This window comes from Macrosteles quadrilineatus, unplaced genomic scaffold, assembly GCF_028750875.1.
Source record: "Macrosteles quadrilineatus isolate MER2022 unplaced genomic scaffold, UCM_ALF_1.0 Scaffold_1__1_contigs__length_201487025, whole genome shotgun sequence".
In the NCBI taxonomy this organism is placed as follows: domain Eukaryota; kingdom Metazoa; phylum Arthropoda; class Insecta; order Hemiptera; family Cicadellidae; genus Macrosteles; species Macrosteles quadrilineatus.
Window position 1 is genome coordinate 58,279,686 of NW_026542594.1, and position 144,179 is coordinate 58,423,864.

General features: G+C 34.8%; 3 protein-coding genes and 1 long non-coding RNA gene across 5 annotated transcripts; 2 read left to right on the forward strand and 2 right to left on the reverse strand.

Moving 5' to 3' along the window:
* Positions 1-1,453: 1,453 nt before the first annotated feature.
* LOC128983210 (caspase-1-like) lies at positions 1,454-73,407 on the reverse strand. Of its 2 annotated transcripts, XM_054402419.1 has the most exons (7): positions 73,231-73,407; positions 55,099-55,208; positions 53,820-53,861; positions 39,238-39,497; positions 33,291-33,466; positions 28,948-29,068; positions 1,454-3,226 (listed from the first exon to the last, which is right to left on the reverse strand). In XM_054402419.1, exons 2-7 carry the CDS (start codon positions 55,200-55,202, stop codon positions 2,973-2,975), a joined length of 957 nt encoding a protein of 318 aa, XP_054258394.1. In that variant the 5' UTR covers positions 55,203-55,208; positions 73,231-73,407; the 3' UTR covers positions 1,454-2,972. The 2 variants fall into 2 exon arrangements, with proteins under 2 accessions (XP_054258394.1, XP_054258396.1); XM_054402421.1 differs by lacking the exon at positions 53,820-53,861 and having other exon boundaries at positions 1,455-3,226.
* A 13,761-nt stretch (positions 73,408-87,168) lies between these two features.
* LOC128997317 (uncharacterized) lies at positions 87,169-88,236 on the reverse strand. The gene has a single exon (XM_054422954.1). It carries the CDS (start codon positions 88,234-88,236, stop codon positions 87,169-87,171), a length of 1,068 nt encoding a protein of 355 aa, XP_054278929.1.
* Positions 88,237-94,112: 5,876 nt separating this feature from the next.
* On the forward strand, positions 94,113-95,180 carry LOC128997328 (uncharacterized). The gene has a single exon (XM_054422964.1). It carries the CDS (start codon positions 94,113-94,115, stop codon positions 95,178-95,180), a length of 1,068 nt encoding a protein of 355 aa, XP_054278939.1.
* A 25,754-nt stretch (positions 95,181-120,934) lies between these two features.
* LOC128983051 (uncharacterized) lies at positions 120,935-128,404 on the forward strand. Its single transcript, XR_008489785.1, has 4 exons — positions 120,935-121,005; positions 121,472-121,605; positions 122,514-122,643; positions 126,301-128,404. It is a non-coding gene; the product is annotated as an uncharacterized LOC128983051 (long non-coding RNA).
* The last annotated feature ends 15,775 nt before the right edge of the window (positions 128,405-144,179 follow it).

Genomic DNA, 144,179 nt, shown 5'->3' on the forward strand with positions numbered 1-144,179 from the left:
GTCCATGGGTTGCATATTATGCTAGGTGTACAATGCAGTTGTCTGCTTGCAATATTGAGCGGAGCTAGCATAAAAATATTTTTCTAAAGTCTCATACACTATTATTGTTTCTACACATTATACATTTGTTTCTCGTAAATGAGATTTATACTTGTAGTATCTAATGTCAATGGTATTTTTGTGTTCACATAAATGGAATGTCTATTTGCAGTATCCAAAGTCAATTATAAGTCTGGTTTACGTACATAAATTGTCTACTTGAAGGAACCAAAGTCTATGTTTCATCTGGTTCTCATAAATTAAATGTCTACTTGCAGTATCCAATGGCAATGATATATTTGGTTCGCATATAAATAGAATGCCTATTTGCAGTATCCAAAATCAATTTTACGCCTGGTTCACTTAAATGGAATCTCTATTTACAGGTTCTAAAGTGAATGGTATGTCTGGTTCAGGTAAATAAAAATTGTTTACTTGCAGTATCCAAACTTAATGGTACATTTGGTTCACGTAAATGAATTGTCTACTTGCAGTATCCTAAATCAATGGTACACCTGCTTCACATAAATGAGGTACCTATCTACTTGCAGTATCCAAAGTCAATGGTAGGTTTACATCTGGTTCACTTTATTTGCACTGAATTTATATTTGCAGTATTCAAAGTCAATGATACATCGGGTTCACGTAAACAAATTTTTTACTTGCAGTATTCACACTCAATGATACATATTGTTCACGTAAATGAACTGTCTACTTGCAGTATCCTAAGTCAATAGTTCATTTGATCCACGTAAATGGAGTCCCTATTTGCAGTATCCAAAGTCGTCAATGGAATGTATACTTGCAGTATCCAAACTTTTTGGTTCACATTAATGGAATTCCTATTTCATACCAATCTATTAATATTTTACCAAAAAACACACTTTATTAGTTTCCTTGTAGCAACAACCCTAGGTACTCACTAAAACTTATGTTATTTAAATAGATTTAATTGAAAATCAATTCAGACAAATGGAAATTCGCTTAGTCAGCAGGTTTGCTGCGGCGGGGGTATTTTTTGTACATTTTTGAACACCCTATAAATAGGGATGAAAATAATTTAAAACTTTTTCTACTAAAATACTCAGGACTCAAGGACCTTTAAAATGAGGTATAACTCTTGTTTTCCTTATAACTCTGGTCTTCCCCCCTTTACTTTTGAAAATTTCCCAAAAACCACCTCCACCCCCCAAAATCTGCCCTTTGGGTCTAAAAAAAGGTCTAACGTCAGATTTCTACCATTTCAGATTCAAACCTTCCCATGGTTGGTTACTATGACTGTGCTAAATTTCGTGCAGATCGCTTTAGCCGTTCAGGTGGAGTATTTGTAAAACAAAAGCAGGAGTGTAGAATAAGAGCTTTGCTCAATGATGTATATGAAATAAAAGACATAACTTCAAGTACAAAATATCTTTATTATTTTTTTAAATATACAAATTTCAAACCTCAAACTACTTTAAGATAATACCTCATTTTTAGATAAACAAATATTTTCTAAAACAGACAAGAGGAATTTTAATTAACTATAATAATGTCTATAAAATAAATTAAATCAACCAATCTGGATCATTTAATATGCAAAATAAATATTCATATCACCAAATAGTAGTTGTCTCACTAATAGGGTTGTTTTATTTTTTTTTATTATCAATTCAATTTAGAAAAAATGTTTCTGTTGCTGATAAATGAAGAATGGCTTACCTTATTTGATTTTTCTCATTTACTGTCATGTTAATCATTATAAAAGCCACTCAATTTATGTTAAGTAAAAATGGTACATATTCTTCAGCATATAGAAAATGCGCATTTGAAAAAAAATCCTAACAGGAAACTAGCCCCCAGCCTACTCAATAGTCTGGCAACAGTACAAAGGTAGAAAAAAATAGGTCTACCATTGACTTCAATGATAAGATAATAGTTGTTTCACCTGGCAAGAGATCATTAGGAATTGCTTGGTCAATACAACTTAGAGAAAAAAAATACTAACAAAAGAAAGTAACTGTAAAACAATATTGTGCAAAAATCATATATGCATGGGAAGATTTAAAAGCTACAATTACACTAAAGTTTATAGTTTACTTAAAGAAAAGGAACAGTTAAATACATCGTTAAATAAGTAGTCTTGACTATCTGTACCTTGCTGCGGATGATCAAGTATCAATTAATCGCATGCTGTTTATATACATCAGTTCTGTACACTAAAGCAGCTAGATGGGAAATTCCACTTGGTTACCATTAACTGTTCTCAGAAGATGCCTTATTACTTTAACATCTTCTGACCCTTCCACTTGTCCTATCTTGCTGTTTGGTTAGATAACAGAGACTAGTGGAGAATGTTTTCAGGAGGAACTGATACATTTTGTAAATATAAACAAAGGATATACTTTCTTTGAAAGCGCCCTTTCTTTGAAGGTGTTGATTGTGATAATGAGGTTTGTTTGCTTGTTTTGGAACTATGAATGGTATTTATTACAGTACCTGAATTGTATTAATTAATGAACAAGTAAATCCTGTTCTTAATACCTAATTGTTTCTTATTTACCAATAATTAATAAATTAAAGATAGTTGAATATGATTAATTACTTAGTAACATTGGTGCAGAAATTATTATAAATATTTTTTTAGTTCATTGGCAATAGTATCAATATAATATTGCCATAATATGAGAAAAAATTGAACTTCTACATTGAAAATTTGTACAAGAGAATGGCCAAAAATTTGGCGTCTTTTAACAATGGAAAATAAAAAATATCCAGGCCCCTTTGCAGACAGGGGGATATTTCACAGGCTTCCCGCTTGCCCCACCAATAAGGTTTATAAGTCGGTGCCCATGATTGTTTTAACAAATTAAATTGTATATTTTAAACATTTCTAAATATAAATAAACATATTTAAACTGAAAAATGCATTTGGAATCCAAGCATTAACTGAATCACACATTAATTATTTCATTTTTCATCTGAAACTTGAGTATGCGAGTGAGCATGAACGTAATGCACGGGATCTGCTTCTGAGCGTGCATAACAGAGTTGTCTGGAACGTTGCTCTCGTAGTCGATGGCTACCTTGCGGTTGACTGTAGTCAGCAGAGTTAGCAGATCTTCCTTATATCCGTTAGCGTTCAACTCTTCACACAAAGCCTGCATAAACCAGGAACCTCTCATTGTGTTGCGCCAAGAGTAGAACCCTTCAACATGAAATCAAATTATATAAAAATATCCTTTATTCATATAAGTACAATTGTAAAGGAATAGAGTCAAATCTTACAAAATAAAATGTTTTAAATGAAACTAAAAATAAAACAGAGTATTTATTTTATTTGTTCTCCTTAACTCTTAACTCTTTAAGAGAATAAGGGGCAAGTTTAATCAAATACTGTTTCAGACAATTTTTAAACTTATTATTTTCAGTTAGAAGTGTTTTTGGTTGATGGGACATAAATTTATTTCCTGTGAATTTTGATTTTCTTTTTATAAAATTCTAGATTGTGTCTATCAGTTGTGTCTAGATCATGGGAACGGGGGTTGTTTAAAGTTATTTTCCTAATTTACTGTTTCTAACAGCTGTCTCATATTAACTATTTAAATCTTGTTTACTTTTGTTCAGTTAAAAGAAATACAGTCCACTAAGAAACATCATCTAGTTTTTTTCTCTCTATTTATCTATCTTCATCTACATTTTAATCTAAGTTTATCGATCGATCTAAATTCTTTAATCATTTGGTCCTTCTGACCCGGAACAAATAAGCAGTTAATAGTTATTTTTTCAATTCAGTTATAAAAGTAATCAAGAAAATTTCCTATACTCTGTTGAAGTGATGTCCCTAGAATCCAAACTAGGTCTTCAAGCAACACGCTTAAAAATCTTAGAAAAAGCCATAGACTATTTCAAGGAAAAGGATATATCAACTATATTGAAGCCTCAAGTGCAAACCCGGATCGATGTTATCGAAGCAGAATGGAGGAAATTTGAGAGGGATCACGAGAAAATATGTGATTCAAAAGCTGACATACTAAAAGACCTAGACTACATAAATGAAGATCACTACAGTCAAGCCCTTGAAGCCTATATGGTAAGCAAATCTGCAATGCTTGTTCTCTTAGATGAGTTATCGGTAAATTTTCAACAAAATCAAAGCACATCTGATATCAATACATCTAGTTCTATGAGTAAATCAAATCAACTTATTCTACCTAAAATATCTCTACCTCAATTCTCAGGAAGTTACCAGTCTTGGAAACCATTCCATGATCTTTTTTCTTCACTAGTAATCCAAAATCCTAACTTAACTGATGTAGCTAAGTTACACTATCTCAAAACCAGTTTGTCAGGTGATGCTGCTCAATTGCTAACCAATTTCCAAATAACAGGAGACAATTTCATGCCAGCTTGGGAAAAACTTGTGACTAGATATGAAAACAAACGTATTTTAATCAAAAGGCATTTGGATGATATATTTAATTTAAAACCTCTAGAAAATAAATCTGCTAGTGGTCTCAATCACCTCATGTCTACTATCAATGAGTCTTTACTCTCAAAGCGCTAGGATCTCCTACAGATAAATGGGATCACATCTTGGTGTACATGATTGTACAACGACTGGACCCAGAGACACACGAAGCATGGGAGATTCGTTACGGAGTCTCAACAGAACCCTCCACCCTGGAAGATCTTCAGACCTTCATCAAAGGTCGTATTCGAGCCCTGGAAAGTATTGAGTCACGAGCAACACTGCCAAGCGATGTAACGGTAACTACACTACAATATTATAAAGGTAAACCTCATCAAAATCTTAAAGTACATTCAGCACAAATAGTAGCAAAATCTCAAAACAATATAGGAAATCATTGTCAACTGTGCAGTAAAGATCACTATTTAGCATTTTGCAAGGAGTTTCGTGACAAAGTACCTAGTCAACGAAAAGAGGTTCTTGTGAACAAAAGATTATGTTTCAACTATCTTGGTTCAATTTGTTAAAGGACTGTCGCTCAAATAAATCTTGTTTACAATGTAAGAAAAGACATCACACTCTAATTCATGATGCTGTTAGCCAGACAACAAATATACCTCATATAAAAAAGTCAAGTTCTCTCATCCCTAACAAATTCATCTCATCCACAGATAACACATCATCAAGCTCACACGTCTCCTCTAATTACATGCTTCCATTTAAAGAAATTAATCGACAATCTGTGCTCCTAGCAACCGCTCAAGTTAAGGTAATTGGTCCTGAGGGAAATAGTGTTAATTGCCAGAGCTTTAATCGACCAAGGATCTGAAATCTCTTTCATCAGTGAATACTTAGTACAAACTCTCAATCTGAAGCGTTCATACTCCTCAGTATCTCTTGTTGGTATCGGTGGACATCAAGCCCCAACCACTCGTGGGATAGTTTCAATCAATCTTAGTTCTCTGTATGATACCAAAGTTAGCTGCTCTTTATCTTGTCACATCCTTTCAAATCTCACATCAAATTTGCCATCGATAACACCAAATCATTCATCGTGGAATCATATAAAGGGACTTCAACTAGCTGTAAAGGTCCACCCCTCTCCCCAGTAGCACAAGCAACAATTTTCGGTTGGATCTTGTCTGGACCTACTGGAATTATGGAAAATAAATCTACCTCATCAATGTTTCATTGCTTGATAGAAAACAAACTTGATGATTTTCTTCAAAAATTTTAGGTACAGGAAGAAATTCCTCAAATTAAAGAATCAGTCAAGTCTCCTGATGATCAAGTATGTGAGGAACACTATCAATCAACCTTTTCTAGAGAACCTTCCGGTCGCTATCAAGTCCGACTTCCCCTAAAGGAAACAATCAATCAGCTTGGAGAATCTCAATCGTCAGCTTTTCAAATTTTAACAAAGCTAAATACTCGTCTCTCAAACGATCTTGAACACAAAAACTTGTATACTAATTTCATAGAAGAATACAAAGACCTTGGTCACATGACTGAAACTATTAAAGAAACAGATTCTACCATTCCTATATATTACCTACCTCATCATGGTGTTTTGCGTCCTTCTAGCACGACGACTAAATTAAGAGTAGTTTTCAATGCCTCATTCCCAACTAGTTCAGGATTATCTTTGAATGACGTACTCTACAGTGGTCCAAAACTCCAAACAGAACTACCTGATATTCTCACTTGGTTTAGGCGCTATAAATACGTATTTGCCACTGATATCGAGAAAATGTATCGCCAGATTCTAGTACATCCTAGTGATCGAGATCTTCAAAGAATTCTCTGGATGGAAAATGGTCATCTTAGAAAATATCAACTACATACTGTTACATATGGGTTATCATGCGCTCCTTTTCTCGCCCTAAGAACAATGAATCAGCTTATCGTCGATCATGGTGATGCATATCCCCAAGCTAGTGAAATGTTGTCAAGAGGGAGATATATGGATGACATTTTTGGTGGTGCAGACTCGATTGAAGAGTGCAGAGAAGTAGTAAAACAGACTGATGAGCTTTGCAAATTAGGTTGTTTTCCTTTACAGAAGTGGATCAGCAATGATCAAAATGTACTATCATACATATGTGAAAGTAATTGTGAAAAAGGCAATTCCTTATTGATAAACAAATCCTCCAGTATACGTACTCTTGGACTTACATGGAATCGATTCAGCAATGATTTTCAGTTTCTTCCTACTCTAAGTCCAAAAGACAAATGCACGAAAAGAAACGTTCTTTATCAAATAGGTCAGTTATTCGATCCCTTGGGTTTTGTCTCTCCTATCATCATAAGGTTCAAACACTTCATGCAACAACTTTGGCTAATAAAAATTCATTGGGACCATCTTTTACCTAATCACTTGCAAGACCAATGGAAACTCCTTGAAGCTGACCTACAATATTTGCCATTAGTTAAAGTACCTCGTCATCTTGGTCTTACTCAACTATCTTCGGTAGAAATTCATGGATTTTCAGATGCTTCTAAGCTTGCAATGAGTGCTGTAGTCTACCTAAGAATCGTTAATCGTGAAAATATCACTGTTAGTTTAGTTATTTCTAAAACTAAAGTAGCTCCTCTCAAGACAATGTCGATTCCTCGACTGGAACTCACTGCTGCTACACTACAAGTAAAACTTGTAAAGTATGTTCGGAAAATGCTCAACTTAGAATCTGCCCAACCATGGTTATGGACTGACTCTATGGTTTCCCTAACCTGGATTACAAATCAACCTTCAAAATGGAAAGACTTTGTGCGTAACAGAGTAAGTGTTATACAAGAGACAGAACCGCTCGCTAAGTGGAGGTATGTAGCAGGAAATGAAAATCCAGCCGACTGTGCTTCAAGAGGTGTTACTGCTAAAATCCTTAGCAACCAGCTTTGGTGGACGGGTCCTCCGTGGCTGAATAAAGATGTTTATGAGTGGCCATCCACGACGTTTGATCCAGCTCAAGCAGCTAAATCTGAACTGCGAATCCCTCAATCAACTTGCCACATTTTAAACCTTGAACTAGAACCAGAAATGCTAGAGCGCTTCTCAACACTGTCAAAACTATTACGTGTTACTGCCTGGTGTCTAAAGTTCATTGCCAAAACAAAAAAATCCATCCCTACTAAAACTAATTGTCAATCTTTTTTAACTCCTCAAGATCTCAACTCATCTTTTTTGTTGTGGGTAAAACTCATTCAAAAACATTTTTCCTACAGTCACCCGACAAAGTTGGCTTCCTTGTACTGTTTATAGTACAGAAAGCTGCTAATTGCTGCATATTTATACTTTGCAGTACGGTTTATACTTTGCCGTACGGTTTATACTTTGCCGCACATCAGGATTCCAACGAAACAACACAAAACAGCGTGGTTCTATTATGCATGTAATCCCTGTACGCTTGGAAATAGGTTGGCAACACTTAAAGATAATAATACTATGATCAGCTGATTGACTATTATTGATTGATACGATTTAACCTGTCATTTCGTGTTTATAGTTTCGGTATTTCTGAACTTTCTGGACTTTTCTTTTAAACGTTTTAAAAACATTCCTACGATCTTAATAAACAAGAAAATACCTTTAAAGCATTTTTTTAGGCGCGGAAACCACTTCAAATTACAAAAACATACGGAACTATATTCTCAAAACGCGGAGCAAATTTCTTGCCGAAATCTATGAATTACTCCGTCTGCATCTATGAATTAAATTTTTGGATGTAATTATATTTACTTGAAACATCTGTTTTATAATGTTCTATCTCAACATATTGTTGCCTAAGAAAGAGGTAGGATCTAAACCAATTTAATTCCTTGTCATGTCATGAATACCTAATTTTGATATAAAGTGTTTATAAGCTTTTCATGTGATACACTATCAAATGCCCTTGTTAAATCAAGAAAAATTCCAATTACTTCTCTCCTTTATCCACTAAATTGATTATACTTTCAATAAATTCAATAATTGCAGTGACTGTCAATTTACCTGCTTAAAAATGCCCACAATGTTATTCTTATGGGAAAAAAGCTCAAAGTGACGTCATATTCTCATATTTCCCCTACTAGCTTGTATTTCTTAGCACCCCTCTTGGCCATTTTCTTATGATCAAATCACTACATGGTTTTGTATTCCCCTGTTTATGTCGGTATTTTCCAACCGATTGTCTTTAAACTTGGAAATCTTTTAGTTGGATAGGTACATCAGGGTCGACATACCTCAAAATTTTAAAATCGTTTGCAGAAAATTCTCACCGACGTTGCAAAGTAAGTGAAATTTTCCATGATTTTAAGATTTTTTTTATAATACTAAAATTACGTTTAACCAAAATATAAGGTACCAGGGCTGTAGAACTATCCTTTAACTTATATAAAATGATTTTTGTTTTGTTAAATCTTTGAAAATAACTTCCGAAACAGGGGAATACCAAGACATGTTTTTGGCGTTTTTTCTGGGGTGATGAAGACTCTTAACCCATTGGAGACCGAGTATTTTATTCACTGACAATAGCTAAAAACCCTATTAAAATGGGCCAATTTGCAAAGGTTTACTAAAAAATCTGTAAAAAATTTATTTTTTTACCTAAATACATAAAACTTATGTTTTTCTTTATCTAAAATAAATTTTCTTTTATGTACCGGTAATGTGGTTTTTACTTTATTTTTTTTTGTTTTTTTATTTTTTTTTTAGAAATAAATAAAAAAAAATATTTTTATTTTTATTTTTTCAAAAGCAAACATAAATAAAATGAATTTTTTTGAGCCCATGAGTCATACAATTGATATACATGTGTGCAGAATTTAATTCCTTACGTGGAAATGTCAAGATTATCTCTGTAGGACTTATACTTTTTTTTATATATTTATTTTTGTAAATCATTACAAATTTCAAAATATTGCGATTTCTCAATAAAACAATATAATAATAACAGGACTCTAAGTTTTCTTGTTGTAATCCATTTTAATAATTATATTTGGTAAAAATTATACATATTATTAGCAAAACATTAAAAAAATAAAAAAAACTCACCATAAGTGGATTTTCTTTGCGACCGAGACTCGTTTGAAGAAGCACACAAAATCTACAGGCTACAATTGTTCACCGACACACTTATGAAAATGTCCATGATACAATGTTCTTAAGCTTCATAATAAAAACTAAAATATGACCTAAATAATATTTACACAATATTTACAAGTTTGTTGATAGCTGTCTTTCTAATAATTAATCTTCGTGTGATATTCCTCAAAACATTTTTCGAGGTGGAGAGGCACCAAGCACTTGTTGCAAAGCCATCTTACTTCAGATCGAATTTTGTTTTTGTAACAAACTCTACAATTCCTAGTAGGTTTTTGTTTTTTTTCGGTGGGGGGGATTTGCATTGGGAAATGCCCCCATGCTTTACTCTGAAGTCTCATCGGGTTGTCTTTGGCTGGTCGACCTGGACTCAGACGATTTGGTAAGCTGATGTTATTGAGGATTTGTTCCACCAGGGCAATCCTGTAGTCTCTATAATGAATCTTTTTCCCATGGATCATCTTCCATATACAAAATGAGTTAAAAATGGTCATGTCCATTAGGTAAAAAAACAATTTCTTATATGACTTGACAGTTCTTCGCATAATTGGGTGGCTGGCTAACATCTGGTCTTGAACGTCTACGCCCAGCATACCTTTATTGTAATCAATAACACTTTTGGGTTTCAATACTTGCCTGACTTCTCCCCTCCTCTCTATCTCCTTGTCCACAGTCATTTCTATGCTAGCATGAGTGGTTGACAGAACATGAACATCCTTACGGTCTTTCCATTTTACCGCAAGGATACCATCCTTACTCCGCCTCATGGCCTCTCCAACTTCCAGGCAGGCATTGTCAAAATCTTCAGGCATATTGATTCGTTCAAGATTTACTGTTCCTACAACATGTGTGCTGCGTTGAAGTAAACGTTGACATAGACCAGGGGAGTTATACCAGTTGTCTATAAACAACACATGGCCTAAATCTAAGACGGATTCGGCCAATTGCATGACGACGGCTTCGCTAGCAGGGACGTTGGGGGTCTTGTCATCGCCGGTATAAATCTTGAAGTCTCCACAATACCCACTGGAGCTTTCACACAGCTTATAGATTTTTATTCCGAATCTCGCCCTTTTTTTAGGATTAAATTGCACGTAAGATAGCCTAGCTCGAAGTTTGACTAGGCTTTCATCAATGGCTAAATCCCTTTTCATTGTATATACGTGCATGTACTTTGTTTGTAGGTAAGAAATCACGGGCCTTAGTTTTTTAAGCTTATCATTTCGATCAGTGAATTCCTCATCAGCAAAATGCATAAATCTAGAAATTAGCTTGAACCGACAGTAAGACATAACCTGTGCATATATTGGAGTTTCTAAGATTTTTCTAGCCGTCCAATACATTTTAATTGTGGGTTTCCTCACTTGGCCCATCAGTATGTAAAGAGCAAAGTATGCCTTCAGCTCAGGTACCGTCACGTCCTGCCACTTGTCATCATCTTTTAGTCTGCGCCTATTTGGATTTACTAATTGCCTTGCAGCATAATCATTCGTTTCACGACAAACCATCTGAAAAAACTCATCTCCCAAAAACTCTTCAAAGCACTGAAAAGCCGAGGGGTTATCTCCTAGCTTTCTAGCTGAGAAAGGGTTCAAACCGGACTCATCAACATATGGAAATTCTTTTACAACGTTGTCTTCATCCGCCCATATCCAAGCGTCAGCCCTTTTCTTTCTTTTCCTTTTTTTCTTTCCTCCAGCTTGCCCATTGGTTTCTTGTCTTCCTGCTCTACCCCTTCCTTGCCCTCTACCCCTACCTTGCCCTCTACCCCTACCTTGCCCTCTACCCCTACTTTGTAGAGTTCTACGGCCCCGTACTGTTCCTTGCCCCATCCTAGTCCCTACAGCCCTTGGCCTATGCCCCTGACCCTGTTCCTCTTCATACTCCATTGGTTGTGGGGAATCGTTTGATCGATTTTGTTCTATGCATATTAGGCCTACGTCTAAGTTTGGTTCATCTATGTCTAGGTTAAAGTTTTGGTCATTTAGGCCTAGGCCTAGATCTAAATTAGAGCCTATATCTTGGTCCACATTGGATGTATCATACCTGGAATCATCAGGTTCAATTTCAAATTCATCATTTTCACCATGAATGTCTTCGAGAGCAACTGTCTCCAACGCATCGTAGTCACTATTGTTGTCTAAATCCGAGTCATCACTTTCCTGCAGAATCCTATCGATCTCACTTGAAAATATTTGGTCGAATTTATTTGGCGGACTTGCCATTATTTATAAACTCATTACATAAACCACTTTCACAAATTCACACTGAACAGTGAACTGAACACAGATAAAATACAGCTACTTCAAACTCGACAAAACAATAACAAACAACAGAACAGATGTCATCTGTTTGTACAGGACTACCAACACTACGAAAATAAACAACATTGTAAAACAGCTTAGAATTTATCAAAGAGTTTCAAAGGTAAAACAATTTCGTTTTCGGAGAGATAACTGAGTACTATAAGAAAACCATTCCAACTAAAAACGTGGAGCTGTTTTAAACTCCCTATAAAAACATTTATCAGGATATTTTTTGGTTAGGATATTTTTTTTTTTTGAAACTATAACTCTTTATTTATATTTAGAAACATTCATTGAAATGATTAAACTTAAAATAATTTTCCTGTAATTAAAAAAAAACATCATGTCGTCATCACGAGAATGTCCCGTGATGAGACTTTTGGTCCACCATAACCTATCACGAGACGTAATCGTGATAAGTCTCCAATGGGTTAAGTGAAAACAGAATAATAATAAGAAGGGAAGACATGCCTTATTTTGTCACAACAAAGGCCTAATCTAAACAACCCAAATTAATCAGCCTAATTCATAAATTTCCTTACAATCTTTAGCGTATTTTGCGTTGTTTATTAGACGTTTAAAGTATATTTTTATTTATCCACGCTGCAATAATAATTATGCGTCATAAACATATTATTTCTTCTATTGATTATTACGTCAATCACATATAATCATTTGAAGCTTGGCAACATTCGGGTGGGGGGTGCATCTAGTGGCTAATGCTACTTAACCAATAGTAGCCTCAGCGACCGCCATCTTCTAATAATGTCTGGAAAAATTTTAATAATTATAAATTTTTTTACATAAATTTTTAGTTTATTTTAATTTAATTTTAGTACAGCTACTCCCGCGATTGGCGAATGGAAAATACTGTAGTAAGCGACTATGCGTTTGCCGGTCCATCTCCCGGCTGTTTGCCATTAGAACCGAATGAATTGCGGTACAGTGAATAAAATAATTAAATATTATGTAAGTTATATTCCTAATAATGAATGATAGCAAGAATAAATAAAATCTATTATATTATTAAAGTGATACAATCAAATTTTATGTAAACGGTTAAGGCCATTTACCAAATAAAAATAAAGGCATATGTCACATCAAAATGAAGCTTAGAGTGTGTAGATTTGCCGAAAAGTATTGATATTTTTTGATATGGATGAATTTCCTAAGGGCTCTGCCCCACAGGCTGATTTCCAAAGGGCTACGCCTGGCATGCTTCCAAAGTTGAATTTAATTTAGTTAATGAAACAGCTGGTCAGTACAATGACTGATGTTTGTTTATTTACTCGAAAAAGTGTAATGCTTTATGTAGATTTAGGAGGATTATGTTTGGTTTTAAAGAAAGGTTGTATACGTTTTGTAAAGTGTTGCTCAAAGTTTCATTTTGTAATTTATATAGTAAGCTACATGTAAAGAGGCTTGACTAAAGTTGAAGAATTATGGTAAAACATGTCATTCGTGAAGCATCAATATTTATTAAGAAATTGATGCTGTTGCTACACTAAGGTATGTTGTCATATACTTTTCAATCTATTAACATAAAAAGTAGGAGTTTGAAAGTAAGTAGGTTTACACTTTTAAATCAGTTTATATTTTCAAACTAAATCATAGACTTGCCGTATTAAAGCACACATCAGAATTACTTTAATAGCTCTCTAGGTCACATTTTCTTCCCGTTGCAAAGCACGGGTATAGCAGCTTGTACATTCCTAATAAACTACAAACAATTATTCAATAGGCTATATAATTAGAAATTAGTAGAACCTACTTCTTGACAGGCCTAGACAATTATCCATACCGTGGTTAAAAGTGGACTTCTATAAGCCAAGGTAATTAATTATTTACTTATTATTATGGTTGTAACTGGATGTATGTATAGTCCGTTGCTTGGCAATCAAATGACAGTATTTATATAGGGTAGGCTACTGTTATCAACATTTGAAACTACTGAATTGTTACCAAATTACTGTTTCACAAAATGCAGATTCCATTTTCAGCCGAGCCATTAAATGAGGATTTGCCAAACAATCTTACTAATAGTATAAACTAGCTGGCCCGACAGAAGTCTTCCTGTCCTAATGTGGTTTTAGCGAATTTCCCTATAGGGAAGTAGCTATTACCGTAGGTCTCATGGTAAGACTTAGGCCCGGGACCGATTTACTTTTTCATTTTAATGTCCCCAGAGGCCAAAAACACCATTCGTTCAAATTTTGATATATGTATATATATATATATATATGTGTCCGTGAACACGATAACTTGAGTAATTTTTATCCGATTTTGATAAAATTTGGTTTGAAGGTGTAAGGCGGGATAAACTTGAATGAGTTCGCGATCCAGCATGATCGGACCATGGGAACAGGGTTTTATGGGGTGTTTTATGGGGTAAAAATTGGTTTTTCTCACTTTTTACCCTGAAAACACAAAATTTCCCAATTTTTCTCTAAACCTTCTTAAAGAGCTTAAAAAAACAAACAATTCAGTATATCAAACTGTTTTTGTACGGTTATTGGTTACGGAGAAAACTAAAAATATTGTAAATTTAAAATTCCCATGTTATTCTTATGGAGAATATTGTAAAATGTTGTAGTTTGCTTGTTTATGGATATATTTTGATCAAACTTGGCAAATTTATTTATTTTATAGTAAGCTATCAATATTTTACTAAAAACACACTACTTTATTAGTTTCCTTGTAGCAGCAAACCTAGGTACTCGTTAAACCTAATGTTATTTAAATAGATCAATTGAAAATCAATTCGGCCAAATGGAAATTCGCTTAGACGGCAGGTTTGCTGCGGCGGGGATATTATGTCAAATGCTGGTTCATTTCAAGATGAACTCGTTCGCATGGCTCAATAACGTTCTGGTTGCAAATTAGCTGTTGTCATAAATTTGAAAAAATAGTAGTGCCGCACCCTGTTGGTAAACCTACTAACTTTTTAATGCTATTGGACATCACAGAATCAAATTGTTTAGTTGAACCAGCTGTTAAGATTCTTTAATTCCATTTAAACATGAGTGCTCATAAGGTTAACATGGAAAACTCCAGAACCACTGGGGCGGAGCCCTTTTGACGGATCTGCACCAAACTTCACACAAACCATCCTTGAATAATGCTTAATAATGCCTGAAAGTTTCATAACAATCTGTCGAGCGGTTTCGGAGTCCATAAAGGACAAACAAACAAACATACATTGGATTTTATATTATACTAGCTGTTACCCACGGGCTCCACCCCGTTTTACTGCTTTAGTGCATTTTTGGTATTGATTGGTTAAGTTAAGATGAAATAAACAAACAGAATACAAACAAATAATAACAGCTGAGGTATTTTTAACATTAGGTAAATGGAAAGTTCCCTTTGGAAAGCAATTACGACCTTATAGGGCAATTTATGAAATAATGGATAATTTTGCGCAAGGTTTCTCGTCATGACGAACATTTTAAGTATATGGTTTATGGGGGTGTGACTTGTAGTTTTCTCAAAAGTTCATGGGTACTTTTGGCTTTATCTTATCTTACTAATATTATAAATGTGAAAGTTTGTGTGTTTGTTTGTGTGTTTGAACACTGGACGGATTGGGCTGAAATTTGGCATGATGATAGCTTACATTCCCGATTAACATATAGACATATTCTTATCTCAAAAATCATTTCGGGCTCCGCCCCAGTGGCTCTGTAATTCCCCATGTTAACCTTATGAGTATTCATATTTAAAGGGAATTAAAGAATTTAGTCAGCTGTTTCAACTAAAAAAGTTGGTTCTATGATATGGAAAAGCATTAAAAAGTTATAAGATTTATCAACAGGGTGCAGCACTATATTGTTTTTGCATTTATGAAAACAGCTAATTTGAACTAAGCAGCAACAAAAAACTGATTCGCAATGAGAACTGTCAAAGCAGGATTGTTTACAGTTATTTATGATTTTCATTTCATGAATAATTTGTGATATTTTGCGAATTGTTGATAATTTATTTTTCTCTATTGTTTAGCTGAAGTGGTGGAACATTATGGCTACGGTAGATGTGTAATACTATAGAATACTGTAAATTTAAAAAAGCAAATTTTATCAAACTGTGTCCTCCCTTATTGCAAACGCAAAGCTTGAGTATAACTGCAATAAGCATTTTATACTTATATTCCAACCCCGTACGAAGGACGGGTACTCTGCTAGTATATAGATATATATAGATGTGAAAGTTTGTGTGTTTGTTTGAAGTTCAATCACGCATTAATTACTGGACGGATTGGGCTGAAATTTGGCATGAAGATAGCTCACATTCCCGATTAACATAAAGGCATATTCTTATCCCAAAAATTCTTTCGGGCTCCGCCCCAGTGGCTCTGGAGTTTCCCGTGTTAACCTTATGAGTACTCATATTTAAATGGAATTTAAAGAATTTAGTCAGCTGTTTCAAACTAAAAAGGTTGGTTCTATGATATGCAAAAGCATTAAAAGTTATAAGATTTACCAACAGGGTGCAGCACTATTATTTTTTTCATTTATGAAAACAGCTAATTTGAACTAAGCAGCAACAAAAATCTGTGATACGCAATGTGAACTGTCACAGTAGGATTGTTTACAGTTATGTTTATGTTTATAATCTCACGAATGATTTGTGATATTTTGCCAATTTTTAATAATTTATTTTTCTCTATTATATAGGTGAAGTGGTAGAACATTATGGCTATGGTAGATGTGTTTGTATACCTATAGTATACCGTAAATTTAAAGAAGCAAATTTTATCATACTGTGTCCTCCCCCATTGCAAACACAAAGCTTAAGTATAATGCCAATCTCGTACGAAGTTTGAGTATAACTGTAAACTACCAATGTATACTTATATGCCAATCCCGTACGAAGGACGGGTACTCTGTTAGTTATTAATATTACAGAATAGGATTTAATGATAGACAACTTTTCACATTTCATAAATTATATGTTAGTTTTGCTATGGTCAAAGGTAAAAATCCAAATGTTCTTTTCTTTTGGTCTGTATATAGTAATTTGCTAGAATCATTGACTTTATATAAAGTCAATGCTAGAATACTGTAGATGGTTTGTTAAGACCATATGCAAGCATTTTTGAAATCGTTTTTCCGTTTAACCAACTATTCCAAAAGATAAAAAATAATATGGTGCAACACAAATAAACAACCGATCACCTACCTATAACCTACACTTTACCTTCCTAATCTAACCTTACTTCAAAACACTTAATGTAGTCACGAATACTCATAAACCCCGACCTACCTTCCCCACATTCCTAAATTAGATCAGTGTTCAAGTTCAATCTGCGTTTTATTAATAAGTGTAATAATTTACTGTACCGTCGATGTAGTTCAACATATAACCTGTGAGGTATTATTGGATTAAATATCGATTTCTTCAATTCTTTCTTAAATACATCACTAAACTCTGAAATAACTTGGTTAATTTCCTCTTCGGTTACTGTAGAAGCATTTTCATCCTTATTGGTGTAATCCAACTTATGAATCGTAACACTAGGTGGTAATTTCATGTTGAAGGCAAGCATCCATGGTAATCCAAACAAAGGTGATTCATCTCCATTTACCACAGCAGCCTTAAGTTTCCTAATCTGTCCATCAACTTTAACATTAACTTCACACTCTCCTAAAACATCCAGGGTATTGTTTCCATAAGCGACAAATTTTGTTTTACATGCCCTCAAATTTGGTGATCCAATTTGTTTCCACAGGGGTGCATCAATCATCGATGCTCTAGCTCCTGAATCAAACTCCATGGTTGTTGGTACTTCATTTAGGGTAACATTAATTTGTGCTCTTGGGATCTTCCTATTAGGTTTAAGTTCAGAAATTCCTAACTGTACCTCTTCTTCCTCAGATTTTATGTCTGTGTCGTTGATTTGGTTCAAATAGGCCTTTTTTGAACGACAATGTCGCGGAAAATGACCCATCTTTCCACAGAAGTGACATTGTTTTGTCTTTTTGGTTCCACATTGCCGTGAGAAATGACCTTGCTTTCCACATGAAAAACACTTAGACTTTTGAGCTGGACAAAATTCTCCACTGTGTACTAGTCCACACTGATTACAATCTTCTGTAGGATGGCTGTATGTTTCTTTTGCCAAAGATCTATTTTTCTTATCATAGTTATGTACCTTGTTAATTACAGGCCTAGCTTCTTCTAAAATATTCATTTCCCGCTTAGCTCTATCCATCGCTTCAGCTAAATCTACCAACTCATTTAAAGTTAAACGTGAACCATCTTTATTTATGCCTTCTGGCCACCTTTGCCTGATTTCAACTTCAAACTGTGGAAAGTTAACGCCACCAGCAAATCTATCCCTTACTCTTTCCTCAAAATACTTGTCATATGTACAGTAGGAGGCTAACTCTTTTAAACGTAAGACAAAATTTGAAAAACTCTCATCATTTCCTCTCACACATTTTTCAAAGTCTAGTCTCGCTGCAAAGATTGTTTTACTAGGTTTATAAACACACCGAAATGTATCAAGCAGTTCAGTCATTGGTATGTCATAAATTTTCCTAGGTAAAACAAAGCTAGATACCTTTTTGAGGGGTACAGGTCCAACATATGCTAGAAGAAGATCCCTTCTGGCCTCCTCAGTTTCATCACTGTCATCCCCCAATCCCTTTACCTTGCACATCAATTGGAAGTGAGCTTCATAATCCTCCCAGTTCAATTTTTCATCATAGGGTTCTATTGAAAACTTTTCCATTCTCTTTCGCACCTCTTCTTTATTGTTCCAACCAATATCTTCACATCTTTGGGTTCGTTTTTTACTCATCGTCGCCAGTGAAATAAAATCAAGAACTAACTTCAGGGCTGTGCGAATAGTTCGAAAAACGAATCGAATCCGAATCTTTTTAGAGATTCGATTCGGATTCGAGAACGAATCTACTGTTTCTAACTGGATTCGGATTCGGAATCGATATTCGAATTTACTGGTAAGAGATCCGGGTTCGGATTCGATATTCGAATTTCTTGGAAATAGATCCGAGTTGGGATTCGATATTCAAATTTACTAGATTCTAATTGAATATAATTTTCAATATAATTTTTTAGACACTAAAAACCTACTTGTGCAACATGAATAAATATTTTTTTTATAAGTTTTTGGGGCGAAATATAATAACAAACGGAGAACGGAAAAAATTGAAAATCTTACAATGTTAGTTTGTGTTGTAAAAAGTTATATAATATATTTGTATACTAATAATGATGTATACATGTTTGTAAAGCTAATGAAGCAAGGAATCAAATAAAGTTTTTGGTAAAAATATTTTTTTATTTATAAATGAAATAATGTTTTTGTATTTTAGCGATTTTGTGGAAAAAAAATCGTAGTATTTAGTATAAAACTTTTGTACCAAATGTTTTTAGCGAATTTCCCATATATAGGCTAGTCAAAATACGGTCCAACATCAAACTTAAAGCAATAGAAATGAAATATATGGCATTTTGTCAACAAAGGGGTCCACAACATCATACTAAAAATCGAGAAAAATCAAAGTGGCGGAAAGCCGCCATATTGGATTTATGTAAGCTTTTAGTAAAATGGATATAGTTTGACAACTAAGCGTCTTAAAAGTCTCCGGTTTGTTTTAATAGTTTCCTCATTAAATCTACTTCAAGATAACAACAACTTTTATATCATTTCAATATTTTTTTTGTTTAAATGAGACAGCTTTAAATTTAAAAAATACCAAATTTCAAAGATTTTTTTAGTAAAACCTTTAAATTTTTGCTAATATAAACTCAGGTGATATGAAAATACATATTTTGTGGCTGTAAAAATAATCTGAATTAAATTTTGAACAATAATAACCATCACATCAGTTTGCATCTTGCTTTGAAGATGGGATATATTATGGGATATATTTGTTATCAGTCTTCAACTTGTAACGCTAGCCGAGACGCGCGCTGCACCGCTACATCTAATCCGGGTGAAATACAATTTGAGGGGGGAAAGATTGCTTTAAGAAAATTTAGACCATTATTTTGAAATCATATATACAGGATAATATACAAACAAAAATCCGAAAAAACCGAGCATGGGAACACTGAAAAAGTTGACGTTTTCAAAGATAACAAAATTCAATTTTTCATAATGGACAACTACAGTAGTAGTCAGAGAAATATAGGATATGACCTTAAAATTTTTTCAATGAAACGTTTTATAGTTTTATTTTTAGTGTTGGGGTGGCAGAGTGACGTACTAAAAGTTGTTCAAAAATTATCCACGGGAAACCCCCTAAAACAACTATGAAAAATGGCAACTTTTTCTAAAATTTACAAATTAAAAAAAACCCATGCAATTTTATAAAAATATTTTGAGAAATTGACTTGGTACACTGCTGATATTTATTTGTTATTTAGTACCTAATTTCGATAGATAATCCTTTTTTTACCGCCATCTTGGATCGCCATATTGGATATAAATAAAATATTTTAAAATTAATGATAGTTTTGTGACACACCATTTTAAACTAGATTTTCACGATGATTTCAATTTTGGAATGTGTTTTTAAATATCATTTTTTGTTTTTAAGATAATTTAAAACGAAAACTTTACCCCATACATTTCTTATGAACGTTTCGTACCTTGAAATTTTTAAAAATGATATTTCTTACATCTCCAGTTATTATTACCACTTGCAGTCCGTTCTAGCCTTAAATTATTCAGTGATGTAAGGGCTGTCATTTGATTATTTTGGCTATTGATAACTAAAATATAAAAGTTTTGAGACGAACTACAAACCCCATCACAATCTTAAATTGACTTTTTAGGAAATCAGTTTTCATTAAAAGATTTATATTTTGGGTTGCCAATATGTCACCAAGTTATTTATTGTCTGAATGTATTGATTAAATGTTTGGCTTAATTTTTATTGATCACTAAATAAAATCTGACAAATTTAAATTGACTCATGAACTTTCATTTCAAATTATTTTATTTTATTTTGAAAACTGTCTTTAGTTAAATACATATATCCTCAATCTTGAATAACTCCAAAAACGCTTTATAGTCTTAAATAGTTCGGCAAAGTATTGACTCTTATTTTAGCTATGGATTACGTATTTATTTATTTAGAATTGAGGATAAACGTATTTAACTTAAGACAATTATCTAAATAAAAAATATTTAATCCATACCTATATAAGAGGAAGTATGTATGTATGTATGTATCTATGTATGTGTCCTATAGACTCCGAAACCGCTAGACAGATTGTAGTGAAAATTCCAGGTATTATTCAAGGATAGTGTGTGTGAAGTTTGGTGCAGATCCGTCATAAGGGCTCCGCCCCAGAGGGTTTTAAGGGGTCGATTGTCGGACTTTTGGAACTACAATTCATACAATAAATATAATTTAAAAGCAGTTTGTTTACTTTCACCAACTGCTTTGTAGGCTTGAATAATCACAACATTCTGTTTTACTCATGATTTGAAATAGTGCCACACTGTTTTCACAGAATGCAGCACAGAAAACTATTTTACTTTTTGAAAAGTCCATATATATTAAACCATTAACTAAAACCTAAACACAGCATACCAGTGCACTGAACAACGTTTGAATTCTCCAATGTTAAATATGTAAACATACAAAACCTTTATCAAAGTATTATAAACATTAAAAGGGATAGCAATGCCTAAATAACTGTATCCTTTGTTCTATACCCACACAATCTAACATAAATTATTAAGTGAAAAATAATCGTGTGAGCTATATCAGGTATTCAAATGCCTCCCAATTTGTCATTAACCCACCACATTACTGTCATTAAAAGAAGAGCTCAAATAATACTAATGTGAAACTTAAATCCACGGATGCTGTGCAACGGAACCAGACTGACGATTAAAAACATTACACCAAATATGGTTCAAACAACAATCATCAGTAGTAAGTTTAAACGAGAAATAGTCTTAATCCCTAGAATACCGATGATTTCATCGGAATTACCCTTTAAATTGAAGCGACTATAATTTCCTTTCGTCTTTCTTTCGCAGTCACCATTATAAGACAGAAGGGCAATCGCTGACTGTCGCCGGTTTAAGTTAAGAAAATGTATGATTTACACACGGACAGCTGTATGTTGCGTGCTCACGAGGTAGTAGGTACGCCTAAAAAAACTTATATATCTATAAACTAGGGATGGACGGGTCCCGAAATTTCGGGAATTTTTCGGGAAAAAAATATTCCCGATTATCGGGACGGGATTACATTTGACTCGGGAATTTTTCGGGACGGGATTTGGTCCGATCGTCGGCGATTTTTCCGCTTCGCGAGTGCCGATAACGCCGTTATTGCGAGCGATAGGTCCGCGAACGCAGGAGACGAAGTCATACCGACGATCGCGCCGTGACCGCGGAGTCCTACCGACGATCGCGCCGTGACCGCGAGTCATACCGACGATCGCGCCGTGACCGCGAGTCATGAGATCGCGCCGTGACCGCGGAGTCATGCTGACGATCGAGCCGTGATCGCGAGTCATACCGACGATCGCGCCGTGACCGCAAGTCATACCGACGATCATGCCGTGACCGCGAGTCATGACGATGATCGCGCCGTGACCGCGGAGTCATACTGACGATCGAGCCGTGATCGCGAGTCATACCGACGATCGCGCCGTGACCGCGAGTCATACCGACGATAACCCCGTGACCGCGGAGTCATACCGACGTTCGCGCCGTGACCGCGAGTCATACCGACGATAGCGCTGTGACCGCGAGTCATACCGACGATCGCGCCGTGACCGCGAGTCATGGCGACGAAAGCGCCGTGACCGCGGAGTCATGCTGACGATCGAGCCGTGTTCGCGAGTCATACCGACGATCATGCCGTGACCGCGAGTCATACCGACGATAACCCCGTGACCGCGGAGTCATACCGACGATCGCGCCGTGACCGCGGAGTCCTACCGACGATCGCGCCGTGACCGAGAGTCATGACGACGATCGCGTCGTGACCGCGAGTCATACCGACGATCGCGCCGTGATCGCGAGTCATGACGACGATCTCGCCGTGACCGTGAGTCATACAGACGATCACCCCGTGTCCCGCGAGTCACAAGTTACTATAGGTACCTGTAAATTGTTACCCATTTTTTGGTTTTTATAGATCAGTGCCACAAATGGTAAAAAATTGATTTCGTATGTCTTTTTTTGGTAACTGCAATACAGTACTTTCTTTTTATGCACAGAAAAAAATCCCGTCCCGTCCCGTCCCGAAAATTGGGAAGGAAATAAAAATCCCGTCCCGTCCCGTCCCGAACTAAAAATTCAATCCCGTCCATCCCTACTATAAACCAAATGAAAAAAAAAACAAAAAAACATAGTTTATCCACTGGCAATTAAAAGAATACAATTCTATTTTTGTTTTTGGTATACGTTGTCCATGTCTCATTTTAAATTTGTCAGATTTTATTTAGTAATTAATAAAATGAATGCCAATCATTTACTGGGTAATTTAAGACCAGAAAGAACTTGGTGACGTTTTATATGAAGACAATATGTGAAGATTTATATCTCGTGTTGTTAATACAACCCGAGATATAAATATTTTAATAACGTCTTATTTCTAAAAAGGTCAATTTCATATTGTGTTGTGGTTTGTAGCTCGTCTCAAAATTTTCTGATTTTAATGATCAATAGCCCAAATAATTAAATGACAGCCCTTACATCACTAAATAGTTTAAGGCTAGAACGGACTGCAAGCGTTAATAATAACTGGAGATGTAAGAAATATCATAAAACAATTTAAAGTACGAAACGTTCATAAGAAATGTAAGGGGTCGTTTGAAAACTAAAAAGGATACCTAAAAAAGTATTCTATTAGAATTGAATTCATCGTAAAAATCTAGTTTAAATTTATGTGTCACAAAATTATCATTACATTTAAAATATTTTATTTATATCCAATATGTCATTCCAAGATGGCGGTCAAAAAAGGATTATCTATCGAAATTAGGAACTAGAAAATGAATAAATATCAGCAGTAGTACCAAGTCAATTTCTCGAAAAATGTTCATAATATGCACGTGTTTTTTTTTAATTTGTCAAGCCGCCATTTTTCATAGTCGTTTTAGGGGTTTTCGGGCGGACTCTTTTTTTAATAACTTTTAGTATGTCACTCCCAACAAACCCAACACTAAAAATAAAACTATAAAACGTTACATTGAAAAGAATTTTAAGGTAATTTCTTATATTTCTCTGTCTACTACTGTAATTGTCTATTATGAAAAATTGAATTTTGTTATGTTTGAAAACGTCTACTTTTTCAGTGTTCCCATGCTCGGATTTTGTCGGATTTTTGTTAATATATTATCCTGTATAAATGATTTCAAAATATGGCTTAAATTTTCTTAAAGTAAATTTTCTTACCTCAAAGTGTATTTCACCCGGATTAGATGTAGCGGTGCATCGCGCGTCACGGCTAGCGTTCCAAGTTGAAGACTAATAACAAATATATCCCATAATATATCCCATCTTCAAAGCAAGATACAAACTGATATGATAATTATTATTGTTCGAGATTTAATGCAGATTTTTTTAATAGCCATAAAATATGTATGTTTATATCACCCGAGTTTGTAATTGCAAAAAAATTAAGGTTTTACCAAACAAATCTTTGAAATTTGGTATTTTTTAAATTTAAAGCTGTCTCATTTAAACAAAAAAATAATTAAATAATATAAAACTTGTTGTTATCTTGAAGTAGACTTAATGAGGAAGCTATTAAAACAAACCGGAGACTTTTAAGACGCTTAGTTTTCAAACTATATCCATTTTACTAAAAGCTTACATAAATCCAATATGGCGGAAGCTTTTTTCCAATATGGCGGCTTTCCGCCACTTCGATTTTTCTCGATTTTTAGTATGATGTTCTGGACCCCTTTGTTGACAAAATCCCATATATTTCATCTATTGCTTTAAGTTTGATGTTAGGCTTATTTTGACTCTAGATTGACTAGCCTAATAGGGAATAAGCTATTACCGTAGTTCTCATGGTAAGACCTGGACCCGGGACCAATTTTTTTTTTCGTTTTGAGGTCCCTAGAGGCCAAAAACACCATCCGTTCAAATTCATATATATATATATATATATATATTTATTAATTTATTAAGACCTCAAATTAATGACGTAATCAAACTAACAAAAGTTACACTAAACCAAAATTATTTTCAATACAACAATTCATTTTACATACAAGAAGACGGTTTACCCATGGGCTCTCCCCTCTCTGGACTTTTAGCAGATATTTACATGAACAATCTAGAAACAACCAAGATTTTAAACGAAACAAATCCTTACAAATCAAAAATATTATATTAGTACCGATATGTGGATGACATTCTTTGCCTATTTGAAGGCACTCAAATTGAAGCAGAAGAAATACATAAACACATAAATTCTCTTTCATCGCAAATTAAATTCTCTGAAGAAATACAAAATTCACAAATCAACTTTCTAGACATATCAATTTCGAAAGAAAGACACAAGCATAAGTTTAAAATATACCGAAAACCATCTACAACAGACATAATCATACCATCAAATTCAAATCACCCGTGGCAGCACAAATTGTCAACTTTTCATTCAATGACACATCGATTAGTAAATATACCAATGTCAAACAAAGATTTTGAAAAAGAGAAAAACATCATCCTATATTTAGCCTTGAAAAATGGGTACAAATCTTCTATAATTGAAAAAATGATTCAAAAGAAAATTAAGAAGAAATTTGAAACACAAAGATCGATTGAAGAAAACAATAGAAAAGAATTTATTTGCATACCCCATAGTACAACCTTAAACAACGCAACAAGAAAAACCTTCCAAAATTCTAATTTGAAAATAAGTTACAGAACTAAAAATAATGCCTTTCAGATGATAAAAAACAAAATTTCTAATGAAGCATATAACAACCAAGTTAAAGATATAAACAAATCAGGCATTTATCAAATTAAATGTTCAGACTGTAATAAATCCTACATTGGCCAAACAAGTCGTAGCTTTAAAAAAAGGTTCCAAGAACATATACAAGCGTTAAAATCAGGTAACCAAACGACAATGAAATCAAATTTTGCAGAGCACCTTATCGAAACTCGACATGAATACAAAAATATAAATGAAAATTTAGAAATTCTAGAATATGAAAGAAATAAAACAAAATTAAATGTCAAGGAAGATTTTCATATATGCACAAATTACAAAAGATTTCCTCAAAATTTACTGAATACCATGAACATCAACAAAACAAATCCGATATTCGAAAAAATCCTACAATTGCAATAAAACAGAAATATTATATAATATACGCAAAATTAAACAAAGAATAGATCAAGATCCTCTAAATTTGAAGTTAGCTTAACATATGATTATATTTATTCTTTGCATTAATCTGTTATTGTATTTGTATAAAAACATGACTATGACCTAAGTGTCGAAACATGTCGTTTCTTAATTAAAATGAATTTAAAAGGGTACTTAATGTTGTTATAATGTTTCCAATTTATATATATATATATTTATATATATATATATATGTGTCCGTTAGCGCAATAACTCGAGCAAAAATGATTCGATTTTGAAGAAATTTGGTACAAACGTGTAAACCTACGTTTATTCGAACGAGTTCGCGAACCAGCATGATCGGACAATGGGAACGGGGGTTTATGAGGGCTTTTATGGGGTAAAAATGAGTTTTTCCCATTTTTGACCCAAAAAACATAAAATGTTGCAATTTCTTTCCAAACAATTTTGTAGAGCTTAAAAAAAACAAATAATTTAGTATATTGAAGCGTTATAATGCGCCTAATGGTTACGGAGAAAATTCCAAAAAATTGTAAATTTAAAATTGTCATGTTATTCTTATGGAGAATAAGTAAACTGTTGTAGTTTGGTTGTTTATTAACATGTTTTGCCCAAATTTGGAAAATGTTTTTATTTCTTACTAACTATTAACATTTTACATAAAAAAAGACACTTTTACCCTCCCTGTTGCAGCAAACCTAAGTATGTGTTAAACTGATTCTATTTAAATAGGGAATAAATGTAATATTTTTAAGAAGATATTTTAGTGTAAATCCAATCAGGCAAATGGAAATTCGCTTAGTCTGCAGGTTTGCTGCGGCGGGGGTATTACTTCAAACCAATATAAACATCTTGTAGTGTATTCAATTACCTACATAAAAATGTATAACACGTTGGGTAACAATTTTTGTTTTTACGTGCTAGGGGCATAATAATACAAATAAACAGAAAACCGCAAAATACAACCGCAAGAAAAATACAACCTATTATAAACACAATTTACACTATTCAGTAAATATTCATGCATAATAAAATGCATGAAGATTACTGTTATATACACATACACATTTCTCTAAAAATACGAAATAATAACAAATTTAGTAATCAATCGCGGATAAAACGAGAGCGAAAACTCACAGGCAATGGCGAATGTGTATGAGACCTTGACAGTAGTGACACACTTTCGTCGTCTTAGTGAGAGAAAACGGAAATAACCCTGAGCGCAGGCCTGCCACTATCGCAAGCTACATTTCTTCCTCTTCAAAATGACATATAATATGACTAGTAATAATAACTTACACTGTATGTAATTTGTATTTTCCATACTGTCACCTTGTGACGGTAGGCCATTTGTTATAAATTTAAAAAACAGCTGTTTTCATAAAATCGTACCGGTTGTCCAATCAATATTTAGTTCTAAAATATCACTACCACAATGAAGATAAAATCAATGGCTATCCAGTGGTACCACCCGCAACATCCCAAGACGAAAATTATCCGAGCAGGGTAATGCCAAACAAGACGTGTTTTGCCAGTTCCCAAGTCTCGGCTGCAAAAGTCGTGCCGCGCCAAAAATTCATTCGATTTCTAATCGTCTGACATTGTTATATACCTGCTACAGGGTTTGTTTATGTAATAAAATGAAAGTTCGGAATGTGATCTTTTGAATGGTATATATATTGTTCTCATCTGAGTTGATTAAGAGTGTTTTTTTTGCCGTTAAAATAATTTCGGCCCATACCGTAAAAGGTGGTCATTCTAAGCATCAACGGCAAACCGTCACCCGGTGACGGTTGGCCACTGCTAGGGTTAACGCTGACAACGACATAACATAACCTCAAGACTGGTGTTTGTTGACTGACAGACGACAGACGAAACTAGACCTGCTCAACAAGTGAATTTTCGATAAGCTGTTGTTGTCTAGTAATACTTTAGTTCACCGCTAGAGAGCATAAGCCTCGAGAGAGGAAATCATGATTTTGTCCGAGGAAGAGAATTATTCGCGACTAGCTTGCTAGAATTTCATGATGGGTTAGCCTCTGGATCAAGATAATGCAAAATATAAAGGGTTTAGTTTACCTGTTGCGTCAATTGATCCTTGTGTTATAAATCAAATAACAGCTGTTTTGTGCTGCTAAGCGAGATCATCTTCAGGTTGGAAGAAAGTTAAAATACAGTTTTCTCACCCATGAATGAGGTCATCAGCACATTTAGGACACATAACACAAAGCATAAATATAAATATAAAAAACTTGGCTAAGTAGTCCGAACACGAGGCGCGTAACCAAACATGATGAGTTATCGGATTTTAATTTTTTTTTTTTACATTAATCAAGATGAAGCTTGCTTTGAAGATGACCAAAAATATTGTAAACTTATCCATGTTTATTAGTTTATTTTTATTTATAAAAACTGAAATCGCTATTTTTACAATTTGGTCCACGAGTTGCATTTGGGATTATATTACCTTTCAACCGACACCGCATTTGTAATTTTCGGTTGAAAAGTATTAAAATAACAATTAAATTAGGGAAGGTCAGCATTGTGCTTATGGAGGATTAATCCAATATGGCCGGCGAGGGGAGTGTGGCCTTAAAACGTATTTATTAATCATCAAAAGTGTCTTGTCATTGAGGTTATACTATATTCTATAGATAATTGTTATATATTTCTTTAAATTTCAATGGTGTGAAGAGTCAGTAATACTATATGACTTAAACAATCTGATTCCCAATTATTTCTTACCAGGTATGGTGGAGTACGCGATGATGAAATCAGCATGGGCTGGTATTGTATATGAAGGACTAGAATCAACCTGAGTTTGTTTCAAAGTCACCCCTGCATCCAACTTGTCCCCTTGACATGCCTAGCAAACAAACAATTCTAACAGTAATACAACAGGACCTGAACTGTATGTTTGCAAGATGTTGAGGATTGCAAGATCAAGGAATCCTGTAGGCATCACTTTTCCAATTTAAATTTGCTTACACTGCCATCTATGTACATTCCTTGTAATTTAATTCATATAAAAAAAACCCTTTAAAATTGTCCAGCTATTCTCATCCATGCAACACAACGTACAAATATAACCTAGTCACACCTCAAATCCAACTTTCAAAATATTTAAATAGCCATTTTTACATACACATACAACATATTTTCTTCAACAAGCTACCCACTTGTTTTCATAAACTACCTTTAAACCAATTTAAAAGAAAAATTACCGAGTTTTTAAAATCAAAAGCATTCTACACGCAGGAAGAATTTTTAAATAGTGACATATCATGTTTAGATTTCAAATAGGATATTGTATACAGTAGAACCTCTCTAATCCAACCTCAGATGGTCCGACTCCTCGCTTGGTCCGACCGTGCCGCCAATACCATAGGCTTCCTCTATTATAAACCTCATTGTCCAAGAAAAAAAAACTAGAAAACTTTATGAATTGTGTTTTTTAGTCTAATGTGTCAAAATTCATTGTAAGTTACATTTAACCATTTCTGCCCATTATTAATTGCAAGTAGGCTCCCACATTATTGTTTTTGAAAAATCACAGTTCATTTGACAAAAATAAAATGAAAGCAAAACAAAGGATTGTGATCAAAGCTTCAAGGTCAAGCTATCCGTTTGCACTGACAATCGTCTGCTCCTTAGGCCTACACATGACACATCTGTCTGTTGTGCGTTTGCTGTGTCACAACACTTTGTGACTGGGCATTTGGTAATCATGACAACTTTAGTAGCCTGTGATTGGGTGATTAGTAAAGTAACCATGAAAACTTGTTGAATGGGTGGACGAAAAGAAACTCAAGAAAGAATAAAAACAAAGAGAAAGAAAACCCGATATTTTTATGTCATTGTTATCTTTATCGGTGTATTTTACAACTCTTGTTATGTGTTATGTTGTTATAAGTAGGCTACTATTATTTTTTGTAATGTGTTATCTAATGTTTTGATCGACATTCTTCTGTCTTGAAACAGCGTAACAGTAGTCTATGACTAGCTAGGTTTCTAGACTTTCTATTGTTCTGTTCTTTATTTCGCTGTACAGTGTTTGGACATTTTTTTGTTTGAGTAAAAGTTTGAAAAAGCTGTCATTTTAAACGTTACAGTTTTTATTATTAGTTATGAAGGTCGTGACATAACACCATAGAAATAATCACTTCAGGATCTCAAATTTTCTGTTTAAACCCTTGATATCTCAAGCTTTACCTACGTGAGAAACTCAACAACTAACATTTTTACCTTACAGCTTCAAGACACAGTAGGTATCAAAATTACATTAGTTCTAAGATGAAAATGTATTATTTTTATACCAAGAATTGTTGATATATATATATTAATTAGATCAAATATTGCTAGATTGTATGGAGAAATGTAGGCTATTGTTCTGTTTCTAAAAAAGGAAAATTTACATTTTCTTTATTATTCTTTTTAATTTATGCAAATACAGGGTGTCACAAAAAAGTGTGATGGGCTATACAGGACCTAATTCTACATGCAAAAATAAGTCAAAAATGAAGAATAAAATTTTTTGGATTTCGGCTTAGTTTAGCCGTAATCCGCCATTTTGTTTTTTGGGGAAAATATTTATTATTTCAAAATCCCTTTGAGATATTTTTACGAAACTTGGCAAAATTGTTTACACTATAGTAAGTAACATTTATAAAAAAAAAATATTATTTTAACTTTCCAAATTTAAAAATGGCGGCCGTTTGAAATTTTTAATGCCAAATTTCATGAAGACCGGTACCTAAATCAAAATTTTGTAAGACACAAAAGTTTTAGTATTTATTATGACAAATCCAACAAAACAAAAATGAATAAAATCGGTTCATAAATAAAGAAGCTGTGTTCATTTTAGTAATTTAGACTGAAATTACTTAATACGTTACATAAATTATTACATTACATATAATACATTTTAATATTAATAATTTCAGTCTAAATTACTAAAATAAACACAGCTTCTTTATTTATGAACCGATTTTATTCATTTTTGTTTTGTTGGATTTGTTATAATAAATACTAAAACTTTTGTGTCTTACAAAATTTTATTTAGGTACCGGTTTTCATGAAATTTGGCATTAAAAATTTCAAACGGCCGCCATTTTTAAATTTGGAAAGTTAAAATAATAATTTTTTTTTATAAATGTTACTTACTATAGTGTAAACAATTTTGCCAAGTTTCGTAAAAATATCTCAAAGGGATTTTGAAATAATAAATATTTTCCCCAAAAAACAAAATGGCGGATTACGGCTAAACTAAGCCGAAATCCAAAAAATTTTATTCTTCATTTTTGACTTATTTTTGCATGTATAATTAGGTCCTGTATAGCCCATCACACTTTTTTGTGACACCCTGTATATATATACAGGGTGTTTCAGTAAAGCGTAGCGGGCTATGCAGATTCAGATTCTACATGCAAAAATAAGTCGAAAATGTAGAATAACTTTTTTTTGATTTCGGCTTAGTTTGGCCATAATTTGCCATTTTGTATTTTTTTGAAAATAATTAATAACTCAAAAACCCTTGGAGATATTTTTATGAAACTTGGTACAAACTTTATTTCTACAGGTATAAACATTCTCCGAAAATATCTTTGATCAGACTCAACAAATTTCAAAATGGCGGCCATTTAAAATTTTTTAAGTAAATACAATGAAAACCGGCCATTAAAACAAAAATTTTAAATGGTCGCCATTTTGAAATTTGATGAGCCTGATCAAAGATATTTTCGGAGAATGTTTATACCTGTAGAATTAAAGTTTGTACCAAGTTTCATAAAAGTATCTCCAAGGGTTTTTGAGTTATTAATTATTTTCAAAAAAATACAAAATGGCGGATTACGGCCAAACTAAGCCGAAATCAAAAAAAAGTTATTCTACATTTTCGACTTATTTTTGAATGTAGAATCTGAATCTGCATAGCCCGCTACGCTTTACTGAAACACCCTGTATATATATTCTACGTGGCTGATAGCGCATTAGGGATGGATATCTAAGTTGGATGTACCACTTCTTTTTTATCAAGTTGTGCATTTTCCAACCTGATATTTAAATGTTTACAAATAGGAACTGAATGTTTTTGGCTTATATGATATGTAAACTCACCTCACAATATTCATTTTAGGCTAGGCCTATTCTTATAAATGTTTAAGGTTAATAAGTTAACAAAGATATACAAATTACAAAAGGTATTTTATTTAAACAAATGAACAAACATGCAATGAAATTTAAAAGGCTAAGTTACGTTATAATATGAAAGGACTGACAATGTAATGTGGGCTGAAATTGAAATAAAATTGAAGATAAGTTTTAAATAAAGGTTCAAATTTATAATAGTATAATTTAAATGTGCTATATCTCAGGGTAGGGTGTCGTGCTGGCTTGAATGCTAAGAATTAATAAATTAAATCGTGTCCAAATAATTATGTTAAACTTACAAAATCCCAACAATGAAAAATAAATTTTGAGGTTGTCCAAAAGGTAAGTCCAATTAGTACTGAATTTAAAAGAGTTTAAAATAAAAGTTTATACTTAATTTTTGAAAAATAATGTTAAAGTTAGTCCTCTTGAGGTTGACTGTGATATAACTTGAATATAAACTGGGTTTTTCTTGATGATATTAATTAATTTAACTGAGATAAAATGTGGACTCCTTCTTTAAACAGTTTCAACTTTCAACTATGTCTTCCTCCTCTATTCCAATCTCAATGTTCACATAATTAATTGTTGAACACATGGATCACTGTTTCACTGCTTCTTGAATTTTGATTCCTTAAGGACTAATTTTGAAATGATATTATAAAAAATTTTGATGTATTCCAATTCCCTTACATATTTAATAAATAATTAAGTTGTGGACTTTGTAAAAAAATATATAGGCTATGGAATTAATATTTTTAATGATTAATTGAACAGATTAATTGAACAGATTAATGAAATTATATAAATTAGGAAAATGAATACTAGGCGAGCCTTTCTGAGGAGTGATTAATAACAAAGGTGTATGAACAAAAGTTAACATTTTAAGAAACTTACTACGAAATAATGAATGAATGAAATGAAATATTACAGATAAATACCTGGATGAAAAATAGCTTGGGTTTGCCTGCAAGCGATGTGCACTTGTCTGCAGTGAATCTGTTCCACAGTTTCTCTGGTTTGTAAGGAGCATCACTGGCATACAGGATACCTTGTTCTCCATGTGACAAACATGCCAGAAGGAAACAGTCGTTGTTAGAGTGGTCTACTGAGCTTGCTGAAACAAAGAATAATGGTTACAATAGACTTTCATTCAATACCTGTTTACTTTCTTGCCCCTATGGGTGTATGTTATGATAAAATTTGGTATGTGGGTACTAATCCATGGTATATCCAGGAGTTTTTTTCCTATTTTAAATTGTGATTTTTAAGAGTGATTTTCCCATAAAAGCCCATACAGTAACAAAAAGTTTTCAAAACTTAGCTCGAACAATTTTGATTAAAATTTTGTAGTCCTTAACTTAAGACAAAATGGTATGACCTACATTACTGTAAAAGTTACAGATTAAAAGTTATTGCAATTTCACTATACTATGGGCATGTTTTATGACCAGTATGTAGCGCAGCTAACATTGATGATGAATTTAATTGGTTAATGCACTTGAATATTGAAGGCGGCATAGCAAACAAAAAGAATGATTAAGAAATAATATTATCTGATTCAAACATTTCAGTGGTATGCCTGAACAAGCACTGGTTTAAAAATTATATTTTAATTTTAAATAGTATTCCTATACCTTAGGAGACTTTTTTTGCAGGAAGGAAGAAATTCAAGGTGGTTCTTGCATACTATTAAGGGACAATTTAGAATATAGGTAAAGTAAGAAATGATTTATGTGCCTTAAACAAAAACTCTGTCTTTGAAATTTTTTGTATTGTAATTGTTACTTTAAATATAATTGTTGTTTCTATTTACAGAACACTTTCAAGCTAATTTAGATAACTATAAACATTTTCTTAGAAAGTTGAAAGGCTTACTAAAAATTCTGATTAAAGCTACATGTAACAAAAATTATAATCTTGATTTTAATGTTCTGGAAACTTGCAGCCACCCACAGCAAAAGTTAAAGTTAATTTATATTTTGGAGCAATAGGGTTTCAAAATAAATTTTCCCTCTCCAACGAGAATTACTCAGTCCACAAAATCTTGCATTGATAATATTTTATCACGGAAAATTAATCATCATCAGTCATTATCAATAATAATGAATTTAGAATAAGGCATCTCTTTTTATTTTTTTATCAGAGGGCCAGGCTTACAAGTGACGGGATTGCATCGCAGCTGGAACAGCTTATTATGCACCCTCATTCACAGGTCCTCATTCTCCAAACCCAGTGGCCGCTGATGAAGCCAACCACCTTCCGCAGGGTCTTCTTTCGTCCTCGTCTTCTTTTTCTCGCCCCAGACATCCTCATGTGTCAGGTGCTCTCGTCCTCTCTCTCCACCTTTCTTCCTGGAGGATTCATTGGAGTCAGCTTTGGTGGTGCCGCCCTCGCCCTGCTTTTTTACCAGCATCCTGGTTCCCGGAGGAACTGGCTTTTGCAGGGAGCAGGGTTCGGGTGCTTGAGAGCCCATGCCTGCCTCCTCTCTCTTTTGGATAGCACCTTTTCGCCTTGGCTAAATCAACCGCTATCCTCAATCTTCAAAACTTGCCAGATTTCAGTAAACCTTCCTCCTCCATTGGGGTCAGATTGTCAACGTTGTTCCCACGAATACTAGGTATCTAAGGTATCTAGGTATCTAATTGGGTCCCCTGTGACCCAATTAGAGAGGTAAGGGTACGACTGGGTTCCCCCTGGTTCCCAGAAGACTCCGTTGCCGTTAAGACACTGAATATTAGGCCCCCAGTGCCACAAGACTCTCAGCACAGATCGCATTACACCATAGTCTAGGGCCCCCATCACTTGGTTCTGTAGGTAGACCGACACCCAGTGGCAGAAAGTAGCTTTCCACAGCTAACAAGTGAGAGTTGGGAGTTTAGGTGTGGCCAATCTGCCGAACCAACCCCACATGCGAGGTTTGGCCGGAACGGCGTGAAAGGTTCTCCCACTCCCTAAACCCCCATACCTTCCATTAGGCATCTATGATCACAGAGCATCTATAATATTAAAACGAAACAGTGTTTTTTTATTTCACGATCCTGAATCAACCACTCGACGGATTTTCACGATTTTTGTGTTGAAAGAAAGATAATTTTGAGAACTAGGGAATGTCGAAGCCATAATTTTAGTTTAGGGTCCCAGTTTTTTAGAAATTAAGTTTTAATTTTTAAAAAGTCTAGCAGCCGACGCTAAGATTCTAAACTAGCTTTTGGCATAAAATAATTTGCTTAACATAACAGCTGTAAACAATTCAGCTTTTGTGTCCCAAATTCAGCATTTGGATAAAAATGTAAAGCAAACTTAGGGTTGACTTATTTATAGGGTACTATGTGTAATGCTGATCATTGATACGTCCAATTCTACTGTAAGAGGATGACAGATTAATTAAATATACATAGTAAAATACTAGGATGTTCAAATTATTTTTAAAGCAATCTTTGTAATCTTCGATTTGTTTTAGAGCAATATAATTTGTTTTAACTATCAGCTGGTGAAATATAAACTATGGAACTATGAGGTTATTTTATATACTCTTATTTTGTCATTGATTATAGGAAATAAGTAAGATTAGTAGAGATAATTAGACCACAGTTTAAAATAGTTTAGACCAAAATTAATTAAACCACAGTACAAATCGAGGCTCTGTACACGAGTCTTGATAAAAAAGGATAAATGCAAATTATTTTACTGCTCCAATTTTCAAGGAAAGATTAGAAAAACAACAATGTTTAAATGTTTTAATTCTTCATGGTAGCTTTTTGTTTAAAATTCATGTTTGTCTGCTTTAACTTTGTTTGTTTGGATTAGGCCCGGAAATATTGATGCCATAAAAAGAAGATCAAGAATAATCAGGAATCACGATTTTAAATTGTCACCACAACCTCAGCCGGGTTTTATACAAAGATGGATAACATAGATTATTGAACACAACGTCAACATTTACCTAGAATACTGCAATTACACAAACCATCCTTTTATGAAATCGTGTTCAGTTGTGGTTACGTTTGGGGGTGCCTATATCAGCACCCCCAAATGTGAAAATATCATTTTTATTTCAACTACTAATATATTGTAGTTTAAATTAACTAATATGGGAAATTACGATGTACATTTATTCAATGAGGGTGGGTAATTATCAAGGATAGAACTGATAACTGGATGGATAATAAACATTGACAATTACGTCATTAGCTTTACTAGCGTGTTTACTTTTTATATTCCTGCTACATGTGACCAGTTCTTTTTTTTAAATGAATGTTCTTTGAACCAAACAGCTGTTTCAAAACAAACTGTTTATTGTTTTTACTTTTCTTTGTTTACACTTATTTATTTAGCAATTAATGCAGTGAAATTAGGTGTGACGATTAGTTTTGATGTTAGGGCACCAAAGTTAAATTATGTGTACTGTGAATTTTATTGGATATTATCGTTTTATTTTAGGTCGTTTCTATTCAGACCTACTGGAAATTGTGTATAGTAGTTGTATTGTGGTGATAATAATTATGGAAGAGGCAAGTATGCTATGGAAGGTAGTATCGTTGACTAGGTCTATACACTTCTTAATTGACTATTACTCTCTCTAATGTAGGCTACTTATAATCAGTGTGCGTCTGTGCGAATCGGCTGCAAATCTCACTTCAACGCTTTTCACATCGTAAAAATTGCAGAATTGCTGTTTTATTGTAAAATTATCGGATTTAAAATGCATATCGTAAAAGCCTATGATGGAATAAAAACATATTTGGTCACACAACATTTGTTTACAAGATGATTTTTCACATTAAAACGGCAAGAAACTTTGTCTTTATATGTGTAAACTAGCTGATCTGAATTGTACACGGTTTTAACTGACTACTGAATTCCCGTACGTAGGACGGGCTAACACCTCGTTATTTTTAAAGATATTAAATAAAACCAATGAAAATATAATAAAAGGTAAAAAATATTTTTTCAAAAGAAAATGCAGCTGAACCTTTAGGCCTATCTATAATTAAATCTATCTTTTCAAATAAACACTTTTCCCAATAATTTAACATTTGTAGAGCCCAAACCTCTCTTCAAGAAGGGCGAGAGACAAAATCCGGACAATTATCGACCAGTTTCCCTTCTACCATAATTTTTAAAAGTGTTTGAAAAACTAGCATCTAAAAAAATCTCAAGTTTCTTAAGAATAATAGTATTTTCGCTATTGAACATTTTGGTTTTAGAAAGGGTTTAAGCACGATGAATGCTTTGTCAGATTTTATTAGTGAGGTTTCATGGGCTTTGGATGGGTCACATAGCACAATGGGAATGTTTTGAGGTCTATCTAAAGCATTTGACTGTGTCAACCATATGATATACTTGAAAATAAAAACCTAATATTTTTATAACTTTTCAAAAAAATCTGTTTAATGGTTGAATTTATATTAATAAATCTTTTCAAAGAACAGCAATTTTTAAAAATAATGAAAAATCAATACCATATCAGAATGGTAAAAGATTAAAGTTGATGTTCCTCAAGGCTCGATTCTTGGACCTTTACTCTTTATTTAGTATATAATGACTTGCCTAAAAATGTCTCTAACAACCTTATTTTATATGCTGAAGATACAAATGCAATTGTCAAATCTAAAGATTACTCAGAATTATCCAATTATCACGCAAAGCTAAACAAGCCCTATCGAACTGGAACAGTGGTTCAACATTTAACGGTCTAAAAATGAATCAAGATAAAACCCAATTGGTAAAGTTTTGTATGCTCAGGCAAGATAGTTTAGAGACAAAAATTTAGCTGTTCACGATGATGCACAATTTCTTGGTTTGTACCTAGATTCAAATTTAAATTGAAACAAAAGCATTGTACATTTAATTAGTAGACTGAATTTGGCATGCTATCAAATGATATGTTTAAGAAACACAACACAATTGACTTAAAAACTCGTTTGATGTTATATTATGCATACCTCTATTGAATTCTTTAATATGGAATTGAGATCTGAAGTGTCTTAAAACTTTTATCAAGTGATTCAAAATACAAAATACCCCTGCCGCAGCAAACCTGCAGACTAAGCAAATTTCCATTTGCCTGATTGGATTTACACTAAAATATCTCCTTAAAAATATTACATTTATTCCCTATTTAAATAGAATCAGTTTAACACATACTTAGGTTTGCTGCAACAGGGAGGGTAAAAGTGTCTTTTTTATGTAAATAGTTAGTAAGAAATAAAAACATTTTCCAAATTTGGGCAAAACATGTTAATAAACAACCAAACTACAACAGTTTACTTATTCTCCATAAGAATAACATGAGAATTTTAAATTTACAATTTTTTGGAATTTCCTCCGTAACCATTAGGCGCATTATAACGCTTCAATATACTACATTATTTGTTTTTTTAAGCTCTACAAAATTGTTTGGAAAGAAATTGCAAAATTTTATGTTTTTTTGGGTCAAAAATGGGAAAAACCCATTTTTACCCCATAAAAGCCCCCATAAACCCCCGTTCCCATGGTCCGATCATGCTGGTTCGCGAACTCGTTCGAATAAACGTAGGTTTACACGTTTGTACCAAATTTCATCAAAATCGGATCATTTTTGCTCGAGTTATTGCGCTAACGGACACACACACACATATATATATATATATATATATATAAATATATGAATTTGAACGGATGGTGTTTTTGGCCTCTAGGGACCTCAAAACAAAAAAAAATCGGTCCCGGGTCCAGGTCTTACCATGAGTACTACGGTAATAGCTTATTCCCTATATGGGAAATTCGCTAAAAGGAGTTATGGCCAATAAATATGACTGAGCAAAGAAAACACATAAATTATTGCAACAGTTGTTAAATTCTAACTGTAGTGATAAACTCAAGTTTTTTAATGAAAAAAGTTACCTTTTTCAATAATTTCATCTATTTCTTGAACTTTCTTGTCATCATAGAGATGGACGTCAAAGCCCAATTTCTTCAAAGTCTTTTCTAAATTTTCTTTGTCTACTTTTGTCCCAGCTCTAGCTTTTAGGTTCATGTGGGATGCAAAGCTTTCATGATTTAATATAACTGCAATCCCTCTATGTTTATGATCCATATTATAAAATTTGGCGTGTTTATCAACAGGCATAGCAGCTACAGCCTTCTTCTTTGTGTCTTTGTAACTGTAAGAACATACATGATTAAGGTACAAATTTTAGATAAACATTTAGACTGAAAGCGACATATACCATCATAGGCTACATAAGATTGATTAGTTTATTTTACACTTAACTGCACTCTTGCCAGATTGCTAAGATACGTTTTATTTAAATAGGCAGAGTAGAATCGTCATGAGCCAATCAACATTTTGATTGGCAACCAAACACAATTTCTGGTATTGTGAATAACTTTATTTATGCTATTAATTATACACATGGGGAGGCACAAAAGGCCCGGGCCGGGACGAATGAACAATTAAAATAACCCCCCCCCCCCCCATAGCTTAGAGTGAAATCAAAAGATTTGCCAAATTTGTTCAAAAGCTATCCATAACAGAGCAAACTACAAAAGTTCTTTTTAAATGTTTTCCATAACTGGATAAAACAATGCTAGAAAATCAACATTTTTTAAGCTCTATAATATGGCGTGGAAAAATTGCAAACTTTTACGGTTTGAGGGTCAACATTTGGAAACCAATTTTCACCCCATGAAAACCCAGTTCCCATAGCCTTATCACGTTGGCTGGCAAACACGTAAATGTATGTTTGTAAACAATTTTAACAAAATCGGATCATTTGTACATGAGTTATTGTGCTAACGACAAACATATGTATGCCTATATAGATGTGTTTGATGTTGTTTGAACTGATGGTGTTTTTGGCTTATAGAGACAACAAAACAAAAAAATAGAGTGGTTTATATGGGAAATTTGCTAATAATACCTTATGATGAGAGCTACAAAAATTAGAACAAAGATACTAAAGAGCATAAATATGATTTTAACACATTATTCAGTGATTTATCACCTCCTAGAAGTATGAAAAAAATCTTAAATTTTGGCATACGTTGACTGGCACATCAGAAAAAAAGACTTTATAGGCCCCCCTGAGGAGGTGGCGTATCACCTAATAATGTGTTAAAATGATTATTATGCCTATATTAACTTTGATCAAAGTTTTGTAGCTTTATCTTTATTACTTGAGTAGATACTTTAGATACTTATCTGTCCCAGGACTTTTTTGCCACCCTGTGTATAGCCCTAGAGTATTACAAAGAACAACTTAATAAGTACTTGTGTTTTTAACTACCATACTTTCATATTGTACCTGCTTCAAATGTAATAAAAAAAAAACAAACATCTTTTTACTTAAAAAGGACTGATGAACTCTGAAGGCAAGGCACTGTGCCGCAACAATAGACACGACTGCACTAGAGGTGTGCGAAAAGTGATTTTCAACCTTGAACCGAGTCGTTTGTTCCAGACACTTCTTTAAATTATGCTGCAAATTTATGGGAATTTAAGATTTTGAATCAAACTTTTAACCCAATTTAAATGGACAATTTTGCTTTTAAAAGTGCCAATTAATACAATAGGGAAAACTAATTTTATGGTGGATTTTATAAATAATTCACTTTCCCATTCAGTAATCAAATGTCGTGCACTTTTTGATAGTCAATTCTCAATAAAATTGACGGAATTGGGAATCCTTTTATTATCTAAAACATGTTATTCTATAATAAAAGGGGTTAAGAGGATGGTGGGTTTTTCTGTTGTGTTTAGTATAGGATGCAACTGCTTGAGTAACTTATTGAGTCGGACTCTAGTGCAAATTATTTGATAGTTTAATTTTACTTTAAATGAGTAGTTGGATTTTCACAAAATAGCTAGACAGTTTGCTTCCGGTAAACCAATTTATATTTTGAAACCATAGTTAATTATCCTAAACATCTCATATTAGTTTACATTTTGTTGTAATAAACTGATTTTATTAGTAGGATAAAAGAAATGTAAGAACTGTTAGAGAACCATTTAATAGACTAGTAGTTTGTTTACATAACAACTTAAACAAACTAACATTATAATAATCAGAATTACATTATACAGCTGTTGAGCCTACAGGACTGAGTAAATCATTTTTTATCTCAACACTTCCCCTAAAAAATGACACTTTACTCAGAAAAGAAAACTGCTGCTCATGTATCCTTACATCTTGAAGTATTCTCTTGAGCCAGACTGCTTCCCCTACAGTACAGCCAAACTTTGCAGCAATCAACTCAAATTCTGTAGTTGACAAAGCTACACATTTCTGACGTTTACTACACCAGAACACTGGACTAAGCACCTTTATTTCCTCATCCATCGCCTTGACCCAATGATGAGAATCCTTGCATCTCACCGCTTCCTTGCACTTAGTAGGTTCTGCAACACATGTCAAAAGGGCACAATCAGCAAGTTTCACAGGAGGCTTCAATTTTGATCTGTCTCTGAAACTATAGGCCTACCTCTGTCCTTCTTCGTCAGGTAAACTTGCAGTTGTTGAAGAGTTGGTTTCAGTTGTAGGAAACTTTTTGTTTTGTTCCACAGGCTCCTTGAAGTCGACAAAATATCGATTGCCACCAACTGATAACACAGGCATTGGGCCACAAACATTAGCATTTATGCGATCACCAGGTTGATTAACAAGCTCTTTGCGAGTACCAAAACTCAACCGATGCATTTTGCCAACAATACAAGTGTCACATATCTCAGACTTAGTACCCAAATTTGAGAATTCAATACCATTTTTCTTCAGGTATGTCAAAACATAACGCTTATTTTGATGCCCTAATCTCTCATGCCACAGTTGTAAATTATCTCTCAAAGCAACTTGAGCTTCAGCATCTTTAATAGGAATAACTTTCATATTCATAATGAAAAATCCATTCTTTCTATGTGATTGAGCAACCAAAACACCATTCTTGAAAAAGTTACATTTGTCCTTGCTGAAAGTAGAAATTATACCTTTGTCCAACGTAGAGGAAATTGAAAATAAGTTCTTGCCTACTTCAGGAACATACCAAACATCTTCCAAATGATTTATCTTGCATTTTCCTCCCACAATCATCTCTACAATTATGTTTCCCTTGCCGAGTGCTTCCATGGTTTGACCATTTCCAACTCCAACATGCTTAACTGTTGAAAATGCCTCATACGTCACAAACCATGATCTGTTCATTGTCATGTGCTGCGTAGCTCCAGAATCTGCAATCCAATTACATTCTTCGATGCATTCTTTTGAGCGACCACAATGTCCAACAAAAGCACTTCCAGGTTTTAGTGACTGTTTGACATTAGGACAATCCCTCTTCATGTGACCAAGCTGGTTACATGAAAAGCATTTAGGTCTCCATTTCTTTTTCTTATTTTCAACTCCAACATCATTGGTAATTGTTGATTTCACACGGTTAGAGTTAGGTTGTGAGAAAGATTTATGTTTTGAACCAGTGTAAAATGCAGCATTAGACTCCTTTACACCTCCAACTTCTCGCTCCTTCATTCTCATTTCAACCGTACACAGTCTCTCTCTCAATAATGACAGCGCCCTCAGATCCTTCGGTACAGACTCCCAAGCGTTAATGAATTCACTATATTCACAGGGCAACGTATTCAACATCCTATTTAGGAATAATGAATCAGGAAGCTTAACTTTATCTTCTTTCCAAGTTTCGTCCTGTAGCTCAACCCAAAGTTTTTCCAGCTTTGCTATGTGTTTCGCTACACTGTCATGTGAGTCATTTTCCTTAATTCCAAAGAATTCATTAAACAGACGGTCTTGTCTCTGTTCAGTTCTCTGTTCAAAAATACTCAAAAGTTTCCCCCACATTTCCTGTGCAGTATAACACATATTTATAAGCTGTCTTACTTGACTGCTAACAGATGAAACGATGATATTCTGTGCCGAAAATTCTTTCTTTTCAAGTACAGCAACCTGTTTCTGATATTTGTCCATCTTTGAAGCATCTTCATCTTCACCTGGTTTCTCAGGGTATACAAGCTTTCCTTCAACAGCTTCCATTATACCATGAACTCGAAACTGTATGACTACTTGAAATTTCCAATCTATCCAATTGGATTGACCCTCCAGTTTATCAAGTACATAAACTTTAGAAATTTCCATGGTAGACAAAACACTTGAAGACAACTGAACAAGATTTTTCAAAAAGACAAATAGCAATCAATCACAGTTTCTTTCACATACATCCTACTAACAAATCCAATAAATAAACACAGTTATTTGCGAGTCTGGGCCACCATAACCTGTTGTAATAAACTGATTTTATTAGTAGGATAAAAGAAATGTAAGAACTCTTAGAGAACCATTTAATAGACTAGTAGTTTGTTTACATAACAACTTAAACAAACTAACATTATAATAATCAGAATTACATTATACAGCTGTTGAGCCTACAGGACTGAGTAAATCATTTTTTATCTCAACACATTTGATACTCCACCAAGAATTATTTACATAGAAATGTAAAAGACAAGTCAACAGGAGCAGTTGGGAGCAGATGAAAGAAGTGGATAACATAAACTTATGAAACAGCCAAAAGGCCTTTAGTAGCACTGTATTTTATTTAATGTAAGAATAATTTATTAGTAGAATGATCGTTTTACATTTTCAGTAAAACTACTTTACTTAACTACTACTTTACTAAACTACTTTACTTTATTTGATGTCGCAAACTGCGACGTCAAACCCCCCTGTGGGCACCCCTGCATCCGTGACTTTAAACAATACGGAAAACTCACACTTGTCACAATTCATCATAAAGTAATTTAGGAAAGTTCACATTTCAAAACACAGCGGTAACCAACAAACAACAACAAAACTCTTACGTGTGCCATTTTGACTGCTGAAATTTTTGTTTTGCAAACATAAAGGATGCATAAAAAATAACCTGATACGCTTTATGTTGTGTATTCGTTCGTAATCATACTAATATTATAAATGTGAAAGTTTGAGTGTTTGTTTGTTTGAAGTTCAATCACGCATAGGGGTCTCAATCCCGGGATCCCGAATCCCGGTCGATTTTTGATACCTAGAAATCCCGGGATTGGTGTCTCTTAATCCCGGGATTAACGGGATTGTAAAATCTAAGTTTATATTGATTTTTTTGTGAATTTGAGGACTTTTACTTACGGAAAACTAATAAAAATAGTCCAATAACACTTGAAACACATATATTCTTTATTTTTTTTAGGACGATTATATGAAATGGTATAAGTAATGATCATTTTGATTGGAAAATTTAATTATCATTAAACTCAATAGGCGAACGAATGTAGGCCTAAATATATGTTTCAGTTTTTAGACGATTTGGATTTACGTTCTGTAAATGTTATTACATTAGTTAGTACTTAATTACAGTAGGCCTACAAGTTATTTTGAGTTTTACTTTTGATATTAAACGTAAGCAACGAAATTCTTGTAGCAAACATAACATTGCAATCGGAAATGTAAGTATTATTTTCATTGAAGCCATAAAAAATAACTATAAACACACGATTATAATCTCATTATTAAGATTGCTTACTAGGGTCTATAACTTTATCTTCGTATTTGGTTATAAGTGTGGTGATTAAATTTCTTACAATCTAAAATGACGTTTTTCATACACACACTACTACATAAGCAGATAATTTATTGTTATACAGTATCTTATATTGTTTTATTGTTATGAGGCAAAATACCATTTTTACGCTGATACTCGTGATTCTTCCCATTTTATATATTTTTTTAGCTATCTTTAATCTATCTATTAGCATGACGTATAGGCTACGTGCGAGTGCGGTTGCTCGTGATTTTTTTTTCAATGTATTTATTATATTCTAGAGTGACATATCAACATTGATACACTGTAAATAAGAAATATGGGCGATGAAAGTTCCATGTGGTAATATTTATTTACATAGAAAACGGAAATATTGCGCAGTGTAAGACTGGTAAGGCCAGTTTAAAACATTAACGTACTCAACGAGGGGACTTTTCACTCATTTAAAATGGCTAAAAGGTTAAAAATCATAATATTATATAACCCCGGGATCGGCTGAGACAAATCCCGAAATCCCGGGATTGGATTGAAGGCCCGGGATTGAGACCCCTAATCACGCATTAACCACTGGACGGATTGGGCTGAAATTTGGCATGATGATAGCTCACATTCCCGATTAACATATGGGCATATCCTTATCTCAAATATCCTTTCGGGCTCCGCCCCAGTGGCTCTGTAGTTCCCCATGTTAACCTTATGAGTATCTATACTTATTAAATACGCAAGCAGGTTTTTTGTGACAATTACTTCTCCGAAATTACTGAACCGATTGACATGTTTTTGGTGTCATTGGAAAGAGCATAACGTGAAGTTGTGCAAGAAACTTTCTTTTTAGGGAAATAATTAGAGAGTGAGGACCTGGGGCCCTTTAAAGTTTCGTATTTCTCCATAAGATTAACATGGGAAACAAACATTGTTATGAAACTCCAGCTGTTGTCAGAAATTTAAAGTGAGAAGAAGAACATTATGTTAATTGTAAAATTGTGACAGAGAGGTTATGCAGAAAATCAGGTAGTTAATGGTTATTTGGTGCTATTAAAATAAAGACTGAAATTTTTAAACGTACTGGCGACAATGGGTGATACCACGCAAACTACATTATCATTGACAAAGACCAACATGGAGAACCTATTGCGACTATAAGTGGGAAACATTTCTACAACACACTAAAAGCCCATGGTGGAAGGAAATACCCCCGCCGCAGCCAACCTGCAGACTAAGCGAATTTCAACTTGTCTGATTACATTTTTACTAAAATATTTCCATAAACATATTTATTCCCAATTTAAATAGCATTAGATTTAACAAGTGCTTAGGTTTGCTGCTACGAGGAAGGTAAAAAGTGTTTTTTGACCATATGTCAATAGTATAGGATGAAATAAATAAATTTGCCAAATTTTATCAATATATATCCATAAACAAGTAAACTACAACAGTTTTCATTTTCTCCATAAGAATAACATGGGAGTTTTAAATTACACTTCTTTTTTTTCTCCGTGACCGTTAGGCATACAACAGCGCTTCAGTATACTAAATTATTTCTTTTTTTAAGCTCTACAAAATGGTTGAGAAAGAAATTGCAAAATTTTTTGTTTTTAGGGTAAAAAATGGGAAAACCCATTTTTACCCCATAAAACCCCCCATAAACCCCTGTTCCCATGGTCCGATTATGCTGGTTCGCGAACTCGTTCGAATAAATGTAGGTTTACACGTTTGTACCAAATTTCATCAAAATCGGATCATTTTTGCTTGAGTTATTGCGCTAACGGACACATATATAAATATATATAATATATATATATATAAATATATATAATATATATATATATATATATATATATGAATTTGAACGGATGGTGTTTTTGGTCTCTGGGGACCTCACAACGAAAAAGTAAATCGGTCCCGGGTCTAGGTCTTACCATGAGACCTACGGTAATAGCTTATTCCCTATATGGGAAATTCGCTAAAAACATAGGTGTGCTATTCCCGTCAAATTCTGATGTCACTTGTATTGTAAACAAAAGATCACCTGATTGTGACTGTCAAATTAGTATGTATTTGTTTTGATTTGATTGTTAGCCTAATGTTTTTTTTTATAAAAACACACATTATAAAAACAATAACAACCAAATCAAAACAAATACGTATACTAATTTGACAGTTATAATCAGGTGATCTTTTGTTTGCAATCCAAGTGACGTCAGAATATGACGGGAATAGCACACCTATGTTTTTTCCTTCCACCATGCTAAAAGCCAGATCAGCTTTTGAAACATGATAAAATATTTACAAGAAATGTTGATTATGTTGAACTGGTAAGTACATTGTGAGTATTATCATTAGTTACGTAATCTTTGAGTTGACTCTTTTAAACTCATCGGAATTTATAACTTATATTTGTTCTTAAACAAGTTATTTGTTTTTAAATAACTCCTTTATGTACTTCTTTGCGATTGCTCGATTTCGAGCAACATATACCTAGTTCACATTTAAAGGGAATTAAAGCATTTTGTCAGCTGTTTCAACTAAACAAGTTGGTTCTATGATATGCAAAAGAATTGAAAAGTTATAAGATTTACTAACAGGGTGCAGCACTATTATTTTTTTGCATTTATGAAAACAGCTAATTTGAACTAAGCAGCAACAAAAAGGTGTGATACGCAATGAGAACTGTCAAAGTAGGATTGTTTGCAATTATCTTTATTTTTTAAATTTCATGAATAGTTTGTGATATTTTGCGAATTTTTTATTACTTTCTCCCCCTATACCATAGTATATGGAGAAAGTATTGTTTTCGTCAAAATTTTCGAGTTTGAGTTTTGAGTGGATATATTCGTTTTGGGTCCCCCTGGACCCAAAAAAGTGGTTTTCAAAGTGATGTCTGTGTGTGTGTGTGTGTGTGTGTCTGTGTGTCCGTGTGTCTGTGTGTCTGTGTGTCTGGATGTGTACAGAGCTAGAGACTACACCTGTGGTCCGATTTCGATGAAATTTGGTATGTAGGTTCTAATTCATGGTATCTCCAGGCGTTTTTTTCATTTTTTTGAAATTTTGATTTTTAATGGGGATTTTCCCATAAAAACCCATAAAAAACCGGAAAAATCAGATTTTCTCGAAAATGGCCCGAACGATTTTGATAAAAATTTAGTATGTTGTAGCCCTTTAAATTCTGAACAAAATGGTACAAATCCCATTTCTGTAAAAATTACGGTTCAAAAGTTATGGTAAATTATGTTATTTTCCCATAAAAACCCCATAAAATAACGAAAAATAGGATTTTAATAGGATTTTAGACAAAAATCCAGTTTTTATTTGACATAGTATGTTATGGTCCTTACAATTATGATATTTTTTTAATTTTTTAGAAATTCTTATTTTTAATGGGTATTTTCCCATAAAACCCCATAAAATAACGGAAAAATAAGATTTTCCCAAAAATGGCCCGAACGATTTTGATAAAAATTTAGTATGTTATAGTCCTTTATATTCTGAACAAAATGGTACAAATCCCATCTCTGTAAAAATTACGGTTCAAAAGTTATTGTAAATTACGTTATTTTCCCATTAAAACCCCACAAAATAACGGAAAATCACATTTTCCCAAAATTGGCTCGAACGATTTTGATAAAAATGTAGTATGTTATAGTCCTTTAAATTCTGAAGAAAATCTTACAAATCCCATTTCCGTATATTTACTCTCACCGCTTACACATGATAAAGGTTGTTGACAAACTTATGGGAGAAAGTATGTGTCAGAATGCTGATACCGTTTATTATAATTGGTAGACATTACAGCTATGGTAGATGTGTAATATTATAGTATATACCGTAAATTTAAAGAAGCAAATTTTATCCAACTGTGTTCTCCCCAGTTGAAAACGCAAAGCTTGAGTATAACTGTGATAAGCATTTGATACTTATATGCCAACCCCGTACGAAGGACGGGTACTCTGCTAGTCAGTTGATATTTTGTTATTATACAGGCCCATGAGTGGAAATGGTATTGTAAAATGTGTGGCTTGATCCTTGATAATTGTTAAAGTGTAACTCTAAATTTGTATAACAGCGATAAATAGATTACGTGTTTGCTAAATATATATGTGATCTACAATAATGTAATCCTTTGAATAATGCAGCCAACCTAAGTCTTAAAACCAATAGTTATAGTTTCAGAGCAGGGCCGGCTAGAGGGTGGGGCAGGGGGGCCCAGGGCTTCGAAGGGGGCCCGGCACGGTCAAATGTAACATTTTAACTGTATATTGTAAGCTTTATTGTTGATTTGGTAATTAATTTAATTTGACAGAACTCGCTTGACATACGTTTGAGGTACAGGAACAGTCATAAAACACTGGCATTCTGTTACAAGAGGAATGTAATAAAGAAATTAAGAGCAAAATAACAAATTACAGAAACAGTGAGTACAGATTGAACTAACAAACTTTTGTAAATACAATAAATTATAAATGACAAAAGGCCAGCAAAGAAAGGGTATTTTAAAAGAAAGTACTAAACCCAAGATCAAAAGATTGAAGTCAAAAGATTAGGAAGATGGAATGCATGGAAAAATAAAATAAAAAATGAAAACAGGTAAAAATAATTTGGACAGGACCGGGGTATATCAGTTAAAATGTGGTAGTTGTGAAAAATATTATATTGGCCAAACTGGGCGTTCTTTCATCAAAAGGGCTAAGGAACACAAGCCCAACCCCCGATTGGTGCAGCAAAAATCTAGCTTTGCACAACACATAATCGATGAAGAACATTCGGCTGCAAAAATTGAAGACAACATGAAAATTTTAGAATTTCAAAATAAAGGACATATTTTGGACACACTGGAGGAATACCATATCTACAGAGCCCTCCAACAGGATAAAGAATTGGTTTTAAACGATAAACTGAACTATAGTTCGCACCTTATATTTAACAAAATATTGGAATGCCAAACCCACCGGACGAGTTCACCTACGGGGGAGGAAGCACAAAGGACGAGTCCACTATCTCGGTTATCAGTAACCTCAAGGTCACACCACCGCACACGGTGCCGTCTTCAGTCCTCCTGCCGCCGATAACCGTGACAGGCCCGTTCGATAGTTTAATCTCGTTCGTAATATGTTTTGTACCTGTTCGTGTTTAATGTATGTGTTTTTTACGTCCTGTATTGTGTTTATAAACTTTTTAACGACGTAAATTTGACCGACATGTGAGCAAGAAGTTATCCTGCTGACTTACGTGATCATGGTGCAACTCAGCATCGAAACCTGGTTGTAGAGTTTTAACGACCATTTGAGCTACTGACAAAGGTAACTTAAAACCATTTAATAAATGAAAAGTATGAATTAGAAATATAAAAGTATAAGTTGGTAAAATGAAATAAAATTTAAAGGAAAACTAATAAAATAAAACTAAGTTTATACTTGAAGAATCTCTCTCTAGGAAAAGAGAAACAAAGGTTTAAAACATTCCCTTTTAATTATTTTGTGAGTGAGCAAGTAGATTTAGAATTAAAATAAATTATGGTTACAATGGATTTAAATTGGTACATACATATTTCACTTGATGTTTGCACAACCTAACTTCTGCCAATAAAGTGGCAACAGGCCATGGAATCTAAACTTCACATACACACAACACACGGGCGCGACACTTCAACGAAACATTTAACGATTTTGGAGACTGGAGACTAACTCACGCTAAGCCGAATTCTAGGAGACTGTCCATCTCTTCAGCAGATAATTTAGAGGGTCGTAAAAGATGCTGGAACCTCTCCGCCAATCGGGTGGTGATACGTCATACAGCCAGGGTCTTCTTACAGCTGATTGGTTTTTGTGAGTCCACGTGATTTGCACACGTGTCGATGCTTCCAGAAGTTTATTGGCATATTCTCTGTCTCCGTCATAGGAACACGGATGCGTAGCTTGCACTTACTTTTGGGAACAAGCCCAGACTGTCTGATCATTGGAAAAGTACAGTAAACAGGAAATGATGATTAAGAATGACAGCTACAGAGATTGAGTATTGAAAACAGGAAATAGTGGGTTGAATTACAAAGTTCAGGAAGCTTGAGAAATATGAATTGAAATAAGTTTCAGGGTTTCAGGAATGGTAAAGTAAAGAAATTATATTTTTAATTAAAATTGAGTACGTAGTTACAATATGTTATGTGCCAAAGTCCAAAATTTTAGTATAGTTTTTCAGTTCACTGAGTAATTTTTTACTTGACTTGACTCATTAGTTTTTGACTTGATAAAGTTGCAACTGCATGTGAATTAAACAAACCATCAAGCATTTAAGAAATGTATTGTTATTTGTAACAAAATGGCACGGAGGCGGCTGGATTTAGTCAGGAAAATAGGGGGCCCGGGATCGCTCAGCCCAGAGGCCCCTGACGGCTCTCGCCAGGAAGCCCTGTTTGAGAGTAGTACAGAATAAATGTTTTGTTTTGTGATCGAGGCTATTAATTCTATATTCTATCAAATTATTTTATTTTATTCTGTTGATGGACAGCACGGCATTTGAGAGGGACCATTATAATTATAAAATTATTATAAATCGGTTCCAGGAAAGAAGGAATTTTTTGCTTTGAGGTACCAACACAATAGGTACTATATATTGGAATAATTTGTTTACTTTATACTTTAAACTTATACAAATTCAGTCATGGCCTGGCCAGTGACGTGGATATTGAGTGCATTAGGCCTTACTAGTTATGTTAATGTGACTAGCTATGTTGGTTTTAAATATGACTACAGTAGAACTCCAACTATTCTAATTGCCTATTATCCAAATGTCTTACAGAAAGGATAAAAAAAACATAAAACTGCTGTAATAATAATGGTTGCTACGGCAAAATCCAAAAACTCCCTTCACCGTCTCTCACATTTGTGACCGCGGTCATCAATTTTTGCGATCACGGCAAAAACTTGCACACCTTCCTGCGGTCCTACAGAAATCATTATCTTCTCCTGCGGTTCACGGAAATATCATCATTGCCTTTCGTAATTGTGAAACAATGTAAAATATATCCCACGGTCATGTAGACATCATCATCGTCTCTCGCGCTCGGGTAGACATGATCATCTCTAGCAGTCATGGTAACTGGAAACTCGTCATTGTTTTAAGCAATCGAGGCTAAATCTTGTACATCTTCCGTAGTCTTGTAGACATCATCATTGTCTCCCGCTGTCATGGAAACAACATCAACCTTTTCAGTGATTGCGACAAAATCTTGACTACTATCCTCGCTCTTGTAGACATCAACTTCGTCTGCTGTGGTCATGAAAAATAATAATTGTCCTCCGCTATCATGGCGAAAGCTTGAATTTCTCGATCGTGAAATATTTGCAGACACCTTTAGCGATCACAATAGTAAAAGCACGACTCAAGCGGTGTTAAGGAGATTGAAACCAAGGAAACTAATAAAAAAATGTTATTTAATTATACGCTTTCATTTTTGGAAATAATTAGTTTAAAACAGGTTTTAACACTAGGCCTATTAAGTATTTTAATGTATTTTCTAACCAACTATTCAATATTGTAAAAATGTCTTTATAAATATAGCAATCCTAAAAATTTGGCGCTCTTGGCCTATTCAGCCCATATATACAAAGAGGGGCCTACCAATTTAACATTTTTTCAGTACGGTAAGGCATGTAGATAACTACAATTAATTGGTCGTACACACTTTAAAAACTAGGAAAATGCTGATTAAATTTTATTTTTGATTAAAATTACCTATTTTATAAGTTGTATAGTATTTTTGTCATCCCTCACAATCTGGGTGACATGGAGTCCAACTCCCATGATAAGGTACCATCGTAAACTTTTACTTATCGACTTCACAGATCACAACTATATTGCAAGATTTCTGTTCCGTAAAACCCCTTAAATATTGAAATGACACTTAAAAGACTAGAATAAACATTTTCTGAAAAAAGGCTGACTTGTTGTGTTACTAAACATCCCTAATAAAAGGTGTAAAAGGTCATCTGGCATCCCAGCTTTATCAGCCACTGGCAGAACATTGTCATCCATTTTTGGTTGTTAGAAAACCTTGCTGTTTCGGCTTAAAAAAGTCGGTTTCTATAAAGACCTTTAACTGATAAACTGATTTCGGTCAAAATCCGTTACTTGCCCACAATTCTATTTTTTCCAATTACACTTCTATAACTTATTGAAACCTTTTATATAATAAATAATGAAAAATAGGCCTACTGTATTTAGAAAAGGTTTTCGATCACATACTATAATAAATTTGGAGAAACCCCATAAAATAGTAGAATAGCTACCGTACTGCAAATTTTAAGCTGTTCGAGAGGTTTGGCTGGTTAGATTAGGTTAGGTTGGATGACACTATTCTTACCTAAACTAACCCAGCCAAACTTCTCGAACAGCTTAAAATTAGTTTTTTTAGTATCTGAACCAAAATTATTTCATTGTTATGACAAAGTCAACAATGATTCATTAACGCGGGCCGCTGCTGGCGACGCTACAGCGAACCTTCATCTCTCCCAGACAGATAAGATAAAACCGATAACAATGCCGTTGTAAATAACTGGAAATGATTCCATTCTACTAAACAAAGTACTCTGTCATTGAAAAACTACTTTTTGTAAACTTACATGTCCATATTAGGCCTAATAAGTTTTGGAGTTGTGGGTATGTAGCGGATTTTGACCCTGATTTCTCAAATATTTTAGATAAAAATGGAAGGATTGCCACTGGCCGGTAATTGGAGGGTTAACCAACTTTCAGATAATCGAAGCTCCATTGTGTTGGTGTCTTAAGTTATGAACTGAAAACAGATCATGGTTTTCAGGACTACACAGAATACATTACATTTTACCCTTCTATAAAAGTGTTGTCATGCATAAGAATAATGTATATTTGTTAGTAAATCGTTAAATGGTCCTCACCATGGGAGGTTCTTCTTCATCCATTTGCTAGTCCCTTTCAAGCTAAAACATCCAAATTTGGAGCATGCTATTATTGAAAGCAAATTAATCTGAATATATAGCCATTAGCTTAAGGTACCAATAATTTCCAACCAAAATGACAGAACCAACACCTTTACAAAACAAGTCAAGTGATTAAATTAATGTGATATTACAGCCTACTTTTAACCTATTTCACTTGATAAATAATTAGAGTAATCTAGTTTTATTATGTCAAAGTACAACACAACTACTACTTGTACAAACAATCAGCAACAGATAAGAATGCACTCTAACAATTAGCATTCCCAGGAAACATATCAGGAAACGCCAAAAATAAAATAGGTTTTTTAAGTGGGCAACTAAAGAAATGTTCAGTTTAACAAATCTAATGTAATATTTTCAAGAGGAAACAAAAAATATCATGATTATTTTCTATATTGAATGTGAGAAGTGGTCAATAGACTTGTTAATGTTTTACTTATCTCTCATCTTAAAGTTGATTTAAAAAAAAACATATGTTTATAATACAATTTAGTTATTGTAAGAGTAAAATTTTTTTTTAATAATCCTAAAATAACAAAATAATCTAACTTTTTTTTCTACTAACAATAAAAATCCCCTTGATAACAAAACATCTCAATAGAAAGTGCCACAGAGAAGTAATATATAGAGCATACACGCTTATATCAGACAACAGTGGGCTTTTAGATCTGGTATGTTGGAGCGGAAATGTACTAGTATCGAGCAAAGAAGAGTCAGAACGGCAATGGCCACATAGCACATTTTGTGGCGCACAGGGTCTCCCTACCGTCTAAGCGCTATAGTATGTGATAGCGAGAGGGGATAGGAGAGTGGAAGTGGAAGGGGACGACAAATAGAATTTGATCTAAACACCTGCAACTGGTACTAGACACCACTCATGTGTAACATTGAATGTATCTGCTGTTTCTTACTTCTCTGTGAAAGTGGTCAATGATCAATATAATGTAGGCTTAAAGCCTTTGAACATTTATGTAGTGAAAATGAACAAAAGAAACGGTGTTCAATTTACTTATTTGACATGGCTATTTTCATGTCATCAATTTGAAAAAGACATGACAGTCCTTGAAATCCTTGGGTGTGCAAGCATAAATCAGCCTTTTATTTTACAGCTGGGCTACACCGATAGGCCTTAGAACAAACTTTGATCCGAAGAGTTGACAATTTTAAGATTTCTTAAAAACAAAAATTTTTTTAACTAAGGATCTACTGTACTTACAAGGAGGAACCAAATACATCAGCTTCATCATGATCACCAACAGCTTGCTTTTCATTCTTCTCACTGATGTCCTCTTGACTACCATTTATAGAATTTGTCTCCATTTTTTCCTAAAAATAAAAATAAAACTATACAACTAAAAACTATACAGTATAGATACTGCACCCAAAGAGAACTGTTATCACAATCATTCCTTGTATTGACATGTTCACGATTTTGTAACATACAAACTGCTCTGTATACTGTGAAGTCTAAGTTAGAGGCCTAGAGCCTAAGTATTCATACATAAATAACGAGAGGTTAAATGCTCTACGCTGCGAGAGAGAAATATAGTTCATGTCTTATGATAGGCTAATTTAATTAGGTACTGAGACAGTTTTTTTGAAGCCAGCCTGGCCGCACGCCGGCGCCTTGCCGAGGAGGGCATGGTGTTTAGAGACATACATAATAGGCTAAACATTTTTAAGGCTAACAAAATACACCGACCAATTAGGACCGTTAGAATGTCATATTAAGCTTGGAGATTTAGTTACAGAAATATCAGTCAAATACTTAAAAATAATAATTCTACATCAAGCGAAGAAAATTAAGAACTTAAATAAATTCAAATAGCAATAGTAGAAACCTTACTAAGAGATGAACAAACAGTAAATTCAAAGATGACAAGTCAATATGATTATAATTGAAAACAAAACAGCTGAAGGATGACAGGTTTTAGCGAATTTCCCTATAGACCGAAGTAGCTATTACCGTAGGTGGCACGGTAAGACCTGGAACCGGGAACGATACACTTTTTCCTTTTGATGTCCCAAAAACACTATTAGTTCAAATTTTAATATAGGCTATATATATATATGTAGGCCTATATATTTCGCGAACACTTGAGTAATTTTTGTCCGATTTTGATAATGATCTTAAAATTCTAACAATCAAAGAATAAATTACAAAATCTAGTGAAAAATGCATTATAAAATTGGAAAATCATTCAAATCATCTTGCCCTTAATTTATTGGACGATCACAACACCATTTACAGACTGAAGCGACGTACGATATTGGACCTCCCATTCAGATTCGGCTAAGTGTTATCAAAACTATCTTTGTTGTTTGCTAGTGTTAACAGTGGTCAATCACTAGCTCATGTTCTTCAAGTGAATGTTGTATTATTGTATTATTATTTATATCATTTGCTTATTGTTCAACCTGAACAGATTGCATAAAGTTAAATTAAAATTAAATAAAGTAAAAAAAATTATTCTGATGGAGAATAAATAAACTGTTGTAGTTTGCTTGTTTAAGTTATGGATATATTTTAATCAAATTTGGAAATTTTGTTAATTTCATACTAAACTACCTATCAACATTTCAATTTTAAAAAACACTCCTCAATACCTTCCCTGTAGCAGCAAAACTAACACTCATTAAAATTTGTTTTATTTAAATAGGAAATAAATCAGACAATTTTTTAAGGGAATATCTTAGTAGGAATCCAGCCAGGTAAATGGAAATTCGCTCAGTCTGCAGGTTTGCTGCATCAGGGGTATTTTGTTTTGATGTACCCACAGGCCAAAAACACCATTGTTCAAATTTTATATCTAGGTATTTTTACATAGGTATTACACATGTGTCCTTTAACACGATAACTCGACCAAAAATTATCCGATTTTGATTTTGGTACAAACATGTAAACATACGTTTCTTAGAACGAGTTCTAAGAATAGGGTAAACGATTTCAAAAAGCTTAGAAAACCAAATAATTAAATCAGAGGCCTATAATGAAGTGTTTTTGAACGGTTATTAGGTCAGGCTACCAAAGGGATTATCAATATATGCTAAGTTAAGCTTCTTAGCCAGGAATAACTTAACTTAATTGGGATTAACTTAATTCTGGACAGGGCATAATGAAAGAATCAAGAACAAGATAATGAAAGAGAAAAAATATTATGCGACTCAGCAAATGAAATTAAGCAATTAGGTGGAATGATAAACAAGCTGAAACTACCAAGATGTCAAAACGAACCTACCTCAGACACTGAAACCTATTAGCACCTCAGAAACACAAACCAACCACTCAGATGTTTATGTTCCCAACTACTGTGCCACTGTGCCTCTCTAATTACTGAGCTGGCCCAGCTAAAAACTCGACAAGACCAACTAGAACGCTCTGTGGAAACTTGGCAAGAAGAACTACACAAACAAGGTGAACGAACAAACCCTGCTACACCATCAGCAGTCACACAAAGTACACCCAATGCAGAGAGTCTTCCTCGTTCTAAGAACCACAACCTAAGCAAGAGCAAAAACCCAATTGGGAAGGAAAGGAAGCATTTCAGTATAGCTTATCTTTCCAATTAGCCAAAAACAATTGTAGTAGGCCTACCTGCCAATGTAGAAATAGGCTTAGGCCTACAGGTAGATGGTGTAAAACAGAAATGCGATGCTGACATCTTAACACAAGAAACTACAAGGAGAGACAGCCAAACTCCTTTTAAAAAACTAAACCCGGATATGACCAGGAGAAACAGCCAAACTCTAAAAAACTGACTCAAAAAGAGAGATTTCCACATATGAGATTTCCAAATATTGAAAAACAAATATTATGACAGCAAGAGTAGGAGGCGACCAGAAAACTTTCGATGACTTTCTCATGAAGCATATAGATTACTTCAAAGACATAAATATCCAACACAAGGAATGATTATCAGCCTTGATTAGTCACTCTGATACCCCAGCCTCTAGAAGTTCATTTCTCCCACCCCAAGTAGATACCAGTAACCCATGTACAGATACCAGCAACACCCAAACTTTTTTTTTAGGACCCTCAACCAAACCACTGGATACAACATACGGCTACGTCCAAATTCACCAACATTTTTGGGGTCGTTTCTAATGTCCAAATTCACCAACTTTCTACCTGGAGCAGGTACGATATTTCTCCCGGCGGGCGGGGAAGGAATTCCGAATAGTTTGCCCTCGCCTGCTCCGTCTCGCCTCGGCGAGAGTTTACTGCTTAGCCCTAATAGTACTGTTTAAGCTGTGATTGTTTCAGGCAGCTTTAGGTTAGGTTAGGTTAGGTTAGGTTAGGTTTGGTAAGGTTAGGTTAGGTTACAGTACACTCTCGCCGAGACGAGACGGAGCAGGCGATGGCAAACTATTCGGAGGGAATTCCTTCCCCGCCCGCCGGGAGAAATATCGTACCTGCTAAAGGTAGAAAGTTGGTGAATTTGGACATTAGAAACGACCCCAAAAATGTTGGTGAAATTGGACCTGGCCCAACATACAAAACTGAAGGCAATAAAACTTCAAATCCAAATACAAAACCTTTTTTAGCCCGGCGCCAGAGAAAAGAAAACAAATACAAAACCAAAATTTTCTACAATTTGAAGCTCCCCAAGAAACACTTAAAGAAGAGATAATCAGGGACATTAAGATATTACACAAAATAAAACAACCTCCATCACTATTTTTCACCAAAAGTTCAAGGTCTTAGGAAAAAGATTGAAAGAATAAATCATCTAATGAGTGAACTCAAACACACTATCTTGGTGATTACTGAACATCGACTTAGCTCAGATATGTTATTACTCACCAAGATTGGTGGCTACAACCTAGTCATATATTCCAGCAGGGAAGATCATAGAATGGGAGGAGTTGCAATCTATATCCAGGAAACTGCTGCCATCAAGGCAGAAGAAATAGAAATCCCCAAGTTAGATTTTGAAGCAGCATTAGTGAAAATAAGGATAAAGAACAAAGCCCTCTACTAACTTGGTATGTATCGACCACCAGGGGGACAAGCTAGGTTAGCCATTGACATCCTATCAGAAATTCTGGAGTCACTTCAAGCTGACACCAAGGCCGTTGTATTAATGGGCGATATCAATATAGACAGGCTAACTGAAAATGCCAGTAGCAACTATCTTGAATAGGAACTGTCAACTTTTGGAGTTAGAAGACTACCACTCCCAGGGTAGTCGAGGCGCTGAGGGGGTTTGAGCATGCATAAAAGTGTAGCGAAATTTGACTTTTGATTGTTGCTAACACCTAGTAGATGAAGAAAATCAATGTTGTCGCATTTCTAGGTGGTTAATAACATGGGGGGGAGGGGGTGAAGTTGGGGGGCCGCCGCGCACAAAATAGCTTATATCTCGAGAACCAAAAGTCATATGAATACGTTAGACATGTCAAACTGTGCAGAAAAATGCATTCTACAAATAGATTATGTAGTAGTTTCACGGAAATTGACAAGAAGTTACTAAAAATTATATTTTTTAAATTTACGATAAGTATAATCATGAGTATAATGGTTTTTGTTGTTGTTTAGAACCATTAATTTTTTAATTGACAACTTTTGAGAGTAGTACACTATAGGTAAATAGTACTTCTGTATAATTAAACTATTGCGGTACATAACTTAACAGCTATACAATCCTCAGATCCAATAAACATAACACAAAGGCGCAAAACGCGTCGCGGTCATTGTTCCTGCTGCCGTAACTATTAATGGCGAGTACAGTTCAAGCTGAGACTTATATTATACTTTTAGAAAGATGGAGATTCTGAGGATTCATTTTCATATATATAAAATAGTATTGAGGGACTATTATGTAGCGAGAAATATAGTTTGTAAAAGAAGAGAGTTTAAAAAAATTTTGGTAGTTGAACGTTTCCATCACCTGACCAGGCTGCACAATTGGTGCAACTGCTGTTTCGGCGATCGCGTAAAGGTAGTGTAAACGATACGAGTAGAAAATGTTAAATACAAGCCTTGGCGAGTGCCTTAAAAACTTCTACGAGTGTCGTTAACACTATTTACGAGAGTTGTGTGCATTAATTAACCTGCGACAGTATTTTAATTACCAAAGACCACTACTCAAAACTTAAAAAGAGAGGTTATTTTTTCTTTACCCCTCATTGTCTCTGACAGTAATGCAACGAATCATCGCACCAATCGTTAACAATTAAATTGACCTGAACAGCTGAAGTTATAGTTGAAGTTCGAAGCAATATAATTTTACTTCTTATCTCTCAATCCTTGACCCTATCTGGGTACCAGTGGTGGTTATATTTTGGCCCTTTGTAGTGGTACCATATAATTCACCAGAGAACAGTTACATGCCCATATAAGTAGATATCCATTATATATTATGTTTCAGTGATAAATGTAGAATATAATAATATAAAAATATATATTTTTCAGCAATGCTTTTAGGCGTAGTAGCAAGAGGTTTGCAAATTTTTAGATTATTCAAATTAGAAATGTCTAAATCAACCCGCAAAAATCATAAAAATAATGTTTTTATCCATATTATCCAAATGTTAAGGTTGTGTAAAATATGATTCCTTACGTAGAAATATCAATGTTTTTTTTTTTTTAAATACGCATAAAAATAAAATTATAAAAAAACTCCAAAACTATTTTAATTACCAAATTGTATTTAATTGTTGTATGAGAAATAAATTTATTGCATCAACAGTAAATAAATATTATTTATACTGCTGTAACAATTTAGTATTTTCACAAAATTTTTCAATAGAATAATTTAATTTTTACCATACGTTTTTATTTTTATCAATATGTCAATCCATCTCTCTTTATCAAACCTTGTATAATATATGGCCAAACAGACCAATAGGTAATTGATTCAATACATTATAATATAGAACATTTTCAAAAATAACCTTATTTCATGTAAATATATAAAAACCAATAACTTTTTGTAACAAAGTTGCTTCAAATTCAATATAATTTTACTTAAATAACTGGTCATAATTCAAATTTAGCTCTATGGCAAATGAAAATTGTTATAATATATGTGTGAACAGTGGCCTACAATTTTCCGTGATAAAGTCAGCATTGACATATGTGAATGCAACAATGCATCAAACCTTCCTCACTTCTAAGAGTGCTGAGCTAGTATGAAGATATAAATTGTATATTTTAATATAAAAATTTATAAAAAAGTGCATATATTTGGAATAAATTAGTGAAATTTGATTAAAGAAGATCCGTCCTTGTTACAAACATTAATAAACTACACAACATCAAGAAATTTAACTGTGAAGAAGACATCAATTTTGGTGAGATCACTCCAGTAGACATTTTCTTTCCTTGGATCGAAGCCATTACAACATTTTTAAGCCTAACTTTTGAACTTTTGTACGAGAATTTAAAAGTCAAGAAACTAATAGAAGCTTATTCAGAACATAAATTAATTCAACCTTTCAGAAAATAATTCGAACATAATTTATATTTCAAAACAAAATTTAATTAGGCTATATATAATCACAAGATTAAATTCAAACGCCGCTCGATCGCCCCACCAGGGATAAAGATCCATAGAATAACCCCTCATGATTATACTTATCGTAAATTTAAAAAATATAATTTTTAGTAACTTCTTGTCAATTTCCGTGAAACTACTACACCTATTTGTAGAATGCATTTTTCTGCACAGTTTGACATGGTCACACCTGGCTTATATCTCGAGAACCAAAAGTCATATGAATACGTTAGACATGTCAAACTGTGCAGAAAAATGCATTCTACAAATAGGTGTAGTAGTTTCACAGAAATTGACAAGAAGTTACTAAAAATTATATTTTTTAAATTTACGATAAGTATAATCATGAGGGGTTATTCTATGGATCTTTATCCCAGGTGGGGCGATCGAGCGGCGTTTGAATTTAATCTTGTGATTATATATAGCCTAATTAAATTTTGTTTTGAAATATAAATTATGTTCGAATTATTTTCTGAAAGGTTGAATTAATTTATGTTCTGAATAAGCTTCTATTAGTTTCTTGACTTTTAAATTCTTGTACAAAAGTTCAAAAGTTAGGCTTAAAAATGTTGTAATGGCTTCGATCCAAGGAAAGAAAATGTCTACTGGAGTGATCTCACCAAAATTGATGTCTTCTTCACAGTTAAATTTCTTGATGTCGTGTAGTTTATTAATGTTTGTAACAAGGACGGATCTTCTTTAATCAAATTTCACTAATTTATTCCAAATATATGCACTTTTTTATAAATTTTTATATTAAAATATACAATTTATATCTTCATACTAGCTCAGCACTCTTAGAAGTGAGGAAGGTTTGATGCATTGTTGCATTCACATATGTCAATGCTGACTTTATCACGGAAAATTGTAGGCCACTGTTCACACATATATTATAACAATTTTCATTTGCCATAGAGCTAAATTTGAATTATGACCAGTTATTTAAGTAAAATTATATTGAATTTGAAGCAACTTTGTTACAAAAAGTTATTGGTTTTTATATATTTACATGAAAAAAGGTTATTTTTGAAAATTTTCTATATTATAATGTATTGAATCAATTACCTATTGGTCTGTTTGGCCATATATTATACAAGGTTTGATAAAGAGAGATGGATTGACATATTGATAAAAATAAAAACGTATGGTAAAAATTAAATTATTCTATTGAAAAATTTTGTGAAAATACTAAATTGTTACAGCAGTATAAATAATATTTATTTACTGTTGATGCAATAAATTTATTTCTCATACAACAATTAAATACAATTTGGTAATTAAAATAGTTTTGGAGTTTTTTTATAATTTTATTTTTATGCGTATTTAAAAAAAAAAAAAAAAAAACATTGATATTTCTACGTAAGGAATCATATTTTACACAACCTTAACATTTGGATAATATGGATAAAAACATTATTTTTATGATTTTTGCGGGTTGATTTAGACATTTCTAATTTGAATAATCTAAAAATTTGCAAACCTCTTGCTACTACGCCTAAAAGCATTGCTGAAAAATATATATTTTTATATTATTATATTCTACATTTATCACTGAAACATAATATATAATGGATATCTACTTATATGGGCATGTAACTGTTCTCTGGTGAATTATATGGTACCACTACAAAGGGCCAAAATATAACCACCACTGGTACCCAGATAGGGTCAAGGATTGAGAGATAAGAAGTAAAATTATATTGCTTCGAACTTCAACTATAACTTCAGCTGTTCAGGTCAATTTAATTGTTAACGATTGGTGCGATGATTCGTTGCATTACTGTCAGAGACAATGAGGGGTAAAGAAAAAATAACCTCTCTTTTTAAGTTTTGAGTAGTGGTCTTTGGTAATTAAAATACTGTCGCAGGTTAATTAATGCACACAACTCTCGTAAATAGTGTTAACGACACTCGTAGAAGTTTTTAAGGCACTCGCCAAGGCTTGTATTTAACATTTTCTACTCGTATCGTTTACACTACCTTTACGCGATCGCCGAAACAGCAGTTGCACCAATTGTGCAGCCTGGTCAGGTGATGGAAACGTTCAACTACCAAAATTTTTTTAAACTCTCTTCTTTTACAAACTATATTTCTCGCTACATAATAGTCCCTCAATACTATTTTATATATATGAAAATGAATCCTCAGAATCTCCATCTTTCTAAAAGTATAATATAAGTCTCAGCTTGAACTGTACTCGCCATTAATAGTTACGGCAGCAGGAACAATGACCGCGACGCGTTTTGCGCCTTTGTGTTATGTTTATTGGATCTGAGGATTGTATAGCTGTTAAGTTATGTACCGCAATAGTTTAATTATACAGAAGTACTATTTACCTATAGTGTACTACTCTCAAAAGTTGTCAATTAAAAAATTAATGGTTCTAAACAACAACAAAAACCATTATACTCATGATTATACTTATCGTAAATTTAAAAAATATAATTTTTAGTAACTTCTTGTCAATTTCCGTGAAACTACTACATAATCTATTTGTAGAATGCATTTTTCTGCACAGTTTGACATGTCTAACGTATTCATATGACTTTTGGTTCTCGAGATATAAGCTATTTTGTGCGCGGCGGCCCCCCAACTTCACCCCCTCCCCCCCATGTTATTAACCACCTAGAAATGCGACAACATTGATTTTCTTCATCTACTAGGTGTTAGCAACAATCAAAAGTCAAATTTCGCTACACTTTTATGCATGCTCAAACCCCCTCAGCGCCTCGACTACCCTGGGAGTGGTAGTCTTCTAACTCCAAAAGTTGACAGTTCCTATTCAAGATAGTTGCTACTGGCATTTTCAGTTAGCCTGTCTATATTGATATCGCCCATTAATACAACGGCCTTGGTGTCAGCTTGAAGTGACTCCAGAATTTCTGATAGGATGTCAATGGCTAACCTAGCTTGTCCCCCTGGTGGTCGATACATACCAAGTTAGTAGAGGGCTTTGTTCTTTATCCTTATTTTCACTAATGCTGCTTCAAAATCTAACCCTACTAGTCCAGTCAATCTGTTCCTAAAATAGGCCGATAGACAAAAAAAATACTAACAGGCTGGATTTTTTCCCATCGACTACTACCATGTAGACAAGTCTCCAGCCAAAAGTCCCCACCCCTAGCCCTCTTGCTTTTTTCCCTAGAGCCCTCCAAAGTTTTTATGGGTGGATACTTGCAGTACTTTATAAAATCGCTTATATTTCAGTAACTATTTAAGATAGACCTTACATCTTGTTGTTTTTAGATTCCTAAAATTACGGTCTAAGAACATGATGTGTAGGTTTTGTGATTAGTTTACTGGTTTAATAGTTATTTCTATCTTTAATAATAAAAATGCATAATTTTTCTATTTCATTTAGAATATTTGCGCATATTATTTTAAAACAAGGCTCCAGTAATTATCATTAATAAAGAGGTTTCAAGTAAATATTTTCTCCTGTTTAAGATTTAAAATGATATATGACTTGTCATATTTCGCTCGTGTTGTGCCCTGTGACTTAACATTTTAAGTATAGTGTGCACTGGCTGCCGCGACCGCGCGCCGAGGCTCGTACCGACGCGACGATGACGATACTGCTCGGGACTAGGCACGCCTGCGTTCACTTTACATATAAATATTTATTGCTCTAGGGCAACTTATTTTTAAATACTACCTCTTTCATCATATTATTTGTATTATTTACAATTTAACAATCCTGGAACAAGACCAAGGATACAAGAAACATTCCAAGAAATAAGTAAACAATAAGGAACAAGAATAAATTATTATTTACCTAGTTTTAACAATTGATATTGGAGAACAAAACAACTTGTATAGAAAAAACATGTAATATTCATTTTTAATGAATATAGATCTAAGGTATGCACCAAGGTCAGCTCTAGTGGAAGAGCTCTCTTGATCTTGTGACAGAAGGAACGTGAAAGCACTGTTTGCACTTATAGTTGCCAATTCCTACGGGCTTGCTTATGCTATATCTTCCAGGTCCACTCTGCCGTTGTAACAGCTATGCATGAAGCCAGACCACCCTGGAAATGGGATGTGATCAAGGGCGTAAGAACCCAACCACATGAAATTATGTGAAGAGACAATCTCTTGTTTGGGCATATCCTCAGACAAATTTGATATTATATTTTTAAGCCACTTTTTTGCCTGTGGCAATACAACAGAACCGGCACATTAAATGAGCCTTCTAAATTGAACGATGTGTTGCGTGGCACTCTTACATCACTAAAAACTGCAGTTTTTGGTGTTATACACTTAATCCCTCCGTCCGAGGGCATGAAAAGTGTCTTTTCCGTCTAGGGTTCTTACATTAATGTCTATGTTGTCAAAAACGAACTGGAAAAAAGGATCATCTTTTGTCAAACGTTGGACGGCCTTTAATAATGATTGTAAATACATCTCGGTTTCATGGTAAGAGTTAGAAACTCCGAGTGAATGACAAATGTCTATTAGGGTTTTAGAGCCATATTGCCGGGACAGGTACAATCCAAGAGCAGAAAGTATTGGCGATTCGAAAGACCGAGGTCTGCAAAGTTTTACTATCATATTGTTTATCATAAGTCTCTTTCTTTGGAGTTCCGCGTTATTGTCCGATTTCATTTTTGTTCTTTTTGTTAGTTCATTAGTAAATAACTTTAATAATTCTGGTATCAAGTCCTCGCCTCCTGTACTTATGTCTTTAGCACTATGATATGATGATACATCATACACCTTTTTCTGAATCTCTTGCCTTATTATGGTCGCCGCCGTTGTTACTATTCTTTTCAATTCTTCTGTGGTGTTTTTCTTTCTTTGTGAGTACCAAGATTCAGTTAAAATCTTATCGGCCCTGTCTCTTAAACAAATAATTGAAGATTGTTTCTTTACATTTGTTAAGATAACTCGGTTTCCAAAATGTTTTTCTAACATAATTTTGAAATGTTGATTTCCGTAGCTCTGCCCTGAGAACTCATTAATCATTTCTTCCAATTATGAAACTAGATGTTGACAGTCATCACTTTCCTCGATATATTCACAAACTTTTAAGAAAGCCTCTTTTAAATCTTCGTTTTCTGGTCTGCCTTTTTTTGTGGTCAACGATGGTTTGGTAAATCTGGCAAAGCAATCTGAGTGGTACCGACTCTCGCATTCTACTAAGTCGGCAACCCCTATCACTCTCGATTTTACAGTCTTGCCCCAATCATCGGTTCTATTTTCAGCATATTTCAGTATCGTACTTTGTACACTTTTGTTTTGCACCAAACGAATATATTTTCTATATAGCTCTGGAGTTTTTCGTGAATAACAATGTCTTTGCTACAAAACAAGCATTTATTTTTATAGTCAAAATTAAGTAAATTTGAATTAAACGATGATGAAGGCTGCACTGTGCTAATAGAAGTAGTTTCTTTACATGCAGACATAGAAATAAATGATCTGATTGAAGAACTGCGAGTATAGGTCTTCCTACATTCTTTGTGTAAATTAATTTTTTGACAATTCTCAAATTGTTTGTGTATGTCATCTTTCCTTGTTAGGCTGGACTTAATTAGGCTTAACAATCCTTTGGATCTTACATTCACAGTTTCACCTGCTGCCAACTGTCCTTTGCAGATCACGCATCGAGCCGAGTCTTCCTCCGTTTCGTCACATTCCGCTTCCATAATTATAAACTAAATATTCACGTCAAAACTCAAGTCATAACTAAATAACATTATTAGGAAATAACAAGCACGCATCTGTTTATTTAAACTTATATTCACTTCAAAAAAACACCATCTTTATATCACACTCACGCAAGTTGATCACCATCCAGAAACGGTTACAGGGATGCCAACCTTTAAAATATACTATATGGAAACGGTTACAGGGATGCCAACCTTTAAAATATACTATATGGAAACGGTTGCAGGGGTGCCAACCGAAATCGGTTACAGGAACACCAACTGTGAAAATCGAAATAAAAGGTTCTAAGTGAAATGGAAAAATAAATAAGTGATCGTATAAAACATAATTTGCCATTGTTCTATCGTTTACTAAAACAGTAACTGTATTATTTATTTTACTAATAGGGCACACAAAAGGGGAAAACATAAGGATTTATAAAACATAAGGCTTGTTAATATTATTATCACAGTTGTGTACACTGTTTATGTTTATTTACATAAGTGCAATTTGTGTTCACATTTTAAATTTATATTATTTTTGTCTTATAATATAATAAGTTATTATTTACCACACATATACTATGCAGTATTTACTCGGCTCAATGCTTTATATGCAATTACTAATTAATTTAGTTATATTAGTTTCTTTTTAATTATCCTAACTTAAATTGATCGCTAACTTAAGTAAGATAGGCCTACAAAATTTTAATACATGTGATCGTTTACAATTGTCTACAACAGCTGACTTTTACTCTCTAGATAGAGAATAAAAAGGCTCTTTTACTCCCTAGTACTTAATTAATAGTCCGCTGGATTGATCCTGGGAAAATTCCCTTTTTGGTGGTTTGAAACTGGGTCCAGGTGTTTTTATTTATTAGTAAACTTAAACTACACAGATCATCCTACTCCATTCCACACAAACCTTGCATTGCAAAGATATTGTGATCGCAGTAGGCCTATGTCAAAATCATGATTTTCAACCTCACAAACTTGCAGACACTTTTGACAAAGGTGAGAACAAAAGCTTTGCTTGAAAATCTAAACGATCGCACACCTCTAAATATATCAGTGATGTAGCCAGGGGGGGGGGGTCCAGAGGATCCTTACCCCCCCTTCCGGTCTTAAATATAATAATTTTTTTTGTTAAATTAAATGTAAAATTATATAATCATACTGTAGGCTATTGACGTTGGGGTTGATTATTTTCAATGCCAAGAGAGCTAAAAAAGACTGTTTTAGGTTCCATATTTAAAAAAATTTCCTAGACCTCCCGGTTGGTCGACCCCCCCTATTTTGAAATCCTGGCTACGTAACTTTTTATATGACAATAGACAATTTCCTTTATTTGTGATTTATTCAAGAAATACCTACAATGGCGTCACAAAAATCCAGAATGTTTCAACATTTAGATTGTTTAACAGTCTACATTTTCTTTGTGTTGAAAGTTCATAATTGGTCAACAAATTCCATAAGGGAGTAGGCCCTACCTACACCGGTCGGTCCACAAGAGCCAGTCCCAGAGTTGCTAATTGAGTTGGTTTCCTGTTGCGTTCTTGAGGTTGTTTGGAAGAGAGTTGATGAATTTGCTGCCAATATAAGAGGGTTTTCTGCTGTATTGTGTAGTGTGGGGTTCGGAAGGCTGTAGTCGGGTGCTCTTCTGGTAACTTATTGGAGTGAAAATTCTCATTTCTGGGAAGGTCAAGTTTTTTTGTGTACAGGACAATTCCATGGATGTAGAGTGCTGTCACTGTTAAGAGCTTAAGAGATTTAAATGCTTCCCTGCAACTGTCTAAGAACTCAAGGCCAGAGAGTGCCCTGACGGCTTTTTTCTGGAGTACCATGACTTTGTTGAGGTTTGCTTCTGATGTTCCTCCCTAAGATATTAAGCCATACCTTATACCTATGTGATTCTATTACAGCATATTATGCTGTTTAAGCTGTTTCCAGACTTCCTACCCATTTCATCCTCTTTATTACGTAGACCCTAGATGCAAGTTTCTTGGTCAGGATGTCTAGATATGTGGTCGTTCCAGGATTTCATCAATTGTCAGGCCCAGCAGTTTTGAGTTTTTATTTCAACAGTTTTTTTCAGGAATTTCTTGAATTTGTTCATGTTTTCGGTTGAAATTTAACAGGGTTGTTTTTGATGGATTAATGGCCAGGTCATTTTGAAGGCAATACTGCAGTGCTTTGTCTGTTAAGGTTTTAAGATGTTGGAGTGTAATTCTTGTGGTGAGTTGTGCATAAATAGAAGAGATGTGTCAACTGCGTAAATTATTGTTTCACAATTGTCATTCCTAATGAAATCTGGAAAATCATTGATGAAAAGGATGAATAAAAATGGGCCCATGACTGAGCCCTGGGGCACTTCTCTGTTAATCGAAAGTTGTGGGACCTATGTAAAGATTTTCTTCCGTTTGCGTTTTGCTGGATTTTGACAATTTGTGTCCTACGTGTTTTCAAATAGCTTGCCACCCAGTCATTGGCCATTCCCTCTATTCCTAGGGCTGTGAGTTTCCTTAGAATGAGATTATGACACAGACAGTCAAATGCTTTGCTGTAGTCAAGTAAGACTGTTGATACATGTCTGCGTGCTTCTAGATGGTTAATGATTTGTTCTATTAGACTAGTTAGAGCTGTGGTGGTGGATCTCTCTTTGAGAAAACCATGTTGGTTTTTAGTGATGAGAGCATTGCTTTCCAAGTGACTCAGCATTCTTGAAAGTGCAACCTTTTCTATTAATTTTGAAAAGGTTGATATTAATGAGATAGGGTGGTAGTTTTGTTATTAAGTGTGAGAGCCATTTTGTACTTTGGGTATATTTTTGCTATTTTTAGGGCGGAGGGAAATTGTCCAAAGGCTAAAAGATTTATTTATTATGCTGACAAGTGGAGCTGCCAATTGTTCGGCACAGTGTTTTACAACTTTTGATGGCACTTCATCTACTCCACATGACAGCTTTGATTTCAATGAGTCTATTGTTGCTAGGACTTCTTTAATGGCTGTATGTGTTAAAGTTAGTGGTTGGATATTGCTTTGTGGTAGAAGTAGTGGATGTGTAATTTTATTTCTTTTTGAATTTTTTTTTCGATTTTTTTCTTAAGTGGAGTCTGATATTTTTGCAAAATATTGGTTTAGGTGTTCAGCAATGTCAGAAGGGTTATCTACTATTGTTCCCTCTATTTCCAGCTTTAGATTTGGTTCTTCCTTCTGTTAACATTGTTTTTCTGTGTTGATGATATCCCAGACAGCTTTGGATTTATTATCCAGCACTTCTGATGTATCCTGCAGTGGCTTGTCGCTTAAGGGACCTGAGCTTTAAATCATATGTTTTCTTTTTATCTGCCCTTGTTGTTTTATCGTTTACATTTCTGGTAAGCTCGTATCGGTGCAAGGCATCTAGAAATTCTTCTTTTAGTATTTTGATTTCTACATCATACTGAACCTTCATTTTCTGTCCTTTCTGCTTAGCTCTTATTTTTTTTGAATGTGCAGGCATGGTCCAATATTTACCTTAGGGCCTACAGTATTTTGAAAAATGCAGAGTATGCCTCTTCAGCATAAGGGGCATTGTGCACCTCATCCAGTTTTCTTTGGAGAGTTTGTCTTTCATGCTGTGCAGGTTTCTTCTTGAATAAATACTTTTTTGTGACATCTCCGTTTCAGCAGTAACTTCACTCAGTATTTTGACAGTACATGTTTGACCTACACATCAAACATTTGTTTGAGGAACATTTGTTGTATTTATCTAGTTTGTGAATGACTGGGTGGCAAGCTATTTGAAAACACGTAGGACACAAATTGTCAAAATCCAGCAAAACGCAAACGGAAGAAAATCTTTACATAGGTCCCACAACTTTCGATTAACAGAGAAGTGCCCCAGGGCTCAGTCATGGGCCCATTTTTATTCATCCTTTTCATCAATGATTTTCCAGATTTCATTAGGAATGACAATTGTGAAACAATAATTTACGCAGTTGACACATCTCTTCTATTTATGCACAACTCACCACAAGAATTACACTCCAACATCTTAAAACCTTAACAGACAAAGCACTGCAGTATTGCCTTCAAAATGACCTGGCCATTAATCCATCAAAAACAACCCTGTTAAATTTCAACCGAAAACATGAACAAATTCAAGAAATTCCTGAAAAAAACTGTTGAAATAAAAACTCAAAACTGCTGGGCCTGACAATTGATGAAATCCTGGAACGACCACATATCTAGACATCCTGACCAAGAAACTTGCATCTAGGGTCTACGTAATAAAGAGGATGAAATGGGTAGGAAGTCTGGAAACAGCTTAAACAGCATAATATGCTGTAATAGAATCACATAGGTATAAGGTATGGCTTAATATCTTAGGGAGGAACATCAGAAGCAAACCTCAACAAAGTCATGGTACTCCAGAAAAAAGCCGTCAGGGCACTCTCTGGCCTTGAGTTCTTAGACAGTTGCAGGGAAGCATTTAAATCTCTTAAGCTCTTAACAGTGACAGCACTCTACATCCATGGAATTGTCCTGTACACAAAAAAACTTGACCTTCCCAGAAATGAGAATTTTCACTCCAATAAGTTACCAGAAGAGCACCCGACTACAGCCTTCCGAACCCCACACTACACAATACAGCAGAAAACCCTCTTATATTGGCAGCAAATTCATCAACTCTCTTCCAAACAACCTCAAGAACGCAACAGGAAACCAACTCAATTAGCAACTCTGGGACTGGCTCTTGTGGACCGACCGGTGTAGGTAGGGCCTACTCCCTTATGGAATTTGTTGACCAATTATGAACTTTCAACACAAAGAAAATGTAGACTGTTAAACAATCTAAATGTTGAAACATTCTGGATTTTTGTGACGCCATTGTAGGTATTTCTTGAATAAATCACAAATAAAGGAAATTGTCTATTGTCATATAAAAAGTTACGTAGCCAGGATTTCAAAATAGGGGGGGTCGACCAACCGGGAGGTCTAGGAAATTTTTTTAAATATGGAACCTAAAACAGTCTTTTTTAGCTCTCTTGGCATTGAAAATAATCAACCCCAACGTCAATAGCCTACAGTATGATTATATAATTTTACATTTAATTTAACAAAAAAAATTATTATATTTAAGACCGGAAGGGGGGGTAAGGATCCTCTGGACCCCCCCCCCCTGGCTACATCACTGATATATTTAGAGGTGTGCGATCGTTTAGATTTTCAAGCAAAGCTTTTGTTCTCACCTTTGTCAAAAGTGTCTGCAAGTTTGTGAGGTTGAAAATCATGATTTTGACATAGGCCTACTGCGATCACAATATCTTTGCAATGCAAGGTTTGTGTGGAATGGAGTAGGATGATCTGTGTAGTTTAAGTTTACTAATAAATAAAAACACCTGGACCCAGTTTCAAACCACCAAAAAGGGAATTTTCCCAGGATCAATCCAGCGGACTATTAATTAAGTACTAGGGAGTAAAAGAGCCTTTTTATTCTCTATCTACAGAGTAAAAGTCAGCTGTTGTAGACAATTGTAAACGATCACATGTATTAAAATTTTGTAGGCCTATCTTACTTAAGTTAGCGATCAATTTAAGGTAATCGGTTGTAGGCATATTAACTTAGCTTAACTTATTGTTATATTCTTGTCAATAGTTCAACATGGAGCTGTCCGTTGAAATGTAAAATAAATAAATATCGATCTAACACTAGGCCTAACACAATTATTGTAGACTATAAATTATTGGGGTACAGTTTCTTAACTGGGCAATGCTAATATCAATTGAAACTATCGAATTGATAATAGGGATTGATTAATAATCGATATTTTTTAAATATATTTATTATCAAATTACACTATCTTAACCTAACCTAACCAACCAAACTTGCTGATGGTGAAAAAATCGCATGAAGGTTTACTAATCGAATCGATAGTTTCAATCGATATTATCATAGCCCAGTTAAGAAACTGTACCCAATTATTGAATGATTTAGGCCTACTAAACAGCTGCTTGTTTGCATTTTAGCAAAATCAAAAAAGTTGGAAACTTTGTTATGAGAGGTTAACTTCAGCCTAGACTACATGAAAAGTATTTATGTTTTATAACTTAGTTTGCTTAAACATTGGTAACAATGATAGCCTAGGCTATGTAACTTTATCTGAAAAATGTAATTCTAGGTTAGGCCTAGGCCTACACGATATCTGTCATACACACCTGATTAGTTTACTCTGTTGCTGAATGCTGTTCCTCCCCTAAACTAGGCCTACATACAAAACACTTTTTTGGGTGGAACGGGCATGAATGACTGAGCAGATTTAGTAATTGATATTTACTATAATTTAGTAGACTACTACTTATTTACGCGCCAAGTAAGTCTAAGTCAAGTCAAAGCTTAAGAGTGGGCAGTAGCAGTCGGCCATATTGGATTGATGCTCCATAAGAACAATGTAATCTTTTGAACCATATAGCGCCGTTATTTTTAAACATAGAACTACGTTTGATGTGTCATTGGAAAGAGAATACAATTCTACAGGGGGTTTGCTTTTTATTTTTTTGATTAAAGAAATATTAAAATAATTATAGCAAAAATACGCTTGTTTAAGTTTACAAATTTGTGGAGGATTTTCTAAAGGAATATTTGAAATTCGAAAAAGCAAACCCCCTACAAAATTTAATTATCTATCGAATAAAGTTTGTTTCAAGAAGATCCGACGTAAACTGTGCACGTGATATGGTTTAAGAAAATGCATGTTTTTGCTGCGCGTCGCGGCGGTATTTCGGCGTAGTAGTCTGGCAGATCTCCGTGAGATAGCAGCACGCTCGCGCATTTGGCGGGAGTTCAAATCAGGTTATTATGGTTCTACATTCATCATGCGCTGCTAATTTTATAGCTTTTTTTGATTTAATGTGGAACAAATATTGTTACGAAATTATTGTTATGATTATTGTTGTCATAGTTATAGTTATTGAAAGAGAGGAAATGAACTGGGGACAATAAGAAATGGCGTGGTGTTGAATACATTTTAAATTTGAATACACGTATAAAATATGTTATAAATTTATCAAATACTATTTCATAGTTCTATACTGATATAAGTACAAAACCAAAATGTGTACAATCAATATAAATGATATGCCAGAGCCTTCCTGTCCCACGCAATGATTGGAAACGAGATACAGTTTAGTAGAAATATAAAATCTTTAAATACAATATATACATTTAAGGCATTAAATCATATTCGTTTCATGTGATAACGGGCAAATTTCATAATTTAACTAATACTTACAGATGTATTTGAACGAATTAGTCTGCTGGTATAAAAAATTTTTCTATTTATAAAATAAAATTTTAAATGCCTAAAATTCAATTACATAATTTATAATTATAAAATCAAACTGTCATAACCTATCCAAACTATAAACTATAACGATAATGAAGAAATCGAATCAAAAGGTTTGTGCCTCCGGAGGTTTCGAGCCGGTAACCTTTAGAACGTTTCTCCGGTGCGATAACCACTACACCACCGAGACATGATGCAAGTCTGTGGGGAACGCATTCTGCTAAACCTCTAGGTCGATCACAGCATAGATAGCAACCCTACCCCCCACCTTGGCCGACGTCTCGGCCGTACACACTGTAACCACGAGACACATTGGACTCGCCCCACCCCTACACCTTGTATTTCTTATTTTCGCAAGTCACGTGATAATGTTGAAAAAACGCGCCAATTCCATCCTAGACATTATTGTGAACTGTGAGGTTATGTTCTAGGCTAGCAACCTATTTGGTCTGCTGTGTCCACAAGTCCAGTGACGTTTAGAGTTCCCTAGTAATAATTCGTAGTTCTACTTACTTACAAATGTAGAAAGTCATTTCGTGTGTTTCTTTTTATTTACGGGTGTGGTATTATAGGAAATAAAAAACGACCGTTGCGAAGAAAGGTGAAAAACAGAGGTGGTGAAAGGTTGGCTGAGTGGAGAGTATTGAGAGATTTTGGTGTTGTGGGAACTGGGAAGTAGAAAAAGAAAACTAAGTAGTGATGTTGATGAGCTGATTGCTGATGAGGCGATGAGTTACCTCTATGGCCCGGCGCATATTGAGACGCAGTCGGAGCAGCGCAGCGTAGTGCAGCGCAGGGCAGTGTTTTGTAAACCACATGTTCGCTAGGAAACGCGCATATTATGGCGCAGCGCAGGGCAGTCCCGCACGTGGACTGCGCGCACATGTGGTCGAGTAACAAGTGTCTGTGCCGCATTGCTCACCTGCGCCGGGTTTACGCTTTACTAGTGTTTTGTGACGGATCTAGAGGATAATTAATAGAAATTGTGCATTTTTATCCAGTTTTTACGTTACCAGTCATAAAGTATTATATTGTCTGTGGTCATAGTAACAAATAGTAATTGCAAGAATGAAATTTGGGAGAAAATACGAAAAACATTAAACATTGCAAATTTTTTCGCCCTTTCTTTCTTGTTCTCTTGTGAAGAAGTAACAATAAATCTAGATCAGCACCTGAATCTGACTCAGAACTCAAATCCTAATATTTCACAACATGTTCACACAATAAACTGTATCACTCCTATACGAGAACTGCACGACACTGCTTCCCAATTTGCGATGTCAACTGTGCAACACAGACTTTTTGCCCAATTCCGCCTTGTGCTGTGCTGCACTGCCAGTATCGTGCCACACAGCTCAATACAATATGCGCCTGGGCTTTGTAGACAATTCCACGCTATCATCTGATCCTACTGACTGTTTGGGCAACTGTGATATTACCGGTCGTAGAATAGTTGACATTTGTTATTTAGTTGACCAATTTGTCCAACTAAGTTAACATGCGCCTCAATTCGGCTGTTCCCTCAGAAACCTGAAATTAGTTAGTGAAATAAAAAGACGGCTTAGGAGTGGGTTTGTGTTTGATTGCAACATTTGCCACATCAAACAGACAATATGGAGTGAGCCTGAACCTCGGGAAAATGCAATGTCAATGGACATAAACAGTGCAGCAGTAGCCGGTTCTATTACCAATGGCGGAGGATTTGTCGCCTGAACGGCTGCTGTCTGCAATGAATGTTCGTGCCATGAACCGGAAAACATATGACAAACATGAAGAACTAATTTCGAAAGGTTGGGAGGAAACTTGCCATTTGGAAACCAAAAGGTCTAAAAACTGTAAAAATTGATCGGGACGATGACTTTTGGGAAGTAAACATGAAAGAAAAACTTGAAACCTTTTATATGAAATGTTTACTTCCCGAACTTGTTAACTCACCTCACAATATTCATTTAGGCTAGGCCTATTCTATAAATGTTTAAAGTTAATAAGTTAACAAAGATATACGAATTACAAAAGGTGTTTTATTGAAACAAATGAACAAACATGCAATGAAATTTAAAAGGCTTAACGTTATAATGAAAGGACTAACAATGGAGTGTGGGGGTTGAAATTAAAATGAAATAGAAGATAAGTTTTATAATAAATTTTAAGTATTATAAGAAATGTTGATAACCCAAGTAGCAGAAAAACGAGAAAAATTTGTTTTAATATCAATTTTAAACTTATATTAAAACTGTTATTAATATGAGTATAGTTGACAACCGGCAAAATTTAAAATAATTCAAAAATTGTTTTATAACTATATTGCAACAGTTTTACAACAATTTAAAAACTGTTTTGACAACAATTTTAAAATTGACTTTGCAACATGTTGAAAATTGTTTTCACATAGGACCAGCCATCCCATGGGCATATCCTAAACACGAAATAATAAAGATTTTGTGTGAAATGCATATATATCAGTTGAGCATTTTTATTAAATAGTTCATAAAAACAAATTTTGAGAAAAAACTAGAATCAAAATTATCTTCCCCAGCGGGTCTTGAACCCGGGACCTCCAAACTGTGAATTCCTTACCTTAGCACTGAACTATCTGTGGTTGTTGATAATTTATGTTTTCAATCGGTCAAAGAGGAGCGGACAGTTGCAATGGTTGCAATAAATACTTTTGATACTATGATTATGTTTAGGCCTCAAGTTGTTGAATTGATTTTCTGGGAGTTGAGGAGGATACTGGTATTTGAATGTAGATGAATTAATTAACAATGCTAATGTTATTACAATTATTAAGATTAATTCAACTTCCCCCCTTAAATTGTTCAACTACAAAAAAATTGCTCAAATAACTGAGAAAAAAAACCAAAAATATTTGCATTATTATTATATGTTAAGCAGGTGTTCCATCACTGTATCTAGTATCACAACTATCACAATTAACGTCATCGGTAACTTATCACAAAAATCTGAAACTTATGCATTAAACAGATTGCAAATAACTTCATTCTGTGATGTTCTACAAGCCTAGTGTAAGTGTTTCACAAATTGTATGTTTGTCAAGTGTTGTTTTGGTTAGGCCTATGCCATCCACCATGATTGTAAAGTTGAACAGTATTTACGTTGGTATTTAGAAAACTTGATCTTCAACTAATGTTTCCAACATGTGTTGGATCCGATTTACCATTCATTAATGTAATTACTTAACTTGTTTCATTTTTTAGTAATCTCAGAATTGATAATGTTACACCATGTACATATAACAGATCAACTTAATTAAATATTATTCACCCTGTTTTTGCTTATTTTTCATGAGCATTGTTCCACTATTTTTCTTTCGTACAACACTTTTTTACTCTTCGCATTTTGCGCTAAACTTTCTCGTTTAGGAGCTGCATGATACAAAAAGTAGACCGGAAGTCATTTTTTCCTGCTTCAAGCTGTATCTCCTAAACTAGTGGGTTTATGGAATAAATATCACGAATAAAAAAGTTTTTTAAATTGCATGTTCTATCCGAAAACATGATAAACTATAGGGTTTTAATAAGAATTTTCAATTATTGCTTTAGAAAATTTTGTATGATCCTTGTTCCACTTCAAAACTTTTGTTTGTAAACTGATTATATTCCCATAGCATTCTCTATGATATAAAATTGTAACAGGCTAAATAACCATCCTAGATAAATCCACTAACAACGAAGAGCAGTGAGCAAAATCGAGTGTTCTAAGTAAATAAGCGATGGAAGTGACTTTAGTGCACTCCGACACTCCGAGCAGGAGCAGGGTGGAATCGCCGTCCACTCCACTGACACAGTTCGTTCATCGCCAGTGCTAATGCGGCGTTGCCATACATTGGTTAGCGCCTGGCGAGGGTTCGGCAACACCGCGCCCGCGCCGTGAGTCACTTATCGATCGATACATGCCTGTGACGTCGAGACTGCCACGCACGTAGTTCAACAAATGTCCGCTCCACTCCACGCGCGCTAGTGTGCCAATTTCGGCCATTTCGGGATTTTGTTTTACTGGGACCCACTCTTAAGCTTGCTGCTCGTCTCGTCGTAACGTTAGTAATCCAATCGTGGTTTAGCCGTTTGCCGTTTCCCGTTTTTGAGCTCTTCTGCGTTCTGCTAGTTCTGCTGGTAGTGGTAGGTAGAGCAGTAGCGTAGAGACCACGGACGCGGACGGCCACCTTTTTACGTCTATTAATGACGTCATGGTTCTGGACGTACTATCTATATTGGTATTACCATAGATAAAACATACTCCTTGAGGCATTCAACAGGCTCCTTGAGGAGTATGTTTTATCTATGGTATTACGCATAGACGTAACCGTAGCCACAGTGCCAAACGCTAGGAAAAGAGCAGCGGAATCGGATAGCGGATGTTTTCGAAACATCGATGTTTTTCTATCGACGTTTTTATACGGGGAGCACTTTTAGTGTGGCCTTGGGAGCACACAGCTACGGCCACCTTTAACTACAGGCCGCGGCCTAGTAGAATTGGCAACGTCGCAAGTGGTGTTGTCTAGTGACAGGCATCCCATAAGATAACATGGCAGACAGGTTACATCATTAATTCACACTTTATTGATTTCAATTTATGAACATAAATTTATTACAATATTGAAAATAAAACATACAGAATTGAAAACCGAAACAATATGAAATAATAATCTATATCTGTAAATTTTAAGCGGAGTCAATATTGTCATAGTCCTGTAACCAACCTTTCGTAAATACACAAATACCGTTAGCTGCTTCCAAACAAAATAGCTGAAATACAACACCACTTGCGACGTGGCCACTTCGGGAACGGGACGATTGGCACACATTTGTGGATCTTCTGCCCATGGCAGTATTGGCACAATCATTTGAGCGGAATAAGTTAGGTCAACTCGCCTGCTTGGATAAGGCACGATTGGCACAACCGCTAGACCAGGTAGACGCCATCGAACGAGGGAAAACTGGAGGTTTAAAATTACCCGTCAACTTGCTACGACAGTCATTTGCCGGTAATATCGCGTATTTTCAAAGGTCAAGTTAGGTTAGGTTAAGTTAGGTTAGGTTAGGGTTAGTTAGGTTAGTGTAGTTTTATTTAGATCCAGCTAGCGCAGTGGCAATAGCTGCAGATTTGTCGCCTAAACTTACACCTTGCTTACTCCAATAAGCACCACAGCAGGGAATTTGTGGGGGCAAAACAATTTCCATTTTCCCGCATTCTGGCTACCTGGCTTCTATACTTCCTTACCGGTCTGTTGTGCCAATCGTACCTTTCCGAGCCTTACAGGTTGACCCTTCTTAATCCCCTCTAATGATTGTGCCAGTCGTGCTATTCCAAATCGGCTAAAAATGTGTGCCAATCGTTCTACGGCCGCCACTTCGAAGGCCGCGGCCTGGAGTTAAAGAGCGGCCGTGACACAGCACAATTATTGAGCGGAGCGAAGCGAAGCTCTTTGGGATTAATTTCAATGCAATCTTTATAACACTTAATCTATATAATTAATACGCTACATGAAACTTTGTCAGTTGAACTCCTCCGCCATTTCTTAACCGATTTTTTCCATTGACCTCTCATTGGAAAGAGCGTGTCGCGTAGATTTGCAAACTGGCCTTACATATTTGAAAAAGTCTCTTGGGCTATGCCCCAGTGGCTTTGAAAGTTTCAATGTTATCCTTATGAAGAACATAATTGTTTACATTTTGATCAGCTGTATAATTTAATTGCTGTTATTTATTTTTCAATTCAATGAAACGCATTGAGTTCATTTATTTACTATTTGGGTTTGTGTCTTCATAACCCCCAAGACGGATCGTATTAGTATGGTTGTAACTTAAATTTGTGCATTTATCGTTGGTTTGAGTAGCCATAATTCGTTTATTTGTTGTTTTTTTCTTTCAAATGCCTCCGACGCGACGACAACGAAACATAGACAGGATGCGTAATCATGATAACGACTGCAGCTACAGAATTGTGGCGCGTTAATATAACTCATAACAGTCAGCACCTGACCCTGGACAATCTCAACTATTAGGTTACAAATAGGCCCTAACACTACCCCAAAACGACTTTTCGTTTTCAATTGGCCCTTTATCAAAACCTGTGTTGCCTGTACAGCGAGGCATTTTGAGAAGGAGAAAACCGGCCGGAATGCTCTATGTGTATATCAATAACGAAGATAAACATGGTCTGAGTTACACACTGGTAATCTTTGAGTTGACTCTTTTCAACTCATTGTAAATATGACTGTTATTCGTTTTGAAATAACTCCTGTAATACATTGCAATTGCTCGAATTCGAGCAACATGTACACTAGTCTCAATAACGGCGAAACATATTTTAGCAAAACTCACCAAGGTTTTTGTCAAATGTTTGGATGGTTTAGACGTAACTAATTTCAATATTTTATAATGCCTATATAATTTTAAAGTAACTCAAGGTTTTTAAATTTTAACACAAAATAAATAACAACGTAAATGTAAACAAAAGAAATAATCATAGCATATGTTAAAATCAATCCACTACCTAAACACAGTACTGTATAAAGGAAAAAAATCGTATGATGACCACTTATCAAATAATACAGAGAAAAGTCTTAAGTTTACATTTAAGTCTCAATTTGGAAACGACCACTGATCGAATAGGTACAGTTATAGATAAAACATAATTTTTTAGATACAGTACGTTATTTAACAGATTTTATTTACTTAGCTAATAGGGAGTGATGAAGGAAGTAATAAAGGTGAGAAGTGCGGAGTGTGGTAAACGTTTTGGCATTTATAAGGCTTGGTTTCTTTGAACCACGCAGCGTCACTGCGCGATGCGGGATACGTGATGACGTTGACGTAATCACGCAAAAGTATGTCTGTAGATCCGTAGATAATCTTATATACTAAAATCTTTTGAAAACTTATGACAGCTAGTCTGACCATACTACTGAACCGAATTACACGCGGTTGGTACCGAATGAAAGCCATTTACCTGTAGATGTGCAGAACCCCCTTTTAATTAAAATAAGCTCGAAAAATGAGTTTGAATTATCAAAAAAATTAACATGGGTCTTATGGGTTGCCATGGTAGTAGGGTTCGCCCGGATCGGGCCCAAAACCACCCCTAGAGTGGTAGTTTAATCGTCAGGGGTAGTGAATACCTATATTTTTAAATGTTACGGGTTGTTAGGGGTAGTTTTATGTTTACATAGGAGTTATCAGTTGATCATGTGACCTTTTTATGTATTGCATATGTTGGTACTTTTATTAAACTATTTTTGTTTATTTAGTTATGGATAAAAAGTGTGAACTTGACTGGGGATTGATCCCGGGTCTCCTGGGTGTTAGATTATTGTCTAACCCATTGAGCTATGACAACAGTTACAGGTCCGGTGTTTATAGTTGTAAATGATAACCTCAATTTCCTAATTTATATATACAGGGTGTGTAAAAACAAAACAAAATTGTTTATTTTTTTTCATACATATCTATATGCTGTAGTCCTTAACAAATGTGAAATAAATGATAATTCATGTACCCACCACTAAAAACAGCTTAAAGAAGACTTAACCAGGACTTTACCGTTGAGTATAAAAAATGGCCTTTGTAAAGGCCACCAAATGTTGGATGTTAAATTTATATTTTATATGTTATGTATTTTTGGGATGGTGGGTGGTTTGAATTTATGTTTTTTTCTAATGGTTAGTTGTGTATGAAGATGTGTATGAATCAGAGGTTCACGGGTTCGATCCTTAGCAATCACCAAATGCTTTATTTCTGGTCAGGGTGATATGTTGATTTTTTTATAGTGTTGTATCATAGTGGGAGTAGTGTGAGTCCTTCTTTGATCTTAGAGGATCACGGGTTTGGTCCTTAGCAATCACCAAATATATTTTTTTTGGTCAGGGTGATATGTTGATTTTTGTTATAGTGTTGTATCGTAGTGGGAGTATTGTGAGTCCTTTTTTGATCTTAGAGGTTCACGGGCTCGATCCTTAGCAATCACCAAATGTATTTTTTCTGGTCAGGGTGATATGTTGATTTTTGTTATAGTGTTGTATCGTAGTGGGAGTAGTGTGAGTCCTTTTTTTTATTTGAGAGGTTTGTGGGGTTGATCCTTATCAATCACTAAATGTTTTATTTTTGGTTGGGGTGTTTTTGGTATGGTGTTGTATTGTAGTGGGAGTAGTGTGGGTCTTTGATTCTAGAGGTTTATGGGTTTGATCCTTATCAATCACCATCTGCTTCTCTTCTGGTCAGGGTGATATTTTGAGTGTTAGTATTAAAGTAGGAGTAGTTAACTTGTTTAGAATGTGAACCTATGATCCCGGAGGTTTGAGGGTTTGATCTTTATCAATAACCAAATGTTTTATTTCTAGTTGGGGTGATAAATTGATTCTTGGTATGGTGTTGTATTGTAGTGGGAGTTGTGTGAGTCTTTGATCTCAGAGGTTTGTAGGTTAGAATCCTACCAGTTATCAATTGTCTCATTTCTGGTTATGGTATTAACTTGTGTTTTAGTATGGTATTAAGAGTTTATGTGTGAGACATTGTTCCCTGAGGTTGCGGGTCCGATCCTTACCAGACAACGATTGTTTTATTTCTGGTTGGGGTGTTTTTGGTATGGTATTGTATTGTAGTGGGAGTAGTGTGAGTTCCTTATCTTAGAGGTTTGTGGGTTTGATCCTAGCTAAACGTTTTATTTCTGGTCAGGGTGATATTTTGAGTGTTAGTATAGTGTTGTATTGTAGTAGAAGTAGTGTGAGTCCTTGATCCCAGAGGTTTGTGGGTTTGATCCTCACCAGCCACTGTTTGTATCATATCTGATTGGGATGATTTTTAATGTTGTATTGTAGTTAATTGTTTGTGTATGCCCCCAGAGGTTGTGGGTTTGATTTTTATTATTCAGTGATTGTCTCATTGCTGGTTACTATAGGGTTTACTATGGTATAGGGAGTTAACTGTTTGAGTGTGAGATCCTGAGGTTATGGGTTTAATCCTTACCAAACACTGATTATTTTATTTCTGGTCACTATGATTTTGTATGGTGTTGTATTCTAGTTAACTGTTTGTGTATGAGTCTAGGGTTGAGGGTTTGCATCTTATCAGTGAGAGTAACATTTTTTATGGCTGTGTAACATGTTTCTGTCAAATTAATCAGCTATGACTTTTACTGTAAAGATTGTATCTGTAACATAACCTTATTTGTATATGTAGGCTGTGTGTTTTTCATCCAATGGTTCCTGTTAATATATTGACCTTATTTGTGTATGTAGGAGCTGTCATCTGTTTTACCGTCAACTGTATTGCTAAATGATATAACCTTACTTTATGTACTGTGTATGTTGTCTATTTTCCCCGCCAACTGTTACCGCCAATTGACCTAACCTCACTTTTTTGCCAAGATTGTAATGCATACGTAACATAACCTCACTCTCTACCGAAACAAGTCTATTAGTTCATATTTGTGACACTGGAATGCTAGTGTTGATGAAATCTGCTTTGAGCTATTTTTATTGATGTATTGAATAACAAAGTATATATATAACATCTGATAAAGCTTGTTCTATAGTAATGAATGTATATTGGCTTACCTGTATCTCTGTAACTATTAACTTGATATGGGGGATTCACTACAACAGATTGTACTAATGTATTGAAATTTGAGCACTGTACTTTTTACTATTACTTGCACTGTATTTTAATACATCTTACTAATACACCAATACTTTTGTAGAGTTGTACTACAAGTACATCTGATATGTGTGAACTGTGAGTGATGTCATATTTCTGGTATAACAACTGTTGACAGGTATTTTTTTATGTAAACATATTTATGTACTACCTCAACTCAGAGGCTGTGTGTTTGAATCCTACTAGTCACTGATCTGGTGGGGTAAATATTTTGACTTTTAGTATTGTATCCTGTCTGTGTATGTCTGGTTGTGGGTTTGAATCTTACTAGTACCCAACTGTTTAATAACTGGTATTTCCTGTGTAACATATTTCTACCAAATTGTGATATAATCTTAACTTTGGACCTTAACTGCAACCTAATGTATGTAGACCAAAACAAGTCTTTTTTGGAGTTAACTTAGTGTTAATGAATTTTTATTTAGTGCTTATTTTTATTGAGGTGTTGAATAACAAGAAACAAATTGGGTAATTTCATCAAGTTTATAGTAATGAATGTAATTGATTTTAATGACTTATATGTATCTCTGGTACTTGAAACTGGTACAGTATTACACTTGTACTACATTGTATTATACTTGTATTGCATGGTATTACACTTGTACTGTACTGTATTACACTTAATATTTGTACTGTTCTAATATACAATCACTTGTATAGAGTTGTATATCTGATAGCAATGACTGATATGTGTTGATCTTATCACCACTGATTGTGGTTTCTGGTGTAACTTTTGTTGACAACTACTTTTTGTGGATCAACAAACACATTTATGTACTACTGCAACTGTTTATTGTATATCTTGTTGTATCCTACATTAAAACCTGTTATAATCACTGTGTTCTTTAGTTAGGCCTAACCATATTATATTAAGGGTTTTGTTAAATGTTTAAATTTACTGTTTATGTCTTTGTTTGTGTTGTAACTGTAAACATATCTTTGTTGTCTGTGTATTGAGTATGACTATATTTTTTTATCCTTGTTTTATCTTAACTGAGGAGAGTTTGGAATATATGTTGACTTAACCTAATGTAATGCTAATAGCTCCCAATACAGCCTCTATTGTATCCTTTTTTTCATACTGATGTTAAATTTGTATTATCTCTAGCTACTTTTCTACATTCCTGTATGGCGCTAATGACTATTACAATGTAATGCTGTTGATACAATCTACTGTTCTGATGTATTGCAATGTTGACATTTATGTTTGTTGTGACTGCAAAGTTAAGAGTATAGAAGAGAATCATGGTTGTTTGATTCTATAGTAAAAATTATACACCTATCAGTGATTTTGTATTTTAGAGCAATGAAAACTAATAATTTTACTGGTTTGTAAGCATAGAAAACCTATATAAAGAACAGAGGAGAAAAACTAAAACAAAGATGGGTAGTACATGTATTTAAATATACTTTATCTAGAGGAGGAGGGGGAGGAGTGGAAGAAAAAAGAGGATGAGGTAAAGGAAGAAGAGGAGGAGTAGAAGGAAGAGGGATGAGGAGGAGAAAAAGAGGAAAAGGAGGAAGAGAAGGAGGAAAAGGAGAAGAGGAGGAAAAAAGAAGAAGGAAAAAGAGAAGGAAGAAAATAAGGAAAAGGTGGAAGAAGAAGAGAGAGTAAGGGAAGAAGAAGAGAAAAAAGAGGAAGTAAAGGAGAAGGAAGAGGAAAAGGAAGAGGAAGAGGAAGAGGAAGAGGAGGTAAAGGAGGAAGAGAAGGAGGAGAAGGATGCCTAATTCAAGTAAAACATTTGTGGTATTTTATTCTTTAGAGGTCTACACTATCTAGACACACAATTAAACTGTATTTGCAATCCTTTTCAATTGTATAATCTCTAAAGAGCTTAGGTGACCCAAGTTTCCACACCACGGTAAGTCTTTAGGCTAGGCCGTACGGGTCTTGGCGCGTTTTTGTTTTAAGTGAGTTTCCCCTGGAGGCCTATTCTCACTATTATGGTAGTAGTTAGTCTATAACAGACTTACTACTACTATTCATATTTTTTATGTTAACCTGCTTATCTTTAAAATGATATTTATTAGGTGTCCTGTTTTATTTTAGTCTATTTCATTCTTGTTGTGTTTATTTTAAAATGTATGAAGTTTATTACAGGGTGTATTGTTTATTTTTGTTTATGATTTACTAGGAATGAAGGAATATTGTTATCAGATCAAGGTCCCAAAGGAAAGGGGTTAAGGTTGGTGACATGGAGGGTAAAACAATATGGTTTTATGGTTTTTTAGGCCAACCCCCAGTCTTTTGATTGACTGCCTGATGGCAAACATACTCATGGAGGGTAACACAACATGGTTTTATGATTTTTTAGGCCAACCTCCAGTATGTTGAGCATACATATACACACATTCACACAGGTACAAAGAGTAGTACAGGTCCTTTGAGATCTGAACGCCTCAATGTACACACACACACATTCACTCAAGTACAAGTAGTAGCACAGATTCTTTTCAATCTGAACGCCTCAATGCACACACACATACACACAGGGGAATGGGAATGGACCTATAATCTGTTTATGTATTATTATATATTTTATTATCCCAATTTACTTTACTTTGATACATATTTTAACATTTTAATTAGTAGCTATTGTCTGTAGAAAAAGTTAGAGGAGTGTTTTATCTTTATAGATGGATTATACTTACTTTAGGTTAAATGAATTAGGGTTTTATGTATCAACGATACCTGCTTGGTATGGAAACAGTTGTCACTTCAATTTTTAAAACACCTGTCATTGATTCTATTTTAGCAAATATACTGTCAAAGTAATTAGAGAATGATGCTGATGTAAGTGTAGCGATAGGAATAAATGGTATATTACCCGATGTGTCTTCATATGTTAATAACACTCCAATAGAACATGATGGGGGTGTGTCTTCTGTAATTATTTCTATAATATAGTCTGAAAAAGCCCTTGGCCATTCCAACACATCTATTGAATCAGTGAGAAAAAATTGAAACTCTGAAGTTTTAATATTAAACCTTTTATTTTCAACTATGTCTTTTTTAGACAGAAATCTGAGAAATACAGCCATTACAAGTGAGGAGATCACCAGTGATATGTCTTTTCTTGTTGACTGTTATGGGTAAAGTGATTAAAAACATACTATGACACCCATCTATATAAGGGTTAATGCTTCTGTCTTTTGTATCCATAAGGTAGAGTGTCATGCTCTCCTTCATACTTTCTCTTAGGACCAGTTACCTTAAACTGTTTAACCTCCTCTGTTGTTATAATATCTCTATATTTTGTTCGTCTAATTCTGTGCTCATTAATTTCAATGATTTTAGAAGATTCACTTAAAACCATTTCTTTTAGTTTCTCAAAATTCAAAATTGTTGATGTTTTAATATTGAGAGTAAGCCCCTTGATTTTACATACAGGGATCAATTTCTGTTGATTGGTTGACCAGACAAGGTATGCGTAAGTTTTAGGCCCCCCAGAGACAAATTCAGTGATATAAGAGCCGGGTCCATAATCTGTCAATTCATCAGTCATTTCGCCGAGGTAATCTCCTGTAGACACTCTGTACAACCCTTCGCGGTAGTAATATATAATACTATCTGTATCCCAATATAGTACTTGATCTCCTAAGGCATCAAGGTGTTCATACAACTTTAGTCTAGCGTGAGCAGTAGTGAAGGCTGCCATAACTACATTTACAGTTCTTAAAGACTCACTAGCCTCTTCAATATTTTGCCAATTTACTAGCACAACATCTTGGTTAATAGCCTGAAAGTATTTTAACTTACCCTCAGGATTGGTTAACAACCGAAAGAACTCTTTAGAATCTCGGATGATTGATGTTTTCATCATATTTTCCCTTTGCCCAAATTTACCCCAGAAACTGTTAAGCATCAGTTTTGCTACTGATCTTAAGCCCCCGTTTTTAACAATATGCTCCTTTGTCATTTCTATACCTTCACGCTCAAGAAATTTTGCAATGTACTGTTTCTTATCCTCCTCTGTTTTACACCACCCAGGGTATCCAGATGCCTCTTGTTTTAGTTTTAGAAATTTATTAATAAACTCAGTGAATAGCCCTCCTTTCTCATATGTGGCTACCTCATACTCCCACAGCTCAAACATATCTAATACAATGTACCCTTTCTCTACAGCCTTCCTAATTTCATCCATTGTCCACGTTCCAACCAACGCTCTATCTTCACTTTCATGAAAACAATCCCCCTGGTACATAATTTCCCCACATGTTCTGCACAGAACAAACATCAATTTATTATGAACACGTGTTGGTAAAACTGGATGATATAAGTTGAAAGGAGGTAAGATCTTGCATTTTAACAGTCCATCTACATCCATACCTCTCTTTCTACATTCCTTATTACCAACATATATAGTTGGATGACCTATAGGATATTTACAGTATTTATTTACAAAAGGATATAGCAAGCATACAACGATGTATTGAAAGGTTTCTCCTGGACCACATTTGTAGTAGGTTTTAGCGTTTCCTGTTCTACCTCCAAAGAATGCATCTCTAGGATTTAATGGAAGTGTACTTAAAATTGGTAATTTGTCCAGATGGTTGAGTTTTTGGTCCTTTTTTAGCTTATGGAAATCACATTCCCACATCTGTACTATGTCTCCAAGCTTTTCAATTTTAGCTTTAGTGCGCTCATAGCGAAGATGTAGGCTATCAGAGGGATCCTCTTTTAGTGGGGTATCATGATTATAAGGGAAGCATTTAGGGCACCCGTGCCAGTAACATCCGTGGAACTCGTATATGTTTTCACCATCGAAACCGTCTACTTTCATTCCCTTTATAACAACCTCTTTACTACGTCCAGCATGATTGATTGTCACCCCACGTCTTTCCTCCTCCCAGGTAAGCCACTGTAGAGCAACAGCTGACTGGGTAGAAGATCGGTAACCGTTTTTAGGGATAAGTCCAATTGTGTTTGGTTTCAGGAAGTTACGACGGAAAGCTAGATTGCAGGCGCTAGCAATTGTTACAGACTCAAGAAATGGATCTACATTACATTGTTCAAGTAGCAATGATCTAAATTTGATACATGCCTGAGCTAAAATGTCAACGTCTGACATGCAATATTCTAATAATTCTTTTTTTAAATTAAATTCATACTTTTTAACAACCTGTTCACTGTACCATTTGTCAAAGTCATTAGGGGATTTCTCAAACATGGATTCGGGACAGTAGTACTTTTTATCAGGCATAGGGCCTACGTAATTTTGGTTTGCTATTGTATTGAACAAGTGTGGAAAATAACCTTTCTTCTTTTCAGGTGGTAAGTCAAAAGCTTTTGGTAAGGCAGATAAGGACATGGGAAAGTAGCTAAGGGAGTCAATAAATCTAACGTTAGCAACCTCCATTAAAATAATTTTAGTTCCTCTAGGAATAATGTTTGGTGTGAATTTAGTTTCTTCGAGGACATACCTAAGTATAAACTGAAAGTCAAACCCTTGTCCATTGTGTGCAATTACACAGACATTTTTGAATTGTTTGCGGGTCTCCATTACATAGTTCATAAACTGCTTAACAGGATTGCTATCAAATATTTTATAACGTTCTGAACAAGATTCACACTCACTCCCATTAATGCATTTGAAACAGAACTGTTGGGAAACACATAAATTCACTTTATGTAACTTAGTCTCAGAATCTGAGGGTAGGGACTCATCTTGACGGGTTTCCAGATCAAAGAAAATAAATAGGTAGTCACGATCTTTTGGTTTTTTCTTGTCTATCTGAATGTAACATTTATGATTAGGATCTTTAAATGTACCTCAAGGGTGACAATATACCTCTCCACACACATGAGCTGATTTACGTTTAGTTGGGAATATCATTTTTTCACACCCTCGGCAGAACTTAATTGTTTTACAAATTTGTCTCTGATGGGCAATAAAGCACCGTTCATTTTTGAAAAAGCGGTTACAATAGCGGCAAGATATGCCGCCATCTTCCTCTACACAGGGAGGTGAGAAGGTGTGACAAGATGGACAGATATTTGAACATCTGTGTTGACCTTTATGTTCATAGGGGATATGACAAGCGTCACAGAAATAATTGCAAACAAAAGCGGCTGTTAAGTTTGTAATAACATTATAGTGGTTATCATGGTAAAATAAGTTGATTTTAAATTTTGCTTCACTATAACCGCCAGAGAAATATACATTCCGACCTTTGCTATCGTAATTATACACAGTTATTCTATATTTATTTAAGTGTGCCTGAAACTTTTCAAGTTCAGGGATACCTGACCCCTCTTCAGGCATTTCAACTCTAGCTTTTGCTATAAGTTTCTTTGCCCTAATTGTCTGTCACATGCATTTGTCTTTACGAATCCCATAAATCTGAGGATCCATTTTTGCATAAGCTTTACCTACCACTATTGCTCTAGCCAGACATAAGTTGTCAGTGTTATTTATAACTACTATTCCCCTTCTTGCTTTGCATTCTTCGTTGAATGAATTATACATTCCTGGACGCGCTCTACCCCTGCCTACAGGAACATTAACTCTAGAAACACTTACTGTAAACGTATCACTACTAGTAATTGACTCCGAGTTACTTTGAATGATACCCCCAAAAATAGCCCATAATGAATCAGCTGTAACCTCGGAGGCTAGTTGTGGAACAACATACCCAGGCTCTTTAGATTTCAAATTAATAGAGGTCAGAGTAAACCATAAATAGTCAGTTGGTGAACATTCTTGTTTAGATTGTTCTACTATTTGCTCAAGGCCCTTGCGTATCCACTCCAATTCAGATACACCTTCTGGAGGTTCAGTAAATTTAAAGGTAGTTTTCCATCCATAAAGCCTAAACTTTGGCACAAATGTTCTGTTTTCATCGATAAAAGTAAGGGGGCCAGTAGATTTATGAGAACCTTTTTGGCAAACTCCGTCACAGGACTCCATAATATAATTGTTTAAGGATAAGTAAAGAGCTCAAAACACGTCTAACCACAGCAAAGGTCAATGATAGACTAAAGTAAACAACCTTCCATTCTACATATATATGGTACTGTAGGCGATGGTGCTGCCTCCGGTGGTAAAACAGCGACAGTGCTGCCTCCAGTGGCAAAACATCAAACTACAACGCAACTCAAACTAGCGACTCTAGTGGTAAAACATGGAACTATGGTGACAACACTAGCTGATAACAAACTAAAATAATAAAATCAAACAATGGTGGTGTAGTTAGGGCCGTCACTCGAGGCCTAACATGGGCTCTTATGGGGAATAGATTTAATGCCTTATTTTTGTGACCATTTTAGGTTGTTTACCATAGGTTGTTTTAGGTTGTTAGGTTTAGTCTATCATTGACCTTTGCTGTGGTTAGACGTGTTTTGAGCTCTTTACTTATCCTTAAACAATTATATTATGGAGTCCTGTGACGGAGTTTGCCAAAAAGGTTCTCATAAATCTACTGGCCCCCTTACTTTTATCGATGAAAACAGAACATTTGTGCCAAAGTTTAGGCTTTATGGATGGAAAACTACCTTTAAATTTACTGAACCTCCAGAAGGTGTATCTGAATTGGAGTGGATACGCAAGGGCCTTGAGCAAATAGTAGAACAATCTAAACAAGAATGTTCACCAACTGACTATTTAGGGTTTACTCTGACCTCTATTAATTTGAAATCTAAAGAGCCTGGGTATGTTGTTCCACAACTAGCCTCCGAGGTTACAGCTGATTCATTATGGGCTATTTTTGGGGGTATCATTCAAAGTAACTCGGAGTCAATTACTAGTAGTGATACGTTTACAGTAAGTGTTTCTAGAGTTAATGTTCCTGTAGGCAGGGGTAGAGCGCGTCCAGGAATGTATAATTCATTCAACGAAGAATGCAAAGCAAGAAGGGGAATAGTAGTTATAAATAACACTGACAACTTATGTCTGGCTAGAGCAATAGTGGTAGGTAAAGCTTATGCAAAAATGGATCCTCAGATTTATGGGATTCGTAAAGACAAATGCATGTGACAGACAATTAGGGCAAAGAAACTTATAGCAAAAGCTAGAGTTGAAATGCCTGAAGAGGGGTCAGGTATCCCTGAACTTGAAAAGTTTCAGGCACACTTAAATAAATATAGAATAACTGTGTATAATTACGATAGCAAAGGTCGGAATGTATATTTCTCTGGCGGTTATAGTGAAGCAAAATTTAAAATCAACTTATTTTACCATGATAACCACTATAATGTTATTACAAACTTAACAGCCGCTTTTGTTTGCAATTATTTCTGTGACGCTTGTCATATCCCCTATGATCATAAAGGTCAACACAGATGTTCAAATATCTGTCCATCTTGTCACACCTTCTCACCTCCCTGTGTAGAGGAAGATGGCGGCATATCTTGCCGCTATTGTAACCGCTTTTTCAAAAATGAACGGTGCTTTATTGCCCATCAGAGACAAATTTGTAAAACAATTAAGTTCTGCCGAGGGTGTGAAAAAATGATATTCCCAACTAAACGTAAATCAGCTCATGTGTGTGGAGAGGTATATTGTCACCCTTGAGGTACATTTAAAGATCCTAATCATAAATGTTACATTCAGATAGACAAGAAAAAACCAAAAGATCGTGACTACCTATTTATTTTCTTTGATCTGGAAACCCGTCAAGATGAGTCCCTACCCTCAGATTCTGAGACTAAGTTACATAAAGTGAATTTATGTGTTTCCCAACAGTTCTGTTTCAAATGAATTAATGGGAGTGAGTGTGAATCTTGTTCAGAACGTTATAAAATATTTGATAGCAATCCTGTTAAGCAGTTTATGAACTATGTAATGGAGACCCGCAAACAATCCAAAAATGTCTGTGTAATTGCACACAATGGACAAGGGTTTGACTTTCAGTTTATACTTAGGTATATCCTCGAAGAAACTAAATTCACACCAAACATCATTCCTAGAGGAACTAAAATTATTTTAATGGAAGTTGCTAACGTTAGATTTATTGACTCCCTTAGCTACTTTCCCATGTCCTTATCTGCCTTACCAAAAGCTTTTGACTTACCACCTGAAAAGAAGAAAGGTTATTTTCCACACTTGTTCAATACAATAGCAAATCAGAATTACGTAGGCCCTATGCCTGATAAAAAGTACTACTGTCCCGAATCCATGTTTGAGAAATCCCATAATGACTTTGACAAATGGTACAGTGAACAGGTTGCTAAAAAGTATGAATTTAATTTAAAAAAAGAATTACTAGAATATTGCATGTCAGACGTTGACATTATAGCTCAGGCATGTATCAAATTTAGATCATTGCTACTTGAACAATGTAATGTAGATCCATTTCTTGAGTCCGTAACAATTGCTAGTGCCTGCAATCTAGCTTTCCGTCGTAACTTCCTGAAACCAAACACAATTGGACTTATCCCTAAAAACGGTTACCGATCTTCTACCCAGTCAGCTGTTGCTCTACAGTGGCTTACCTGGGAGGAGGAAAGACGTGGGGTGACAATCAATCATGCTGGACGTAGTAAAGAGGTTGTTATAAAGGGAATGAAAGTAGACGGTTTCATGGTGAAAACATATACGAGTTCCACGGATGTTACTGGCACGGGTGCCCTAAATGCTTCCCTTATAATCATGATACCCTACTAAAAGAGGATCCCTCTGATAGCCTACATCTTCGCTATGAGCGCACTAAAGCTAAAATTGAAAAGCTTGGAGACATAGTACAGATGTGGGAATGTGATTTCCATAAGCTAAAAAAGGACCAAAAACTCAACCATCTGGACAAATTACCAATTTTAAGTACACTTCCATTAAATCCTAGAGATGCATTCTTTGGAGGTAGAACAGGAAACGCTAAAACCTACTACAAATGTGGTCCAGGAGAAACCATTCAATACATCGATGTATGCTCGCTATATCCTTTTGTAAATAAATACTGTAAATATCCTATAGGTCATCCAACTATATATGTTGGTAATAAGGAATGTAGAAAGAGAGGTATGGATGTAGATGGACTGTTAAAATGCAAGATCTTACCTCCTTTCAACTTATATCATCCAGTTTTACCAACACGTGTTCATAATAAATTGATGTTTGTTCTGTGCAGAACATGAGGGGAAATTATGTACCAGGGGGATTGTTTTCATGAAAGTGAAGATAGAGCGTTGGTTGGAACGTGGACAATGGATGAAATTAGAAAGGCTGTAGAGAAAGGGTACATTGTATTAGATATGTTTGAGCTGTGGGAGTATGAGGTAGCCACATATGAGAAAGGAGGGCTATTCACTGAGTTTATTAATAAATTTCTAAAACTAAAACAAGAGGCATCTGGATACCCTGGGTGGTGTAAAACAGAGGAGGATAAGAAACAGTACATTGCAAAATTTCTTGAGCGTGAAGGTATAGAAATGACAAAGGAGCATATTGTTAAAAACGGGGGCTTAAGATCAGTAGCAAAACTGATGCTTAACAGTTCCTCGGGTGAATTTGGGCAAAGGGAAAATATGATGAAAACATCAATCATCCGAGATTCTAAAGAGTTCTTTCGGTTGTTAACCAATCCTGAGGGTAAGTTAAAATACTTTCAGGCTATTAACCAAGATGTTGTGCTAGTAAATTGGCAAAATATTGAAGAGGCTAGTGAGTCTTTAAGAACTGTAAATGTAGTTATGGCAGCCTTCACTACTGCTCACGCTAGACTAAAGTTGTATGAACACCTTGATGCCTTAGGAGATCAAGTACTATATTGGGATACAGATAGTATTATATATTACTACCGCGAAGGGTTGTACAGAGTGTCTACAGGAGATTACCTCGGCGAAATGACTGATGAATTGACAGATTATGGACCCGGCTCTTATATCACTGAATTTGTCTCTGGGGGGCCTAAAACTTACGCATACCTTGTCTGGTCAACCAATCAACAGAAATTGATCCCTGTATGTAAAATCAAGGGGCTTACTCTCAATATTAAAACATCAACAATTTTGAATTTTGAGAAACTAAAAGAAATGGTTTTAAGTGAATCTTCTAAAATCATTGAAATTAATGAGCACAGAATTAGACGAACAAAATATAGAGATATTATAACAACAGAGGAGGTTAAACAGTTTAAGGTAACTGGTCCTAAGAGAAAGTATGAAGGAGAGCATGACACTCTACCTTATGGATACAAAAGACAGAAGCATTAACCCTTATATAGATGGGTGTCATAGTATGTTTTTAATCACTTTACCCATAACAGTCAACAAGAAAAGACATATCACTGGTGATCTCCTCACTTGTAATGGCTGTATTTCTCAGATTTCTGTCTAAAAAAGACATAGTTGAAAATAAAAGGTTTAATATTAAAACTTCAGAGTTTCAATTTTTTCTCACTGATTCAATAGATGTGTTGGAATGGCCAAGGGCTTTTTCAGACTATATTATAGAAATAATTACAGAAGACACACCCCCATCATGTTCTATTGGAGTGTTATTAACATATGAAGACACATCGGGTAATATACCATTTATTCCTATCGCTACACTTACATCAGCATCATTCTCTAATTACTTTGACAGTATATTTGCTAAAATAGAATCAATGACAGGTGTTTTAAAAATTGAAGTGACAACTGTTTCCATACCAAGCAGGTATCGTTGATACATAAAACCCTAATTCATTTAACCTAAAGTAAGTATAATCCATCTATAAAGATAAAACACTCCTCTAACTTTTTCTACAGACAATAGCTACCAATTAAAATGTTAAAATATGTATCAAAGTAAAGTAAATTGGGATAATAAAATATATAATAATACATAAACAGATTATAGGTCCATTCCCATTCCCCTGTGTGTATGTGTGTGTGCATTGAGGCGTTCAGATTGAAAAGAATCTGTGCTACTACTTGTACTTGAGTGAATGTGTGTGTGTACATTGAGGCGTTCAGATCTCAAAGGACCTGTACTACTCTTTGTACCTGTGTGAATGTGTGTATATGTATGCTCAACATACTGGAGGTTGGCCTAAAAAACCATAAAACCATGTTGTGTTACCCTCCATGAGTATGTTTGCCATCAGGCAGTCAATCAAAAGACTGGGGGTTGGCCTAAAAAACCATAAAACCTTATTGTGTTACCCTCCATGTCACCAACCTTAACCCCTTTCCTTTGGGACCTTGATCTGATAACAATATTCCTTCATTCCTAGTAAATCATAAACTAAAATAAACAATACACCCTGTAATAAACTTCATAAATTTTAAAATAAACACAACAAGAATGAAATAGACTAAAATAAAACAGGACACCTAATAAATATCATTTTAAAGATAAGCAGGTTAACATAAAAAATATGAATAGTAGTAGTAAATCTGTTATAGACTAACTACTACCATAATAGTGAGAATAGGCCTCCAGGGGAAACTCACTTAAAACAAAAACGCGCCAAGACCCGTACGGCCTAGCCTAAAGACTTACCGTGGTGTGGAAACTTGGGTCACCTAAGCTCTTTAGAGATTATACAATTGGAAAGGATTGCAGCTACAGTTTAATTGAGTGTCTAGATAGTGTAGACCTCTAAAGAATAAAATACCACAAATGTTTTACTTGAATTAGGCATCCTTCTCCTCCTTTTCTTCCTCCTTTACCTCCTCTTCCTCTTCCTCTTCCTCTTCCTTTTCCTCTTCCTTCTCCTTTACTTCCTCTTTTTTCTCTTCTTCTTCCCTTACTCTCTCTTCTTCTTCCACCTTTTCCTTATTTTCTTCCTTCTTCCTCTCCTCCTTCTCTTTTTCCTTCTTCTTTTTCCTCCTCTTCTCCTTTTCCTCCTTCTCTTCCTCCTTTTCCTCTTTTTCTCCTCCTCATCCCTCTTCCTTCTACTCCTCCTCTTCTTCCTTTACCTCATCCTCTTTTTTCTTCCACTCCTCCCCCTCCTCCTCTAGATAAAGTATATTTAAATACATGTACTACCCATCTTTGTTTTAGTTTTTCTCCTCTGTTCTTTATATAGGTTTTCTATGCTTACAAACCAGTAAAATTATTAGTTTTCATTGCTCTAAAATACAAAATCACTGATAGGTGTATAATTTTTACTATAGAATCAAACAACCATGATTCTCTTCTATACTCTTAACTTTGCAGTCACAACAAACATAAATGTCAACATTGCAATACATCAGAACAGTAGATTGTATCAACAGCATTACATTGTAATAGTCATTAGCGCCATACAGGAATGTAGAAAAGTAGCTAGAGATAATACAAATTTAACATCAGTATGAAAAAAAGGATACAATAGAGGCTGTATTAGGAGCTATTAGCATTACATTAGGTTAAGTCAACATATATTCCAAACTCTCCTCAGTTAAGATAAAACAAGGATAAAAAAATATAGTCATACTCAATACACAGACAACAAAGATATGTTTACAGTTACAACACAAACAAAGACATAAACAGTAAATTTAAACATTTAACAAAACCCTTAATATAATATGGTTAGGCCTAACTAAAGAACACAGTGATTATAACAGGTTTTAATGTAGGATACAACAAGATATACAATAAACAGTTGCAGTAGTACATAAATGTGTTTGTTGATCCACAAAAAGTAGTTGTCAACAAAAGTTACACCAGAAACCACAATCAGTGGTGATAAGATCAACACATATCAGTCATTGCTATCAGATATACAACTCTATACAAGTGATTGTATATTAGAACAGTACAAATATTAAGTGTAATACAGTACAGTACAAGTGTAATACCATGCAATACAAGTATAATACAATGTAGTACAAGTGTAATACTGTACCAGTTTCAAGTACCAGAGATACATATAAGTCATTAAAATCAATTACATTCATTACTATAAACTTGATGAAATTACCCAATTTGTTTCTTGTTATTTGCGACGCGATGTTCTGCACTGGGAAAAAATATATTAAAAGTGCGTGCAGTCGCAACCGTTTGCCGAGGATAGCTCAGCCTACGATGGCTGGGTAAAGTTCCAGGGTCTGCGACAAGGTCAGGGAAACCACTAGGCCAAAAGCCGGGTCTAACCGGTATAGGACTGGCTCATACACGGGCACTGTGAACAAGTCAAAAACAAGTCACCAAAACAAACGTGCAATAAGCACTACCAGGCCTACGCCGATTCTCCACACTCCTAGGGGGTCGTTGCTGACTACGCAGCTCGGGCTTTGTCCTAACTATCCAATAGTTAAGCCCAGAGTGCCTAAAACACGGTGAGTTATACGACGACTTGCCAATAAAAACCACAACGCGTGTTATCACCAGGCGGGGTCTACTAGGCCACTATAATCCAATACACAACTCTAATGCCCAAGCTAAGAATCAAACAGTTCACTCAATAATCGTACCACATAATAATATACAAGTACACTATAGGTAGAGTGACTACACCACTAGTAGCTGGTCTCAATAAATACCAAGCCAAACAAGCAAAATTAAATGGCAATTACACTATTAACATATTGAGCTACTTAGTAGCAGATAAATAAATATTAAATACGTTCCAAACACTAGATAAATATATTATCTGATAGCCGGTACTCCGCTACCCAAGCTACCGAGATAACGTGTTGGACTACCAAATAAGCTGTTCAGGCTAAATTAAAATAATCAAATGAATAAACAATAACAACCCTACTACTGCTACTGCTACTACCAACTTTATGTTACTTAGCTGGGCTTCTGTTAATAGGCTAATAATATTAGCTACTAGCCTACTGGCCACGTGTTTCCAACTACGCACGCTAAATCGTGCAGCCTAGGTTTGTCGGGCTTCAGAGTTATTAGTAATATAACTAACTCTAGGTACAACGCAAAATAATATCTACTACAGTCAATTAAATTATATTATTTGCGCTCTAGCACCTGCCCAGAACCGTCAGGAATACACTTTAATATTATTCCTGACTAATATAAATCCTAACTACCGTCAGGCTTTGACCAGCACGGTTACAACTCTAACTCTCGCAAAAAATTCAGATAATAATATTATCAAACTAATAATATCGGCTCCTTAACCAAAATCAAAAGAATGTCGTCCACTCACCAGTAGTGGGTCTTAATACCCAACTTACACCAACACTCGGCGCGATCACACCACCAGCATACTCCGACACCACTGTCACGTACACCACTGGACGTCTCACTAGACACACCCTAACTCTTCACTGCACGGGATCCACGACTAGAATGTCCCTGTCCTAGACTGTCCAGAGAAACTAGGATATCCCAGGCTTATCGGCACTGATAAGCCGGGTCAAAGGGCGCTCGCTAGCTTCGCCGCCGCCGCTTGCTGATGCCAGCAATAGGTGCGCGGTCAAATAGCAAATATTTACCCCCCTAGGAAAAATAACTCGTTACATATTCAACACCTCAATAAAAATAAGCACTAAATAAAAATTCATTAACACTAAGTTAACTCCAAAAAAGACTTGTTTTGGTCTACATACATTAGGTTGCAGTTAAGGTCCAAAGTTAAGATTATATCACAATTTGGTAGAAATATGTTACACAGGAAATACCAGTTATTAAACAGTTGGGTACTAGTAAGATTCAAACCCACAACCAGACATACACAGACAGGATACAATACTAAAAGTCAAAATATTTACCCCACCAGATCAGTGACTAGTAGGATTCAAACACACAGCCTCTGAGTTGAGGTAGTACATAAATATGTTTACATAAACAAATACCTGTCAACAGTTGTTATACCAGAAATATGACATCACTCACAGTTCACCCATATCAGATGTACTTGTAGTACAACTCTACAAAAGTATTGGTGTATTAGTAAGATGTATTAAAATACAGTGCAAGTAATAGTAAAAAGTACAGTGCTCAAATTTCAATACATTAGTACAATCTGTTGTAGTGAATCCCCCATATCAAGTTAATAGTTACAGAGATACAGGTAAGCCAGTATATACATTCATTACTATAGAACAAGCTTTATCAGATGTTATATATTTACTTTGTTATTCAATACATCAATAAAAATAGCTCAAAGCAGATTTCATCAACACTAGCATTCCAGTGTCACAAATATGAACTAATAGACTTGTTTCGGTAGAGAGTGAGGTTATGTTACGTATGCATTACAATCTTGGCAAAAAAGTGAGGTTAGGTCAATTGGCGGTAACAGTTGGCGGGGAAAATAGACAACATACACAGTACATAAAGTAAGGTTATATCATTTAGCAATACAGTTGACGGTAAAACAGATGACAGCTCCTACATACACAAATAAGGTCAATATATTAACAGGAACCATTGGCAGAAAAACACACAGCCTACATATACAAATAAGGTTATGTTACAGATACAATCTTTACAGTAAAAGTCATAGCTGATTAATTTGACAGAAACATGTTACACAGCCATAAAAAATGTTACTCTCACTGATAAGATGCAAACCCTCAACCCTAGACTCATACACAAACAGTTAACTAGAATACAACACCATACAAAATCATAGTGACCAGAAATAAAATAATCAGTGTTTGGTAAGGATTAAACCCATAACCTCAGGATCTCACACTCAAACAGTTAACTCCCTATACCATAGTAAACCCTATAGTAACCAGCAATGAGACAATCACTGAATAATAAAAATCAAACCCACAACCTCTGGGGGCATACACAAACAATTAACTACAATACAACATTAAAAATCATCCCAATCAGATATGATACAAACAGTGGCTGGTGAGGATCAAACCCACAAACCTCTGGGATCAAGGACTCACACTACTTCTACTACAATACAACACTATACTAACACTCAAAATATCACCCTGACCAGAAATAAAACGTTTAGCTAGGATCAAACCCACAAACCTCTAAGATAAGGAACTCACACTACTCCCACTACAATACAATACCATACCAAAAACACCCCAACCAGAAATAAAACAATCGTTGTCTGGTAAGGATCGGACCCGCAACCTCAGGGAACAATGTCTCACACATAAACTCTTAATACCATACTAAAACACAAGTTAATACCATAACCAGAAATGAGACAATTGATAACTGGTAGGATTCTAACCTACAAACCTCTGAGATCAAAGACTCACACAACTCCCACTACAATACAACACCATACCAAGAATCAATTTATCACCCCAACTAGAAATAAAACATTTGGTTATTGATAAAGATCAAACCCTCAAACCTCCGGGATCATAGGTTCACATTCTAAACAAGTTAACTACTCCTACTTTAATACTAACACTCAAAATATCACCCTGACCAGAAGAGAAGCAGATGGTGATTGATAAGGATCAAACCCATAAACCTCTAGAATCAAAGACCCATACTACTCCCACTACAATACAACACCATACCAAAAACACCCCAACCAAAAATAAAACATTTGGTGATTGATAAGGATCAACCCCACAAACCTCTAAAATAAAATAAAGGACTCACACTACTCCCACTACGATACAACACTATAACAAAAATCAACATATCACCCTGACCAGAAAAGATATATTTGGTGATTGCTAAGGACCAAACCCGTGAACCTCTAAGATCAAAGAAGGACTCACACTACTCCCACTATGATACAACACTATAAAAAAATCAACATATCACCCTGACCAGAAATAAAGCATTTGGTGATTGCTAAGGATCGAACCCGTGAACCTCTGATTCATACACATCTTCATACACAACTAACCATTAGAAAAAAACATAAATTCAAACCACCCATCATCCCTAAAATACATAACACATATAAAATATAAATTTAACATCCAACATTTGGTGGCCTTTACAAAGGCCATTTTTTATACTCAACGGTAAAGTCCTGGTTAAGTCTTCTTTAAGCTGTTTTTAGTGGTGGGTACATGAATTATCATTTATTTCACATTTGTTAAGGACTACAGCATATAGATATGTATGAAATAAAATAAAAAATTTTGTTTTGTTTTTACACCCCTGTATATATAAATTAGGAAATTGAGGTTATCATTTACAACTATAAACACCGGACCTGTAACTGTTGTCATAGCTCAATGGCTTAGACAATAATCCAACACCCAGGAGACCCGGGATCAATCCCCAGTCAAGTTCACACTTTTTATCCATAACTAAATAAACAAAAATAGTTTAATAAAAGTACCAACATATGCAATACATAAAAAGGTCACATGATCAACTGATAACTCCTATGTAAACATAAAACTACCCCTAACAACCCGTAACATTTAAACATATGGGTATTCACTACCCCTGACGATTAAACTACCACTCTAGGGGTGGTTTTGGGCCCGATCCGGGCGAACCCTACTACATACAGTTATTAAATAAAAATATACTCGGAGATAAAAAAGCAGTTTATTTACATTAGATATGGCAGTAAATCTATTCCCCATAAGAGCCCATGTTAGACCTCAAGCGCTGACCCTAACAACTCATGGTGATGACGAAATAACATCAAAATATAAACAGAAAATCAAAACAAATGGAGGACATTCCAATCACATGTTTTATTTACAGTGTGGGGTGAAAATAGAGAAGTCTGTACATTAAATATTTTTGGTAGAGTTTTCGATCACGGGGTGACCTCTAGGAACCAATATAAAAATAAACGTTTATTATGGAGATTGTTAAGCTTACGACATACACCCTGACCATACTACTGGACCGATTTACACGTGGTTTGTACCAAATGAAAGGTAATTGTCTGTATATTTGCCCATTTTGCTTCGACTTCAGATATTACTGGAGTAAATGTTATAAAAACGGAAATTAAAATATCTATTGACAATTTAAAATGGGGTAAATTTTTTTGTTTGTCCCTAGAAATCCCTAGATGTCCTAAAATGTCCATAACTATGCCCCTAGACTTAAAATGATGGCAATTAAGTAAAGAAAACAAGTTTTTAGCATAGTTTTCAAACGTTTTAGAATATTTTTACTTTGATATCTGACCCAACCGGGTTATCGAACAATAAAAGTATCGACTGAATCAATAACCAAACATAAACCAACCAAAACCCAAACTAAATCGATAATACGATGGAGTTGGATATCAAAGTTCATAATATTTTCTGGGAATCCAGATAATCTTGTGCATAACTTATATATCCGTCAATCCAACTCCCTCGTAATTGAGTGAAAATTTAAAAACCTATGTTTTCAAGAAAGGTACTTAATTTTTTTTGTAATTTTGTTTAAAATGTGTTTATTTTTTTTATTTTATTTACATTTGAAGTTTCATAAAATGTCCATGGTAATGCAATTTCTTTGGTGGTTTTAGCGAATTTCCCATATAGGGAATAAGCTATTACCGTAGTACTCATGGTAAGACCTGGACCCGGGACCGATTTTTTTTTTCGTTTTGAGGTCCCTAGAGGCCAAAAACACCATCCGTTCAAATTCATATATATATATATATATTTATATATGTGCCCGTTAGCGCGATAACTCGAGCAAAAATGATCCGATTTTGATGAAATTTGGTACAAACGTGTAAACCTACGTTTATTCGAACGAGTTCGCGAACCAGCATGATCGGACCATGGGAACGGGGGTTTATGGGGGGTTTTATGGGGTAAAAATGGGTTTTTCCCATTTTTGACCCAAAAAACATCAAATTTTGCAATTTCTTTCCAAACTATTTTGTAGAGCTTAAAAAAAGCAAATAATTTAGTATATTGAAGCGTTATAATGCGCCTAATGGTTACGGAGAAAATTCCAAAAAATTGTAAATTTAAAATTCCCATGTTATTGTTATGGAGAATAAGTAAACTGTTGTAGTTTGCATGTTTATTAACATATTTTGCCCAAATTTGGAAAATGTTTTTATTTCTTACTAACAATTAACATTTTACATAAAAAAACACTTTTATCCTCCCTGTTGCAGCAAACATAAGTATGTGTTAAACTGATTCTATTTAAATAGGGATAAATGTGATATTTTTAAGGAGACATTTTAGTGTAAATCCAATCAGGCAAATGGAAATTCGCTTAGTCTGCAGGTTTGCTGCGGCGGGGGTATTTTATTCATATAGTATCTCTAATGGAAAAAACTCGAAATTCTGTCACGACCATAACGGACGTAAAAATCAATATTAAAAATAATTAATGTTATTTTTAGAAAAATGTTTTGCTGTAGGCCTAACTACATTTTGTTTTAGGACCATTTTGCAATAAAACAGTTTAAGCCTTTGGTAAATTTGGTCTTTCTAAAAAAAAATCAAAAACCCAAAACATTTGTTTAAAAGTTAAAAAATCTCTTTAAGTGTGTATAACTCCGAACAAACGTTCCAGATAAATGAAATACCTTTATGTTTTTATAGAGGCGTCCTTCTTGTGTGTATAAAACATTGAAATATGATGATTTATCAATTTTTGAAATTTTTATGATCCAAATCATGGACGTTATAGTCAGGGACATGTGTTACGGTCTGATACTGGCAATTAACGAGAATCACTTAAAAATTCACTTAATCACTTAATTTTTACCATGTTTACTTTGGTTTTCATTCCACTAATCTTATTCTTACAATATTTTACAAAACTTGATAAGTCATAATTTATTTTTTAAACGTTATAGTTGTACATATAACTCTGTACAATATAAGTGTTACCTTAATTAAGGTAATAAAATACCGGTCAATGTAAACATAGTTCGGAATCTATTTTTACATCCTTCAATTAACTGTACTGTTATAACAAAGATTTGTGTTGCAATTAAACTAAACTGTGCAATTTACAATAGTGTTTAAATTTATTTTCACGACCATAACACAGTACAATCGATAAAGCTATTGTGGTCGTGAAAAAACCCGCGATGGTCGTGATGCCTTGGTCGTGAAATCACGTATTATTTGGCTCTGTTCTAGTGGCAGCCCTACACCTCATGTTTGAGGAGAAAAAATCGATTTCTAGGTTAACGTAGCAATTAAAATATCATTGCAACAAAAATTAACACCATGTCTACTGCATCAAATGACTACGTACGGTCGTGGACACACCAAAATTACAAAAAGCACAAACTTACCTATATTAATCTTTTACTTCAATTTTTTACTGCAAAACCGACGGTACAACAAAACTAACGCACTGCTGAACCAGTCTCTAAAACCAACTGACGCTTTCACCACCAGGCTTGCCACTGTCGTGTTCCAAAATGGAAATTTTGCCATAACGGTCGGGACGTCAAATCGAGGGACAGACTTATTTTGCCATGGTAGTCTTTTCGCAATGAAAACAAAATTATTATATGCTCCTTTTTTAGAACTATTGATGACATAAAAATATGGTTGTATATATTTCGGCATGAATAATTAATCTAAAAACACCGTGAAAGTTGAAAAATGTACCCTAGGGACACGTGATGGTCGTGAATTTCGAGACTTAAAAAATACCTAGAACATACTTAAAACCAAATAAATGTTTGTTGGCCCCGTCTAAAAAAAATTAAAACACATAATATACTTCAAATACAATATCTACAAAGTAAAAGGCCAGGGACATTAAAACGTACGTTTCAAGATTTTCACTCAATTGTCGATTGACGAAATTGGTGGATATGAAAGTTTGGGTTTTGGTTAAGTTTCATAGATAGATTTATTTGATCAATATATAAAATGCGATAGATTATGCCAGTAAATAGTAGAGAAAAGTAATCAAAAGGACACATGCAATCAAGCTACATCAATAAAAGGTTTTTATGCACGATAAATTCAGTGTTGTTTCGTTAATAGGTCAGGTTTCGTTTCGCTATCAAGTATCGATACAATCGTTCTGAAAATTTTGTGGTCGACTCGATACGATTGAGTTGGATATCAAAGTTTTACCATAGTTTGAAATACAAATAAATGCGTCATTATTTAATATTTTTGGTTATCATTACAATTTACATACATTTAGTACACCTTTACTGTCAGAGAAATGTTATTTTCAAGGATATATCTGCATTTTTTCAAGAAATACTCAAATACCTTTTGTCCCTAGAAATCCCCAGAAACTATTTTGTCCCTAGAACGCCCCTTTCAGGATGAAAATATCCGTAGATTCGGGACAAATCCCTAGAAGTGGCAACACTACTATCGATTCATCTCCAACCGGATAGGTTTGTTTGTGCTGTCTGCTGTGCGAGTTTCCGAGTCAGTCAGTACCGATTCCGATTGGTTACCGGTTACCAGTTTTTTTCCATTGCCAACGCGGTGGTCTGGGTATTTTTACCCATGAGACCTCAATGTTCTCTGTGGTTGCCCATTAGCAAACATGTTCTTTTTTAAGAGATCATTTTTATCTATTTTTTTTTTTTAGTAAAAAATGTGGTATATCGGGGTGCATGTTGTTTTTGTTAATTAAAAGTGGGATTCAGTATTCTAAAGATTTGACGGATATGTAATGGAAGGTTCAGGTGACTCATCTCTGCTTGCAAGCAATGTCCTATACGAAATAAGGTTGACCACGGATGAAGCACCCAAAGGATTGAGAAAACATAAAATATGTATTTGTTGAGCTGTATTTTGTGTTCTGTTGTATGTTTTGTGATGTGGGTTTGCGAGTTATTATATTCCTTTCTTTATTGCTTTTAAGTATTTGTTTTTTCAGCGTAGATTTTTTCATCTGTAATTTTTATTGTGTCGGTTAGGTTCTTTGAAAGAAATCTGCTGTATCCTTTTGGTCTTTTTTAGACATTTGTCTCTATCGTAGACATATTGAGGACATTGTAAAATCAGATGGTCTAGAGTTTCATTTGTTCCTATAGAGCACTTTAAACATTGAGGTGTAAAATAACATTTCATCCTGTATAATCAATAATTTACATTTGTGTGCCCAAATATTACCCCTACATATATTTACAATGTCATTCCTGTTCATGTTTGTTGATTGAAACCACGGATTTCTGAGAAATGATATATTCTTTTTGTAGAAATAATGTCAGACTATTACAAATCAAAAAGGACAGTATTTTTGCAATTCATGAAGACAAGACAAAAAACAAAACAAATCACAATAATTGGAATAAATAACAAAAAAACATATGACAGTAAATAAATGCAAAGAACATAAATCAATGTGTCAATATGAAACATATTACATCTTTCCCCCTCCAACGGAAAGGACTGTAACTTTAGTCAGAGGCCGGCGATAAGTTCCTTTTGATGTTGTGATGTCTACTATTCGTACTTGGCCATCGTGACCTGGGTGGACAGCCGAGATTCGGCCAAGGGGCCATGTATTTCTTGGACAGTTTTCCTCAATTATTTATTGCAAGATCGTCAATCTTCGGTGGTTCCAATTTCTTGTGCCATTTGCACCGTCTTGAAAGGCATGGAAGGTACTCGTGCACCCATCTCTTCCAGAAGTTGTCTAGGAGTGATCTAACACGAGCTAATTGTCGTTTACACAGTTGGTCTTCGTTTAGGTTGATTTGATAAGATTCTCTTAGAAAATGGTTTGGTGTGATTGGTTCGGGGTCATTGGGATCCAGAGAAACATGTGTGAGTGGGCGAGAATTTATTATAAATTCAACGCGAACCATGAATGTCTGAAGCTCTTCGTCTTTTGGGTACTGGCAGCGCATAACACTCATTAATGCGGTCTTTACAGACAAGTCTTTCCCAGCAGCCTCCCATATGTGGTGCTCGCGGGCAAATGAAATTCCACTTTATCCCGTAATTCACCACGTCTTTTTGGATCTTTTCATGTTTGAGTGACTTAACAGCGTTTCTAAATTCCCTATCTGCAGCTAAAAATTTTGTGCCGTTGTCGGAATATAATTCTGAGGGAACTGGTCTTCGGCTGATGAATCGTTGAATCGCCATAATACAACTCTCTGTGTTAAGGGAATGAGCCGTTTCGATATGAATTGCTCGAGTCGATAAACAGGTAAATAGGACACCATATCTTTTCTCATGTCTGCGGCCAACAGTAACTGCGATAGGTCCGAAATAATCCACTCCAGTGTAGAAGAATGGATATTGCACTTTTGAGGTCCTTAACTGTGGTAGTGCAGCCATCTGAGGAGGATAAGGTTTGGCATTGTCTATGCTACACCTCATGCAGCTCCTTTGAACTTTCTTGGCGACTGATCGTACGTTTAAGATCCAGAACTGTTGTCTAGTCATATTGATAACAGTCTCGATGCCCTGATGGAAACAATTCTCGTGAAACATTTTTACGATTTGTTTTGCCGTATGACTTTTGCCACCTAAAATGATAGGATGCTTTTGTTCTTCGCTTATTTCTGGTGATCTAATTATTCTACTCGACATTCTTATTAGAGACTGATCAATAAAGGGATTTAAAGATAATATTCTACTGGAATTCGGTAGCGGTTTGTTCTTCAGCAGTAAATTCTTTTTCTTCATTGAAGCTTGCCTTTTGAGACATTGATATCAAGTTCTGTTCAGCTTTTTGAATTTCCTCTGGTTAAAGTTCTGGTATATTTCCAAAATCTTCGTTGACAGTTTTCAGTTTCTTTTTGGTGGTGGCGGTAGCATGGGACCTTAGCGTGCTAATAAAATTGTGTACCCATGCTAACACACGTGTCACTATTTCCCAAGAAGAAAAGTTGTCAACAGTCAGAAGAGGAGGGTTTTCATCACTGTTCACAACTCCGACAAATTTCTTCTTTGTTTCTTCATTTTCCTTGACTTGTAGAGTGGACGGTTGTATTGGCCAGTCACTCGATTCTCGCATTAGAAATGAGGGTCCGTGGATCCATTCAGAATGCATGGCTGATGTAAACTTTTTGTTACTTCTAGTTGCAACATCTGCCGGATTCTGTTTTGATGGAACCCATCTCCATTCTTCGGGTTTAGACAAATCTTGAATTTCTCCAATTCTATTCGAAACATACTGTTTGAATTGTCTAGGGTCGGATTTCAGCCAATGCAAAACTGTTACAGAAACTGACCAAAATATCTGACGAGATATAGTTAAGTCGATGTCTCTTATGATGCTACAAGCTATTCTGCATCCAAGAACGGCTGCTTACAGTTCTAGTCGGGGAATGGTTGTTTGTTTGAGTGGCGCTACTTTGGCACGTGCCATAACAAGCATGGTCTTGTAAGTACCTCCGGCACATCCATGGCGTAGATATGAAACTGCTGCATAGGCCTCTTCACTAGCATCGACAAACGTATGAAGTTCAACTTCTTCAATTGTTTTTACGTCAAAATAGCATCTAGGTATGGTGAAGCTCTGCAGACATTTTACTTCTTGTAGCCAGTCTTGCCATTTTTTACTAAGTTCTATTGAAAGAACCTCGTCCCACGTTATGTTTGTTCACCAAATGTCTTGAACAAGCATTCTCCCTTTTATAGTTGTAGGTACAACTAACCCCAATGGATCGAAAATGGACATAGCTCCTCTTAAAACTTCACGTTTGGTCGGATATCTTGTTTCAACTAACTGTACCTTTTTGGCGTTCCTGTGACATTAAAAGTGGTCAGTTTCAGCATTCCACCACATTCCGAGGATACGTTCTGTAGGTAGACGACTTTCAGGTTGCAGCTGTTTTGTAGAGTTTGCCTTCAAATCTTCCGGTATTTCAAGTAAAATTTCTTTTGAATTCGACAACCAGTTACAGATTTTAAAACCTCCGGACTTGGAATTTCTGTTATCTGTCGTATTCTAAGTCTAGCTTCTTCTTCTGTATCAGTAGAGTCTAGTAGATCGTCCATGTATTCACTTGAGTTGATCGCGTTATTTGCTCCTGGGTAAATTTGTAGAAACCTCTTGGCGTTGCTGTTTACTACATACAAGGCAGTACTCGGAGAACACGTTGATCCAAATATCATTGCTTCCATGATATAGGTATCTGGTTTGTTGTTCGGATCTTCTCTCCATAGAAACCTTTGCGAATCGACATCTTCTTTTCTGATACGTACTTGATGAAACATTTCTTGTATGTCACCCGCGATTGAAAGTTTTCGTAATCTGAATTTGAGAAGTACTGCTGGCAGAGGGTTCAAAAGGTCAGGACCACTAAGCAAACCATCATTGAATGATACACCATTCGCTTTAGCAGCTGCGTCAAATACTAACCTCAGTTTGTCAGGTTTGTTTGGATTTATTACCCCAAAATGAGGCAGATAATAAGTCCGGTCATTTATAACATTAGCTTCGTCATCACGTAGTTTTCTGATGTAACCTTTTCTTCATAGTCAGTGATCTTGCCTTTGTATTTGTTATGAAAGTTTTCGTCTCTTGCCATCTTCCTTTCAATACCCTTAAGTCTTTTCATCGCATTTTCATAGCTCGGTGGATATTTAAAGTCTTCCGACTTCCACAGCAGGCCAGATTCATACCTATCCCCTACTTTTTGGTTGTATCTTCTAAAATCTTGAGGGCTTTTTCGTCTTCAACTGATTTTACATTGTCATCTTCTACTGCAGACACGCCATAATTCTTGATTTCAAAAGAATCTTTGATAATATCATGAAGTTTCTCACTTTCAAAAGACGTTAAAGTGAATTGACTATCTACTCGCCCAATGTGTTCATGACATTTACCGTGCAATGTCCAGCCTAAACGGCTACAAGACAAGACTGGAGAGTTGGGAGGACCTTCAATTATTTTCCTTGCTAGAATAAGGTCACAGTTGTCTTGACCTATAAGTATTGTAGGTTTTAAATTTGCTGACGGTAAAGGTTGACCAATTGACCGTAAGTGAGACCACTTCTTTTTCAGTTTGACAGTATCCACCATTTGTTTTGGTAAGTCCAATGGTGACTGGGTACGTACATTGTTTAATGTAAATACTTCGTCCTCATATAACCCTTTAATTTTAACTTTCACATTCATGGATGTTGGGTCGAAATGTTGGGTTGCATTGGACCAGCATGTCGTGAGGGGTTCAATACTACCGTTGACGCCTAATTTATCGGCTGTAGCTGAATCCAACAAAGATACGGTTGACCCGTCATCTAAGAGTGCGTAAGTGTGGATCTGACAACTTGGGCCATATAATGTCACTGGACATACTCTTAGTAAAACCCGGTTATTAACAACATGACTGCTAATAATTTCTTTATTTTTCGGTTCGCTGTCCTGTCTGGGAAACCTCTCAATTTTGTCAGTATCGAGAAGACGATGGTGAAACAACCTGCACCCATTTATCCCACAAACATTTTTTACTTTACATTTTTGAAGCTGGTGACGTCGAAAGCAGAAGAAACATCGTTTCTTTTCGACAATCATTTTCCATCTCTGCGATACATCTGCCTTCCTGAAAACTCCACATCGTTCAATTTCGTGGCTGTTGAGACAAAACATACAGTTAAACTGTTTGTCTTCAGTAGAACTGGTATAAACCGGCTTTATGTCAGTTTTCTTCTGCCAGAGTTTCTCTTCTGTAGGACGAAAGTAAATACTCAGGATTGAGCATTGTTTTTCCAACCAAGTGGAAAACTCCTTCAAGTCGGGACTGCTTAGAGCATTATTACTTACATGCTCAGCCCACCTGTATTTTAAACTATAGGGAAGTTTGTTGAGACATTAATTTAGTAAGTAAGGATTTAATACATAATTTTCTAGGTGTAATGACTCTGCTGTAGCAGTAAAATTCAAAATATTTATCGAAAACTCAACAAGACTTGTAGTGTCGTCTTCCTTGACAGAAGGTAGTCTACGAGTCTTTTTTAACATTGACTCCAAAATGAGTTCTGGTCTACCAAAACGCATCTGTAAGGTCTTGATAATTGACTTAAGATTTTGACTTGAGACAAAAAGAGGCTTAACCATTTTAAATGCTTCTCCCTCTAGACAATTCCTTACTCTTATGAGGTTGTCATCCTCACTAAAAAGATAGGCAGTTTTTTCATACGCCGAAAAAAATATCGGCCATTCATCAGGCTTGCCACTGAAGCTTGGAAGTTTTTGACGAAATGAAACAGGCTGTATAGCTTTTTGGAAGGTATCCGCAAGCTTTGCACCGCTGAGGTCATGATGGCTGATGAGGACTTAAGAACTGTCGGTTCTTTTTCATTCAACCACCTTTCAACCTTGCTTTGCGGTTCTTCCTCATCATCAAGATTTATGCTAAGTCCTACCTTGGTTTCAGATCGATTACTTGACCTCGATTACTTGGGCGGCTTGACTAGTTGACTGCCACACACTGAAGCAGACTCAAGCTCAGCTCTCGCTGTCAGCAGTTGCTTCTGTCGCTCTAGTTCTCTAGCTTCCATTCGTCGTTGTCGCTCCATTTCTTCAACTTGTCGCTGTCGCTCCATTTCTTCAACTTGTCGTTGTCGCTCCATTTCTCTTTCTTCATGGGCTCTTTCCAATTTCTGTATTTCTTCCAGCTTCTTCAACTCTACTTCCATTAATCGTCGTCTACTAGAAGAAGTACTAGATTTGGCAGATACTGATGGTTGGTCTTTACTTGGCTTTGGATTAACAGTTTTGTCGTTGTTATTCCCAATTGCTGGAGTATATCTGTCTGCAGGGTGTCTTTCCCTCTCTGATCTTCTTATTGACATGATAAAGTCGGGTTTCGGCACCAAATTAATGTAGAAATAATGTCAGACTATTACAAATCAAAAAGGACTGTATTTTTGTAATTCATGAAGACAAGACAAAAAATAAACAAATCACAATAACTGGAATAAATAACAAAAAACATATGACAGTAAATAAATGCAAAGAACATAAATCAATGTGTCAATATGAAACATATTACACTTTTATACCATTGGGCTTTGTGTGTTGTTATTAATTTATCTTCTATATATATAAAAGGCAAAGCCCTCACTGTCTCACTGACTGACTGACTGACTCACTCACACATCACTAATTCTCTTACTTCCCATTTACCTAGGAGGCTGAAATTTGGTACACTGATTCTTTAGGCATTAAATAGGAAAACTAAACTGGACTAAACTTTTTATTCTGAGTACTCATATTTAAATGGAATTAATGAATCTTAACAGCTGTTTCAATTAAACAAGTTAGTTCTGTTCTATGATGTTCAATACCATTAAAGTTACAAGGATTACCAACAGGGTGCAGCACTATTATTTCTTTTACATTTATGACAACAGCTAATTTGCAACCAAAAGGTGAGTGAGCGTAGCGAACGAACTTCAACCTGGAGGCGAGTTAGCGTAGCGAACGAGCTAACCTGAAGGCAAGTGAGCGCAGCGAACGAGCTCCAACCTAGCCAGGACGTGATTGAGCCATGCGAACGAGCTCACTTATAAAGTTAAACGGGGCAAAGCCCGCGGGTAGAGCTAGTCATTCATAATCATCGTCTCTTTTTCTTTGAAATGATTTCAGATATCATCCATTGTGACGTAGAATTCTTGGTTAATTTAGTTGTTTATTGCAGCTTTTGCTAGTTCATCAACCACCTCATTACCTCTTATGCCTACATGACCAGATATCCATTGTATGGTGTATCTATTCGAGTTGTTGAACATTATTTCTTTTACTATGCTTAAAACCATGTCCTTGTAATTTGAGTCTCCTTGAATGGTATGCTCCATTGGTGGAAGGAAAATACATAGGAGTGCTATTCCCGTCATTTGCTGACGTCTACTGGTTTACTCTACAAACTAAAAATTTATCTTCCCCACACATTTTTCAATCTCATGAGGTATTACCTTTTCAATCGACACTTCGGAGTAAAATTTGGTGATATTGTTACCCCACTTCACGAAATTCAAGCAGGAGTTCCCCAAGGAAGTGTATTGGGCACAGTTCTCTACACATTGTTCACGGCGGACCTTCCTGAAAATCCTAATATCGAAATTGCAACCTTCGCTGATGATACTGCTATTATAGCCTCTCATGAAAACCCTGTGATAGCTTCACGAATGTTGCAGACTGGACTCGATGATGTCTCCGATTGGCTAAAAAAATGGGGAATCAAAGTAAATGAGAGTAAATGTGTCCATACAACCTTTACAAAAAGATTAGACACGTGTCCTCCAGTTACCCTAAATAAAGTTCAAATCCAAATCCAAATGATCCAAATGAGGTTAAATAATTGGGCTTGAACCTTGACAGAAGACTCACTTGGAAAAGCCACATCTGGAATAAGTGAATTTCGTTAAATTTAAAATTTAGAAATATTTCGTGGCCATTAAATCAAAATTCAAAATTAACAATATAAAATAAATTACTTTTTTACAAAAATATTCTAAAACCAGTGTGGACGTAAGGTATCCAACAGTGGGGGAGATCCAGTTAATCAAATCTGAACGTCGTCCAAAGATTCCACTCTAAGGTTCTAAGGCACATTCTCCAGGCACCTTAATAACGAAGTGTTTCACAGGGACAGTAGAACCCCAACGGTCAAAGAAGAAATTTCAAGTTTAAGTGCCAAATACTTAAAGTAATTAGAATACCATACTAACTAACTTGTGCTTTAAATTTGTTGGACAACAGCAACTGTATATAGATTGAAAAGATACCATGTTTTGGGCCTAAGTTGTCGTTTTTAGAAATTTATGGACTTAATACTTTGTACCAATATTCAAAGTTTGTGTGTTAGCTTTATTATTGTATAAAGACTAACTACTGTATTTAAATGTTATCATATTTGCTTATTGTTCTATTTTTTTAACAGATAGTAAATAAAATAAAATGAAAAAAATTTGCTGACGTCACCCAGATTGCAAACAAAAAATGAGCTGACGTATTGCCTTATAAGTATATATTTGTTTTGATTTGATTTTGTTATTGTTTTATAATCTTTTTTTTAACTTCATTTTTATTTTACAGTCTGTTAAGTACTCTGAACAATTAATAAAAGGGATAATATAAATAAGTGACGTGACCAAGAATCTCCCCAGTGAAAGATCTTGCAAAATTAAATAGTCATGTCATAACTAAAACTATACAAATCGGTATGGGAGTTCAAGAACTTTCACAATTTTCAGTCTGTTGGGAAAATCACTATTGTCCAGCAAGTTAACGGCTATATTGTTAGGGTGGGTTTAGAGTTTTTCTTGATATTTCTTGGTAATTCTTGTTATTTCCTCAATTACTGTAAGTATTTTGAAATCTTCATAGATTGTTTGATTCGAGACAAACCACGGGGCATCTACTATTCTTCGTAGCGCCTTTGACTGAACTCTTTGAATAATTGCTAAGTTGGATTTGCTTGCCGTTCCCCAAAGCTGTATCCCGTACGTCCAAATAGGTTTGATCATAACTTTGTAAAGTGTGAGTTTATTGGTCAACGAAAGCTTTGATTTTTTGCCTAGAAGCCAGTTGAGTTTACGAATAAGTCCATTGCTTGATCTTGTACACCAAATATGTGTTTTCCAGGTTAATCTTTTGTCCATGTGGAATCCTAAATACTTAACGCTGTCCACTTCTGTCAACGCTATGTTATTCAAAGTAACTGGAGGGCAGTTTTCTTGTCTCAGCGTGAATGTAATATGAAAAGATTTTGTTTCATTAACTTTAGTTCTCCATTTTTTTAGCCACAGTTCGAAATTACTTAATGTAACTTGCAATTGATTTGAAACATCTTGAGGATTTTCGTGAATCGAGAGAAATGCAGTATCATCCGCAAACGTAGCAACCGTAATATTTTGGCCCACGGGGATGTCGGAGGTATATAGTAAATATAAAACAGGTCCAAGGACACTGCCTTGAGGTACTCCAGATTGAATAGGCTTCAAGTCGGTCAAAATGTCTTGAAATTTAATCTGGAAGAATCGCTCGGTCCCCAGGTACTATAGTGGAATAGAATACAGAATAGGACCGAAACCAGTTCGAGTTGGGTGGGGCGGGGCATGCGGCATCCAATCAGCTTTTAGAAAACTGTCCACTGTTGCCAAGTTGTGCCACGCACTCAGTCTCTGTCCGATAGCCGACCTGTGCGTTTCTAGTATACCCTCCTGTTTTGTCAAGACTCCGTCTATGAACTGTGTTTCGCCCAATGAATACGGACAACAGTACGCGACGTGGACGACCACGAGTACACGTGAAACGTTTGCGATATCGTAATGTCGAACGTGGTGCCTTTACGTAATGCAAATATCTTGATAGGCGTATATAAAAATTTCATTGTCCCTTAAAAATTTTATTTAAGTTTCATACGTCAATATTTTCTTTTGTAAATATTGTTATGCAACAATTTCCAGTGCAATGTAATAATATTTTCTAATAAAAATAGTTATGTCATTTTGGTAATAAATTGGCAGTTATGTTATCTATTTCCCTTTTTACCTGGTATGTTTTTTGAGGATTTCTAGAGTACCTACATTAGAAGTTTTTTTTGTTATAGAAGAGTGAATATATCGTATGACTATTTTAATAAATGCAACACATAACCTAATGTATGTAAACGTTAGTTCAATTTTCTTAAATTCAATCTACAACTAACGGACTTTTTTGTCAAATCACAATACATATTAAAATCACAATACATATTACAGAAATGTCTTCGTCACTATTGAGCTACCTGTTCTCCGTAAGTTTAAGTTCAGTCGAGTGGCAATAATAAGATTAACGGAGTGAGGGTCACAATAGGTGTTCAAAGAAAGGCAGCTTTGGGGTAATTCCTAAACATTGACCAACTTCGTTTCCTAAACACAACCAAACTATTGCTGTAAATGTTTAATATGAAAGATTTTACCTTCTGCATTTCCATGTTAATTTGTTTTATGTATCAAACTATAAGAAGGGCAACAATTTACAAGATTTTTAGAACTGCTATAAAAGTTTTTGGACCATATGTATTCATTTGCTCTTATTGTTACGGTGATTTGTTTAAAAATTGGGGTTTTCTAGTGGGGCCTTGGGTTGACAAACGTTTGACTATAGGCAACATATTTCCAGAGACTTTTAAAGGTGACCCTATATAAAATGTATTTTCATTTTATATTTATTAATTGTATGTTAATATATTTTTCAAAAACTAAATCTAGTAGCGGTTTAAGTCATTAATTGTGCAAATAATCTATCCATAATCATGTAAGAGATGAATGTATCATCCATGTGATATAAACATGACAACACTAACCGATACCGCCAAAAAATTAATAATCTGTAGTGTTAAACTACCCTACAAGTGGGAAGACAGAGTCAGAGGGATGCCCGCGCCCGCTCCCCGGCTCTAGGTGAAAGTCAGCTCACCAGCCAAGAACGAAGTGGCAACGTCGCATCCCCTACCTCCTTAGAGGCCAGTCCTATTCTGTATTCTATTCCACTATAGTATAGTGGAGGCCTATAGCCTATAGTATATTTCCTCACTAGAGCGTGACTATTTTCAACCCGAAAAAATGAGTGAGGGTTGAAAAACACTTTCTCCCCGTGTGAAGAACTATATTATTCATTATATTGCACCATTATTTAAAAACTTAAGCAGGGTAAAATATTTGTCGTGTAATGCAGTTAAAAAATCAAGATATCGATATCGTTAACAAGAATTAACTTAAATCAAAAAGATTTGAAATTGATGAATGTACTATTGAGTTTCGATTCGTATGAAAACATGCCATGGAATCATAAAGTGCGACTATTTCATCAACGTTTGTAATTTATGAAAGTGACAATAAACAGATGGTGGTTCCAATCGGCCTTCTATAGCACCTATGAGAAACTATACGTCTATCTATGTAAATACAATTACAGTTTTGTCTGTACATTGCTTAGAATCATGCAGTTTTTGGTTATTTTTACGTTTCGTCGCCTAAGAAAGCCGAAACGAGTCTTATCTCAATTTCTGTCTGTCTGTATGTTTGTCCATTCTGTCATTCCGTCTGTGACGCCAAAATGTCATTTTACGCGGCCTACTCCTAGAAAACTAGAGTACCGATCAAGGTTCTAATCATGTTTCTGTATTTACTAGATTGGTGAGAGTGTCTTTGGCTATAAAAACATGGCCTCGTTTCTTTGAAAACAAAATAACGAACCATCAAAACCCCAATTTTCTTTGATTTTTGTCAAATTTTCTCCCAATGTTTACTATTACATTTTATGAAATAACGATCAGCTGTTTGGATTAATTCTCACTTCTAGCTGTCACCGATATGTTTACATTAAAAGTTGTTTACAAATACCGCAACCATTTCCGATCAAGTTTTGTTAGCACATCCAAACCAAGTGAGATAAAAAACGTTGTGCCTTACTTAACCGGTTTAATTAATCGCAAGTGCAACGATTGTTCTTGAGTTTTGATAACCGGGAAAAATACCGAGAAAGTGTTGTATTAGTGCTGGAAATCTTAAATTTTTTTATCATCGTCACCAATAGCTTACAAAAAAGGTTTCCACTCATTGACGGCACTTCAAGGACAGTTGTGTAAAGGGCAAAGTAAAAAATCCCAACTGCAGTGGGTGATCGTGGATGTTGCTGCGATCTTGGAAGATCTTTCCGATTTCGCTGTGATCGTCGGTACGTCCAGAGTGCACGCCGATTGAGATTCAGAATCAGATTCAGATTTTCGGTGCTTGGCTGAGTCAGATATTTTGTTGGTGTTCACAGTCGAAGCAGGAAATACGCCACCGGTACTGACTCGGTAGCAAAGAAACAAGTCAGCTGTTGTTATAGAATTGTCGGATGAGAAATTAACATGCGTACCCGCCCACCACCACCCACCACTGCTCGAGCGAACACCATTACTTTTTGACTCGATTTTTTTCATTATCAGCAAGTTTGGTTGGTTTGGTTAGGTTATGATAGTTTAATTTTATAATTAACTTAAAAAATTATATAATTGATTTTGAGACATTATAATTTTATTTTGCGAAAAGAACTATTTTTGTTATTAGTAAACCTTCATTCGAAATTTTCATTATCAGCAAGTTTGGTTAGTTTCGTTAGGTTATGACAGTTAAATTAATTTAAATGTAACCTACAAACGACACGTTTTGACAGCTAAAGTGATAGAGCTAACAATTTCCCACGAACAGTTCGGCTATGAACGGTATGATGCGTTATGGTGGTGGGCGGTGGCGGTCTGACGGTAAGGTCTCGTGTAAAATTATAGCCTCTGAAACCGTTGTGAAGTTACAGTCAGTGAAAAATTGGGTTCATGATATTATATATCCCTTTCCCTATAGCTAGAAATGATATTGCGTTGAGTGGGAACCACTGAAACGTATTATAAAAATTGGACATCGTATTGTAAGAAACTGGTGTATATAACCAACATAAAAAAATATCTGAAGACCGTTTAGTGGTAATCCTAAAAGTAATAATGACAAAATTAATATTTTACTATAAAAACATAATTTATTTAACTAAATAGTATAATTTATTTAACTAAATAGTATGCGAACGAGCAAAATCTGAATCTGAATCTGAAACCAGAATGAAGAATTCATTCCGGTAAGCAGGTGCCTGCGCGCCGGCTCGGAAACCGGCGGCCACTATGGACACTTCCATTTAAATGCATGTGCCATTCCTGCCGCCGAAAATCTGAATCTGAATCTGAATCGGCGCGCACTCTGGACGTACCAAAAGAGGTTTAACTTACAGATGTAGCTAAACTCGCTTTTCCAATGTGTCACTTTTGGTTTCTACTTACTTATATTTCGACAACGATATCGGTACTTTTCCTACTTAGGAAACCTTTGTTTGGATAAAGGTGGTTTCTTCAAACTGTCATTAATATATTAACATTAAAAGTTGCTCTCAAATAATAGTATTAATGGGAAAAAACTTTAAAAAAATTAAAACTAAGGGAGATTAATAACTTCGGAACTGCACCACATCAAGTGAAAGGTTTTTTGAGCAAACCATAGTGAGTTTTTAAAGCTTTAAGTTGTTAACGTTACATGTTACATGTTTTGTGGCCTGTGTATTTATTTATTTTTGTATTTGCCAACGGATTAACTCCTATAATACAGTTTGATTAGAAGGACAGTTTGAATTGGTCGTAAGTACTAAAGTTGTTTTCTTAAATGTAAACGTTGATTTTTGGTACTATTACTTTTCCTTAGAACCGGTGGTAGCAGTTAAGAACCATTTTTACGTACAAACACATGTTTATTTAGAACTATAGTTATCGTTTAGTGCTGCCCCTTATTTCTTTTTAAATTTAATTGATGTCTTACTGTATAATTTTTGCGTTTTCTGTCTGGAATTCAAAATGTTAGTTTATGCTATGAAAATGATAATACATTAGTGAAAGATTTTTTTAGCAAACCTTTATGAATTTTTAAAGCTTGGTGTTGTTAACGTAAAAATGTTTAGACATTGAATTAAATCCACCTAATAGTTTTAAACAAGCACGGTAGATATTTTTATCTATTTAATCCAATGGCAATTCTACTGATGTAAATTTCTAGCCTATTTCTAGTCAATTTCTAGTTAAATACCTCCCCCTCGTACTCGAGTGATCTGGGGTTAAGGTCCTTCTTGGAAGTTTCCCTAATCCTAGTCGTAGTTTTTGCCCAGCTCGCACACCCCCTATCGCCCCTTCCTTAGGTCCCTCTTTTACCCACAAAATCTTTTAAAATAACCTATAGGGAATGTTTTGGGGAGAATAGACTCAGAGCTATCCTTCTGCCGTGCCCTATTGTTTCTTGACCACAACAATAAACCCCTTTCTCCTGGACCCCCCTGCTCCTTTCTCTGGGAGGGTTGGTTTCTCAGAATCACTTTTGGCAGACTGTCCTACCTTCAATTATAGCACACCCGGGCCCTACCAACTAAATCTTAAATCATAAATACATTTTAATTCCTAATACACTAATGCCTTACAGCTATATCAGCCTGAGGTATATAAGTTCTATTCCTGAGTTAGCAGAAAATTTTAAATTTTTATATTGATTAAAGCAAAAAGACACTTAACATAATTTTGTATAATATGTAAACTACTAAATTTGTTTCATTAGCTGTCCTCACTAATTACGTTCGTTCAACAGATCAGAGCATTCATTGATGACAGTGTTATCATGATCGATAAGAGAAGGGGAAGTGAGTCAAGCAGAGGAAGTATACAGTAATCATTTAGATCATCAGCTGCGACGGCCACTGTCTAGGAGCCGTAGGAGTGTATGAGTGCGGCGCGGCGACAGGGGACTCAATAATAGCAGTCATGTCAACAGAAGACAGGTGAGATACCACATCTATAAGTATAAAAGAGGTTGTTGGTTTGTTTGGTAGTGATAAACTCAAGACACCACTGGACCAATGTACACGAAACTTGGTACTTACATGTAGAATTTAGAATTTCATGGAGTAGGTTTATATAACATCAATGATCAATGTCGTGACAACTTTCAGGCCTCAGCCCTGGGACCGTCATTTATTTTTTTATAGTGGTAAAATCGGTTGCGTTGCATTTGGCTCAATGGGATTTTTGACCTACAGACACTGCAAACATTGTGGTTTTTTACTTATCGGCACAATCATAAATTATTTGACCTTCCGGCACTGTTGACTTCCAGCAACAGTCCCGTAAAACCTATATTTGTACAGTTGCTAATATAAGTAGATACATGTAAAAAGGCTGCTGTATTACTAGTAGATTGATAGTACTTGTTCTATAGTATAATATAATACAATGATCACATCACAGAGATCGGTTGGTGACGGTGGACGTCCCGCTTCAAGAAGTCGAGACGGAGATTAATTACAAAGTACCGTGGTTTTGGATAAGCATGGCCCTGCTTGTCTTCTTTGCACCTGCGGTAGTCCTTCTACTTAGACACTGTAAGTTGTAGAGCTAACTTACTGTACATTTAGCTTTATTACAACACAACGCAGCTAATCTGTAATATGTTAGCATAGATAAAGCATACTCCATTGGTAGATTTCCCATCCTTATGGAACAGCTGAAGCAGATGTTATCGTTAGTTCTGTCCGGTGCACTGTAGGGTCGTGTTTTGTTTACAATTTGTTTCTTGTTATTACATGTATATAGTCATTTTAAACCCCGTTTAACCAAATAAAACGATATAATCATAAACAATAACTCATCATCTAGTTATATAACCAAACAGTAAAGCACAAAAAAATAATGAAATTAACCTTTAAAATAATAAAAACAAAATGTCGTCAACACTAGTCCTCAGTGTCACCGGACTTGAACTAGACACGAAAAATAAGCTTAAAAATTTACAATGGGATGGGAAGTCTACTTGTGTTGGTTAGTCACACTGGGTAGCTGAATGAACATAATGCTCAGAAAAGTTTCTGGCTCAACTGTGTGGATAGAAACTGGATCCTACTGTCCTTGATCATTAGGGTTTTAATTGATGGAATAAGATCAGCTGGCTGCTATAAAACCACCTGATCTTAGCCAGTAACGTAGCTATCATCATTGACCTAACCCAAGTACTAATGAGTATAATAATTTTATAATGATTAAACAGTTTTGACTAGTTTCATTTACAACTTAAACGTAGGAATGTAATGTCTAGATCTACCTAATAAAGTATCTAGTCAAAGCTGCTACTCACTACACATAACAACATTGACATGTGGACACACAACAGAATATCCATTAAAACACATTGATCAGGTGTAATTTAACGTAGAGATAAGGTGCAACACTCATGTGCAGTTGCCAAGATAACACAGACGATGCACTCATGTGTTGGTGTATTGTGTGTGTCTAGTGTGGCCTGTGTTAGTTCACCAAAACACATCCAGCCCGTCATGGCCCTACACCACTTCTGCGAACACCCACTTAGGATCGTCCTCGTCTTCTCCACAGCGCTTGCTTTCCTCATAGCTCTTACGTACATAGTAAGTGTAAAACATTTATTTACTAAGCTACGTCTCTTCAAAAACTTCTAATATTGTGCTACAGCTTGACAAGAATATAATAACTTCCCAGAACTGCCAGCTATGAACTCAGGTAAAAAATTCAAATGTAGTATCGGTTGCCCAGGTAAAAATAAGAAGAGGCAATAAAAATACAATAATATAAAATAAGGAGCATGTTGAGACAGTGTCAGAGCACATTATGCCGAAAAGTAAAGGTTTTTATGCTACTTTAAGATAGACTATCTAATACTTTTCAATAGTGTTATGAGAAAACCAACTGAACCACTGGAAAATTGGATGTGAAGGTTGAACTTTGTGAAAGGAGATAGAACAGGGATCTTATTTTTGGTAAAACAATATGTAGATTGGGTACTTTCCTGTTAGGGAACATTGATTATTATCGATGATTTTTTTATACATCGATATTTTATTTTTTGAACCGATATATTTATTTCACCAAATTGAAACACATCAGCGGACAACTACGATTAATAAATATTGTTCAGTATCACTAAACAATCATAGACTTTATATTTAAACTAGCTGGCCCGACAGACGTCGTCCTGTCCTAATGTGGTTTTATGTCAAATGCTTGTTTATTTTCAAGATCCTGGTTGAAGTTCGTTCGCTACGCTCACTCACCTTTGGGTTGCTCGTTCTCTGCGCTCACTTGCCTTCAGGTTAGCTCGTTCGCTACGCTAACTCGCCTCCAGGTTAAAGTTCGTTCGCTACGCTCACTCACCTTTTGGTGAGCAAATTATCTGTTGTCATAATTAAAAAAAATAATCGTGCTGCACCCTGTTGGTAAACTTGTTAACTTTTTAGTGCTATTGAACATCACAGAATCAAATTGCTTAGTTGAACCAGCTGTTAAGTATCTTTAATTCCATTTTAATATGAGTACTCATAAGGTTAACATGGGAAACTCCAGAACCACTAGGGCGGAGCACTTTTGACGGATCTGCACCAAACTTCACACAAACCATCCTTGAATAATGCTTAATAATGCCTGAAAGTTTCATTACAATCTGTTTGAACGGTTTCGGAGTCCATAAAGGACAAACAAACATTCATACATACAAACAAACATACATTGGATTTATATATAGATGAAGCTATCCTAAGCTAACTTAACTAACCAAACTTGTCGTTAGTCAACACTTCAAAATTGTTTTACTTGTGTCAATCTTGCAGCAAAGTACACAAACATTTACGTGATGATTTCCTAATATTTTCTAAACAACACGATTGAAATTTTAAAACATGTGTATAACAATCATGTTGGTAATGACGTTTGATTTAACCAATTATTTAGAAATCTCTTCCTCTGTTGTTGGGATAAAACTAAATAGGCCTATGGCTTTTTAATAATTGACAAGGAAATACTAAAGAATAATGGCAATTATGGATTTATGTTTGATTAATTTTATAATGGCCAAGAGCAAGAGAATTGATGCCATCTTCCAGAATAAATCTCTTGTCATCATCAAAATATATCACTTTTTTATTCGTAGTTAAGGTTTTAAGGTGGTGGTTTGTAGATTTAATTCTTGTGACAGCATCATAGTAATCTTGCCCAATTGCAAGACCAATGTTGGTGTCTATGGAGATGTTTAACAATAGCAACGTCTACTCACTTCACTTTCATAACCTCTAAAGGTTGGCTTGTCTTCTTCTTCTAACCATTTTAGAGGAATATAAGTATATAATTTTGGCCTTAAACCACAATATTAAGGACAAATAAGAACTTTAAATACAATATTTGTAGATAATTGTATTCTGCACTAGCGATTATTTTTATCAGGCTTCTTATAAATAGTGTGCGAATCCCAGACAGCACAGAGGTATCTATAGAATATCTTATAAACATTTCACTTGGATATTTAAGATATCATAGATGATCAATATATTTATATTTGTTAGATATTGTGAAGAAGTTTAAATGTCACTAATTTCAACTTTCAACAGATATTAGATTTACAATATCTTAAGAACTTCTAAAACTGAATACTATACGGATATCCGCTGACAGATCACAAAAAATATATAATAAATACATAAAAACACAAAATAATAAAGATTTAGTCTGAAAAGAACATTTATCAGTTGAGTATTTTGATTAAATAGTGCATAAAAACAATTTTTGAAAAAAATATTTTTATACCTGGACAGGTCTCGAACCGGATACCTTCAACTTATGAACCTCTTACCTTACCTCTGAGCTATCTGTGATTGTTGATATTACTATTTTTCACGTGGTTAAAGAGGAGCCAAAAGCTGCAATGGTCGCAATACTTAAATATTTTTGATACTATGATTCTGTTTAGGCATTAAGTTGTTAAATTAATTGTTTTTTTGGAAGTTGGAGAGAATACTGATATCTGAATATAGATGAATTAATTACCATTAGTAATCTTACTAATATTATAAATGTGAAAGTTTGTGTGTTTGTTTGTTTGTGTGTTTGAAGTTCAATCACGCATAAACCACTAGACGGATTGGGCTGAAATTTGGCATGATGATAGCTTACATTCCCGATTAACATATATAGGCATATTCTTATCTCAAAAATCCTTTCGGGCTCCGTCCCAGTGGCTCTGTAATTCCCCACGTTAACCTTATGAGTATTCATATTAAAAGGGAATTACAGAATTTAGTCAGCTGTTTCAACTAAAAAAGTTGGTTCTATGATATGGAAAAGCATTAAAAAGTTATAAGATTTACCAACAGGGTGCAGCACTATATTTTTTTGCATTTATGAAAACAGGTAATTTGAACTAAGCAGCAACAAAAAACTGCGATTCGCAATGAGAACTGTCAAAGTAGGATTGTTTACAGTTATGTTTATGTTTTTCATTTCATGAATAATTTGTGATATTTTGCGAGTTGATAATTTAGTTTTTCTCTATTGTTTAGGTGAAGTGGTAGAACAATGGCTATGGTAGATGTGTAATACTATAGAATACTGTAAATTTAAAAAAGCAAATTTTATCAAACTGCGTCCTCCCTTATTGCAAACGCAAAGCTTGAGTATAACTGCAATAAGCATTTTATACTTATATTCCAACCCCGTACGAAGGACGGGTACTCTGATAGTGTTATAATAATTGTTAACCTTATGGGTGAGTTTTAATTGCCCCCCCCCCCAACCTTTTTCTACATTTTTTGAAATATAAATCCCAGACCACTTCCAAACATTGTTGGGTAGTAAGTACTTCATTTTGACAAGGGGGTCATTTCCGGCCGCCATCTTGGATCCACTATATTGGATGCAAAATATTTTTTTTCAAATATAAAGGTGGGGTTGTTACCGATTATTTCGAACTAGATTTTAACCCTGGCTACAATACCACATACCGTTTAAAAAAATCTTGATCCATTCCAAAGTTATGAGGGCTTTTTAAAACTTTATTTTTAGCCCAATTTAATATTGTGCATTTACAAACAAAGACCATAATCTCAAAATAGTGCTAGATAAAGATAAGTATATACTACCAGTCATTGTCGACCTATTTTCACTTGGTTATGACAGATGCATTTTTTCGAACCCCCTCAGCTCCTGAACTAGTAGTATAACGAAGAATTAATATATGTTATTTTTGACACGCACGATGTTAAACATGTTGAACCATGCAGGTGGAGAGTCTGTGGCCAGCTGGGGAAGAGCATAACGATGAAGACCAGCACATTATCAGCTGACTGTGACGTCATCTCCGTAGCTGACACTCGTCCGAGATAATATTGCCACCGAGGGAAGTAACCAAAGTGTACCTATACTTAGGCTCAATAATGAAACAAGTATAACTTGAAACAGGTATAACAAAGCAACTCTAAACGTTTTGAGGTTTTACAAAACATTTCTTCGTCTTTATTTTTACTCTTTAATTTGTATATAACCATTGACTATACACAGAATAGACTTCCCAAGTAATGTAAAAATTTGAAGCCAAAAAACATGGTGCAATCTGTTGAGATGGTCGGCAACTAATGACAATTTCTGTGTTAGGTGATAAATCAATCAGCTGTTTCCTATGATAATGTATTGGTTTTTATTAATACTAGTGTACCGGTTGCTCGAATTCGAGCAGTTGCTAAGTATTACAGGCGTTATTTTAAAACGAATAACAGTAATAATTTCTGATGACTTTAACTCAAAGATTATGGAAATACTCAAGGTGTACATAACGTATCGATATAATCAACATTTCTTGTAAATATCCTATAATTTTTCAAAAGCTGATCTTGTTTTTTATTTTAGTGTTTTCTAAAAATAGCCATACTCATCATAGCCGCATTAGGTTGTCCATAATAACGATTAGAATAAAAAAAAACATTATTTTTATTTCTTCTCCTTGGTGGTGTTCTATGACTTTCCTATGTTTCAATAGTTTGCAAATCGGCTCTTTCAATGATTACTAAGAAATGCAGCACAGTGTTAATTCAGTTTTCTTTTTAGTATATCAAATTATCCAGGCTCTCTCGCTTTTTTCCATTGTAATATTTACGCCAACCCAAATTCAAATAGTAAATATTTCATTTCAACCAAGCCAGTAAAATGTTTGTAGCAAACTGTTAAATTAGCAAATGTATTGACTGTTTACAATTAACATATGTTCTACTTCTCACTTTTAATTTCTGACAACAGCTGAAGTTTCATAACAATGTTTGTTTCCCATGTTAATCTTATGGAGAAATACAAAACTTTAAAGGTCTCCAGGGCCTCACTCTCTAATTATTTCCCTAAAAAGCAAGTTTCCTGCAGAACCTCACGTTACGCTCTTTCCAATGACACAAAAAACATGTCAATCGGTTCAGTAGTTTCGGAGGAGTAATTGTCACAAAAAACCTGCTTGCGTATTAAATAAGTACTAGTGAACCTGTGCGGCTCAATGCCCCGCAAAAGAACATAGGAATTTAGAAAACAAATTCATCGTGTAATATATTGGCTCGACGTCGAAAATTAAATACAGTAATAATAAAGCCTTAGAAGGGAAGCAGTCCAGCCATTTTCTGACTTTATGTGTATTATATTTACTAAATTAAATAAATAATAGTAAATAATAGTAATAAATAATAGTAAATTAATAAGTGTTCAAGTTCAAGTATGTTATAGGCAGCGAGCAAGGTTATAGGGTAAACTTAGTTATTTTTTGAAGATTTTTAAAAGACATTAAAAAACATTTTATTATATCCAACCAATAGGCCTATGTAGCATATTTTGAGGGTCATAAAAATGCTGCTTGAAGAAAACACGCTTTTAAAAATAAACACTAAAAAAATATTTTATCCCAAAAGCACTTCCATGATGAATACTACGATTTTAGTCTTAAAGTTACCTTCAGGAAGATTACCCTGTGGTCAGAGTTACTGTAACGAATATGCGTATCCTATTAAAAGATGTAGCTTTACTTAAAACAACATATAAGTTAATATAGTTGCTCATGACTGAAATTGGTCTGGGTAGAAACATGCTGCTCCTAAATTACAGCGCTTGTGCTGCAAATGCCAAAGATAGCAGAAATCAGCATTTTTCCATATTAAAAGGTACGTTTGTTTCAGACGGGCACATTTTTATCCTCGAAATCAAAATATGTCCCCACTCACTTGTTCCAGTTAAGACTTCACATTCTATTAAGTGGTTAACCGTTCTGATCACATGAAGCCTTGTGCCATTTATGAGGCCCCTTTTAGCGAATTTCCCATATAGGGAATAAGCTTTTACCGTAGTACTCATGGTAAGACCTGGACCCGGGACCGATTTACTTTTTCGTTTTGAGGTCCCTAGAGACCAAAAACACCATCCGTTTAAATTCATATATATATATATATATATTTATTTATATATATATATTTATTTATATATATATATTTATTTATATATGTGTCCGTTAGCGCGATAACTCGAGCAAAAATGAATGATGATTTTGATGAAAACGTGTAATCCTATGTTTATTCGAACGAGTTCGCGATCCAGCATAATCGGACCATGGGAACGGGGGTTTATGGGGGGTTTTATGGGGTAAAAATTTTCCCATTTTTGACCCTAAAAACAAAAGATTTTGCAATTTCTTCCTAAACCGTTTTGTAGAGCTTAAAAAAAGAAATAATTTGGTAAATTGAAGCGCTGTTGTATGCCTAACGGTCACGGAGAAAATTCAAAAATAGTGTAATTTAAAATTCCCATGTTATTCTTATGGAGAAAATGAAAATTGTTGTAGTTTACTTGTTTATGGTTATATATTGATAAAATTTGGCAAATTTATTTATTTCATCCTATACTATTGACGTATGGTCAAAAAACACTTTTTACCTTCCCCGTAGCAGCAAACCTAAGCACTCGTTAAATATAATGTTATTTAAATAGGGAATAAATATGTCTTATTTATGGAAATATTTTAGTAAAAATGTAATCAGACATGTTGAAATTCGCTTAGTCTGCAGGTTTGCTGCGGCGGGGGCATTTGATGTAATAATATTCCTCATCAATAAAACCACTGCCCCCTTTTATTATTCTAATCCGTGTCTTGGCAATCCACTGACCTCTATATTAAAAAAACTCAGTTGGATTTTCTAGAGGCGTGTCTCCGCCTTCGTCTGTTTTCGAGGACCCACTCTTCTTCCCCTTGGCATACTGACAATTAATTACCTAACTTGTCAAGTCCATGTAGTAATTCATTAATACTGTTTGTTTATAAAGAAAATTAGATAAAAGTTACTTGGCTAGGTGCTTTCATAACTCTTTTATAAAAAAAATCAAGTTATTAGTAAAAAAAACCTATTTTTGTGTAATATCATTATTTATATGAAGTAGATGATTTGTTTGATTTGTCGATCAGCTGTTTAGTTTCAAATGAATTAATAATGTCAAAGATTTGTGATTTTTAATACATAAATTATTATAGTAAAGTTTTCTAAATCATGGTATCTCAACTAAATTTTACTATTCCCAGCATTAAAATAAAGTAGTAAGATCCATTCTGGGTAAACGTTAAGGTACACAATCCTTGATTGAAATGTAGTATACATTAAGAGTCATAATACCCAGCAATTATTATGTAGTAGACTTTGACTATTTTCAAGTAACAAACATATGTTTCTGTAAATAAAAATTATCTCCCATGTTATCCTTATGGAGAAATACGAAACTTTAAAGGGCCCTAGGGCCTCACTCTCTAATTATTTCCCTAAAAAGAAATCAATCGGTTAAGTAGTTTCGGAGGAGTAATTGTCACAAAAACCCTGCTTGCGTATTAAATAAGTAATAGATAGATATAGATAGATTCAATCCAATACACTAGTAAACTCTGGTGAGATTGTACTGAACTTCATCTATTTTCTTGGCTTCAAACTTGTATATCACATGGGAAGTCTATTTTGTGTATAGTCAATGATATATAACTTACCTAATTCAAACAAAGTTGTAAACCTAGATAGTGACCATAATTGAAGTAAAAACTGGGAAAAAATATTACTCTGTATACAGTATTGCTATAAAATAAATTGTATTGCTCATAACTGTATTCAAAATAATATATCATCATATTTTTACTGTTTGAATGTCCATTCATTTTATACTTATAGAATAAACTGAAATTTTGCGTACAGTTTTACTGAATATATTTCCTTATCTTTATTTTTAACTACTGTGAAATCCCGTAGTTTAAGTGAATTTCCCTATAAGGTAGTAGGCTATCACCGTAAGGTGGCACGGTGAGACCTGGGCTCGGGACCAATTTCCTATTTTTTCTTTTTCTTTTTTAGTCCAGGCAACGAATGCTAAAAAAAGGGTATAGAGGGAAATGTTTGGAACACAATTTCTGACTTCGTAACTTTGTTTAGTATAGTTAGGAGGTTAACATACCAAAAGTCCCCGCCTCTAGCCCTTGTGCTGTGGGGGAGGGGGGGGCTTGAATGTACTATTTTTCGGTTTTTTGCTGATATTTCGGAAACCATGCGTCCAAGCGAAATTATGCTAATATACAAAATGAAAGCTTATTAAATTTCCAGCAAGTTTGTAATTTACCATTTTTTGATATCTTGTATAGTTTTCGTATTATTTGCTATCAAAAGTTTGTAAATTTGGAAAAATACATTTTTTCTCATGTTTTTTGTTCTTTTTGACAAGTTGCCTCTCAAACTATGCACTCAAAAAATAAATGCTGGGCATAGGGTTGTAGAGAATTAAATTCCCTTCAATAATATATATGACTTTACTAGTTTACCTCCTTCCGTTCAGATTTTAAAGCAAATTAACCGTCAGTATAAAAAAATTAAATTTAATTAAAATTTAAGAAAATTAAAATCTAGTGTTGAGCAAGGAATTTGAAGTCTTGCAACAGCTGTTGACTACTTAATATATTTTTATTTATCACCTTACATTACTAATTGGTTGGAACATTCACTATCAAGTAGCTAAGGTAAGTGATGGGCTTCTAAAAATAGCACAGATACCCTATAGAAAATATATACTTGTGGGCTGCCTAACCAGCTTCCTCACACTTGATGACCTAGCTAGACTATTGTAATGGGAAAATATGGTGTTATAACCATGTTATTGCATATAAGAGTGTCTATATGACACTGGAAACCAATCACAACCATAAAATTGATACCAAGACAATTGACATGTTTAAGTAGGAATTAACATAAAACATTACATTAGTGAGTAGCCTTAGCCTACTATTGAATCAATTCAGCCTTGCTATCTTAGTTTGGAAAGGACTACAATCCGTTTTTATCCTCTTATTCTCTAGGAAAGAAGGTAAGGGACATCTTTTTCTGGCACCATAAACTATCTAAACAAGGATTAGATGATATTTTGAACGCGATTCTACTTGATGTGACCAAAAATCTTCAGCATTTGAAAAAAGCAAGGTTGCTTGTGCGAAGTTGTATCTGAATTCCCCAGTGGCCCAAAATGCATCATCTGTCTTTCACGCCCCCTCTCCAACACCACCCAAATACAAAAGGTAGGGAAAATGTACATCTTGATTTGATATGGGCTTCAGCGAGAGAGGTATCGTGCACTCAACTTCAATCTATACAGGTAAAAGTCAATTTTTAAATCGATAGTCTCCATCAAGCCTAATATCTCTTGTCTTCCTCCGACTGATGGTGCTTTCAAATATCGTTTCCTATCATGTACATTCCAAAAGGTTCAGCTGTGGCTGGGAAATAACCTGCCTTCTCTTATGTAAGAGTGGAAAAGAATAATAAAAACTCTGTAGTAACAGAGTACACTCAGCATGAAACTACACTGAAGGATATCCTCAAAACTGTTTTCTGCCTATGCACATAAAACTGTACTCGTGCAAAATCAGGTAGCAAAAAAGCAAGCCTAAAATAAGTATACCAAAAATGTCAAAATGTTGTCCCTGGAAAAGATGACTAAGAATATGAAGAAAAACAGTATACCTATGAAAAAAAGTATAAAAATGATGAGGATGGTAGTCCTTATTAAACTAAGATAGCAAGGGATAGAATAGTAGGCTACTTACTGATGTAATTTTTTATATTAATTCATTCAAATATGTAATTTATCTTTGTTTAAATTTAATGGTTGTGATTGGTTTCCAGTGTCATATATACACTTTTATATTCATTAACATGGTTATAACACCATATTTTCCCATTACAATAGTCTAGCTAGATCATCAAGTGTGAGGAAGCTGGTTAGGCAGCCCACAAGTATATATTTTCTATAGGGTATCTGTGCCATTTTTAGACGCCCATCACTCACCTTAGCTACTTGATAGTGAATGTTCCAACCAATTAGTAATGTAAGGTGATAAATAAAAATATATTAAGTAGTCAACAGCTGTTGCAAGACTTCAAATTCCTTGCTCAACACTAGATTTTAATTTTCTTAAATTTTATTTAAATTTAATTTTTTTTATACTGACAGTTAATTTGCTTTAAAATCTGAACGGAAGGAGGTAAACTAGTAAAGTTATATATATTATTGAAGGAAATTTAATTCTCTACAACCCTATGCCCAGCATTTATTTTTTGGGTGCATAGTTTGAGAGGCAACTTGTCAAAAAGAACAAAAAACATGAGAAAAAAATGTATTTTTCCAAATTTACTAACTTTTGATAGCAAATAACACGAAAACTATACAAGATATCAAAAAATGGTAAATTACAAACTTGCTGGAAATTTAATAAGCTTTCATTTTGTATATTAGCATAATTTCGCTTGGACGGATGGCTTCCGAGATATTAGCCAAAAACCGAAAAATGGTACCTTCAAGCCCCCCCCTCCCCCACAGCACAAGGGCTAGAGGCGGGGACTTTTGGTATGTTAACCTCCTAACTATACTAAACAAAGTTACGAAGTCAGAAATTGTGTTCCAAAAATTTCCCTCTATATCCTTTCGTTGCCTGGACTATTTGATGTCCCCAGAGATTAAAAACACTATGTATATAATATATAGCATTTAATATCTAATGTATAAAATTCTCGTGTCACAGTGTTTGTCTGCAAACTCCTCCGGAACGACTTCACCGATCGTTATGAAATTTGGTGTGTAAATTCTGTAGGTATGCGAATCGGACGTAAACTATTTCCCGTTTCGAAATTCTTAAAAGGGCTCCGCCCCAGTGGCTCTGGAGTTTCCCATGTTAAGCTTATGAGAAATGTAATTAATGAAACTTAACAGCTGTTTCAATTAAACAAGTTGGTTCTGTTCTATGATGTTCAATAGCATTAAAGTTACAAGGATTACCAACAGGGTGCAGCACTATTATTTCTTTTACATTTATGACAACAGCTAATTTGCAACCAAAAGGTGAGTGAGCGTAGCGAACGAACTTCAACCTGGAGGCGAGTGAGCGTAGCGAACGAGCTAACCTGAAGGCAAGTGAGCGCAGTGAACGAGCTCCAACCTAAAGGTGAGTGAGCGTAGCGAACGAGCTCCAACCCAAAGGTGAGTGAGCGTAGCGAACGAACTTCAACCTGGAGGCGAGTTAGCGTAGCGAACGAGCTAACCTGAAGGCAAGTGAGCGCAGCGAACGAGCTCCAACCTAAAGGTGAGTGAGCGTAGCGAACGAGCTCCAACCCAAAGGTGAGTGAGCGTAGCGAACGAACTTCAACCAGGACGTGATTGAGCGATGCGAACGAGATCATCTTGAAAATTAAACGTAACGGTACTTAAATTATATATAGTCAAAGCCAAGACAACGTCTGCCGGGTCGGTCTGTCTTAGGGGAAACCTATAACTTAGGCGATACGAAGTTCGCCGGGTCAGCTAGTATATATATATTAAATTATCTTATTAAATTATAGTAGTATGTAAAGGTGTGAAAACACGTGATTGGAATTGCTTCCATTTGTTTTGATTTTCTGTTCATATTTCGTCACCAGCATCGCAACCCATGGGGCTCATATAATTTTTTTTAATTTAAAATTAATTTCTATACTTTTTTTTTAGCTATTTTAGTTTATAAAGGGATTCTACACATATTCAGGAAAATATCTTTCTAACAGTATGCGTAGATTTTTCCTGCGATGCGCACGAGCTAAGAAAAAAGATTTTCAAGACAAATGCTTGCCTATTAATATACAAAATGTATACATATACATTATAGAAATCATTATTGTGATACTACATATATAATAGAATGCATTATTAAACACTAGTACCTTTTTAGATTAATTTGATTAAAATTATTTAATAAAAATATCCAATTTCTATTGAAACAATTTTTTAAAGATTAAAAACCAAATAGTTTAGCATAGTTAGGTGTTTTCATGCGCTTAGTGGCTAAGGAGAAAATTAAAAAAAAACTGTAAATTTAAAATGACCATGTTATTTCTACGGAGAAAAGTAAACTGTAGATTTATGAACATATTTTGATCAAATTTGGAAAATGTATTTTTTCTTACTATATTATTAACCTTTAATCATAAAACACTTTATTACCTTCCCTGTAGCAGCAAACCTAAGTACTCGTTAAACTAATGTTATCTACATAGGGAATAAATATGACATTTTAGAAGTAATATTTTAGTGAAAATCCAATCCGGCAACTGGAAATTCACAAAGGCTGCAGGTTTGCCCCGGCGGGGGTATTTTTTGCAATAGTATATTCTTTCTAGCACACAATTTTTTCTTGATTACAGTCCAATTAGTGTTTACGTGATATACATACCAACAGCTTACTGTAGGTTCCGAATCACATATCCAATAGCCCTGTTTACCTAGTCTTTACCCTGTCTCTGGTCACAAAACGAACATTTATATGGCAAACAGTATGACTATATGTTTTATATTTAGTTGCTAGTTTTGTTAGTTTTACAGTGAGTTCTATTTTGGAAAGGCATATTAATACTTTAATACTTTTCAATGAAATTGCGACCATACAAAGTAGGTATTTTAAGCCAAAGTATGAATGGAGACGAGTAAAGGATACATCTTAAGTAGCATTTCCAAACAATACCCCAAATTGTTTCTACAAATGATTATACCTTTTATCCAAGTTTTGTTTGAGAATGAAGTTATGGTTCCCGTAAACTAAAAGATTATACTTATTTTTAGACTTGGTAAAACTTCAAGATTTGGTGACAATCCTGATGTTTATGCTGCCGATATGAGTCACTATGAGTCAGGTTACTAGTGACATATTATTAACTCTAGCGACTAAAGCTACAACTTCTTTAACGTCCATTGTTCAGAAAAAACATGGTTTACATAGGCTGGAGCCTTAACTCAAAGTAGTAAACAATTAGTATGTATTTAATTAAATACTCTTATGAAAAAAATAAACATTAAAAGTTTAAAAGTTAATCTAGTTATATTGTAGCCGAAACGAAGAAATGTTTGTGATCATGCAAAAGACTCCACATTCATGTGAAGCCACAGACATAGGCATGTAACGTCTGCTAAAACAAAAGAGATGAGTAAAGGGACAAGACAAAGCAAGCAAGTATTAGAGGAAGTATTCTGAGCTTAATATGCAATTTTGCTTTGAGCAAAACTAATTCTCCACTCACAAATCTTAAGAATTGTGTAATCTAAGTGGTTATTTTTTATATTTCGCGCAAAAATGTGCTGGAAATAGCAGTCATTTTATTTTATTGGGATAAAACTTAACATGTTTTGGTTCAAACTTCATTTTGCATTAATCATTTTTTATATTAAAACGTGGCAGGATTGTTTTATTTCACGATTATAAAATCAACCACTTGGCTGATTTTCATGAATGTTGTGCTGAAAGAGTGGTAGTTTTGAATGGAAGAGTATGTCGATGCCATAATTTTAGTTTAGAGTTTCAGTTTTCCAGAAATTAATTGTTAATTTGTAAAAAGCCAAGCAATTGACGCAAACAATTTAAAAGTCTCAATGGTGGTCTAACTACCAGCTGGTTTCAAACTGCCATTGAAATGTTTAGTTTCAAGTTATTTGAAAAAAATATCGTTGATATACATACTATTTCACCATACAATGTAGTTTTCTTCCTACCGTAAAGGATCTGCGTTATAAGGAAATGTGTAATTTTGAATTATATACATCCCTAACATTTGCGTACCGGTATAATCAATTTTGGCCATAAATGCAATACGTGGGTGAAAATCCATCAAGTGGTTGATTCATAATCGTGAAATTAAAACAATCCTGTCACGTTTTTAACCGACCTCCCCACTACCAACAAAAGGAGGAGGTTCTCAATTTGTCTGTGGCAATATTTTTTTTCTATGTATGTTCACCAACTTCTCTGTGATTCTTTTACCGATCAGCGTGGTTCCACCACCAAAATAACCAGGAGAGTTTCTATTTGGTACAATATATAGCATTATGTATAAGAGTAATATTTGTTTGGTGAAAAATGCGGAAAACCTCAAATATTCAGCATTTATTTTGTTTGTATTTGTGCAGAGAAGGCAATAAATAATAATAACATTCCTACAGCTGTTAGTTGAAACCATGAAGCTAAAGACAGTTTCTTCATGAAACAGTTGCATGATATTGATTAATAAACTATTTCTTGCCATGCAGCCTAAATAAGTTACATTGAAAAAATGCATTTTCTTTTGGTTACTATAAAAAGGTATTTCAACGTTTGACCTGATTTGTGTATAATTCTGTTTTGAGTATTGAATGTTCTGACTTATAAAACCCCCGCCGCAGCAATCCTGCAGACTCAGCGAATTTAAACTTGTCTAATTACATTTTAACTAAAATATTTCCATAAATAAGACATATTTATTCCCAATTTAAATAACATTAGATTTAACAAGTGCTTAGGTTTGCTGCTACGGGGAAGGTAAAAAGTGTTTTTGGACCATACGTCAATAGTATAGGATGAAATAAATAAATTTGCCAAATTTTACCAATATATACCCATAAACAAGGTTCATGATTTGTTTACTTCTAGGTTATGTTGCCAGTTCCTTTGACAAACTTTTACAAAGTTTTTTGACTGAATTCACCAACACAATCCAGACATTTAAAGTACAAAATAAGACGTTTCAAAAACTCATTTACTATTGAAAGTTTTAGTGGCAATATTAGACCAAACATAAGTGAAGGAATTAGTGTTTATGTAATTGTGTATTCAACGATCGAGTAGTTACGATCAAGTTTATTTTTGTGATTCAGGAGGGGAAAATAATATACGCAGTTCAAAAAGAGAAAATGAAAATTGCTATCCAAATCTTATAGCTACAAGAGTTATCCAACCTATTTCGACAAACGAATCCATACTTTCAAAACTTTGGAACTTTGAGGTATTAAGAGAAACTCCACTGAATAACGTGAGAACGCTCTGATGCGGGGCATATAGTGTGACTAACAGACAACACGTTGAAATATGTTAACTAACTTTCAATGGTGTTGCTGTTTTAGCCTATTCAAAGCAGATTATGGCTGTCCGGTTGGTAACCCAGAGTTTGTGGGAAAAAATGGAGCACATGAAATGGTTGATATCACCCAACTTTTCAGGATTCTCTACGGAGAAAATTCTTTTGATTAGGGGGATATCTCAAATCAAAGAAATAAAATGACCCAACTTAAATTACTTAACACAGGTTATCAGTAAGGTAACAGTTTTCTTCAATTCTCAATGCTGGAACAACTTTGTTGCAACATGTTAACTCCAATTGAAACAGATCGTTTAGCATTCATTAAATGTTATCAGTTAAAACTGAGAGCAGAAATAATGTAGGCGAGCCTTGACGACGTAAATAGAGATATTTAAAATTAGTTTCTAACAAGTGTTTAAACAACTCTAAGATGTAACTAGAATTACTGGAATGTAAGCATAACGTTTTCCTCGGCGTCATGTTTCATACTATACGGCTCATTGAGCCGCACGGGTTTTCAAGTAAATTATAATATACAGAATAAGTAAATTTAAATAATAGTCAATGGTATAATTTTATGCCATACCATGAAAATGTTAACTCAGAGAGATAAGAGAAATGTTTAAACACCCAATTGGCTCGAATGGGCAGGCTATGCGTGGTGGATAGAAGATACACTTTTAAAAGTGTATTCCAAGGATTAGACTAAAGAATTAAGTGGAAAGACCAAGTAATGAAAGACATTTGACTGGGTGATATACATTAGAAGAGGCAGAGGGGATAGAAGAGAATGATGAGCCAGAATCTTTTTAAGGTTTCAGTGGCCACGGAGTTAAGATAAGGTAGGTATGCAGATAGTAGTATGCAATGGAAGGTGTATAGAGTCAAAGTACGTACTTGGGTGGTGTACGTAGCTACTGTACTCAAAACCAGTGTGTAAATCGGCCGTCAATCTCACTTCAAGGCTTTTCTAATCGACAAAATTGCTGTTTTGTTGTAACATTATTGGATTTACAATACATATCGTATACGTCTCTAACCCGATGAAAGAAATATGTGGGGACACGTTACATTTGTTTACAAGATGGGTTTTCCCAATAAAACTGCCTTTATGCGTGTTAGCAGTTTTGAATTAAATTCAGTTTTAATTGACTACTCGATTCCCGTAGTAGGACAGGCCAACAGCTCGTTACAGTAGAACCTCGATAAGAAGTGTCTCGAGGGAATTAAGAAAATAGTCTTCTTGTGAAGGGTCGTATTATCAATGCCATTTCGGTCAGCTGTCGTGTCATCAAGGTTAATAAAAGAACAGAGCATCTTTATAATGAGTGCATTTCAGAACTTATGAAACACATATTTTCTTTTAAATTATAGTATACAGTGTAGTAGGCTACTAATAATATTGCGTAACAAATTTAAATAGGTTAAAAAAATCTTAGTACCATTATAGACTAACCAACACAGTAAGGGAGTATGTTTTATCTATGGTATAATTATTAAATTCAATGCAGTAAAATTTATGAGTTATGCTTAATTAAAATGGTTCATGCAATTAAACGAAAAGTCATTGACTTTAACTTTATTGAACTTGCTCACGTGGTTGTAGCCGAAGGCACCTTCAAGTATAGTCTTAAATTTAAAGAACAAAATACTAGACTTGAGAAAAAACATCGCCTTATCAGTAATGCAGTAAAGACTCATACCACAAACGGACACTATTGAAGATAAATCATTTTCAGAAAAATGGTGGTAAGGTACCTGCGCGTGGAGTAGGGATTTCACTTGCTCTAGGCTCAGACTGAATTGAGCTGTAACCTCCAAAACATCCATTCTGGCGAATCGTCGTGGGATGGAAACTGTTTCATACAGTTGTAGAGTCGTGTTACAAAAGATGACTTCCCAAAACGACTCGTCATAGTGGTTTTGAGTTGCCTCGTGATTTGGAAAAATGCGTTTTTTTTGTTATTTGAATAGAATATCCATATTATAGAAGTTAATTTAACATCAAATCTTATAGGTTTTCACACCATTCTCACCCCGATAACCCCCACCCCCCCCCCACAAAACCCAGTTTCCATAGTCCAATCATGCTGGATGGCGAACTCGTTTGAATAAACGTTGGTTTACATTAAAAGTAGGTACAGAATTTCATAAGAATCAAAAGATTTTTACTCGAGTTATCGTGCTAACTGACACACGCTCCCACCCATCATGTGTGTGTGTGTGTGTGTGTGTGGAAATTTGAACGGATGGTGTTTATGGCCTCTTCAAAACTTTACAATGAGACTTACGGTAATGGCTTATTCCCTATATGAGAAATTCTGTAGAAGGCAGAAGCAAATTCGCTTAGTCTGCAGGTTTTCTATGGCGGAGGTATTGTTTTACACAAATTAAATAACTGCATTTCCATAATTGAAAGACCTGACCAAATGTTATCAAATTCTGAACCATCCTATGTATTAGTTTTAAAAACGTACCAGAAGTCTAAATTGACCAAACTAATTGTTTATATTTCATACAGTTTAAGATCGTTATCTTTATATTAATACGCAATTTGTTTTAACGTCGAACAAATACAAATTAAATATTATCGTTGGATAGCGGAGATTTTAAAAGGAATATTAGGGGGGATTTTTTGTACTTAACCAACACTTTAAGAATTGGAGGAAATAATGTTAAAGTTTGAAGTTGAGTTGAAAAGACACTTGGCTTCCAATATTGAATACTTGAACTAGTTTTGTGTGAATTAAACTAGAAATTTGGAAAAAAGCTATTGTTTGTTGGAAATGAACTAACCTCATTTAACCTATTTTACCAACATAGAAGTACGATGGAGTACATACCAGTACATAACGTGGAGTTTGCAGCTAGGAAGATGGTTTTGGTCTAGGATAATTACAGGATGCTGGCTATATACGCAACTATCCAGAGTATGTATGAAGTGCCAAAGCGTTAGAACAAATCTAAGTACAGTACCTGAAAATAATTTACTTTGCCGTTATTTTGACAATTTCTGGTGGGTTGTTAAATTGAGTATTTGGATTTTGGGGTACTCGTTATAAGAGAACAAATGACAAACGGATGATGTTAGGGACTGGAAGTTCCAAGTTTTTTTACAAAGGTCTATCTCAAAGGGTGTCGGGCTCACAGGAAATATAGTTTCGTTACACGAACCAGACATAATTTTCAATAATTTATATGAGATAACAAATTTAATGTAAATTAAAAAAATGAATATTTTATTTTCTTGACTAAAACGAGAGGCAAATTTATGTAAAAGATAGTACAGCGTACCTTGCAAATATGTGGGCCTTATCTAAAATAACATTTTAGGGATAAATTTTAGGGGACAAACAAACAAAATTATTTGATAAAATAGTAAATTTATGTTTGGCAACTGACAGAAGTACCATACAAAAACAAATTACTAAAATGTTTACCTAGTAATGTGAATAGTTTAAAAACGTAAAGAACTACAGTAATAAGAGATCAAGGAAAGTATTGAAAGGAAAGATTGTATGCTAGGACATATTTAACATCAATTATTACACTGGGATTTGATAGTTTGTAATTTATAAACGAACATTTCCTACGAAAGCTACAATATACAATCCACTGTATTTTGGTATTTACAGGTTTGCTTATTTTTGAGTATTCATTGATACTATTCGCTATTCGCAGACGACCTTTTCCGATTCAGTCGAATGTAACTGCAGTACTGTACTTCCTCTTTTGACGTTGTTAGCATTTTAGAAATAAAATGAAACTTAGTTTAACTAAACCACAAACACAGTGTGCTAATCTAAATTTACTAACTTCTGTTGAATTCACCAACTTTTTAACCAAGCTAAACAGAAAGTCCAACTTATAGCACAGAATGAATATAATAGTAAACTATAGCATTTGCAGTGCCACGTCAACTATTATGGTTACAAATATACTAATGGAGAGGAGAACATAGAAAACAGACTGTACTGTATCACAGTCTATGAGTGACTCGTTGTAGTATAGTATGTTTAATATGTACGGTAATAACAAATAGCTACGATTAGTCAATATTGATTGGTTGTATCTTTAGTATCGATATCTTTAGTATCGAAAAGTCAATGATCCATCGTAATACTAGTCCCTATGACACTCGATCCCCCCCCCCCTTATAATTGTTGGGACGACACAGATATAACCTACCTAGACTTGATTAACAAGACCCACACTTGACATGTGATAGTGTTGTGTCACCAATAACTCCCTTGAGTTTATCAACTGATGTATGTCAAGTAGATCTAATCGACAAACTTCCGTTAAATAATCAAACATGATTCAACTCAAAAGAAAAACTGAGTAGCTGATTGTTGTTGAGGAAGTTCATGACAAATTATCTATCTAGAATATTATAAAGAAGAGGTGACGTCTGTGTGTATGTAAATATGTCTGTCTGTTTGTACGAAACGCAAAAACAACCGAACCTATTGGACTTTGACACAAAAAAGGCTTTAACAAGGATTTGACTTCAATATTGACCTAGGGCTCTGTCGCATTGGCTTTCTGTTCTGAGTTGAGAGTTTTAAAAGTAAACATTGAATACTAAGGCGTGAGTGTTTTACAAAAATAGCAACTAAATGTATACAGAGTAGAAAAATAGTCCCGGGACAGTTAAATATTTCATTAAACGGTGTCAGCAATCTAACACATACTTTCTCCTAATTAGCTTGTCAACAAACTTTATCATGGGTAAGCGATGAGAGCAACTGACATTTAATAGGTAAAATAAAAAAAAATTCATTAATTTTTAAACCGTAAGTATTAAAAACTTTACAAAATTGACCCCACAATTACAAGGAGCCATCAAATGGAAGTTGCGTATTGCCAAACAAAACACTACGATACGTATTCCTAAAATGACACGTAAAACGTTTTGGAACTTATCAAATAGATAGTGTAATCCTGAATGGCACAATATTAAACAGAATGCATTAGGGATTTGTCATTCCTTAGTATTTAACTACGGTTAACTCCAAGATAATCAATATGGCATACACACGAGTTTACATAGCTCCATCTCAGCTTAAATGTGCCCTAAATAACCCCCAAAAAAAAGATCCATAATGTAAAGCTTTCAGGATCTCTTTAAACTTTGAGTTACTGTGACTCGCACTCTTTCAACATTTGCTGGTGTAGAAACAGTTTTGCGGCACCCACCGATTATTTTTTTAGGTTTAAGCGTTTATCCTAAATGATTTTACCCAGTTCACGATTGTTTTCTAATCTGGAACAGCGCCATGTTGACCAAGGATGGAATGTGGTCCAAAAAATCTCTGGGTTTTCGCACAAGAATCACAATTTTAAAAATAGATTTCCACATCAAAATCTAAGTGTTAATAGCCTCAGGCATAATATTTACTAAAATGGCATAGTTTAAGTTATGTTATAAGCACAGCTGATCATTCATTGTTGCAACAACTAACATGTGACAGCTCAAATTGTGGCGTTCTGATTGCCTCACCCTGTACATATAGTGCTTACTGCTGAACTGAATACATTAGGGCACATTTAAGCTGAGATGGAACTATGTAAACTCGTGTGTATGCCATATTGATTATCTTGGAGTTAACCGTAGTTAAATACTAAGGAATGACAAATCCCTAATGCATTCTGTTTAATATTGTGACATTCAGGATTACACTACAGTATCTATTTGATAAGTTCCAAAACGTTTTACGTGTCATTTTAGGAATACGTATCGTAGTGTTTTGTTTGGCAATACGCAACTTCCATTTGATGGCTCCTTGTAATTGTGGGGTCAATTTTGTAAAATTTTTAATACTTACGGTTTAAAAGTTAATGAAATTCTTGTGATTTTACCTATTAAATGTCAGTTACTCTTATATCGCTTATTCATGATAAAGTAATGATAAAGTAAAATTTGTAGGATAAACTTTTTTTAATACGATTATTTAAATTGCAATATTTTTGACCGGTGGATAGGGTCGTTGATTTAAATATTTTTTGGTTAATGATTTCTTTATAATTTGTAACTGTAATAGTTAGGCAACGTTTTTATTCCTTTAGATTACGTTTAATCAAAATAATGAAAGCTGTGGCACTTTCAGAAGTTTAGTTCCAGAAAGTAGATATCCCACATGTTATTAAACAAGCTATGCCTTGTTATTTACCAGAGGTTTGAGTTCCCAATCGTTGAGAGGGAATTTAAGACATACGAACTATACAAACCGCTATTTAAAAAGAAATATTTTAGAAACTATTATTATACTGTAATGTTAAAATTCATTGGAGGGGTAGAAAGAGACATACAGTTTTAAAGAATGCCATATATTGAGTACTTTTTGCAAACATTATACAACCGATTACTTTGGATACTGTAGAATACAGTCCAGATGGAAAGCTGTAGCCAGTTTTTTTTATATAGGCTCAAGCTTTTACATATAGTACACGTTACTTTGCAATGAAATCTCCAGAGTGGCCGGCTACTTGATCTATAAAACATCGATGAAATCTCGAGAATAACCGGCTACTTGATCTATAAATCTCCAGATAGCTGACTACTTGATCTATAAATCTCCAAATAGCCGGCTACTTGATCTATAAATCTCCAGATAGCCGGCTACTTGATCTATAAAACATCGATGAAATCTCCAGAATAGCCGGCTACTTGATCTATAAATCTCCAGATAGCCGGCTACTTGATATATAAA

Coding starts and splice junctions, on each gene's coding strand:
- LOC128983210 (XM_054402419.1), bottom strand. CDS start 55,202: ATGGAGACAAATTCTATAAATGGTAGTCAAGAGGACATCAGTGAGAAG. Junction 33,467..39,237: donor AGATGAAATTATTGAAAAAG/GTAACTTTTTTC, acceptor TCTTTGTTTCAG/CAAGCTCAGTAGACCACTCT. Junction 3,227..28,947: donor CGCGTACTCCACCATACCTG/GTAAGAAATAAT, acceptor TTCATGTTGAAG/GGTTCTACTCTTGGCGCAAC.
- LOC128997317 (XM_054422954.1), bottom strand. CDS start 88,236: ATGTACCAGGGGGATTGTTTTCATGAAAGTGAAGATAGAGCGTTGGTT.
- LOC128997328 (XM_054422964.1), top strand. CDS start 94,113: ATGTACCAGGGGGATTGTTTTCATGAAAGTGAAGATAGAGCGTTGGTT.